Source organism: Archocentrus centrarchus, chromosome 9 (genome assembly GCF_007364275.1).
Source record: "Archocentrus centrarchus isolate MPI-CPG fArcCen1 chromosome 9, fArcCen1, whole genome shotgun sequence".
NCBI lineage: Eukaryota > Metazoa > Chordata > Actinopteri > Cichliformes > Cichlidae > Archocentrus > Archocentrus centrarchus.
The window spans coordinates 13,688,668-13,832,846 of NC_044354.1; the positions used below are offsets into that span (position 1 = coordinate 13,688,668).

Here is a 144,179-nt window from a genome sequence, read left to right on the forward strand (position 1 = left end):
ATGTACATGTGCTTTGTGGACTTGGAAAAGGCATTCGACCGTCTCCCTCGGGGTATCCTTTGAGAGGTCCTGCAGGAGTATGGGGTGTCTGGCCCATTGTTGCGGGCCATTCAATCTCTGTACAACCGCAGTGAGAGCTTGGTCCATATAGCCGGTAATAAGTTGGATTTGTTTCCTGTGGGTGTTGGACTCCTTCAGGGCTGCCCTTTGTCACCGATTCTAGGCGTAGCCAGGTGGCGGAAGGCTTCTTCCTTGGTGGCCTCAGAGTCTCATCTCTGCTCTTTGCAGATGATGCGGTCCTGTTGGCTTCATCAAGGGGTGGCCTCCAGCTCGCAGTGGAACGGTTCGCAGCCAAGTGTGAAGCGGCCCGCATGAGAATCAGCACCTCTAAGTCTGAGGCCATGGTCCTCAGCCGGAAAAGGGTGGAGTGCCCTCTCCGACTCAGGAACGAGTTCTTGCCCCAAGTGGAGGAGTTCAAGTATCTCAGGGTCTTGTTCACGAGTGATGGGAAAAGGGAGCGGCATATCGACAAACAGATCGGGGTTGCTTCTGCAGTGATGCGGACGCTGCACCAGTCTGTCGTGGTGAAGAGGGAGCTTAGTGTAAAAGTGAAGCTCTTGATTTACCGGTCGATCTACGTTCCTACCCTCACCTATGGTCACGAGCTTCGGGTAGTGACCGAACGCGAATCGCGAATACAAGTGGCAGAAATGAGTTTCCTTCGAAGGGTGGCTGGCCTCTCCCTTAGAGATAAGGTGAGGAGTGCGGCCATCCGGGAGGGGCTCAGAGTAGAGCCGCTGCTTCTCCACATTGAAAGGAGCCAGTTGAGGTGGCTCGGGCATCTGATTAGGATGCCTCCTGGCCGCCTCTTGGGTGAGGTGTTCCGGGCATGTCCTACCGGGATAAGGCCCCGTGGTAGACCCAGGACACGCTGGAGAGATTATATCTCTCGGCTGGCCTGGGAACGCCTTGGGGTCCCTCCAGATGAGCTGGAGGAGGTGGCTGGGGAGAGGGAAGCCTGGGCTTCTCTGCTTAGGCTCCTGCCCCCGCGACCCGGCCCCGGATAAGCGGAAGAGAATGGATGGATTCAATTCAATTCAATTTTATTTATATAGCGCCAAATCACAACAAACTGTCGCCTCAAGGCGCTTTGTATTGTGGGTAAAGACCCTACAATGGATGGATGGATGGATCTTTATTATCCCAAAGGGGGGGCGAATAGTTTTGCAGCTAGCAGTGATAATCAAACCTCAAAGGTCTTTTTTTTCACAGTGGTTGATTGTCTTCAACCTGCAGGTATTATGCAGGTATTTGAAGTGCATTCTGGTACCTATAGGGATAGTACTGTGAAACTGATCCAGGCTTCTCTGGAGAGACAACAGAAGCACTCCATCAATACCACAGGTCTGTACCTTAAAATGTGGTAATTAAATTTGATTTCTTAGTAGGATCTGCAGTTTTTTGAATCAAACATTGAAGGAAAAATCCCAGAAGCTAATAATATGAAAATCAGTATGCCCTTTAGATCAATAAGCTAAATTAAGGTAAATTAATGAGACACAGAAAGAGTTGATGTTTCAAAAGGAGGGAGACAGACAGCAGAAAATTAAAGAGGTCACTAACGAAAATCTCTCAGTTTCATTCTAACAAGAGCCTGAACATCACTGGAGCTGCAGAGTTACCAATAAAGAAACTCTGGTGCAGTACAAGGTGATTCAAGCTCCTGCCAAGATCTCCTGACAGCTCCATACGCTCATAAAAAAAGGCTCCTGGTTCCACAAGAAGGAGGAGGCCAACCATCTCACGAACAGGTGACCTGAGAGTTCTTGACCGATGATCTTTGTGTACAAGTCTGAGCCCAGAAGGAGGGTCATCAATAGGAGACCTCTTCGACGTGGGGAGTGGTAGGCCTTAAGCACACTCAGTCACAGGGTCTCAGTGAAGAACCAGAGCATATTAGAGGGTCAAAGGTCAAAGAACTCCCAGGCAGAAAGCAATTGATTTCAATGTTTTAATTTCAGTTATGCTATATTCAGTAGTATGACTCATAACTACTATTGTAAGGCCACCCCTGCAGGGGCCAGAATTTTGTGGTTTCAAGAGTATAATTTGTTTAATGCTTCCTCCAGCACTAACTATTGTTTTCTCTTATAAATTCCCATGAGGCCTAAGGGGGACACTCCCTGATTTCAGTTTAGATGACCAAAGATAACAAGTCTGCAGCGAGCTGCATGCAAGGTCAACATGCGATGGTGTTGTGAGTATGAACTTTGACCCTAAAAGTATCTATGTTTCGATTAAAGACTTTGTCCATAACATTTTTATTTTTATTTTTGTGGTGAAAATCCCACTACAGGGGTTGAAATTTTAAAGCGTAGAATTACACAAAATGAGAGGAAAAAACTGGCAAACTAGTAACAACTGCTGTTTTTTTAGTTTAAGGTTATGCATTTTTCCCCTTCACAATTTAGTAACCTGAGGTTTATGAAGCCATATTTTGTCTGCCATAATTATGCTTTTTTTTGGGGTACAGACCCTTACAGAATAAATATAATTTTGAGTACAGTATAATCCTTTGAAATGATTTTGATTGTCGATCTTTCTAAGATTTTTTTATTTCCCCAGATTTTCAAGCAATGAAGTCAGAATTGAACAGTAATTTTACAGGTATTTTACAAGAGACAAACTTAACCAAGAGCTATTTAAAATTCGAGAACTTTAAAATGATTATTTCTAGACATTTTGAGATTCATTCCATGTTTCTTTTTTTTTGTTTGTTTTCTTGTGTTCTTTTTGTTCCACTTTAGTTTATATAAGAAGGTGTGTCAAATTTTAATTTAAGGACATTAATTTTGTATTTTTAATTTCCTGATGACTGAGACCAAAATGCAAAAGTTAACTTTACAATTGGATGAAAAATGAGACAGCTGACACTGACCTTGGAAAAAAAACAAACAAAAATACACACTTGCAATGAAGAAGCAGCTTACACTCACTCATCCACTCATAGACAGACAGAAGCCCATATTAGCTTTTTGCTTAATCTGACATTTAACTCTAGGTGCATTAAATCAGGTTCATTTTTGGTAGATTGAATCCACTTAGTAAATTAGTAAACTAGTGGTATGCTAAAATTGTAAGATCATTTTCTCAGGCTGATTAACAAAATAAAAGATTTATAAGTAAAAGCCATTGAATAAATAGATCTTTATGATATTTGTGGGCACTTTGATGTCCTGTTTAGTTTGTGCCAGTTTAATTATTGACCCACAAGACCTGCAGTTTATGGTATTTTGTTTAATGGACAGAGAAAAATTACTCCGCAAAGTAATGGCTGCATTCTGCTGAGAAAGCGGCAGAGTCCCATATGGAGGTTCTTTGAGTACAAGAGCACAGATAGAATCAAAAGTCTTGTTGTGGACGATGAAGTCCACCTGAGAAGCGCACAACGGCCACAGAAACTGCTCTGATCCTACTAGGGACCCTGGGCTGCGCCTCTGGAGAAACATGACTACTTGTCGGGTCCATGCAGCCCAGAACGTTGTGACTAAACTGTTTAGTCCTTGTGCGTTTCCGTCTACTTTATCAGTCAGAGAATAACAATCAGGAATAATAATCAAAGCATCAATATAAGGACTCACAAATGTCAGCAAATTCCTGGAGACCGCTGAAACTGTCGGAATGGACGTGACGGAATGAAGAAAGTGAAAAAAAAACAGGGACAAATATGTTTGCAGCCAAAAAACTGAGCACAAAGAGCGAGGACCAAAAAAGAAGTCCCAGCCTGCACCACATATAAAACACCTGCACACGACCACAAGGTAATTAACACACACAATCCAGCTACACAAGCATAAATGTGGACATGCGGTTGGCAACTTCCGTAGGTTGCGTACAGAGGCCGCAAAGACCCTGCAAGTCTAATTAGTGAGCATCTAACCAAGCTAGCTCCAAAACAGAAGCAGCATCAGATGGTGAGAACATCAGGATGCAGCTGGATTTGAGCTTTGACTCCTTCAAAAAGTTTGTCAAGTTTTCATTACACAATAGTCACTTTTGCGCCTTGAATCTTGCACCTGATTAGGTATGAAAATACTAAAACTAATACTGAAACTAACTGAAACTAACTAAATCTAAGCATAAAACCAAAAATAAAAACTAATAAAAATGAGAAAAACCACTCTGAAAACTAATTAAAACTAACTGAATTAGAGAAAAAAGTAAAAACTAACTAAAACTAAACTATAATGTAAAATCCAAAACTATTATAACCCTGGTCTGCAGTAAGATTTTCATCGACTGGAACTGGATTTGACCCTGAAGGGATGCAATCCACATTTTTTAATGAATTTGAGACAAATTATTAAATAGTAACTGTTTCATCTTACTGTTTTTCATGTGGGCCAATTTACTTTGAAGTGATTAAATTTAAATGCTAATCCGCTTCACTAAACAACATTGTCATATGAAAGACTAATGCTTGTTTTCTTTTTGTTTTTCAGGCCATAATAAAGTATAGAAAATAGATACATCCATTATAACTATGACATCATTAAACCCTGTCTTAATTTTTTGCTAAATTCACAATCACAATAGTATAAGATTAGTTTTCACAAAATCCTCTTCTGGCTCTTAATATCAATGCAGTCCTGGCTGACCACCCCAGGTCAGGCTGGTGAAGTTGACCTCAGAAATGTCCGAGGGGGATTGAAGGAAATGAGTTTCATGGTATAGCTGTCCCCTTACCAAATGTACATTTACTTGCCTGAGAAATTTGTTTTAGACTGGATAAACATAACTGATTAAAAATACAGAAGCTTATACAGTAATGTTTCGAGAACTTTGTGTTCTGACTTTGCAACGAACCACACTGATGAAGACTACACAATGATAGAAATGGAGACGTCGAGGTCACCCTGTTGTTGAAGTTCTCTGTTTTCCACATATTGTTTTGTATTATGATGTAACCAAGACTGATAAGCTGTGACTATATGAAATTGTAAGCTGAATTAGAATGTGCAGCACTTCATGTCATACTCAGTGGCATGCAGTCCTGACCCGGATTAATCTGTAAAACTTTAAAATGGCTTCATTAAATTTAATAATTGGACTCCTTATTCCATTGTCTGTGTCATTCCTGTTTGATAAACGAACACGCAGAAACCTAAAGGCTTAAGCATCACACACTCTTGTTATTTAAATTCCTTCACAAGCTAATGCTAACCGCTAAAAGCTGCTCCCACTTGTTAATTGAGTGACAGTGCCTACATATGTAACCAGAAAGCACCTCTGAAGCCTAGGCAGTAATCACGCTCTTTGTGGATGTGTAGTTACATTTCTCGAGGTGCATGTCAGGTTAGGTTCAGAGTAGGGTTTAATATTTTTCCCGAAAATGACATGAATCAAATCCCGGGAAATGACGAGCCATTTCCCGGGAATCCCGGGAAAAAGTTTATTTATTTTTTTATTTTAATTAGGCCTTCTGTAGCCTGTGTCGGCCTTAACCTATTGTGATATTGTAGAGGTAGCTTTCCAGCTATGTCCTGTTATGCCCAGTAGGGGGTAACGTCGGCTTGATTAACGCAATAAAACCTACATCTCGACATTCGAGTGCTCGAGATATGCGGTGTTGTATCGTTCCTCAACACTCCCTTAACAAATATAATTCGAATATTCCTCCATTGTACATGGAATTATACCAAGCTATTTTACAGCTGCTGGTACAAAACAATACGGTTCATCTCCACAGCATTGATAAAGGCTCAGCCACCTGCGCTGTCGTGGCGACATCTGTTGCGCTATATCTCCACCAGTGGAACGCTGTAATAGTCATTGAAAAGTTAACTACCGTACTACACTATAATATGGCATAACACAGGGCCTTGAGTAATGCTCCACGACTTGGTCATTGCCATTCTGGCAACAGCAAATTTATAACACCGTGTCTGAGGGTTAAAGTAGGTTCGCTGTGAATCGTCTATTGAAAAACTGGCCAATCCTTATAGCCTAAAAAATATACATTTTACTCAACTCCATTTTAAAAGCGAAATATCCATCCATCCATCCATTTTCTTCCGCTTATCCGGGGCCGGGTCGCGGGGGCAGAAGCCTAAGCAGAGAAGCCCAAGCTTCCCTCTCCCCAGCCACCTCCTCCAGCTCATCCGGAGGGACCCCAAGGCGTTCCCAGGCCAGCCGAGATACATAATCTCTCCAGCGTGTCCTGGGTCTACCACGGGGCCTCTTCCCGGTGGGACATGCCCGGAACACCTCACCCAGGAGGCGGCCAGGAGGCAACCTAATCAGATGCCCGAGCCACCTCAACTGGCTCCTTTCGATGTGGAGGAGCAGCGGCTCTACTCTGAGTCCCTCCCGGATGGCCGCACTCCTCACCTTATCTCTAAGGGAGAGGCCAGCCACCCTTCGAAGGAAACTCATTTCTGCCGCTTGTATTCGCGATCTTATTCTTTCGGTCACTACCCAAAGCTCGTGACCAAAGCTTGGGAAAAGCGAAATATGTTAAAGCAATCTATTTCATGATAATTTCTTCACACATTAGGCCCGTATCCTAATTCATGATTGTTAGTAAGCGGCTGCAAACGAGGAAAAGAAACACTCGAAGTTAAACAGATATTTCTTTATTGTTCAGGGCAGGCATATTTTATAGGCTATATAATGCAATATAACAATATATAATAATATAAAATTATATAATACAAAATACCTTAGGGTAAACACATTGCCTACGATTTCAACAAAAAGAGGAAAAAAGCACAACTGTGTAATACCTCTATTAAAACGCTTGAGATGAAGGCTGAAGCCTTAAACGGAGGCTGAACGTGCCTGAAATGAAGAGTAATGCTTTTCGCATTAAACGAACCCTTCTCTCAATATTTCCTTAAATTTAACTTTCTGAAGCTTTCTTTTCTTTCTGAAAGTCAAATCGACGCGCGCGACTTTTTTCCCGGTTTCCCGTCTAACGTTTCCCGGGAAACGGGAAATGGTTCTGATCGCATTTCCCGGGAATCCCGGATCCCGGGATTAAACCCTAGTTCAGAGAGGATTTTCAGTTATGCACGTAGGACCGACTAGAAGGCTTAACCAGACCTTATTAGATCGATAGAGTGATAATTTTTGCATATAATCCAGAAGAGTTACACTTATATATCTTGCATTTAATGTGCCCAAGAGTGCCATTTACTTTCACTAATGGGTTTGCAGAAATCACATAAAGAACATTCACAACAAAAACATAATCCAGATGTTTTACCAATCCGCTGCTAAAAGCATTTCCTACATTGCAATATCAGCCACCATGCTGTAAGCATAAATTATCACAATTTTAATGCAACATCAGGAAGTGACATCATCTTGCTGGGAACTGTAGTTTTTTCCTTGAAGGTCTTTGTTAACTCCACTGGTGCTGAAAAGTAATGTTTGACTGTGGCTTTCTGAGTACAAGTGGGGGTGCAACTATCTATTATTTTAGTAATTGAGTATTCTATCGATTAGTACATCAATTAATCTGTCATATAATGCTGCGGCAGGCAGGATAGAGGACCCACACTGGAAACGGGATTCCGACCGAGAGGCACGCAGCGGGCAAAGTAATGACGAGGATGTGACAACAGGCAGAGAAAAACACAGGACTTAAATACACCAGGAAATAATGAAGGAAGTGGAAACAGCAGGGAGCACAGCTGAACACAATAAGGAAGCAAAAGTAAACCTAAAGCACAAGGACCAAGACAGGATGGAGGGACTGAAACCAAAACCAGAAAATAAAACAAAACCCAGGCAGGGAGCAACAGAGGAAGCAAGCCCAGGAACAAAACAAAAATGGGGCAAAAACAAAAGACAATGGCATAAGGCTGGAAAACAGTCCAAAGCTGGGCATCAGAGTGAGGCAGAACAGAGGTGAAACATTCCTAGGGAGACCTCCCAGCCAAGGGCAGAAGCAAAACAAAAACAGCAAATGGCAGGGGGAAACAGTTCAAAGGTTTAGGGGGCCGCCCAGGCCAAGGGGCCTGACAGCTGAGTCCAGACAAGTCAGGGGGCTGACAGCAGTGCCAGTGGCAGTGACAGGACGGGACAGGAGGCCGACCCCGTTCCCAGCGGCAGCGGCAATGAGGAGACGAGGCTGGAGGCCGACTGCGCTCCTAGTGGTGGCGAGACGAGACAGGAGGCTCAGACTGAGCCAGACGCTCGGACTGAGCATGACTTTCAGGGCGAGGCCCAGGATGCACAGGCTGGGGCTGCAGTGTAGGGTGCACAGCTGTCTCCCTGGACAGCTGGGGCTGCTTCGGGGATTGTTTGGGTGTGTCTGGTGGTGGGGAGGATGATGGTGTCAAGGGCTCCGACTGGGGCTCTGACAGAGAAGATGCTGCAGCTAACACTGAAGGCTGTGACTGAAGCTGCGGGGAAGCTGCTGCTACGGTTGACTGAGGCTCTGACTTGAGTGACTGGGGGGAAACTGCTGCAGCTGGCACTAGGGGCACTGACTGGGGGGAAACTGCTGCAGCTGACACTAGGGGCGCTGACTGAAGCTGAAGGGAAACTGGTGGTGTTGACACTAGGGGCCCTGACTGAGGGGAAGCTGCTGCAGCTGACACTAGGGGCGCTGACTGAAGCTGAAGGGAAACTGGTGGTGTTGACACTGGGGGCTCTGACTGAGGTTGCTTGGAGGCTGCTGCTGAATCAGACTCTGACTCGGATTGCGGGGAAGCTGACTGCAGGGAAGTTGACTACAGGGAAACTGCTGAAGTTGACTGAAACTGAGGGAAAGCTGACACTGGGGGAACTAAGGGGACCAAAATTACAGAGGGAGCAGGAGCTGAGAGCACTAGGACCGAAACTGAGGGGACTGAAACTGAAACTGAAGATGAGGGAGCTGACTGAGAATGAGGGGAAACTGAAACATCTGACTGGGACCCTGACTGAGGTGGAACTAAGGGGACCAAAACTACAGAGGGAACAGGAGCTGAGGGGGCTGAGACAGGAACTGGAACTGATACTGGGGGACCTGAAGCTCAGGAAGCTGACTGGGACTGGATGGAGGCTGAAGCTGAGGGAGCTGACTTAAACTGGGGGAGGGCTGGAGCTGCAGCTGACTGAGACCAAGACTGGAGGTGCTTGGAGACTGCTGCAGCAGGATGTGACAGCAGAGGCTCTGCTGCAGGTGATGGAGACTGAAGCTGGGACGGAGGCTCTGCTGCAGGCGATGGCTGAAGGTGAAGGGTGGTGATCAAAAAGTCCTTCACTAACTTGTGTAAGGACTCCAATAGTCAGGGAAATCCAGCCACCAGTTCCCAAAGTTTGGCAGTGATTGCTTTTCTGCTCATCCTCACACGGGTCACACGTCCTCTGCCCTCCCTCTGGGACAGGCTGAGGTGGTGGTGAAGCAAGTGGGCTGGGTGGCCAGTGACCCCTGTATCGCAGGTACCAGGAAAACGCTTCCTCCAGTGTCATCCCACTTGACTCTGGTGAAAACTCCCTCCGCTGCTGCCGGAAATTCCTCTTCCTCCGTTGCTGCTCTGACTGCGAGACGAAAGCGGAACGAACGAGCAGAAAGGCAGGTGAGGGAGCGGCTGGAGCCAAAAACAGTCCGCCCACTCGACAAACCTGCGGTTTAGGCTGGGGAGGTGAACGCCATTGTCGGGGACCCTTCCAGTAAGTGGGTCCACCCAGAGACAGGCGAGTGCCACTACATCTCTCAGTATCTGTAGGATCCATTATGGTCATGTCCTTCTGTCATATAATGTTGCGACAGGCAGGATAGAGGACCCCAACGCAGGATACACCAGGCAAAAGGCTGACAGTAATTTAAAGCTTTATTTGCAGAGAAAACCAGAAGGGCTGGACGGGGCCAGCGGCATAAACTTAAAAACACACACTGGAAACAGGATTCTGACCGAGAGGCACACAGTCGGCAAAGCAATGACGAGGACATGACAACAGGCAGAGAAGAACACAGGATTTAAATACACCAGCAAATAATGAGGGAAGTGGAAACAGCAGGGAGCACAGCTGAACACAATAACGCTGATGAAACAAGGGGAAGCAAAACTAAACCTAAACACAAGGGCCAAAACACTACCAAAATAAGACAGGATGTAACAAAACAGAACTATACAAAAGGAACACAAAACACTGGGCCACCGGCCCAGGACCATGACATAATCAAGTAATCGGATAAGAAAAAGTTTATCGTATTAACAATTCATCTGCACATTTTAACTTCCGTACTGCAGTTTTTCACACAAACAGCGGTGGATCATGCAGCTACAAAGTTCTCTTTTCTTCATGTTGCTGAGCAGGTGGTTGATGAAGGACCTCCAGCTGTTTCCCAGTAAACATTTTAAGGTGGTTACAGGAGCAAGCGCTGCTGCTATGGACGTCTTTCGCTCCACCTGAGAGCACCGTCTCAGTAACAGCTCCGCCTCTTTGCGTTTGCTGCACGTGTGCAGACAGAGTGCATGTAAAACAGCTGCTGTTGGGTTTTTTGTTGAAAAACTGGGGGCTGCATGAGCTTAACACTGTAATGTTTTTTATTCACAAGCATCCTACAAATTATGTTTTTACTGCAGCAAAATGCGTGCGCGCAGCCACACATGCACACTCAAAGCATAGAACAATGGTGGCTTGGAAAAAACTTGTCAGAGATGATCCACTCGTGTTAAATCATGCCTGAAATTTTCATTTGATCTTCATTTTTCCTCTTACTTCACGCATTCATGTTGGTTGTCATTTCGATTTCTGTTGCCAGCAAAATCAAGCACGTGCACAATCATAGTGAGATCAAATGTGCACATTGTGAACTTTCCGTGCTCTGTGGTAGATTGTAAATTGCAGTGAAATAATACAGGCGCAAACAGCGATAAAAGCCGCTAGAGTCCTCGGGGCGGGATCCTGTTTACAGAGCTCCGAAAATGAAGCGGTGAAATCCTCAGCCGGGCGGGAGGGCGTCTCAGCCGGGCGGGAGGGCGTCTCAGCCGGGCGGGAGGGCGTCTCAGCCCATCGCAGCGTCTGGCGATCAACCGCTAGCTGGTAGATATGCAAAATTTCCTCAGTTCCTTTCCTGATAGTGTTATTTATACATGTGAAATAAATGTATAATTCACATTACTGGTCATTTCAGGTTTTGAATCAAAATGCTATGTGGAAAATACTTTTGTTTGTTTTAAGAGTTAATATAAAAGCTTTACCAAACACTAAAGATTTGGCATGTATGCAAGGGTTTCAGTAAGAGTGAAATCTAATTAAATCTGTTCATTTATTAACTTTCTTTAATCTTGTTCTGGGTTCAAGTTCTAGTTCCTTTGCAACTAATGCAAAATCTTTTTAATCTAAAGCCAGTTGGGGAAAAAGTCAGTCCAGATTGTCACATCTACAGTAAAGTGAGTCGGCATGCAGTCACTCATTTCTGAGTCAAAACATACATAAAACAAAAGGGCTTGGAGTTCTTCCTAAAGGGTGGTGATATCTGTGTGAGTGTATGTGTAGGCAGGTTGGATCACTTTCAGTTATGTGGAAGGAAGACCGGAGGTTAAAGAACCTGACCAGCAACTTGCAGGTAGCTGCTTTGTTCAGACTGTCATTTGATCGCTGTCTGTTTTTGTATAGGAAAAGGAAAAACTAATGAAAGTAAACCTGGCTCAACAACCATTTATAAGATTATTTTGTTGAAATCCAGGTGTTGCAGCTACACAGGTTGAGCAGCAGTGACTGAAAGAAAAATGAACACACACAGACACATCCAGAGGCAATGTTTCTTAAAACCCTCAGAACAAAAGCTATCTGGCTTTGTTCTCTGTGTGTGTATATGTGTGAGTAAAACATTAAGACATTTAATTGTTAATCTCCTCAAAATATATTCAGTAATTGTCTCACTTTCCAGTTTACATGTAAGTGTCTCTACAGAGAAGAAATCAAAATGTTCTTTCAACAAGCTTTTTCAAACATTTTATTAGGCTTCTCAATAAGTGCAGTTCTACAACAATGGTACACAAAAATATAGATAACAATTCAACACCATAACATACACCTAATTGCCTAATTGACAAGTTAATAGATGGACAAGGTGGCATGCTCCATCTCCAAGTGCAACTAGTCAGAAAAGACATAAATGAGGGCAAATGCCACCAAAGACCACTGCATGAAAATGTACTGCTCTACCCACAGTTAAACGTGTTATCGCAGACAGCTTCACCAACATATAAGTAGGTAAAATTGATTAATAAAGCACCTTTCTTCATATTTAAGATAAGATAATAGTCCCATAGTTTAATAAAGGAGACGTGGAAATCGCTTTAGCATCTTGGTGTTGCAGGTCCCAGGCATGCGACCACACAACAGTTATCTGATAGAAAGGAAGAAACGAGCAGACAGGACAACGTAGCAGAATTTTACTTACATATTTTCATACTTTAGTCACACACAATTATTCTTTTAACCACATCAACAATATTAAACCACCTGTTGGAGTCATTTTCTTTAGCAACTATAGTAGCCAGAACAACAAATACAGTTAACCATTTAAATGCTATCCTATGAACATCTCCAGCATCAGCAGACAGGGTGCAAAATAACTATGGAGATGGGCTATCATCATACCATTTTGTGCTTGTAGTAAAAATGTTGTAGAGGTAGTAAAATAGGTAATAAAAGGTAGTAAATTGAACTCTAGGATTCCTGTATTAACCCTGTTTAAAGCCAGAGGTTTGCCCTCTTGATGACTGTCTGATACTTAAACCCGGGTGGTCGGGTGGTGTGTCCCAGTTATATGCTGTCATTCAAGCCATAAAATGTCCATCTCTCTGTCCATAAAATATACACATCATCTATATGTGTTAAGCACAGATTAATAAATTTAAGATCTTTAATCGCCTGTACCCTCTCTAGGACCAAACTAGCTAGAATGTATCCTACGATCAATCCAAATTGCATTCGCTGTCATCAAGCGTCCGCCTCTTTGGCTCACATGTTTTGGTCTTGTCCCAGAGTAGACACATTCTGGTCAGAGATCTTCAGCAAATTTACATATATTTGTAAAGAGAAGATTGATCCAGACCCTATCACTGCCATATTTGGGGTAGTGCATACTAACAGCAAGATCTCCAAAAGTCAATCTCAAATGATAGCATTTTCTACATTACTAGCACGTCGATTAATTCTTTCTAATTGGAAAGCCCCCACAGCCCCAAAACATTCACGTTGGGTACTTTCCTCCAGTTAGGAACAATAAGAAGTACAGTTCAAAATCCAGCTGAAAAGTTTCAAAAGATATGGCAACGGCAACCTTTCCTGGCATTCGATGCAAATTCTTTGGGGTAGAATTAACTTGTTCACATCTATGCCCCATCTTCCCCCCCCCTTCTTTCCTTTTTTCTTTTTTGCTTTTTTAACTTTTCTAAAGTTTGTGTCTGTCCTTTTAGCAATTCTTTAGGCGCCACCTTGTAGTGGCATTGGGGAAGGTAAAACTTTGTTATAAGACTTTCAGCTGGAAAATGTTGAAGCCCCTGTGTGACAAACGAACATGTGGACTTGTTGTTTTTTGTTTGATTTTGTTGTTTCCTATAATCAAAACAATAAAAATACTGTGAAATAAATACCAGAACAGTGCAAAAAAAAAAAAGTGACATTGTTGTGCTCCTTTGTTTGTTGAGCATTGTGTAGATGATAACAACCGCAGACTGTAATGACATAAAATAAAATAAAAATTAGATAAACTGGTTTAAAAGTAGTTTATATTGCCAAAAAGATAATATGTAAATTATATATTACAGAGCAGAAATGTTGCAGTTTTTGAAGGGATATGCAAACATTTTTGTGGTTCTGTAAGAACACCCAATCTAAGTGTAAAGATTGAAGTAAGAAACTGTGTCCAGTCCAAATTTGATACATTATATTCACAATTTAAGTGCAGAATTCGCTCAAAAATGCATAAATGAACAAATGAATTAAAAAATAATAGATTGAAATTCTAACACTATTTGTGAGATTTTCCTTTCACTGATTTAATCAAAATTACATTCTATAAGTTGCATTATATTGAAAATGATTAATCAATGGAAAAAGACATTTCCAGTAAAGCTGTTGCAGAAGAGGAACCAGGAAGGAGAAAATTCATGTTTTATCTGAGCAGAATTCCTCTCTACAGATGTTGCGTGAAATAACACCTTTGTCCTTTGGCTCTATAAAAGCGAGTCTTGACTCTGAGCAGCTCAGACTTCCAACAGCAGCTGGAAGATCGAGGTGGATGCTCCAGGATACTAGGACACAAAAGAAAAAAAGAATAAGAATACCTTACTCTCACAGGTACACTCTTGTTATTTTGCATTACTCAATCAATTATTTAAAGTTGTTTGTTTTTGATTCATACTTTAACTGCATGTTTTGAAGAAATTACAAAAAATACAAAAAAAAAAATGCTTGTGTTAGTACCTATGTGATGGCAAATATTTGTCTTTGTTCTGCAGAGATGAATCGGTTTCTGTGCCTGCTGGCTGTAGGCCTCTACCTGTGCTTGCAATGCCAGGTGAATGAAGGTGAGTTTTACTAGTTTTACTATCACTATCTGTCTTCTGACAGCTGTAAAGGTCTTTTGAGCCATTCATCACTGAAATTATTTTAAATAATCACATCCTTCTACCATCTGCAAAATGTATTTTCAACATAATTGATGAGGTGACAAAGAAATGAAATAAATGGTTTTTATGCTGTCTTCATTTTAATTTGTGTAAAATGCAGTAATTATGTCAAACATTTTCATGGATTAAGTGTAGTGTCCCATTGTCCCTTGACATTAAAATTGAATCAAAGAGTAAATTAAACAAAACATTTTCTCTTTTTTCAGCACATTTGAGCCGGAGCTACATTGAAAAAACTGTGCTGGCAGCAAAGGCCAAAGTGGACGCAGCCTATCGGTATTCAAGGCAACAGTGAGTGCACAGATCTCTTAAACTACTGTACATTGTTCAGCCCCTGAAAAAGGCACAGTGCAAAAATCTATCAAAGTGTAGAATAGTCTTAATGAAAGATTTTATAAAAGTGACCTCCCCACACGTCACAGGAGCGTGGATCGTGTGAGGAGGGACGCACGTTACGAGGATGTCGTGCGGCTAATGAAGCAGCCCAGAGGAGTCTCCCGCATTGTTGTGCGCTCTGCTGATTACCTGGCTACCTCTTTGCAAATGATCACTGATAATCTTGAAAGGCGTCACAAACGCTCCGTAAATGCCACAGGTGTGTATCTGAAATGTTTCTTCTTATTTATTTTATACATTTTCCAGACATGTAGCCTTAAAACTAATTTATATTCCTTGGCTGTCTTATTCAGATTTCCTCTCTGATCAAGATCTGCAGACCCTCATTGGTCTGACAGGCTGCTCTCCAAGTCAGCGCATCCCTGCTTGTGAGACGACTCAAAATTTGCAGGCATATCGTAGTGCAAGCAGCGTCTGCAACAACAGGTGAGGCAGTTATTTCTAACTTTTCAAGTTATAAAAGAATATCTGCCTGCGCAGTGAGCTTTCATTGAGTGAGCAAGTCAAATCCCTATTTGGTACTAATTATGATGTCCATTATTTGGGACTTGGATGATGACTTTTGTTGCACACTGTGTCCCTTTCAAACCATAGAATATAGTGTATTTGTTCCTCTCACTTAGGAGAAACACCCGCTGGGGGGCCTCCAACATACCTTTTCTCCGCTGGCTCCCTCCTGTGTATGAGAATGGTTTTTCTACACCTAAAGGCTGGAGCCCTGAGCTTGGTGTCAACGGTTATGTCCTTCCCCTGGTAATACACTTTAGAATAATATCCTTCCTGGTAATGTTGCAAAATGTTCTAAAAAATATGTGCACAAATCCTCTCACCAAAGTGCTCATTTTCTGCATCCTTATCCACAGGTAAGAGACGTGTCCAACAGCATTTTGGCAACAGCTAACTCTGATGTGGAGAACGACCCACTCTACACTTTCCTGGTGACAATTTTTGCCCAGTTCACTGACCACGACCTAACCTTCACCCCTACCTCTCCGTCCATTACCACATATACTGGCAGGACCGACTGTGAAATGAGTTGTGTGCGCCAAGACCCCTGCTTCCCCATTCCAGTCAGTGCCATTGCATTACTCAGGAAAAGACACATTTACATACAAATGCATGTAGGGTGAGTACTGAGTGCCTCTTGTCATCCAAACAGATTCCCAGCAGTGACCCCCGGTTTGGCAGTAATTCAAACGAATGCTTGCCCTTCACCCGCTCAGCTCCAGCTTGTGGCACTGGAGACAATAACTTTAACTTCGTTGCGAGCACTGTCCGTCAGCAGATCAACACTCTCACATCCTTCATTGATGCAGGTCAGGTCTACGGTTCAGATGATGTCAAAGCTCGCTCCCTTCGCGACCTCTCCACAGATGAGGGTCTTTTGAGAGTCAACAGTCAATTTAACGACAACGGCCGTGAGCTTCTGCCCTTTGCCACAGGGAGCACCAATCCGTGTGCCACCCGAGCTCGCATTACCGATGATACCACTGCCCAGGAGGTGCCCTGCTTTGTCGCTGGTGAGTACGTTCAAATTTTGTGACATTCACATTTCTAAAGTCTTCAGTTGAGTCTAAGCATTGCACAGAGCTGACAGGAGTTTGATTTTTTTTATGTGATTTTTAAGGTGATGACCGCTCAAATGAGAACATTGCACTGACCTCTCTGCACACACTCCTGCTGCGTGAGCACAACCGACTGGCACGCGCTCTGGTCCTCCTCAATCCACAGTGGAATGGAGAGAGACTCTACCAGGAGGCCCGCAAGATCGTGGGTGCATATATGCAGGTTAGAGAGGAGCGTGAAGTATCTTAATTATACATAATTAAAATGTTTATTGAGGTGATGAGTTTATTTTTGTCTTTCAGGTGATCACATACAGAGACTACTTACTCCACATTGTAGGCCCAGACTTCATTTCCAGCCATCTGTCCACCTACCCCGGTTATAATAACAGCGTGGATCCCAGCATCGCCAACGTGTTTGCCACAGCTGCTTACCGTTTTGCTCACCTAATGGTTCAGCCTTTCATTTTCCGTCTTAATGAGACGTACCAGGAGCACCCTCAGTACCCCAGCCCACTGCTGCACAAATCCTTCAGTGCACCATGGAGGGTCATCTTTGAAGGTAGCACCTACACCTTCATCTTCTTAGTCCCATCATAGACAGAGTGAATGAAGTTTTAAAAATGAAATTAAATTATGTGTTTGTCAGGTGGTATGGACCCTATCTTAAGAGGACTGGTGGGCAGTCCAGCTAAGCTGGGGACTCAGCAGCACATGATGAGTGATGAGCTGAGGGACAGGCTGTTTAAATTCAGTGCTAGGCTGGCTCTGGATCTGGGTTCGCTGAACATGCAGAGAGGAAGAGACCATGGACTCCCTGGTATTTATTTAATCTTTGTACATATAATTCAGGTCTAGAACTTGTAATGACATCCTTACAGAAAAATAACATGGATACCATATTGTTATCCAATCGACAAGTAACATTTTCTAAAAATCGATACGTATTCAGTTAATACATTTTAGGAGTTTAATTAACCACTAAATTTGAAATGCTTTTTTCTATTTGCTTTTTGGCCAAATCATAGCACAAAGACTTCTTCATTAAAAGTAGACATTGGCATCAGAACTTAGTTATCATCAGCATTTCTGTGTCTCCCAATAAAACAGTCCTAGAACAGGACCTACTGATTCACCATGCTATGTCAACCAACTGAATTAGAAGTCTTCTCAAAGGCTTGTTATTAGGACCTGTTTTAAAGTACCTACACTGACACAATGTCAGCTTGATTTTAAAATCCTTTTTCATGTTTTTAAAACACTTCATAGTTTTGCTTTAGCACTTTTATTACTTTTTTTTTTAAATAACTTTTATGCCCCTCTTCTGGAACAAATCTGCTTGCTTGACAAAAAGCTTTGGGGAGGCTGCTTTTACATGGACTAGTCTGTTAAATGATCTGAGAGCATCTACAATTATTGCAGTCTTTAAATGTAAACTTACCTCTTTAGTCTGCTGTTTGATTGAGTATGCTTTATAGTTTATCTACAGTACTTGTATTTTATTTCATTTATATATATATATATATATATATATATATATATATATATATATATATATATGTGTGTGTGTGTGTGTGTGTGTGTGTGTATGTCACAGAAAAACATGTTACAGAAAAAATGAAATAAAACACAAGTACTGTAGATAAACTATAAAGCATATATATATATATATATATATATATATATATATATATATATATATATATATATATATATATATATATATAATTCTTTTGACCTATTAACTAGCATTGCATATATTATTTCATTCAGTGATTGGAGATTGTTGATTGTTGAATATTTTGTACTTTTTAATCTGTTTTTGTCTGGCATAACTTCATTTTTGAATTTTTTTTCTATTATTGTTTTAGAATTATTTAATTTATTATCTAAATATTCTTTATTTTATTTGATATAATATTTTTGTCATTGACATTTTTAAAATTTTTATTCTTTTTTTATTTCTCATGTCAGTCATCAGTTGAACATTTTGAACTCCACTAACTTGTATGCAAGCTGCTATACAAATACATTTTGACTGATTTACTGACTGATTAACAGGATTAAGTTTGCTTACATATCTAAGGGCTGTACTGAGCATGCACAGAAGATTAACTCTGCTAAACTGTATTGATCCTTTTAAGGTTACAACCAGTGGCGCAAGTTCTGTGGACTGTCACAGCCACAAAATCTTAATGAGTTGGCTGCAGTGCTGAACAACACAGATCTGGCGATGGAGCTGCTGGATCTTTATGGCACCCCTGACAACATTGATGTGTGGCTGGGAGGCGTATCAGAGCCATTTGTCCATGGAGGAAGAGTGGGACCCCTGTTTGCTTGCCTGATTACAAATCAGTTCCAAAGGATTCGCCAGGGAGACAGGTAAGCACACAGGAGATTACACAGCCAACACTGCTGAGGTTCAGAGATCTGTGTTAGCCACACTGTTACATTCAGTCTTTAAACTTTAAAAACACTGTCCCATTTCAGACTTTGGTGGGAGAATGAAGGAGTCTTCACTGAGGCTCAGAAGAGCTCACTGAGGAACGTATCACTTGCCCGTATAATCTGTGATAACACTGGTATCACTGAAGTCCCTGAAAAACCTTTCCTGTACCGGCCTCGAGAGGCTGGCTACACCCAGTGCCATAATATCCCCGCCTTTGACCTCAGTCCATGGAAGGAGGGGGGTAAGTTCTGAAATTGTTTCCGACATGTTAGACTCCATAAAGTCAGTGCTGGTATTGGATTATTTGAGAAATAATGATTCCCCTTTCATTTCCTTAGCACAAGTCCCAGTACCACAACCAGCGCCAGGTAACTCTACTGCTTCCTGTAACTCTAGCTCATGTTAATATAAACATTTTGAACATACAAATTTTTAATCTTTCTTTTGTTTTGTTTTTAATCATAAGGCCCACGTGGACCTTCAGGACCTCAAGGTAAATCCATCACTTTTTGTTCTATTGTCCATACAAGTTCATATATTAACTTTAACTTATACTGCAGTGGAAAAGTTCTTTCGAAGTCATAATACTCATGTCTTTTTTCACCAACAGGACTACCTGGCCCTGCTGGCCCTGCTGGCCCTGCTGGACCTGCTGGCCCCCGTGGACCTCCTGGCCCTCCTGGACCTCCCGACAACCAACAGAAAGCTGCTTTCTCAGTGAAACTCGGCAGCAGCTCCCCCAAAGCTCTCTCACCGATCATTTTCCGTGACTTAATCTACAATGGACAGAGCAGCTATAACACTAAGAATGGGCAGTTTACATGTGATCAGCCGGGTGTTTATGAGTTTGACTTCAGCCTCACAATCAACAAGAATGCTGCCACTGTGGATCTGCTGAAAAACGGACAGCTTGTTCTGCACGCATACACCACAAAGCATACTGGTTACCTGATTGCCAGTGGCAGCATTAATGTTCAACTTAGCAAGGGTGACAAGGTCTGGCTGGTTATAAACCAGGGTGGCAATATCATCAGTAGTGACAGCTACTTCAATGGGCATCTGGTATTTAAAGTGTAAGATGTCCACAGACACACAACAGCCTCAAAACACTGAAATAAAATCATTTTGAAAATGCTGCCTGTAGACTATGATTAGTTAGTCCCCATTAGTTTGCTTACTAAGATTACAGTCACCCCACTCTAAAGCAATTAAAGACAGAATGAGCAAATGTGAATCTTGCTGAGAGAGGTTTAAAATGCTGCACTGTTTAACTATTTTAAAACTTGTTATTGAAGGAATATGCATAACGTACTGACACCTGCACTGGTAAGACAAAAAAGAAGGTCTTTATGAAGATTTTTTAATATCATGAATGATTTGTTATATTTGTTGCTTTAGCCTTTCCTTGATAATGAAATAAGATAAACTTGTGTATTTTTAAATGACTTTGGGTTCATGCTTTTGTTTATACACAGTTTAAGTTTAAGCCTTTGTGTTCCCAATAAATAAACATGAGACGATTGATCTGTCTGAGTGAATTTTATGATGATGCAGGAGATTATGATATAAAGCAGGTTTTTTGTTTGTTTATTTGTTTTACTTTGTTTTGTTTGGTTGTTTTCCAACTGCGAAAATCACAGCTTAATATTCCCTATGCAGACCAGGAGATGGTGCTGTCATACAGGTTTTCAATGACAGGACAGAAGGCAGGAACAACTCCTTATCGTTGAATTAAGTTACTTCTTCTATCTGCTGGTGGTGCACGCCACATCTGGACTAAGGCACACTGAATTACATGCTGATCTGGGTAGGTGAAACATGTTTATGTGTCTCCCTGCAGTCTCTCTCTGATTTCTGTGTGGAGGGGGAATGCGTGGGCCTTCCCCAAGTGCCTCCTTCTTGGAGCAGATACAGGTCTTGAATCCACTTCCTCCTAAGGGCAACTGAAACACCCTGATGCTGGGGTGCAGGCCACTGGTGGGCCTCCAGGTCACTATCAGGTGTTCTCAGTGATGGTATAGTTACCTGACCTTAATAGCAGAAGTGGGTCCATCTATCCATAGATGTGGGTACATCTATCCTGTGCTTTTTAAAAATTTTTATAGGTATTAATGAATGAATTGATATTGTGAAGAATTCTGTAAAATGTTTTGTAAATAGCTTGAGTGATATGCATATGTACATCTTTTACATTTAAATTGCATATTTTTGTACATTTTACACATCTGGCAATAGAGCACGTGGAGGAGAAAAAAATGCTCAAATTAAAGCTTCCCTTGTGGAACAAAGAAACAAGGTTTGTGGTAGTTTCTTGTAAACATTTAATAATTATATTAAACACTGTACATGGAGCAATGATGGTTAAAAAAAAAAATATATATATATACATATATATATATAGATATATATATATACATATATTAGTACATACACAATTGAGATCCATTTTGCATTGGAAGGGAAAATGTATTTATGAAAAGTATATCAATTACATTTCAACATTAAACTAAATTCCTCAGGGTTTTCAGCTTAAGAAGACAGCCATGTAGATGTCATGATAAAAATGATCAAGTCTCTGTCTCATTGAGAGGATAAGCTCCTCATCCCCTTCAAATCCATGCAGCAACTTGCATATCCCTGGATGTGGACGTGTATCTTTCAGTTTCTCCCCACTGGCCATAATGTGAGGCTCTGGAAGAGGACCTGCAAAGTGAGATATGTCAATTTTTTTTTTTTTTTAAAGATTTCTTTTTTAAGCTTTCACATGGTAAATGTTTACAGGTATTATAAAGCAAAACAGCAACATTCCACCACAGAGCAAAACAATACCAACAATAAAACAAAATCATATATATCATGTACAACAGGGCTCTTCAACTCCAGGCCTCGAGCGCCGGTGTCCTGCAGGTTTTAGATGTGTCCCTAATCCAACACACCTGAATCAAATGGCTGAATTACCTCCTCAGTATGCAGTCAAGTTCTCCAGAGTCCTGCTAATGACTTCTATATTTGACTCAGGTGTGTTGAAGCAGAGACACATCTAAAACCTGCAGGACACCGGCTCTCGAGGCCTGGAGTTGAAGAGCCCTGATGTACAACAACTCCCTTCATCTTTTTTTTTTTTACTCTCTCCTCCCCTCATTCTCCTCCCAACCCCCACAAGACTCTCAGATTCCAAGCATTTCTGTTCCTAAACATTTACATGCACATTTTAGACCTATATCCATCAATACATGTTCAAATATTTGTATATACAACACAAGAATCAGCGAGGGAATACCATGAAATGTAAATTAATGGGTTACTTTGAAGCTAGTCCTAGAGGGTTCATATCACAGCCTTATCAGTTAAATCTAGAAAGGGTAGACTGTCTATAAAGGGGGCCCAAATCTTCTCAAAATTTGCCTGATGTCCTCTGACATTATACAAAATCTTTTCAGGTTTGCAATAAGAAATCAGCTTGTCAGCCCATTGTTTTACTGATGGCAACTTTTTCGATTTCCAGTTAATCAGGATGCATTTTTTAGCTGCAGTACTTGCAAGTGTATCTTATAATAGTTTACACTGTGGAGGCTGTGTCTCCTAGGATCCATATTTTTGGATCCAATTCAATCTGATTGCCTAAGACCTTTGAAGTTATATCAATAACCCGCCTCCAAAATTCTTCTATAGTTGGACAGCTCCACAGCGTACGTAAAAGTTCACCATCAGTCATGTGCATCGCTGACGTTTAGGGGAGATTTTGCTGTCAATTTTATTTGGTCTGTAAAGTGTGTAGTATGTCCTATGATATATAAAATTGAATCTGTCTATGATTTGTGGATATTAGTACCGTCTGAACCTGTTCCAGTAAACGACTCCAGTAAGTCTCCTCATATTCGCATCCAAGGTCTGTTTCCCATTTTTGTTTTGTAGTTGTCTTATGGTAATTTTCCATTAAATAATTATTCCATATATGGAGGAAGTCTTTTTTTTGAGGAATTACATAGTTTATTGCATAATTGAAATTCAAAGTGAGTTTCATCTGGAATGGCTGGAAATATTACACTAGGATTCTCTTTAATCCATTCCCTAATTTGCAAAAATTTAAAGAAACTATTCTTAGTAAGGTTAAATTTCTTATTCAATTGCTGGAAGCTAGCTAAAGTGTCATTAATATATAAATCAGCTATTCTTTGAATTTTCCTGTCCATCCAACTACGTAAAACTGAGTCAGTAATATGCTGAGAGATTGGGATTGCCCCACAAAGGTGTTCTTCTGAGAAAAGAGATGTTTATATCTAAGAGTGAGTGAGATTCATGCCAAGCCGTGAAGGTATTCAAAATTATTGGATTGTTTGTCAATGTGGCCAAGCCTTTTTTCCCCCCTATGAAAGGAACATTCTTTAAATATATAGGGTACAACTCATGTTGTTCTATTGATAGCCATCTAACTTCACAATTTTCTGCATGCAGCCAAACCCATATTGGATGAAATTGAGAGGCAAGATAATAATTTCTGAAGTTAGGAAGATTAAGTCCTCCTTTTGAGTATGGAGCCTGTAACGACGTTAGTTTGACCCTAGGGTTCTTCTTTCACCATATAAAAGGAATCATGGTTTTATTAAGGTCTTTGAAAAAAGTTCTTGGGGACATTTATTGGAAGGCATTGAAATAGATAAATGTACTTAGGCAGAATATTCATTTTAATTTCCAACTATATTAAGTGAGACATTAATATTGACTAAAACTATCCAGTTATGATGCTTAACTTTAATTTCAGGAGTTTGTTTATCACAGGAGCACTTCCAGTCTGTGTAGTAGATTGGTGGGAAAATAAACAAAATTTTATTTAAGTTTAAGCTTATGGATACTGATTCATTCATCAACCAAACTTAAATTAATATTTCTCATAAATATTTAAATGTGATTAAAATGCAATTAATTTTGATTAATTAATTAGATTCATTTTTTTAATCGAGTCCCACCCCTAATTATATATGTATATATATATACATATATATATGATGTTTGATGTTTTCCTGTTCTGGTCTTTTTTTTTGTCTCAAGCTGTGACCCCTCCAGCTGGATCCCCCTTGCAGTTTGTTCCCCTGTTTAGTGTTTTTCCTTTTTGCTTCCAGGCTTGTTATTTTACCTTTTGTACAGCCTTGGTTGAGATTAGGATTTTGTGTTTTGTATTCTGTGAGAAGATTTCAGTATTAAAGCTGCCTCATAATTTAGTTTTGTCTCATGTGTCTTGGATTTGGGTCCACCCCTGCCAGCCCCACAGCCTAGCCGTGACATAAATACATTTACAAAGTTACAGAAAAAAAAACTCAGCTGTGTCTGGAAGTTAGTGTATTGACAGTGTGCTTTACAGTAAAGCAGTACGCAGCACTTCACATTCATAACACAAGAAAATAGTTGGTGACTTGCTTTGTCTTCGGTAGTCAACCTGTACTGTGACACACTGCCTCAACCCTCCACCTTTATCTGAGTCATCATTGCCAACATTTGTGTAAGAAAACTCGCTGTTGGCTGTCTCAAAAGTTGCTAAAGGCTGGGAAGTGGAGGTGGGGTGTTGGGGTGTTGGTTCCCCTTCTGCCTTGAAGCAAATTCTGGGGGGGGGGGCTTGGGTCCCCCTTGGTTCTGAAGCGAGGCCCAGGTGATGCCAAAACGTATGAAGATATGCAGTGCAAAGGCTTATGGACACAAAACATGGCAACAGCAGAGGATTTCAGATTTGCGGTCTATCTCCAAGACTCTCCAAAAGTCACTGACATCACCAGAAAATCATCGCTAAATTTGTTGCTAGTCGCTTTTTGAAAAAAAAAATAGCCACCAGGGTGGTCTGAAAAGTCGCCAAATCTAGTGACAAAGTCACTAAGTTGGAAGCACTGTTTGGCACCCTCCATGATGGCACATGGGACTTTTCTCTGGTCTTCCTTCTTGATCTAAAATCTCGCAAGTTCTGCATTCTCGCAAGACTTAGCATTGCCAGCTTGAATGATAATGATGCTTTGCCAGGCTTGGTTATCACTTCCTATTCCACCTGGCTACAAAATAAACAGCACTGATCACATGCCTCTGCCTTGGCTCCAAGGTTATTACAAAATAATGAAAACTGAAATTGAAAAAACATATTCGTTCACTGAAATAAATAACAATAATTAAAAGGAAAAAATAACTAACTAAAACTATATTGTGGGTTTACAAAACTAACTAAAACAAACTGAAATTAGATAAAATTATCTTTGTTTTTATTTTATTTAAAAGCCTTGCGGATTGATATGAAATAATTTTTTTCCACTCTTTAAGCCAGGAGTGCTGCAAGTGTGTGGAGGCGTGTTCATCTGCACGTGTGCAGTAATGGCAGCGGTTGTGTGTGGTAGTGCACGGAAAACTGTGGCCGTCCAAACCATAGTGCACATGTGCCCCCATTTCTAAAAAGCATCGTTTTCATCCATTTACATGGAGACAGATGCCGGAGCATTTTAGAAACAGAGCCCATTTCCAAAAAGTATTGTTCTCACTCCATTCTTGTGTAAATGGGATGCCGAAACATATCAGGACAACACAGTTTTTCATGTAAATGGGAGGCCAAAACCCATCAAAAGGACACCATTTACACTGGAAACGCTGTCGTGCATACTGGGCCTAAGAGTTCCTTTCACCGGTACTAAGAGGTTCAAAAAATAATTACTGCTTTCTCTGCAGACCACTGCCAAGCCCTATATGGCATTTCTTTGAGGACGATAGCGAGACAGATAGAAGCGAGCGTCTTGTTGTTGATGATGAAAAATGTGCAGAGCACTTCCCAAGCAGAAAAAACCACCAACATCAAAGTCCACCTGAGAACCATGCAGAAGGTGTCTACGGAAACCCAAAGAGGGTAAAAAGTCCCAGCCGACATTGCATGTAAAACACCGGCATTGGATCACAAAGTAAACACACACAATCTAGGTCACACAAGATTAACATTACATCAGCCACTTGTTGTGTTTAGAGGCCACAAAGACCTAGTGCTGAAGTCTAATTAGTTAGCATCTAACCAAACTAGCTCTGTGAGCAGCTTCAAAATAGAACCAGCTTCATGTGGTGGATAACATCAGGATGCAGCTAGATTTGAGCTTTGATTCCTTCAAAGAGTTCAGTTTGTTTTTGTCAAACATTCGCTGCATTCTGATGTTATAAACCACATGGAGGTGCTGTAAATCTACTGCACTGACGCTGAAGTTTCCTGTAGAGTTAATTGGGCTTTGGAGTTTGTTTTTCTTTATGTCTCTTCCTGTTGATGTTCATGTGTGTCCTTAATATTACACACATTTAACCTGCAATGCTGCTGTCTTGTGAACAGTTGGTTGTTGAATACAATTTTTAAATGGTATCTTTTGTCCAGTTTTGATTACACAATAATCACTTTTGCACCTTGAATCTTACACCTGAGTATGAAAAAACTAAAACTAATACTAAAACTAATGAAAACTAAATTAAAACTAATTAACCCTTATGCCCTCCTCAAATTTTGCACCATTTTGCATCACTGACATAATAAAACTGGCATTTAAAGGGTTATAATCCTGAAAAATGATTGATTATTTGGTATTTTTGAGTAGGTCTGAAGTTGATTAAGTGATGTATGAAAAAAAAGCCCCAAAAAATATTGATGTATGAGGATTTTATGGCTGATTTTGTGCATGTACATTTTTGCCACAAAGGTATCCAGAGGGTGCAAAATTTGAAATCTGGCACTACATAAAAAATAATAACGCAATCAAAACAATTTTGCTGCTAATCTTTGACATATCCAAGGCACTAATCACCACCAATGCACCATGCATTTATTATTTGTTATATGAAAAAAAATCAATTTTTTGTGTTTTTTTTGCAAGAAAATGCAGTCATTGACATAATAAAACTGGCATTTAAAGGGTTAAAATTCTGTAAATGATTGATTGTTTGGTATTTTTGAGTAGGTCTGAAATTGATTAAGTGATTTATGAAAAAAAAGCAAAAAAAATTGATGTATGATGATTTTATAGCAGTTTTAAGGTGCATGTACATTTTTGCCACAAAGGTGTCTAGAGGGCGCAAAATGCACCACAAGAGTATGAATGACATGTAAGAGTAAAAGACATTAGATTTCAAAGGTTTAATGAAAAAGATTCCCTGCAAAAAATCATACCACTAGCTGCAACACAGCCAAAATGATTACCAAATGAAAAAAAAAAGTTGAAAAAAAAATTTACAAAAATGCCCAAGGAGGGCATAAGGGTTAAACTGTGGTATCTGGTGCACAACATGTATGTAATTTCTGTATGTTTTTGCTGTTTTGCTGAGAAAGGATATTTAGGCATATGGAGCCTCTCCTGAGTCACAAGGCCTAGGGCCAGAAGTTTCCTGATTATGTACACTCAGTTCCAAAAGCTAAGGATAATATATAGATAAGGTTTTCTGTGTGTTGGGGCTAGCACCAGCCAGTCCTATAGGGGGAGACATGTGCATAAGGAAACAGATGTCAGAGACATGAACAACAGGAAACAGGATGGTATATTAGCTGAAACTTACTAATTCTCTATTCTCAAGAGGTGTAATACATCAAATTTACACTAAATTACCAAAAGTATTCACTCATCATTCTTCACACGCATATGAACTTGAGTTCATTCTTAATCCATAGGTTTAGATATGATGAGATCCCACCCTTTGCAGGTATAACAGCTTCAGCTCTCCTGGGAAGGCGTTCCACAAGGTTTAAGAGAATTTATGGGAATTTTTCACCCTTCTTCTAGAAGGCTTGCATTTGTGAGGTCAGACACTGATATTGGACAAGAAGGTCTGGCTTGCAGTCTTCGGTCTACAGTAGTTCATCCCAAAGGTATTCTGAGGGGCTGAGGTCAGGACTCTGTGCAGTCCAGTCAAGTTCTTCCACACCAAACTCACTCATCCATATCTTTAAGGATCTTCCTTTGTGCACTGGTGTGGAGTCATGTTGGAAAAAGAACGGGCCATCTCAAAACTGTTCCCACAAAGTTGGGAGCATGAAATGGTCCAAAATGTCTTGGTATGCTGAAGCATTAAGAATTCCTTTCAGTGGTACTAAGGGGACGAAGCTGAAGTTGGTTTCCGATTGCAGCTTCCGATTCGGGAAATGGCTAAAGGGCCATTCCACTTAATTTTTTGCTACCTTCAGCATCTTTAATCTGCTCTAGTTAAAAATCTACAACCCCTACACACTTCAAACCTGGATTAGATTATTCTGCACTAATAGTAGAGTATTTAAAACCAAGTGTGTGATTTGTGAAACCTTGATCTGAGTTGTGAAACTTCAATAAATGCACATTTCAGCACTTTTTTTCCATCTGGATCACACTAGAACTGCCCCAGCTCCAAATCTACAACACCTACACACTTCAAACCTGGACTAGATTATTCTGCACTAATAGCAGAGTATTTAAAACAAAGTGTGTGATTTGTGAAACCTTTATGTGATTTGTGAAACTTCAATAAAGGGCCATTTCAGCACTTTTTTCCCATCTGGACCACACGACAACTGAATTCCTCCTTCTCTGAAATTTCCATTATTTTGCTGTTATTTCCACATTTAACTTTCTGTTTTCTCTAATTTTTTTCATCTTCAGTGTAGCAAGATTTGGTCTTGTGTTCTTTTTATCTCTGATACCAACTGGGATAATGCTTCCAACAACTTCATGATCTCTTTCTTCTGGTATTAACTTTTTGCTCTTCTTTAACACAGAAAGTACTCCTACATAAGTGCTTCTTTTTCAGTGTCGTTTATCTGCTTAAACCCCCAGTTGGGCATGGTAGATGGCTGTTCACACTGACGATGGGAAGGTTGTTCCAGGTTAAAAGAAGTGTTTGCTCTCCGTTGTCGCTACATGCTTGCTTGCTATAAGGGTTTGCTGCAAAGTTAAAGACAAATGCAAATCATTGTCCACTGTGGCTCCATGCTGAACAAAGAGTGAATGTTGCACATCCATGACTGGATGCTATCTGCTGGGTTTCCTCAGATAAAGAAACTGCTTGGAACAAGTGTGAATCATAATCTGAACTTTACTGGCTTGTTTGATTACTACTGTCAATGTATGTATTATTAGGTTTAATTGACCTTTTTTTAAGGTACTGTAAGGCTTCCTTTAGGTTGGGGGGGGTGTTCAAATCCAGGGCTCCAGGGCTGGTGTCCTGCAACTTTTAAATGTATCTCTGCTTTAACACACCTGAGTAAAATAATGAGGTCATTAGCACCTGTTCGTCATGCTCATTGACTTATGAAAAGACCAGTAGTGCAACAAAAACATTTTTCAAAAGAAATCTGTTGTTTGAAAGTCCACTGGTCACAACAAAGATAGGCAGAAATAGGTGAGGTGAAGCAGGGTCTGAAATAATGAAACATGTTAGCGTAAACCCTTTGTAACCTTTATTAGAATGTAAAGTAAATATTTGTATTTTTATAAAACAGTTTTTACCATTACATTTTTGGATGTAACGCAGGCATTCATAAATGCACTGGAAAACACCAGAGCACTAACCAGGGCTGAGGCAGTGGAACAAATTGAACATGGCCAAGTGGAGGAGAGGTAAGAGAATTAAAATGACTGATGCAATATGACAATCTAAAAATAATCATGTATAAGAAACAGAAAAAGAATTCAAATGATTCATAATTTAATGCCTTTTTTGCAGTGAGAGAGAGGAGAGCTTCTCATGCAACTACGAGCAGAAATAGAGAGACGATCAAATCATTAAACTCAAAGAAAAGCTCTGAAATAAAAGTAGTTTACAAGTTTGAAGTTTGGCATGTTTATGGTTTTAACTAGGACTTATCATACTAACACACACTTGCCTATTTTGACTTTTCTTTTCATTGTGCTCTAATTATTTAGCCAGTACAATAGCATAATCTAGTCCAGGTTTGAAATGTGTAGGTGTTGTAGTTTTGGAGCTGGGGCAGTTCTAGTGTGATCCAGATGCAAAAAAGGTGCTGAAATCACCCTTTACTGAAGTTTCACAAATCAGATAAAAGTTTCACAAATCACACACAGTTTAAATGATTCTGCTATCAGTTTAGTATAATCTAATCCAGGTTTGAAGTGTGTAGGTGTTGTAGTTTTGGAGCTGGAGCAGTTCTAATGTGATCCAGATGGAAAAAAGTTGCTGAAATCGCCCTTTATTGAAGTTTCACAAATCAGATAAAGGTTTCACAAATCACACACTTGGTTTAAATTATTCTACTATCAGTTTAGAATAATCTAGTCCAGGTTTGAAGTGTGTAGGTGTTGTAGATTTTTAACTAGAGCAGATTAAAGATGCTGAAGGTATCGAAAAATTAAGTGGAATGGCCCTTTAGCCATTTCCCGAATCGGAAGCTGCAATCGGAAACCAACTTCAGCTTCGTACTAAGGGGTTACCCAAAGTCCCGAAAAACAACCCCACACCATAATCCCGCCTCCACTAAAGTTTACACTTGGCACAATGCAGTTAGACAAGTACCATTGTACTGGCAACCACCAAACCCAGACTTGTTCATAAGATTGTGAGATGGAGAGGTGTGATTCGTCACTCCAGAGAACACATAGAAAGTAGGTGTGTGTGTGTTAAATAAACACAGCAGCTGCCTTAACCGATAGACTTGAACACACACAAGCACATACAAAGGACTCTGATACACACGGACAAACACTGGGAAAACTGTGGCAGTCGCAACCATAGTGCACATATGTGAGTGCCCCCCATTTCCAAAAAGCTTCGTTTTCAACCGTTTACGTGGACACGGAGGCCAGAGTGTTTCAGAAACACCCTACTCTGGAGGCTGTTTCCAATTTGTATCATTTTCACTCTGTTCTCATGTAAAGGGGAGGCCCAAATGCATCAAAACGACACCATTTAAATTGGAAACGTCATGTAAATGGGGCCTAAGAGTTCCTTTCAGTGGTACTAAGGGGTGGAGCCAAACTCCTGAAAAACAACCCCACACCATAATCCCGCCTCCACTAAACTTTACACTTGGCACAATGCAGTCAGACAAGTACCATTGTACTGTCAACCACCAAACCCAGACTCATGCATCAGATTGTGAGATAGAGAGGCATGATTCCTCACTCCAGAGAACACACAGAAAGTAGGGCAGATACTTAACGTTCTTGGCTATGTGCCCAGATCAACACATTTCTGTCATATCTAAGGGACTGTGTGTTAAACACTGTAGCTGCCTTAACAGATAGACACACAAGCACATACAACGGACTCTGATACACGCAGACAAACATTGTTTACACTCCCCTTTATGCTCCGTTCTCGTGTAAAGTGGAGGCCAAAACGCATCAAAACTAGACAGTTTCTCATGTGAATGGGAGGCCCAAACATATCAAAACAGCACCATTTCAACTGGAGACGTCGTGTAAACGGGGCCTATAGGTTCCTTTCACTGGAACTAAAGGGTGGAGCCAAACTCCTGAAAAACAACCCCACACTATAATCCTGACTCCAACAAACATTACACTTGGCACAATGCAGTCAGACAAGTACCGTTTTCCAGGCAACTGCCAAACCCAGACTCATCCATCAGATTACAAGTTGGAGATACGTGATTCGTCACTCCAGAGAACACACAGAAAGTAGGGCAGATGCTTAACTTTCTTGGTTACCTGCCCAGATCAACAAATCTCTGTGATAACTAAGTGATTCTGTGTGTGTTTTAAATGACCACGGCAATGACTCAGTGTTGGAGCTGTCTGTATTATCAATAAACAGAATGAGGAATTATTTTAAAATCCAGACAAAGGTATACAGTATTCAGTACGACCACAAAAGTCCTTAAAAAATTTCCAGTGGTGTAAAGTTGTTCTATAGTCAGTACCCATGGCTAAATTAAAACACAATCTCCTGTTTCGTGACAGTTTGACAAAAATTTGAGACTCTCCTATCTCTCACAAAAAACTTTAAGTAACCCATCACATGGAATTATTATTCTCTTGCCATCCGGGAGGAGATACCCATAGCCTTTGCACAAACACAACCATAGTGTGCAACTGCTTCATTCCACAAGCCATCAGGCCCCTGAACTCCAACCTGAACCAATGGACTCAAACATGGTGAAAGCAGAGGATTTCAGATTTCCGGTCTATCTCCACAACTCTCCAGAAGTTGTCAATGTCACTGGAAAAAGTCACTATATTTTTTTTTCCAACAACTTTTATTATTTTTTACAAGAAAATAACCAACATGTAAACATATCAGAAGAAGTATCATAAATATTCAAATCTGGCATAACAAACAGAAAAAACAACACATAACAGAAAACAAATAAAACAAACTCAGGAGCAAAGCAAATACCCTCAGGAAAACAAAAACAAACAAATAGAATGAAATAAATAATACTTTTTCAGGTTGCCTGTTGTTTCAACATTACAATGTGATTTGCATCAATCCGGAACATCAGCTAGAACAAGTCTCCCTACATGATCATAGAAACAATCCCACATTATTCCCAAAGTATTGTGATTGCACTCAATTTATTCTCTCTGCCCATTAATATAAATCTTATTTTCTCCAATTTAGCAAAGTAAAGGACTTCTCTGACCCAGTGGGTATGTGATGAAGATTTCCATTTTGCTAGAATTAGGCGTTGGGCCAATAAGCAGACAAAGACTGTGAAAGTAGACCGGTGTATGTAAGGAGGGGGTACCCCAAATGTTGCGATACTAGCAGCAAGCATAATTTGTTTCCCGGCAGTCTTAGGTAGCGAGTCAAATATCTCTCCCCAGTATGAACTTAGGTTAGGACAAGACCACATCGTGTGAGCATGGGTTGCGGACGTCAGACCACAGCGGTCACAGGCAGGGTCCACATATGGAAACATTTTTGACAACCTAGCTTTCATTAGGTGTGCACGATGTACTACTTTACACTGAACAAATGCCTGCTTAGCACAAATAGAAGATTCATGCAGTTTTCTAAGTGCTTTACTCCACATATTGTCAGTTATCTGCTCATTTAAGTCTTCCTCCCATAGCCTCCTGAGAGGAGTCACAAGAGTCGGATCTAAAGAGTAAATCTGAAAATAAATGTATGACATCATACCCTTCAAAGATGGGACTAGTCTAAAAAAAGAGTCTAAAGAAGAAACTGGGGGCTCAGCAGGAAAGCAAGGAAATCTGTTACTGACAAAGCTACGAATCTGCAAGTATATAAAAAAAAAGGTTGCTTTGGGAGGGAAAATTCTTTGGATAATTGCTCAAAGGAAGCAAAGACATTATTCATATACAAATCATTAAATGATCTGATATCTAAGTTGGACAAAACGGTGAAAGCGCCATCTACTAGAGATGGGGAAAAGACATGGTTTGATGTTATTGGGGCCTGCAACGAATATGACTGAAAAAAAAAAGTCTGAATTGTTTCCAAATTTTCAAAGATGTCTTAACAGTTATATTCTTCGTATAAAAGTCAGTGGCAGGGGAATGAACCAGAGCTGACAGAGATACCGGTCGGCAAGTATTGGCCTCCACTGATAGCCAAATTGAGGTGGAAGCACCTAAATTTGGGTGAAGCCAAAACTGTAATATTTTAAGATTATCTGCCCTATAGTAGAATCTAAGTTTAGGAAGGGCCATACCACCTAAGGATTTAGGTCTTTGCAATAGCTGCTTACACATCCGTCAAGTCAAGTCAAGTCAAGTCAAGTCAAGTCAAGTTACTTTATTTGTACCCGAGAGGTAAATTTATTGTGCAGTACAGTGAGTCGTTTATAACAATACAGACATGATTAAAAGACTAAGACAAAACATGTTAAAAACAAACACCACATATAAGAACAAATGGAATAAAAAACAACACATGTTGAGACATAAAACATAGTAAAAAACACAGCAAGTGGTTAAAATTAGGGATAGAACAATACCACTTTTTTATGTCCGATACGATACCAATATTTTACATTTGGATATTGCTGATACCAATACAAATCCGATCTTTTTTGTATTTTTAAAAATTGTTTTTAAATGCCTGGATCAATTTTACATAAATCAATACTCTCTCACACACAACAAAATCGAAATCTTTTAGTTCTCCCACATACAAGACCAAGGACTACGGGGGCTTTTCAGGCAGTGCTGCCAAAGCTCTGGAACTGTTTACCACTCCATCTCTGTTTAGATGACTCTGTGGCATCTTTTAAAACAGTTGAAAACTTTTATGTTTAACCAGACTTTCTGTTGACTTTATTTTTATTCTTTTTCTTTTAATATGGTAATGTTATATTTTAACATGGTGTTTTATCTGTTTTTTTTTTTTTTTTTGAGATCCATCCATCTATCCATCCATCCATCCATCCATCCATCCATTCTCTTCCACTTATCCGGGGCCGGGTCGCGGGGGCAGGAGCCTAAGCAGAGAAGCCCAGGCTTCCCTCTCCCCAGCCACCTCCTCCAGCTCATCCGGAGGGACCCCAAGGCGTTCCCAGGCTAGCCGAGAGATATAATCTCTCCAGCGTGTCCTGGGTCTACCACGGGGCCTCCTCCCGGTAGGACATGCCCGGAACACCTCACCCAAGAGGCAGCCAGGAGGCATTCTAATCAGATGCCCGAGCCACCTCAACTGGCTCCTTTCGATGTGGAGGAGCAGCGGCTCTACCATGAGCCCCTCCTGGATGGCTGCACTCCTCACCTTATCTCTAAGGGAGAGGCCAGCCACCCTTCGAAGGAAACTCATTTCTGCCGCTTGTATTCGCGATTCGCATTCTTTCGGTCACTACCCAAAGCTCGTGACCATAGGTGAGGGTAGTAACGTAGATCGACCAGTAAATCGAGAGCTTCGCTTTTACACTAAGCTCCCTCTTCACCACGACAGACCGGTGCAGCGTCCGCATCACTGCAGCATCCTATCTTGCTCTTGACGGAGACGGTCGCATTCTATTTCTCTCTCCCTGCCCTCCCTATCTCTCCTGCTTGCTGCTTGCTGTGAGAGCATCTCTTACACACTGTCCGAATAAGAATAAGATTGAGAGCAACATGGATCTGGCAAACTGGGCCCTCAACACCATTGATCGAATTTTTTCCACTATGAGATCAGGGAAAGGGGAGCCTGCGTGTCCGAGTGGAACAGATCCGGTTGGATACGTCATCGATTCTTGGAGCTCGTGGAGACCTGTGTGCTTCTCAGCCCTCGAGGTTGAAGATGTGGAAGACGTCTACATATTTGGCTATTTGGTAGCGGTATCTTTTCTGTTTGGGCTCGGAGGATACCTGATTTACCGGGAAATCAAGAAAATCTGGGCGGCAGTTCGACATCTGCAGAGGCTGCCGACCCAGGTAGATGGGCTGTCCAGGGCCGTACAAACTCAGACTCAAAGCCTGTTGGACCTGAGCCGTAAAGCTGGTGAGTAGCCCAGCTGAGAACGTGCTCGCAGGCGAGAGGGGTTCGATCTGGAGATAAAGTTCGGTTCTGCACGGTGAGGACGGTAACTAATGAATGTGGAATATTGGATTACTGAATGGGTTCCCCAGTGAGACTGAAGGCTGTTGGAAAAAAACAAGCAGCCTGTTCCAAAAACAACATCTGCATTATCAGGAATTCGGCTCCCTAGCTGGCCTTGGGCTGGCAATCATATCTCTCCAGGGCTATGTGTGACGGTTGCTCTCCCCCTCAGCCCTCTCTGTGATTTGTGAAGCTGGATCTGGTGTACCTCGGCCGCTGATGAACTTCCATCACTATCAGCGAACTGTTTTGGCTAGGAGCTGGCATCTGGCTCCACAATGCCCTGACCCTTTCGTCTCCGTCTGCATCCCCTCCTGCCCCCTCCCTTCCCCGACCATATTGCTATCCTAGCTTTAAATGTGCAAAAATGCTTTGCTAAGGTGGTTTTTTTGGACCCTGGTATGGTGCTCATGTCGACAGGAGGTAAAGAAAAAGATTTGTATGCTCCTTCACATAACACAGGTCAAGAATCTTATCCCACCTGGTGCAACATGTTACATACTGGGTGAAGTCAGGAAATGTCTTTTTAAAGGAAACATGGTTAAAATAACGCAGCACAAAGTTTGGAGTATCAGGCGAGATAGACTGAAGCTTCTGCACAACATCAGCGATAGTCTTACAGGCAGAAGACGCACTGGCCTTTGGGTGAATATACACAACTGTGATAAAAAGCTGGGGAAACTCATGGGGCAAATAAAAAGGGCGCAGGGATACAGATAGAAGTTCCACATCAGGAGTGCAGATTTGCTCTCTCAGAGTCACAGAACTGCAGTATCTCGGATTAATATAGAGACATACCCCTCCTCCTTGCGTTTTCTCCGTCACCTTGGCGTCACGATCAAGACGGTACGAAGCTGCTGACTGACAGGTCTCCATCCTGGTCACGCTCGGTTAAACTTCAAAATCTTGTTTATTTTCCCACCAGTCTGCTACACAGACCAACGAAGGGTGGAAGTGCTCCTGTGATAAGCAAACTCCTGAAATTAAAGTTAAGCTTCATAACTGGATAGTTTTATTCAACATTAATGTCTCACTTGTTATAGTTGGAAATTAATCATTAGCTCAGCTGTATTCCTTGATGTTGAAATGTGTTACGCTTGTTTTAACAGCTTATTTTGAATTAAAGATTTAAAATTAAACCACAAAAAGGAGAAAAAGTTCGTTCTCCGTTTAACCAGCTGTTTTTACACAGCTGTGCTTCACACTCACGGTTGCTAGGCGACATGAGCTACACAGAGGTGATGGCAGGTGACGCTGATATGAAGGCTAGCTGCTCACTTCCGGCCTTTGTGGTGTTCGTGGGCTGTGAAAGACGTGGGCCGGGTCCTTCGCAGGATGCGGCCCCTAATTTGGACATTGTGCGTCGATATAATCTGTATGCTGGGAACTCGCGCACTAAGAAACGTTCCACGGTGCAAAGTGCGATTAAAATGCGTTAAAATTTTTAACGCGTTAATTTCCCCATAATTAATTAATCGAAATTAACGCGTTAAAGTCCCACCCCTAATATATATATATATATATATATATATATATATATTTATATAAATTTTTTCGATTTTTTATATTTTTATACTTATATGTAAATATAAATATACATACCATACCTTACATACAATACCGTACATACCGTACATATCTTACCGTACATACCATACTGTACCTACCGTATGTACCGTACATTCCATACCACACATACCGTATGTATGGCACATACCGTACAAACCACACCATACCTTCCGTACATACGTACAGTCCACAACATACATACCATATGTACGTACAGTATGTACCATACCGTACAAAAATATGAATAAAAATACAGTATGGTATATACTGTATTTTTATTCATATTTTTATATTTATATAAATATAAAATATACATTAAAAATATATATTTACAATTAATATTTTAGTTTTTATATATTTATTTATATTTTATTTTTCATATATTTATACATTAATAAATATATATAGAAATATATTAAAACATACCATACGTACCATACCGTACACACATACCATACGTACCATACCTTACATATAAATTTTTAGATATTTATATTTTTTATATTTTATATTTGATTAGATACATAGAAATATAAATATACATACCGTATGTACTATACGTACCTCACATACAATACCGTACAGACCGCACGTATCTTACCGTACATACCATACTGTACCTACCATACGTACCGTACATTCCATACCATACATACCGTATGTACCATACCGTACAAACCATACCGTATGTACCATACCTTACATATATTATAAATATTTAGATATTTATATTTTTTATATTTATATATATATATATATATATATATTTTTTAGATTTATTTTTTAGATTTTTATACATATATGTAAATATAAATATACATACCATACCTTACATACAATACCGTACATATCTTACCGTACATACCATACTGTACCTACCGTATGTACCGTACATTCCATACCACACATACCGTATGTATGGCACATACCGTACAAACCACACCATACCTTCTGTACATACGTACAGTCCACAACATACATACCATATGTACGTACAGTATGTACCATACCGTACAGAAATATGAATAAAAATACAGTATGGTATATACTGTATTTTTATTCATATTTTATATTTATATAAATATAAAATATACATTAAAAATATATATTTACAATTAATATTTTTAGTTTTTATATATTTATTTATATTTTATTTTTCATATATTTATACATTAATAAATATATTTAGAAATATATTAAAACATACCGTACGTACCATACCGTACACACATACCGTACGTACCATACCTTACATATAAATTTTTAGATATTTATATTTTTTATATTTTATATTTTAATAAATACGTAGAAATATAAATATACATACCGTATGTACTATACGTACCTCACATACAATACCGTACAGACCGCACGTATCTTACCGTACATACCATACTGTACCTACCGTACGTACCGTACATTCCATACCATACATACCGTATGTACCATACCGTACAAACCATACCGTACGTACCATACCTTACATATATTATAAATGTTTAGATATTTATATTTTTTATATATATATATATATATATATATATAAATTTTTTAGATTTATTTTTTATATTTTTATACATATATGTAAATATAAATATACATACCATACCTTACATACAATACCGTACATATCTTACCGTACATACCATACTGTACCTACCGTATGTACCGTACATTCCATACCACACATACCGTATATATGGCACATACCGTACAAACCACACCATACCTTCCGTACATACGTACAGTCCACAACATACATACCATATGTACGTACAGTATGTACCATACCGTACAAAAATATTAAAAATACAGTATGGTATATACTGTATTTTTATTCATATTTTTATATTTATATAAATATAAAATATACATTAAAAATATATATTTACAATTAATATTTTTAGTTTTTATATATTTATTTATATTTTATTTTTCATATATTTATACATTAATAAATATATTTAGAAATATATTAAAACATACCGTACGTACCATACCGTACACACCATACCTTACATATAAATTTTTAGATATTTATATTTTTTATATTTTATATTTTAATAAATACGTAGAAATATAAATATACATACCGTATGTACTATACGTACCTCACATACAATACCGTACAGACCGCACGTATCTTACCGTACATACCATACTGTACCTACCGTACGTACCGTACATTCCATACCATACATACCGTATGTACCATACCGTACAAACCATACCGTACGTACCATACCTTACATATATTATAAATGTTTAGATATTTATATTTTTTATATATATATATATATATATAAATTTTTTAGATTTATTTTTTATATTTTTATACATATATGTAAATATAAATATACATACCATACCTTACATACAATACCGTACATATCTTACCGTACATACCATACTGTACCTACCGTATGTACCGTACATTCCATACCACACATACCGTATATATGGCACATACCGTACAAACCACACCATACCTTCCGTACATACGTACAGTCCACAACATACATACCATATGTACGTACAGTATGTACCATACCGTACAAAAATATTAAAAATACAGTATGGTATATACTGTATTTTTATTCATATTTTTATATTTATATAAATATAAAATATACATTAAAAATATATATTTACAATTAATATTTTTAGTTTTTATATATTTATTTATATTTTATTTTTCATATATTTATACATTAATAAATATATTTAGAAATATATTAAAACATACCGTACGTACCATACCGTACACACCATACCTTACATATAAATTTTTAGATATTTATATTTTTTATATTTTATATTTTAATAAATACGTAGAAATATAAATATACATACCGTATGTACTATACGTACCTCACATACAATACCGTACAGACCGCACGTATCTTACCGTACATACCATACTGTACCTACCGTACGTACCGTACATTCCATACCATACATACCGTATGTACCATACCGTACAAACCATACCGTACGTACCATACCTTACATATATTATAAATGTTTAGATATTTATATTTTTTATATTTATATATATATATATATATATATATATATATATATATATATATATATATATATATATATATATATAAATTTTTTAGATTTATTTTTTATATATTTATACATATATGTAAATATAAATATACATACCATACCTTACATACAATACCCTACATATCTTACCGTACATACCATACTGTACCTACCGTATGTACCGTACATTCCATACCACACATACCGTATGTATGGCACATACCGTACAAACCACACCATACCTTCCGTACATACGTACAGTCCACAACATACATACCATATGTACGTACAGTATGTACCATACCGTACAAAAATATGAATAAAAATACAGTATGGTATATACTGTATTTTTATTCATATTTTTATATTTATATAAATATAAAATATACATTAAAAATATATATTTACAATTAATATTTTTAATTTTTATATATTTATTTATATTTTATTTTTCATATATTTATACATTAATAAATATATATAGAAATATATTAAAACATACCGTACGTACCATACCGTACACACATACCGTACGTACCATACCTTACATATAAATTTTTAGATATTTATATTTTTTATATTTTATATTTTAATAGATACATAGAAATATAAATATACATACCGTATGTACTATACGTACCTCACATACAATACCGTACAGACCACACGTATCTTACCGTACATACCATACTGTACCTACCGTACGTACCGTACATTCCATACCATACATACCGTATGTACCATACCGTACAAACCATACCGTACGTACCATACCTTACATATATTATAAATGTTTAGATATTTATATTTTTTATATTTATACATATATATATATATATATATATATATGAAATCAGTTGAGGTTGAGACCTTGGTTATTCGATGGCCTATGCCTGGTGCTATATGGACAATCATAATTCTGAGTTATATAAAATGAAAATTGATTTATGGAATGTAACAAATAATCTGTATGATTTCTAAGTTGATAAGAATGTGTATAACACAGAAATGATTTTAAAGCACAACAAGTTAAGGAAATTGTGAAATCTTGGAGAATCACTGAGCAGGGTAAGATGAGGAACTGAAACCTGTTGCCTAGGAATCAGTAGGAACCGAGGGGAAAAACAAGCTGAAAATAGCTTTAGATGGAAAGTACCTAACAGGCCTTGTATTACGAGAAATGAAGTAATGGTTAAGTCAAATACCATAATTGGAAGCTGGGCATTGGAGTGATAATTTGTCATGATGATGTTTTAAAACTAGGATGTGTCTTAGATTTAAAATATAAAAGGTGATGCACAGAAGTAAGAGAATCTTGGGAGCCCTTCCCAGCACCAGGACTGATCTGCAGAATGGACAGGGCCAACCCAGCTGTGGACAACTAATTGACTTGGAATGGTTTTGAGTGCATTCTCCCTGTATTTTCAGTTGAAGATTGGAAGTACCTAGGCTGTTGGATTTCAGGGAGGATTTCTGCATAACAGTAAGGACTATAAAAGAGGACAGTTGACAGAAGAAAACCAACATCTTTCTTTTTGGACTTCTCCTTTTTCCCCACTTCACTGCGGCAGCAACGGACTGGACATCGGGTGTGGTCGCTTCGGCCGAGTGACTCACTTGAAGTCCTTTCTTCCCAAAATAGGATGTTAACCAATTGGATATTTTCAAGCCCCTTCCTCAACAACCCAGCTCTTAAGTATACCATCCTGATTCAGATCTAGTAATTCTGAAAGATATGCTCTGTGATTGATTCATTTTGATTCTGAAACTTAAATTCTAAGTTGATTGTTGAATTTGGAGAATTGATTAAGAATTGATTTTGAGCTAAATGCAAACTGCTTGAGCTGAAACCTGCATAATAAAATTTGACTCTAAAAAGTCAGTATAATTCTCTTGAGAATTATTTTCCCCATTAACGGTACATCTACATCCATGCAACAGTAAAACTCTAGGCAAGTCAAGCTACAACATCTGGTTCTGTTTGGACACACTAGTCGTTAGTAATCCACTTCAACTTTACTTATGTCCCTTGGGCTCACTGTCTGAGCCGATAAAATAATCTGGCCAGTAACAAGTGCACTGATCAAGGGATGAGCGACTACAACTAATTCGGACTATATTTCGGGGTCGACTGTGGAAGCCTTCCTGATCAGCGGCATTGGAGTATAGAGGAAGCGGGGCAGAGGTTAGGATTATTAGTGGTTAGAAGCCAGATGAGTCACCCCGTCACAGCTTAAGTAGTGTCACTGAGTTGCAGGAGAGGGTAATACCCCACTGATGAAAGTGATCTGGACCCTATGAAACGGAGTAGCTGTCACAGAGGTAAATACCTGTGGCATCTAACAATATATATAAATATACATACCGTATGTACTGTACGTATCTTACCATACATACCGTACGTACCATACCTTACATATATTACAAATTTTTAGATATTTATATTTTTATATTTTATTTATATATATATATATACAGGGGCTGGACAATGAAACTGAAACACCTGTCATTTTAGTGTGGGAGGTTTCATGGCTAAATTGGACCAGCCTGGTGGCCAGTCTTCATTAATTGCACATTGCACCAGTAAGAGCAGAGTGTGAAGGTTCAATTAGCAGGGTAAGAGCACAGTTTTGCTCAAAATATTGCAATGCACACAACATTATGGGTGACATACCAGAGTTCAAAAGAGGACAAATTGTTGGTGCACGTCTTGCTGGCGCATCTGTGACCAAGACAGCAAGTCTTTGTGATGTATCAAGAGCCACGGTATCCTGGGTAATGTCAGCATACCACCAAGAAGGATGAATCACATCCAACAGCATTAACTGTGGACGCAAGAGGAAGCTGTCTGAAAGGGATGTTCGGGTGCTAACCCGGATTGTATCCAAAAAACATAAAACCACGGCTGCCCAAATCATGGCAGAAAAATGTGCACCTCAGCTCTCCTGTTTCCACCAAAACTGTCCGTCGGGAGCTCCACAGGGTCAATATACACGGCCGGGCTGCTATAGCCAAACCTTTGGTCACTCGTGCCAATGCCAAACGTCAGTTTCAGTGGTGCAAGGAGCGCAAATCTTGGGCTGTGGACAATGTGAAACATGTATTGTTCTCTGATGAGTCCACCTTTGCTGTTTTCCCCACATCCGGGAGAGTTACAGTGTGGAGAAGCCCCAAAGAAGCGTACCACCCAGATTGTTGCATGCCCAGAGTGAAGTATGGGGGTGGATCAGTGATGGTTTGGGTTGCCATATCATGGCATTCCCTTGGCCCAATACCTGTGCTAGATGGGCGCGTCACTGCCAAGGACTACCGAACCATTCTGGAGGACCATGTGCATCCAATGGTTCAAACATTGTATCCTGAAGACGTTGCCGTGTATCAGGATGACAGTGCACCAATACACACAGCAAGACTGGTGAAAGATTGTTTGATGAACATGAAAGTGAAGTTGAACATCTCCCATGGCCTGCACAGTCACCAATATTTTCTAAATATTATTGAGCCACTTTGGGGTGTTCTGGAGGAGCGAGTCAGGAAACGTTTTCCTCCACCAGCATCACATCGTGACCTGGCCACTATCCTGCAAGAAGAATGGCTTAAAATCCCTCTGTCCACTGTGCAGGACTTGTATAAAACCAGGTGTTTCAGTTTCATTGTCCAACCCCTGTATATATATATATATATACCTTATGTACTGTACGTATCTTACCATACATACCATACTGTACCTGCTGTACGCACCGTACATTCCATTACACACATACCGTACCTACCGTATAATACCGTCTGTACTGAACATACCGTAGATACTGTATGGACCTGTATGTACCGTACATTCCATACGACACATACCGTATGTATGGCACATTTTGTACAAACCATGCCATACCTTCCGTACATACCGTATGTTCCACACCATACATACAGTATGTACGTACAGTATGTACCATATCGTACATACCATACCATACATATATTATAAATTTTTATTTATATTTTATATTTATATTTTTTTATGTATAAAAATATAGAAAATATATAAATATACTTTAAAAATAATATATTTATAATTTATATTTTTAATTTTTATATATTTTTTATATTTTTATTTTTCTTCTATTTTTATATTAATAAATATATTAAAATATAAACATACGTACCTTCCGTACATACCATTCGTACCATACCGTACATATATTATAAATTTTTAGTTACATTTTATATACATATATAAATTTTTTAGATTTATTTTTTATATTTTAATACATATATGTAAATATAAATATACATACCGTACCTTACATACAATACCGTACATACGTACGTATCTTACCGTACATACTATACTGTGCCTACCCTATGTACCGTACATTCCACAACAGTATGTACCATACACTATGTACCATACCGTACATACATACCATACATATATTATACATTTTTAATTTTATTTATATGTTTATATTTATCTTTTTATTTTTATATTTATATAAATATAAAATATACATTAAAAAATATATGTTTACAATTTATATTTTTAATTTTTATATATTTATTTATATTTTATTTTTCATATATTTATACATTAATAAATATATATATAAATATATTAAAATATACCGTACATACCATACCGTACGTACCGTACATTCCATTACACACCTACCGTATAATACCGTATGTACCGAACATACCGTAGAGACTGTATGGACCTGTATGTACTGTACATTCCATACGATACATACCGTATACGATACAACCATAAATACCATTTGTACCATACCGTACATATATTATAAAGTTTTATTTATATTTTATATATACATATATATTTATATAAATTTTTTTAGATTTATTTTTTATATTTTTATACATATATGTAAATATAAATATACATACCGTACATACCATACTGTACCTACCGTATGTACCGTACATTCCATACCACACATCCCGTATGTATGGCACATACCGTACAAACCACACCATACCTTCCGTACATACATACAGTCCACAACATACATACCATATGTACGTACAGTATGTACCATACCGTACATACATACCATACATATATTATAAATTTTTATTCATATTTTTATATTTATTTTTATTTTTATATTTATATAAATATAAAATATACATTAAAAATATATATTTACAATTCACATTTTTAATTTTTATATATTTATTTATATTTTATTTTTCATACATTAATAAATATATATATATATAAATATATTAAAATATACCAAACGTACCATACTGTACATACCATACCGTACGTACCGTACATTCCATTACACACCTACCATATCATACCGTATGTACCGAACATACCGTAGAGACTGTATGGACCTGTATGTACTGTACATTCCATACGATACATACCGTATGTATGGCAGATTTTGTACAAACCAAACCATAAATACATACCATTTGTACCATACCGTACATATATTATAAAGTTTTATTTATATTTTATATATATATTAGGGGTGGGACTCGATTAAAAAAATTAATCGAATTAATTACAAGCTTTGTAATTAATTAATCGAAATTAATCGCATTTTAATCGCATTTCAATATTTAACATGATAAATATTAATTTAAGTTTGGTTGATGAATAAATCAATATACATAAGCTTAACCAGGTCTCTGTGAATGCCACACAGCAATCCCTGAAATCCTTCTGGAAGCAGACATTTCCTTGAAGTTCATCCACTTTATTCCTGAGGGACAGAACATTTGCCAGGATCATCGGGGGCAGTGGGGTTTGGTTTAGCTGTAGTTTCCTCAGCCATAGCTGAGTCCCCCCTCGCTTCCCTCTCTTGCATCTTCTGTTCACCTGTGCACCGCCATGGAATTTGTTCTCATCGCTTCTTCTTCTGGAACCTGTAGCATGGAGGCTTTTTACTCCAAATAAAGTCGCATATGCAGCCATCCAGATTTGAGAAGAAAGTTTGTGGTAAGAAAATAGGGACACATTGAAATAGATACAAAAATTTGGGGAGAGTAATCATTTTAACAGTGTTTATATGAGCTGCGATAGATAAATTTGGTAAAGACCAGCGTTCAAAGTCCATCTTTGTATGAGTCAAATGGGTGGCAAAGTTTGCTGCATAAAGGTCCCAAAATTTAGAGGTTAGAAGAATACCTAAATAGAGGAAACTATGCTTGACAATCTTAAAAGGCAAGGTCTCCAGCGGATACTCATTTGTAGCCTTATTCAAGGGGAAAAGTTCATTTTTGTCCAAATTTAGCTTATAACCAGAAATAGAGTGGAGTGAGTTGCTGGGATGGAAACAGAGAAGTCCAAAATATAAAGAAGAAGATCGTCTGCATACAACGATACTTTCTGTTCCAGACCACAAGAAAAAAATACCAGAAATTTTTGAGTCACTACGGAGGGCAATTGAGAGAGGTTCAATAGCCAGAGTAAACAGAAGAGGGCTCAAGGGACAGCCCTGCTGAGTAGAGCGGTGAAGAGGGAAGTATGATGACTGATCATAATTTGTTCTAACAGATGCCAAGGGAGACGAATATAATATTTTCACCCATGAAATTAAATTATTCTGAAAACCAAGTTTTTCTAAAGCAAAAAATAGATATCGCCATTCCACCTGGTTGAACGCCATTTCTGCATCCAAAGACAACACGGCTAGTGGCACAGTGGAAGATGGAAGATTGTAAATTGTGTTGAAGAGACGCCTCAGATTAAAAAAGGAATGTCTGTTCTTTATAAAGCCTGTTTGCTCAGGAGAGATAACAGATGGTAAAAGGGTTTCAAGGTGTTTAACAAGTGTTTTTGAAAGTATTTTAAAGTCAACGTTTAATAAGCCGATTGGCTGATAAGACACACAGTCCAATGGATCTTTTCCTTTTTTTTAAAATTAAATAAATAGAAGCCTGATTTAATGTATGGGGTAATTTGTGTGCTATAAATCAGTGGTCCCCAACCTTTTTTGAGCCGCGGACCGGTTTAGTGTTAGAAAATATTTCCACGGACCGGCTTTTAAGGTGTGGCGAATAAATACGTCAAAATAAATGATACGACCATAACCAAGTGTGATATTTTCTACGTATAATAATAAAAAACGGGAATCCACTTTGTATTCGTATGCAACTCTATCAGCAGCGTTCTCGTAACATCCCGCCTCAACATGAATAACAGGCTCTCTGCCCACAGCGCTCCCTGGTCAGCTGTTAGAGCCATGGTAAAACATGCCTTCAAAATAAGATACACCGCAAAAACAAATACAGTAGAAATCACCTCAGTCGGATTCAAATGGCCCAGTTTGGGGTCTATTATCGAATTTCGCTGCAATGGCTTCTGCTTCATCTATGAATTTGCTTCTGCAAATTTTATAATCTGAAATTTTACTCGTAAGTGCAAGTTTGTAGCTTACACTTGCCACGATTGTCCCCGGTGAAATGAACTGATATAAACACTAAAACAATTTCCAGGCGTTGTTAGTGTGTGTGTAGTTGTGCACGAACGAGCCGATGCATGGAAGTGGGCGGACAGGAGCTGAGGAGGGTTTTAGCGCTAAACTCATCCAGTTTATGCGATCACATTTAACTGGAAATTTATTACAATGGGACCAGATTTTTCATCCGAGGTAGGTGAATATCCGACGGATTTATGTGATGATTTTATTGGAATTAATGTTAGGAAAAATCAGGACCTGCAGATGCCATCCAACTAGAGCGAAAACCCGATTTGTGCGACTTCGACTTAGGTGATTTTTACTGTATAAAGCGCATGAAAAATACAACTCACCATAACACTGAATCAGTGTAAGCCCCCTGAGCTTGTTTCTCTGATACTCATTTTTGCTGGCTTCTGGTTTGACTGGGTTCGGCCGATTTCACATGGAGCGTGGCTGCAGAGCCGCGGTGTCAAGCGCTGGAGAGTCAGTTTGATGGCTGGGTCTACCTCACTGCTATCCCCGGTGTTGATAAATAAAAATGGTAAATGGACTAGTTCTTACATAGCGCTTTTCTACTCTTGTTGAGCACTCAAAAATTTAAAGAAGCGTTATGTAGGTCAACCAACCGATTTCGTTAGACAGGCCTGAAGCTTCTGGGTTTAATTTTAGCGGTGACGTATCATGTGAGCAGAAACGTCTTGACACGTCAAGAGGAAGTCATGGAGGGAAGTAACGGAGCGAATCCGCCCATTTTTCAAAATAAAATATAGTTTAGGCGCAGATAAGTAAAACGGAAATAATTTAAGTTATTTATTCTTTATGTGCGGCCCGGTACCAAATGTCCCACGGCCCGGTACCGGTCCACGGCCCGGGGGTTGGGGACCTCTGCTATAAATGATTCATTGAGCATATCAAGCAATATTGGGATCAGTTTGTGCTGAAACTTTTTAAAGAATTTGACTGGAAACCTGTCAGGCCCTGGACATTTACCAGTCTGCATGGAAATAATGGCATTACCGAGCTCTAACGCAGTTATCGGTTTTTCCAAATCCTCAACCTTATCAGGGGGCACCATAGGGGTTTCAGTGGATGAGAAGAAATTTTCAAAGTCTTGCTTACCACATTGTATTTCCGATGTGTAAAGAGATTCATAGTACTGTTTAAATTTGTTGATTTCTGTTGGATCTATTGTAATTCTTGGTGATGTGTGAATTTATCTGGCTTCTTATATAGGCCTTCAAGGTGTCCCACAACACAGCTGAAGAGATATCAGGGGTTTTATTTACCATTAGAAAGAAATCAATTTGGGAGGAGATTAGCTGGACAAATTTTTCATCCGAAAGCAGATGTACATTAAACCGCCAAGGGGGCCTCGATTGGACAGTACCTTTAAACTGAATACACATACTCACCGAGGAATGATAAGAAATTACTGGGGCATCATATAAACATGAGTTGGGGTGTACAGATGGAAGCATCCTATTGTCAGTTATAAAGTAATCTATTCGGGTGAATGTATGGTGCACAGGAGAGAAAAAAGAATGTTTTATCTGAGGGGTTAAAGAATCGCCAGGGATCAGAAACAGCAAAGTCTTCCATAAAAGATCTAACAGCACTGGCTGAATTTGAGAGGCTTACAGACTTAGTAGATGAGCGGTCAAGATGTGGATTCAGCCAGTTAAAATCTCCACCCATAAGGAGAAGATGAGATGACAGGTCCAGAAGGATAGAGAAAAGGTGTCTAAAAAAACCTGCATCATCCTGGTTGGGTGCATATATAACATCTAAGCATGTAAATGGTATAGATTTATGTAGCAGAATTGCAACCCCCCCCCCCCTACACTTTTTATGGAAAGATGCGTAATAGGTTCGGCCAATCCAGTTACTCCTAAGTCTGGGGAGAATAGATGGCTTCAAGTGTGTCTCCTGCAGAGATATTACCTGAGCTCCCAAATGATGAAGATGATATAAGACCCTTGTACATTTCACTGGGGAGTTAGAGTAAGACCCTTGCAGTTCCAGCTAATAAACTTCAGAGCACCACCATCATGCTTTTCAGTTAGCCTATGCTGGGCCATACATCTGGGTATCAAAACTTGGGCATGTCAGCAAAATAAACAGGCAGAGATGTGACAAGGCTGCACAGTGAACGTACCTATTAAAAATACAAAAAACAAACACACATACAATGAAGTGAAGTACACAAAATGAAGGATATTGCCATCCAGCTGGACCCCAACCCAACCCCAGCACTGGCATCTCCCCAAGTGAGATGCATGCGAGCCCTACAAACCACAACAACAACCAAAAGCACTCCATGGTAGCTGTGAAAGAAGAATAAAAAGAAAAAAAGAAAAAAAAGGGGAAAAAAACCTATGCTACCTGAGAGTGATGATTTCAATTATCGGTGTGTTTGTCATTTAACCATATTGAGAAAGAAGAAAAAACACACAAACCCACACATCTATGCATAGTGTTTCGAAGAAAAAAAAATAAATATGTGCATGATGACATTTAAAAGGAAGGAGAAACTGTAGGATTACAGTGGGACCTGCTAGTTTTTGTTAACAAAATCTGCCACCTGCAGAGGATCTTCAAAGCGACGAGTCATCCCATTTGGCATGGTAATCTTGAGGACCGCTGGGTAGAAAAGGCCGAATTTAACATCAAGAGCAGAGAACACACTTGACCGCCCCAAATGCTACCCGTTTCTTGGCCACAGAAGCGGTGAAGTCCAGGAAGAGCGACACACGTTTGCCTTTGTAATACAGGGGAGATGCTTCTCCTGCGTGCTGCAAAATCTGGTTACGTACATGGAAGAAGTGAACCCTAATAACAAAAGGACGAGGAGGGTCCCCATCCTTAGGTTTTTCCTGTAGAGTGCGATGTGTACGGTCGAGGAGGGGTTTCTCCTGTAGGCCCAGCAAATCTTGTAGTAGCTGTGATATAAAGTCAGTAGCACGGGGGCCCTTCAACCCCCTCTGGGATGCCCGTCACCTGAATATTATCCCTCCGTGACCTGCTTTCCAAATCCTCACACTTGTCTTCCAGACGCTGCAGCTGTGTAGTTAGTCCCTTCACAGCAATCTCAAACTCGGTGATTCGGCCACTGTGATTGGTGCTAGCCTGCTCCAGATCCTTCACAGCAATTGTGTGAGCATCTAACATGTGCTGCAGAGATTCAATTGAGGATTTTAACTCCTGTCTCACCGAGTGGATTTCAGCATGCAAGCCAGCAGACATAGCGTCAATCTTTTCAAAGATATGATTCTTTAGGGACGTCATCATTGTCATCATTTCAGCATCAATGGGGTTAGCTGACGCTATCGGCATACCTGGGTCAGGAGGGGTTTGAGCTTTGCGGCCTCCCTTCGATGTGTCTTGCTTAGGATGAGTAGAAGTCATGTTGAAAGCTTTGTAGAGCATTAAACTGAAGCAGTGGCTCCTAAAACAGTTTATAGAAGTACCAGGACCGTCACCATGCACAAGAATATACGGAAAGAAATAACTTTGATCACATTCTCTCGGAGCAGTCAGAGGACGCGTCTTCTCTCTTTCGTACCGCATAGCCCCCCCCCCCCCCCCCCCCCCCCAAAAAAGTCACTATATTTGTTGCTAGTTTATTTTTTGAAAAAAGAAGTCAGCTGTGCCAGCTGAGCCTACGGCCTCCAGAGGGTTGCAGCCAGTCTGAGCCTCCGGCTTCTGCTTCACCAGAGTGCCAGCTTCTAAGTCCAGCCAGTCATTAGAGGGGATCTGTCGTCTATACCACCGGCCATCTGTCAAGTTGCCTGAGGGTCTCCATTACTGTTGCCAGCCACCTGTCAAGTCAGCTGTGGGTCCCTGTCATTGTCTGCCTCTTGCCATGCCACCAGAGGATCTTCAATGGGATGCAGACCACTGTAGGTGCTCCACTGCTGTCGTCAGCCGCTAGTCAAGCCACCAAAGGTGTCCTGGTGACCACCTGCCAAGGCTCTGAAGAATCTTTGCTGCCAACCTTGAGAGCTCCTCTGTCTCCACCGCTGGCCCCAGAGCCAGCCTCCTGATCTGCCTCGTCTACGCTACTGGTCTCACGGCCAGCCTCGTGAGCATCTTTGTCTCTGCTGCTGGCCATGTGGACAGCCTCTGGAATTCTGTTGTCTCTGCCGGTTTCTCTTTTGTCTGGGTTGACTGTGGGGTTTTTGGGGTTTTTTTTGGCTTGGACTTTTGAGTTTTGGTGTTTAAGATTTCTTTATTATGATTTTCTATGTTCTGTTTTTTCCTGCATTTCCAGTTGAGTTATTATCTGTCTTTGTAGCTCTTATTTTGTCCCCTCATAGTGGTGTATTTGTCTGTTCCTTGTTTTGTCTGATGATTCCTACCGTTGGATTATTTGCCATGATCTGCTCCTTGAAGCGTATTGTATGTTGCCTGAAATCCTCTGCAATAAAGCTACTAAAGGTTTATGTCTGTCTGCTAAGTCCATTTTGGGTCCTATCTCTGCTTGGGACACCATCCGCTGTGACAGATTTTACTTTTTGGAGTTGCAAAATCAACATATAGTGGAACATGACAGGAGAATGACTGCGAGGCCACGTCAGAGTCCAACGTCATCATCAAGTTTGCTGACGACACTGCTGTTGTGGGACTAATCTCTCACAATGAGGAGAGCCTACAGGAGAGAGGTCTCCCGCCTGAAGAACTGGTGCCAGGAGAACCACCTCCTGCTCAACGTCAGCAAAATGAAGGAACTGATCGTGGACTTCAGCAGGAAGCAGCAGAGGGACTACCATCCACTTGTCATCAGTGGTGCTGAGGTGGAAAGAGTGGACACTTTCAAATACCTGGGAGTGACCATCTCACAGGACCTGTCCTGGACTCATCACATAAACATCACTGTGAAGAAGGCCAGACAGCGTCTCTACCTCCTCAGGCGGCTGAGAGACTTCAAGCTCCCACTCAAGGTGCTCAGGAACTTTTACACCTGCACCATCGAGAGCATCATGCGTGGGAGCATCACCACCTGGATGGGAAACTGCACCAAGCAGGACTTCATGGCCCTAAAAAGGGTGGTTCGTTCAGCTGAACGGACCATCAGAACCACCCTCCCCAACCTGCAGGACATTTACACCAAGCAGTGCAGGCTGAGGGCCATGAAGATCCTAAAACAGCCCAGCCACCCCGGACACTCTCTCTTCTCCCTGCTCCCATCAGGCCGGCGTTACCGCTGCCTGAGGGCTAAGACTGAAAGGTTGAAGAAGAGTTTTTACCCACAAGCCATCCGTCTGCTCAACTCTGAGCCCTAACTGGACCATTATTGCACAATGTAAATATTATAATTTATAAAAGTGTGTATAGTGTATAGTATATAGAGTATAGTGTATAGTGTGAATTACTTTTTTTTAATTTTTATTCTTCTTATTTATATGTGTGTGTATATATGGTTGCAGGTACAAAATACATTTCACTGTGCATTGTACTGTGTATAACTGTGCATGTGACAAATAAACACTATCTTATCTTATCTTATCTTATCTTATCTTATCTACATGTATAAGTTGTGGTTACCTGGTGGAAAGTAGGGCAGCTACTCAACTTTCTTGTTCATGTGCCCAGATCAACACATCTCTGTCACGACTAATGGATTGTGTGTGTGTGTGTGTTTTAAATAAACACAGCAATGACTCAGCAATGTTGCAGCTCTCTGTATTATCAGTAAACAGAATGAGGTATTATTTTAAAATCCAACAAAGGCAGACAGTATTTAGTACAATACAAAAGTTCCTAAAACTACAATTTCCTGTGGTGTACAATTATTCTACAGTCAGTACCCATGGCTATATTAAACCATGATCTCCTATTTTGTGAGAGTTTGTGACATAATTTGAGACTCTCTCATCTGTCACAAACAATTTTTAACAACTGCTGCATTCACAAAGCTCTCTACATTGTGGATGACCCATCTTACCCATCACATGGACTTATTATTCTCAAAACTACAGTCTGATTCATACCAAATTCATACCCGCCAAGAGGTGTAATGATATCAAATTCTACACTAAATTACTACAAGTATTTGCTTGTCATTCTTCACACGCATATGAACTTGAGTTCATTCTTGTACTGGCAAAAGTAGGGCAGATGCTTAACTTTCTTGGCTATGTGCCCAGATTAACACATTTCTGTCATATCTAAGGTATTGTTTGTGCATGTGTGAGAAGGCCTGGCTGGCAATCTTCGCTCTAATTCATCCCAAAGGCATTCTGTCAGGTTGAGGTCAGGACTCAGTGCAGTCCAGTCAAGTTCATCCTCACCTAACTCACTCATCCACGTCTTTATGGATCTTCCTTTGTGCACTGTTATGCAGTCATGTTGGAACAGGAAGGGGCCATTTCAAAATTGTTCCCACAAGTTTGGGAGCATGAAATGGTCCAAAATGTCTTGGTATGTTGAAGCATTAAGAATTCCTTTCAGTGGTACTAAGGGGTTGACCCAAACTCCTAAAAAACAACCCCACACCATAATCCCGCCTCCACTAAAGTTTACACTTGACACAATGCAGTCAGACAAGTATCATTGTACTGGCAACCACCAAACCCAGACTTGTCCATTGGACTGTGAGATGGAGAGGCATTAGTCATCGCTCCAGAGAACACATTTAAAGTAGGGCAGATGCTTAACTTTCTTGGCTATGTGCCCAGATCAACACATCTTTCTCTCTCTCTCTTTTTTTTTAATTAGAAGCACAATACAAAAGCACAAAGGTCACAAATGATTTATGCCTCATTTTTGTTTTACAGTGCCCCTTAAAGGTGGTGGCATACAAAAACAGAGAAAAAAAGGGAAAACAAACAAACAAAACCCAACCGAACAACCAAAAAAACAAATCCAAAGTAAAAACCATAGTAATTCTGAGACATAATTAAATGGGGTGGGGGTGGGTGTTAAATGTGTATATTAAATGAAATGGCTAACTGGATTGGAAGAAGACATCAGAATAGGGGTGTGCGATATATATCGTCTACGATAATATCGTAACTGCCGTGTTAACGATGTGCATGCTGACGTTATTGAGTATGCTAATGAGGAAAAAAATAACAATCAAAATGCCTCGGCTCTGCGCATTCACTACTTTATGCTTTAGTATAGGCTGCTGCGTGTGCGCATTGAGAGTGTCCATACTGTGCGCTAGCATAGCTGCCTAAACAACACACCTAAAGCTGGAAATGAGTGAACACGCTGCGCCAGGAGAAGAAATTCAGACATCGCCAGCCTCGCAGTCTACCCCTTAATTCCTAGGCGAGGAGGTGGTTTGCAGTTTGCAGACTTTGTAAGAAAGCGGACAGTTCGACAACTAACCTGTTCCATCATCAATGAGTATGAGGAATATGAAAAGTTTCCGGAACCCGGCCTGGCTGGCAATCTTCGCTCTAATTCATCCCAAAGGTATTCTGTCAGGTTGAGGTCAGGACTCAGTGCAGTCCAGTCAAGTTCATCCTCACCTAACTCACTCATCCACGTCTTTATGGATCTTCCTTTGTGCACTGTTATGCAAGGCCTATGCTCACCATAGGCCTTGTACTTCTTTAGAGGTTCCAAAGATAATTAACACTGGACTTGGGCTTATTGTAACTTTATAACACTGGACAGAAATGTAAAAGTGTCACACCAAAAACCTTGAAGCTTTGAGCACAGTGTGAAACTATGCAGTAAAGTGCCACACTGTGTCAAGATCTTTAGTGGCCGAGTGAGGCTTTAGTTTGGTGGTCATTCCCTTCCGGTGGCTTGCATTCCATTTCCGCCTGTTGCGTTGCACCTGTGGCTGATTATGGTGCAGTGTTGCACTGGGTGACGTTGTGGCGCTGTGCACCCTTGTGTGTGGTGTGGTGTGTGTGTGTGTGTGTGTGTGTGATTCGGTCCGGATCCAGTCCAGCCACTGGTGAGTCCATACGTTTATACCTCCCAATATAATTATTGTTTTATTTTATCATTCTTTCCCTTGGCCTAGTAGGGTTGTTGTGGCCGAGTCTGGGAGGCTTTTAAAGTGTTTTTGTTCAGCTGAGTATTTTTGTTTTATTAACTATATGTTGGTTTTATTGCTCATTGTGTGTTCTTCTTTTGTTTTAAATAAAGTATTTTATTGGATTATTAAGAGAGATCCCTCTTCTTTGGCCTGGTGCATTTCGAACTTGTGAACCTTGTAATTTTTATAGTAATTTATTTATTATTCCGGAGGGATCTTTTCCTCCGGTGGCGTTGTCGGAAATTTTAGAGCTCTTGCGAGCATAAGATATTGCCGCCGTGCTACATTTTCACAACGGCTATGTTCACACTGCAGCCTGAAGTGACCCAAATCTGATTTTTTTCGCCCCCATGTGACCTGTATCTGATCTTTTCATGCCAGTCTGAACAACACAGATCCAATTTTTTTTCAAATTTTTCACAAATTGGATATGTGGTCCTAAATCCAATCTTTTCAAATGCGACCTGTGTGTGTATGGCCAGGTCGCATTTATCCGACCTGCACGTCATTTAAACTCGACAAACGTCACTATTCTGCGTCCCGTTATGCGGACGCGGGAAGGAAAACGTGCGACTTCCGCAAACATTGAGCATGCTCGCTACATGTGACGTTATTGCGTCCTCTACTGCGCATGCGGGACGCTTTCAGGTTTGTATGCTGTTCACACACAAATCACATCGTCCCCCCACCCCCCTCTGAACAGTGTGTTTGGGAGTATTTGGGAGGTGGAGACAGCGGCAGGAGTCAGAAACTCTTTTGAATGAGGTAAAATGGTCTGTTGGGAATGTTGCCGTGAATATGGCTTGTTTATTATAATGCCTTGTTGTCAATTTACTTTCATATATAGAAACGAAATCTTTTTCAGTCATCTTAATCCTGGGATGGTCACTCATCCAATATTTAACTGCTAACATTTTCTAGAAGTTAGCTACAGGAGCCAAAATGTTTTGTTATTTCATTTCAGCACAATGCCACCACCAACTAAAAGGCTGAAAAAGCAGCAGGACTTACTTTGTTTTTTAAAAAAGAGTAACATCAGTGTTTGTAACAGTTACACAACACAAGGGCAACACCTGATCATAATTTATCAACATGTATGACAGTATATTAGATATGTGTAATGATATCTTATTAGGAGAATGGTCGTACATACAGTAAAGACTCAGTTGAAGCAATGAAAGGTGGAGAGGCTGAAGTAGCGTCAGGCACTGGTCTTGGTCTTGTCTCAGTCTCGCCCTCCCTCGGTCCTGGTCTCGACTGGTTTTGGACCCTAAAAGTCTTGGTCTTGTCTCGGTGGGGCAAGTCATCCCCCTCGTCCCCAGACTCTGCTTCCACTACAGAAGACGTGTCAGTCAGATTCAGGAGGTCCTCGAAGTATTCCTTCCACGGTCCAACTACAGCCTCAGTTGAAGTCAGCAGCACTCCACCCACACTATGGACCGTGTGAGTGGAGCACTGGTTTCTCCTCCCGAGTTGCCTGACAGTTTGCCAGAATCGCTTCGATGCCCTCTGAAAGTATTTTTCCATAGCCTCACCGAACTCCTCCCACAGCTGAGTTTTTGCTTCAGCCACTGCCCGAGCTGCGTTCTGCTTGGCCTGCCAATACCTGTTAGCTGCCTCCGGAGTCCCACAGGCTAACCAAGCCTAATAGGACTCTTTCTTCACCTTGATGGCTCCCTTCACCTCTGGTGACCACCATCTAGTTCGGGGTTATCACCACAGGCACCAACCACCTTGCGCTTCCGCTCAGCAAAAACCAGTGGGAGTTTTGAAAATGATGTGCCAAGAGTCAGGCATTCTCCCCACGTATAGTGAGCCTCATCTGGCCAGTGAGCGAACAGCTACTGTTAGAGCAGCGGAATGGACATCTCCAAAAACATCATAACACTTTTGCAACTAAGCAATATCTTGATAAATTGAGCAGATATTTGATTTTTACACAGCTACATTCTTAGCTAAAAATAATGTAAAAATTTGTTTTGTGTCATAGAAGTAGTAATATTTCTAAATTTACACACAGTTTCAGGCAGTCTACTCCGCTATGGAATCCTGAAAGCTCAACATCCAACTGACGGCGAAACAACTTGTAGCTCAGTGTTCCAATGTACCAAAAAGCTATGGCAAGGGGGAGCTAGGACAACAGGTTAGGAGAAGATTTAATTATCCCCACACTCCGAGATTGGGTACACTGAGGTACAAGTTGTTTCGTCGTCAGTTTGGAAGTTGGGTTTCAAAGACTCCATAGCTCCCACATCCTCTTCATGTAACCCCTTTCACTGGGATTACACATGTAATGGCATTCCAACAGTTCCCGGTTCTCATCTTGTGTCCATTTATGCGGTAACCTTCTAGTTCCAGTAGCCCACTTGTCTTTAGTATGCTCTGGTGTCTCAACATCTGACGCAGACTGTGTTCATCTGGGCGAAATGTGGAGCTGGTATAGCTTTAGTCATGTATCTCTCGCTCATATTCCGAGGTAGGCTTGGACAGCATGGGGGGACTAGAAACAATTTCAGCAACAATTACTATAATGACCCTATATTGTTTGTGAACCGCAATAGTGCTGCTTTCAGACACCATTGGAATTTTTCCAATAGGACAAATGGTCGTGGAATTATGGTAATTAAAATCCTTTTGATCAGCGGTGATATGCTTGGTCTTAAACAGCTGCTGGCGGCAGGTAAGGGCACATAACAGTTGCTTCAGTGGTGATCGGTGGTGTTATAGGGTAGTAACAAAATGGTAACAACAGAATCAATGTGAAACACACTCCCAATCACTGTTCCTACAGGTATAGAAATCTCTCTTGTAGACTCATTCCTGATTAGAACTTTGAAACGATTGGCATCTAATGCCCCACTGGACACAACCATGGGAAGAATAAAAGCATCAGCAGGTAAAGTGACTGCTAGCAATGAATCCATCATCAGGATTTCCAGCTCAACAGGCTTCTTCAGTTTGCACACAACTGGTGCACAGCCATGTGGTGGTAAGGTCAAAGGGCCTGGACCCATCCATAGGACAAGACTAGCCTCGTCATCCTCCTGGAAAGGAACAGGAATGCATCTGAGTACAGTTCAGTCTCTATTTGCACAGACACAAAGGCCTTGTGGCTGCATGAAGTCAACACCATTGTCCTTGCATTGGTTCACCAAGCGTCTGACATGGCCAGCATTGGTACGCACAATGACAGAAGTATTGTCATCAGCTCTTGGAATAGGGCATATGAGGGCAAGGACAGTTACAGTCTGAGTAGTTCTTAGAACCTCAGCTGGATACTCAAGGTCAACTACCACATAACCACAGTAGGGGTAGCTAAAACCTGACTCACTTAAGCCTCACAAGGATACACCAGATATTGGATGAATGGGGATATCAGAAAGGATTTCTGGTAACATTGTTCAAAAATGATCATCACCTGGGAGCCACTATTTAATAAACCAGTGCAGGGTTGGCCATTAACTTTCAGTGGGACCAGGCTAGGCAGCTCAACCAGCCCATTTGGAATACACACATTTTCAGGCACTTCAGCAGCCCTCTTCTTGACTGAACAGTTCACTGTGCTAGCAGTGGGATCAGCAGATGATTTGGTGGTCTTTGACCAGTTCATGGCTTGAATTAGTCTTGTGATAACTTTAGCCTGTAGCATCTTGATTCTAACTCTTCCCTGCAAAATCTCCACACCAATGATAAAAATGTTCCTTTGAGACTTTCAGTGATCTTGGTGGAGAGCTAGCAGCTAGCTTTGACATCTTTGCAGTTGACACAGCTGCTTGTGGTTCAGCTATTTTCTTTGTGGACTTCTGTTGCAAGCACTTCAACTGCTTTTTCAATGCAGTTATTTCCCTGTCAGAACTGCACTCACTGGATACAGCATTATGGGGAGTCTGGTCAGTGCTAGTTGGCGTGTCTTGAATTGGCTTCGAAACAGCAAGCAGCCACTAATGACCTGAGCTCCTTCATATCAGACTTCAAGCTCTGAATTTCGGTCTGCTTTTCATCAACTTTCTGCTTTACGTATGCACTCTGCACAACAGCATGGAGCTTTCCCCTTGAGGCCTCATATTCTTCCTCTGTACAAAATTTTTAAATAGTTGTAGAAAAGAAGGGGGCTTTTCTTTTTTCACTCCATGACAAAGATTTATCAGCATCAGATCAAAAGCTGTAACACCATGCAACAACTGCTCTAGCCTTACTTTGTCAGCACAACCAGGAAGACGACCACCTCTCTGCACGACCCAGTTTAACGACTGTTCTAGACATCTAAGAAAGTCAGAGAGCCTCTTTGCCTGTTTCTGCTGTCCCAAAAGCATGTTCAAGTGCCCCCAAGCAGGCTTCAGGGCCAACAGGATTGCCAGTACCTGCTGCTTTGACAATCTCAAGCACCATGTCTCTAAGACTTTCCATCATTCACTGTCTTTTCTCTTTAACCCCTTAACTGGCAGCAAAAAAATCACCTGACAAAAACTACATAACGCCTTCTGGTTATTATTGGCTCTGAACAACCCATTTCATAGCCTATTAATCGGCTGCGTCTGGTCCGCGGGCCGAATGAAGTGCATTTATATGGCAGGCTAGACCCGCCCATTTTGACTGACACCTCATTCGGCCAATCATGTTAAGAAATGGGTTTCCCAGAGCCAATAATACTCAGAGGGCGTCACGTAGCTTTGTCAGGTGATTTGGTGCAGCCAGTTACATGATTGGCCGAATGACGTGTCAATAAAAATGGGAGGGTCTAGCCTGCCATATAAAAGGGACTACAAACGGCCCGTCACCGGGCCCTTGCCAGTTAAGGGGTTAAAAGGGCAATTGCACTCCTCCGCCATGAGTTGTGCTTGGCCCAACCAGTGGTCAAACTGCTTGTAAGTGTCACTGAAATAATAGAAGAAATTAATATTCATTTCCAACAGTTAAAATATTTAGGGTTTAAGTTGTTGTGGTTCACGATGTAAAAATATTTTTTATTTTATGTATAAGAAGCATTGATTTTGTCACAAAGGACAATTTTTGTTTTTTTTGTTGAACCTCTATTATTGCAAGGTTTGTGTGTCTGCAACACAAGAGACTGCGAGAGCTGCATAAGAAAGGATCGCACAAAGGATGTGAATTGAGCTATCTGCAGCAACCTGCTCAGTTCGCTAGCTAAAAGGTCTGAATATTCGCCTAGGACCTCCAAAGTGGCAGGTGGCCATGAGGTAACTTTTTGTTAAAGCACATGTGCTACTTGCAACGCGATGAAGTGCCTAAAGAATTTGTTTTATTTCTGTAGTTTTCACAGTGTTCAATAAACCAAGGCAAAGCGCCCGTCTTGAAAAAGCTGTGCCTGTGTTGTCATTTCAGAGTTACAGTGAAAAGTCGCCCAGCCAGCGCCGATGAGAAGCTCATTAAAATACGGCAGCTACAGTGAGTGACGGCATCGTGGTAATCCCAACGTAATACCCAAATCACATATAAGTTACAAATTTGAAGGAGTATTTTACAATTTAAACAGTGCATTGACATTTAACTACTGTAAGTTCACAAGATGTCTGACAAAGATCTTAGAGTGCTGTACTGTATCATGTACTGAAGTGGAAGAAAATGATACTGAGCAAATTTCAGAACCACAGACTGTAAAAATGAAAGAGTAAGAACATTGACCGAAAAGAGCAGGGTTCTAAATTAACACCTGCCAACCCGCCAAATGCGGGTAAAAAATCATTTTGGCGAGTGTTAATAAAAACTTGCTAGCCAATTTTGCCAGTGATGCAAGAGGCATTACATGCATGATACATAAGGCTCCGTTCTCATTTATCCCCTGGCAGTACTTCCTACATTTCCCATGAACACTATATGCCTTAACGCTATGTCATGACATTATACGCCCATTGGCTGCGTGCAATTTGTAGTGAAAATAGCGTGAGAAACCATGGAAATGAACGCTAACACCACTGAACAGACTTCAGAGAGCAAGACAGAGAGCAACTCAAGGTAGAAGCGAAGTAAATGGGGCCAGAACTAAACAGAGAGCACACTGAAAGAGGAGGGAGTTAACGTTAGCTTAGTAAAAACTTTTAACCTAAATGCGGCGGTGGTTGGGACTTGGACAGACTGGGGCAGCTGGGGGGGAGAAGAGGAGCGAGAAGAAGGTGACCCTGAACCATCCCTTAGTTATGCTGCTATAGGCCTAGTCTGCTGGGGGGTTCACATAATGCACTGTTTCTCATTCACCTTATTTACTTTGTTTATACTCCACTCTGCATTTAATCATTAATTGATATTAATCTCTGGCTCTCTTCCACAGCATGTCTTTCTCTCCCCTCAGCCCAACCGGTCGCGGCAGATGACTGCCCCTCCCTGAGCCTGGTTCTGCTGGAGGTTTCTTCCTGTTAAAAGGGAGTTTTTCCTTTCCACTGTCGCCAAGTGCTTGCTCATAGGGGGTCGTTTTGACTGTTGGGTTTTCTCTGTATTATTGTAGGGTCTTTACCCACAATACAAAGCGCCTTGAGGCGACAGTTTGTTGTGATTTGGCGCTATATAAATAAAATTGAATTGAATTGAATTGAAATTGAATTGAATTGAATTGAATTGAATTGAATTGAAGAGGAACGAGGCAGGTGATGATGAGGACAGGCCTAACTTTGTGCGCAAACGTGCAGCAAAAAATGAGAGTAGTTAAGATTCTGATGAAGAAGAGCTCTGAAGACGTGGTTCAAATAATATATATACACAGAAAGATAGATAGATAGATAGATAGATAGATAGATTGATCCCAAACCTGTTTGCTCTTTCTGTGTATATTTTATGGTAGGTGTTGTGTTTTTCATGCTAACAATGTTAATAAAATTATCAAATGCATTCAGTGACACTCATTTCTCTTATTTTTACTGCATAAAATTTGGCTAGTGGGAATTCTGATTGGCCAGTAACTTTAGAGAGTTACCAGCCACATTGGCTGGTGATCAAAAAAGTAAATTTAGAACCCTGGAAAAGAGTAAAGAGCATCAAGAGGAGAAACTTAAAAGCCTCCAACACAGGTATGCAGTTCTTGAAAAATGGAGATATGAAGCAAGACTGAGCAAAGTGATTCTAAGAAAAGAAGCTTCAGAGAGCAAATTAAATGAGCTGATTAACAATATAGGGATCACCTGCAAAAATGTACAAACGATTTACGAACAAATACGACAAATACAAACTCCTGATGCAGACTAAAGGTGCAAAGTAGATGCATGTGCATCATGTTCTGCATCTATTGTCAAAAGAGCTGAAAAACCTTGCGGAAGGCGATGAAGAGCTGTGGCTAGATGTTCGGTGGTGCTTAGGATCTGAAAGCACTAAGTCAAGGTCAAAATCAGGTCTGAAGGTAGTTCAGCTCAGTCATGCTCACAAATGATCAAAAGACTGGAAGCAGAGGCTGAGGCACCTGCATCTCAAGAAATAGTATTAGCAGTAATGGAGGAGCAAGACAGGGAAACAGCTGAACTGTAAAAAATTGGAACATGAGAATTTCAAAAGGCAGCAAGCGATGGAAGAGCAACACAGAAAGATTAAATGCTTGGAAGAAGTTAAAAAAACTGAATGCTGCAAAAGCTCGAGTAAAGGTTTACGATGAAGCTGAAAGTATTTCTGAAAGTTAGAGTTTTTTACACAGCATTAAATCAGGAATTGAAATCCAAGCAATCCCTGTTCCAACACACGTTCCTTTTCAAGCTCTAAATATATCCCAGGTCCATAATGCTACAAGCCCTGGATCTGTAACACACACTTCTACAGTCATAAAACAATTTCAACAAATTCCTGGTGAACAGCCTAAGGCCACCACAAGCCAAACACTCAAAGCATCAAGTCCACCATTCATCCCTCAAGTCACACAAGTTCCCATTGTTGCCACTCAAGAACAGCCAAATTTTGATCTAGTTGGTATACTAGCCGAAGCAATAAGTGCTAACTGACTTCCAACTCCAGAACCTACATTGTTTACTGGCAACCCTCTGAAATTCAAAGACTGGCAGTTGTCATTTGAAACTGATAGAAAGAAAAAACATTCCAAAGAGACTCTATTATCTCACAAAGTATCTCGGTAGACCTGCAAAGGGAGCGGTTGAAGGATTTCTTCTAGTGGGCAAAGATGAAGCCTATGACTCAGCTTGGAAGGTGCTGGAAAAGTGTTTTGGAGATCTGTTCACTATAGGAAAATGCTTTAGAGACAAGCTTCACAGTTGGCCTAAAGCAGGGGTCTCAAACTCGCGGTCCATGGGCCGCATCTGGCCACGCCCCCTACTTCCGGTCTGCGATTTGATGTCAAAAATATAACATTTTGGCCCTTTAAGTTACTTTTTTGACATTTCGCTAACTCCTCTTAATTGGAGGGGAAAGCGAATGTGGCCCGCTGACCGCAAGTTTGAGACCCTTGGCCTAAAGTAAGCTCCAAGGATGGAAATCCCATTGAGGAGCATTTAGTGATTTTGGTGGGAGTGTAAGTGTCACTGAAATGATATATGCATAGAAGAAATTAATATTCATTTCTAACAGTTAAAATATTTTGGGTTTAAGTTGTGAGTCACAATGTAAAAATATATTTTATTTTATGTATAAGAAGCATTTATTTTGCCACAAAGGACAATTTTATTGAAGTGCTATTATTGCGAGGTTTGTGTGTGAACACAAGAGGCTGTGAGAGCTTCATAAGAAAGGAATGCACAAAGGATGTGAATCAAGCTATCTGCAGCAGCCTGCTCAGTTCACTAACTAAAAGGTATTTGGTAATTATTGTGTTGTAATACTCTGTAAATTTGTATTCTATAGTGTTCTAATTATTTTATGTTAATTTAGAGTGCACAAGACTTTAAGAATATTTGCCTATGACCTCCGAAGTACTTTTTTAAAGCACATGTGCTACTTGCAACGTGATGAAGTGCCTTCATTGGAACTAATTTATGTTTTATTTCTGTAGTTTTCACAGAGTTCAATAAACCAAGGCAAAGTGCTAGTCTTGAAGAAGCCGTGCCTGTGTTGTCATTTCGGAGTTACACTGCTCCTTTCTAGCTGTGGTGGGCGACAACCACGAAAATGTTCCTAAGTGGTGATAGCTTCCATGTGCACTTGAGTATGTGGTCTTGTCGAGTAATTCACTCACAGCATGCAAAATAGCTTCTGTTGAATTAGCAGCAGTGTCTCCTTCCAGGATCAATGTGCGCAGATCACCTATGGACTTATCTTTAGCCGGCCATAAATTGTCCTTCTTCAGACTTGTCAAGTCTGAAGAAGGACAATTTATGGCCCGAAACGTTTGTTAAGGTTTGTCTCCTATTAAATATTATTCAGGAGCTTTGCCGGTGTACAGACCCTTTTCTCCGTCTCCTTGTTATATTTTTTGGCCTAACACCCAGTCTTCAATTATCTTTGGATGTGCGTGTCCTTCCTTTCTCTTCTGAACACTTCAAGAGAACCATGTCTTGTTTCACGGCCTGCTTGTATTCACATAAGACAAGGAATCTGTTTTGCTGCAAACCTAATGTTTGGCCTCTGATACAAACATGTCCCTGACTTTTCATTGTTTGCTACATCTCTTCAATAGCAGTTTGCAGTTACATCTTCTTCTTACATCCACCAAGACCGCATGAGCCTCATCTATTGACTCACCTTGGCACCAGCCCTTTAACTCTAATACTAACTCATCTTGAGTTCTCATGTTTAACAGAAAAATTTCCACTAGATGCAACAAAATACTTTCACATGATAAATGCACAAAAAACCCCAAGAAACCCAAACAATAATCCTAATGAGTCAGAGAACTCCTGTAACAAAGTTAATGCCATGCATGCATTCTTATTCCCCTTGTTCACTTCCAAAACACATACAAATATCCATCCACTTCTTCTGTTTAGGGTCGCGAGGGAGCTGGAGCCTATCCCAGCTGACATAGGGCAAGAGGCAGGGTACACCCTGTACAGGTCGCCAGCCTGTTGCAGGGCCAACACAGAGAGACAGATATCATCCACACTGCACGAAAAGAGGCATATCCGTCCCCGTATACTGACGCGGGCGCACCTAGTTATCGTCAGCTTTCGTCAGCATACGGGGCAGCGCATATTCTTTCGCCTGAGACGGATATGGTCGTTTACGTACCACTAGAATCAGCGGGGGGTAAAGGTACGGGGGGAGCCGGCAGGCGGGAGATGTAACGACTCCACTTTACATATGAATAGCAGCGCCTCAAGCCGAAGCAGCGGCAAGAGACCCACGTGGCTTCTCAGTCATTGGATGATAAAAATGACATCACAATTCAGTATTCACATGTGATTGGTTGGTAGATCTGTCCCCCCATTGGCCTTTATAAAGACAGGCCTGGGTAAGCCCCTCCCTAATAAATAATAACCCAGTAATAAAAATTATTTTTAATTATTATTTCTGTGATATACCTTGTATGTTATGTTGTATTCGTGCCATGCTAATAACCTCAACTAAAAGGAATTCAATTAAGAGAAACAAATTGTGAGGCACAAGTTTGAATATTTTTTTTTTGTTTTATTTATAAAGCAATATGCACATACACACACACACACACACACACACACACACACACACACACACACACACACACACACACACACACACACACACACACACACACACACACACACACATCATATAATCATATATATAAAGAAAACAAAAACATTATGACATATAATGCTTTGCTACTTCTGGGCCATGTGGTGGTGGCTTTCTCTCAGAGTCCAGCATACAAACACTTATGGTGCACAGTGTTGTATTTAGGGTGAGCTTCTAGTCTGTCTTGCAGTTTGGCTCAGAGGTCACTGAGCTCCTGGCTGGGGAAGCTTGGGGGTCTTAATCCAGCCCGACACGCCCTCTGAGACGCCATCCTCCTCATCCAACATGAGGTCAGTGGTGACACCGTCCCAGAAGGCAACCTCCTTCACTGCCAGGTCACTCGTCCTCGCCTCCAGCAGCTGTTGACACAGAGCACACATTAAGTCATTATGAAACTATATGAAATATTGTGAAAAATCAGGAAACTACACTGAAAGTTTGAGTCTCTTGACTTTGAATGTACACATAGCAGATAAGACCCTGAATGCAAAAAAAAAAATTAATCAGCCCATCTTTGTCATCAGAAACAATGGTTATCTGACAAAGTACCAACTCCTGCATCCTGTGAATAAAAGACAAATGAACAAGTACTTTGAAATAATTTAACACTGATAAAAGTACTTCAGTGATTTTGGTCACAGTCTGTGGAAAAAAACGTGAAAATAAATAAGAGTAAAAACATTTTAAGTTCTTCTCTCCTCCACACATTGAATACTGCTGCTTTGTTTCTGATTCTTACCTCTGCAGAGGATCATACCGGCTTTTATTGGATTCAGAGTTGTGCAGGCCGCGAACTGCTTCCTGTAAGATGAAATAAAAATAAGAAACCAAATCACAGTACGTCTGTCAGCTTACTGTGACCATTCCTCCACTCTTAGTATTTTTGTTTTCGAAACGACCAAGTCTTACCGCAGTTTTCGGATCGTGCTGCCGTCTTTTCCTCGAGTCCTTCTGTAGGTGAGGCTTTGTTAGAGTCCAAAGCATCGAGTCTCTAAACAATAGACGCCGTGTTGTCTTTCAGTCGCGCTCGTACAAACTTGAGTAACTGAGTCGATAACCCACTCACTGCAGCCAGCAGCATCTTCTCGTCTGCAGCGGGGCTGGTTGAGGCTGGCTGGTAAAGAGGCCCGCTTTCACCGGGAGCTTCTGGGGTGTTGAAATATAGACGACGCCCTCCATTGTCGTACCGGGAAAGCAGCGTAGACAAAAACCACCATTCAGTTTGAACGGAAGAGAAGGAAGGCACTGATTGGTCCTACAGACCTTCAGCGTGATCCCGCACGTGATCTGTATTGTCCAATCACAGGCGAGGAAGCTGCCACACGGAAATTAAATTCATTTCATTTCAAGTGAATTCAATTTTATTTATATAGCAGCAAATCACAACAAACAGTCGCCTCAAGGCACTTTGTATTGTGGATAAAGACCCTACAATAATACACAGAAAACCCAACAGTCAAAATGACCCCCTATGAGCTGGAAGATGTGTTGTTCACACATCCACTGTCTGTTTAAGCAGGACAACTGAGAAGGTGACTGTTGCATTAAAATTTTCCTTATTTTTTTTTATCTACCTTTTTACATTTACATTTTTCTCATGAAGGTTTTACTGATATCTCTTATGTACATCCATGTATAGCAAAGTAAAAGTTTATACATTTTCGTATTCCATCTGCCTTGGTAGTCTTTAATGTCATTAATGCATGTGAACATTCACTGAACGTTATGGGATGTTGTCTGAATGTTCAATGCTAGCTGGGAAGCCACTGCACAGAAGAGGATGATGGTGTGACAGACTTTTTGTTACAGTGAATTAGACTGAAAACTGAGTATGCTTTTCAATGAAAATAATGCTTGTGGTGTCACCAAAATCAAGTTATAGCCTTTGTTTATCTCCCTCAGTCCACTAAAGTTCAGGGTTCACAAAAAACTCCATGACAAAGGCTCACAGACAGAAGCTCACAGACAGAAGCTCACAGACAGAAGCTCACAGCCTTATTGGAAAAAGGGACAAAAGCTGAAAACTTCCAAAAATATATTTCCAACTAGATAATTCAAATTTATAAATTAGAATGATTTCTTGTGAGATTAGTCTTGTTTGAATGTTTCGCTGTAGAAATAAAAATATGTTGGTTACAACTTGGGAGGGGTAGACCACTTGTGAATACTGGTGACCACTGGTGAGTACTTGAATTGCATTTGTATGACTCACAGAAACCTCCTTTACATATGAGAGCCTGCCCTAGACCTGAGGAGAGGGGGGAGCTGAGGGAGCACTGACACAGAGAGTTCACGGCAGTTTCCCTACAGTTTACTGTTCTGGCCAAAGCCTCCTGCTGAGAGCCCTAAAACTCAAGGCGCGCGTCAATATTACATACAAGAAACTGTCGAAAAACCCACTTTTCATGCAGTGCCATACTCACATTCACACCTATGGGCAATTTAGAGTTTCCAATTAACCTAACCCCAGTAAGTCTTTGGACTGTGGGAGGAAACCGGAGTACCTGGAGAAAACCCACGCAGACATGGGGAGAACATGCAAACTCCACACAGAGAGAGAGAGGGAGGGGCCTGGGCCAAGGTAGACTTGAACCCAGGCCTTCCAGATGGTATTCTAACTGTGAGGCAGTAGTGCTAACCACCGCACCGCCCCACATACAAATATCCCTTTCAAAAACAGCAAACTAATATGTAAATGCATGAGAAATGAAACTCAGTACAGTAGAAGGGAGGTGCTCAGTTCATCATATGAAGCAAGTTAGTTATCTTTTGGGCTGCCAAACCTAGCCATAGCTTTCCTTATATATTTTTCTTTTTTGATTCTAACACTTCACTAAACTCACAAGCATTTGTCATGCAATGCTAGGTATTTATTAAAGTGAGTATTATATACAACAAGAGTCAGATATTAAGTATTTGGATCTTTCTCCCATTAATTGTTGTTTTGGCAGAAGTTTCCATATTTTGTAGTACAGATCAGAGAAAAGAAAAGCAAACTATACAAAAGTGATTTGTGGTTTCCATGAGAAAGATTAAGAAACAGTCTGTGCCTCTGCAAAACCTTCTTTTGGCATTGAAAAGCTGCTGACAGGATTTAATGAAGATGCGCAGTGCAAATCTACACTGAAAGGGGTGGACACAGCTGGTATGTTTTAGGCTGGCCTCATTCCATGTGTATTTGTAGGAGTTTCTCCTCTCAGAGCACAAAACTGTTGGAGAATTGGAATGTAGCTCAGTAGCGTACATTATTAAAATGTCTAGATCAACAGTGCACACAGCAATTTTCATGGAGTTTATTTTTTCTCTTTTTCCTTCTCACTACTGGAGCCATAGATAATATATTGACCTATTTTTTCTTAAACTGACAAAACCATAACAAACCAAGAAGCTAAACTATAAGAAAAACCAGTAAACACAATCAGAAATAAAACAAAAACAGAACTACACAAAAAGGAACTAAACACACTGGGTCACCAGCCCACGACAATGACACTAGTGTCCACCAAGAATAGAATAGAATAGAATAGAATAGAATAGAATAGAATGCCTTTATTGTCATTATACAGGACGTACAATAAGATTGGAGACATGTAATTTAAATTAATGTTGCAGAAAGAGCAGGAAAAGCTAGTGGGTTTAAATGTCTAGTTTTCCTGTTTAACATGTTTAAACATGAATTCTGTTATGGGGGGGTTCTGTTTAGTTGTTTAGTGCCATCCCATTCTGTCCCAGTCCCACAACAGATAGATGACTATAACATTACACACCAGTTACACTGAGGTCAATGTATAGAAAGGAAGCCTGTAGACCACCTGTAGATCACAAAGCAATAGCTTAGACTGTAAAGATAATTTATCTGCCATTAATTCTACTGCAGGAGGGAATATATGACTACACTTGCAATATTTAATGACCTCTACTGAACCTCAGATAGCTGATGTGGAAACATACTTCCTGACAGCATGTGGCCAAACTGCATTTTCTACCCTAAGAAGAAGATAATGATAGAATAACATAACATACCATAGCATAAAGATGTCAAAGAGGAAGAGAAGAAATTGTGCTCAGCTTTAACAAAACAGTATATACAAACAAGGCACTCCCATTTTGGGAAATCAGGTATAACAAAAACAGCCCTTGATTTCCTGGCTGTCACCTGTATGTTGTTGTGACATTAGTATTGAAGCTTACCAACTTGGTAGTGATGACAGATTAAGAATCTCAAGTTAGTAACATATGTGGATAATCAAGCTACAAGATTTAAAATTCACTTCTTATATTTAAAATGCTTTGACTATCAAAGGCATCAAGGCACAGATCCAAGAAAACATTTTTTAATGACTGTATCCATTATAATAAATCCTGAAAACAAGTTCTCTTTTTGAGACACCCTGATTACAATACATGTAATACATGTCTACTCAATTTCTGCCACAATGTCATGGCCTCTGGATTTGATCCAGAGCTTTTGGGTTCTGTTATGCTTTGAGTGTTGTGCTGAGTTTGCCTCCCTATGTGGTTGTTTCTCCCTTCCTGTTTTATTTTGGTAATACTTCTGCTCTGTGCTTTATGTTTGGGTTAACTTCCCCTTTAATAATTATGTTAATTGTTCCCAGCCGTGTGCCCAACCGTTTCCCATCCTCACGTTACCCTCAAGTGCATTTAGCACTTGAGGATAACGTGACGATCCTGACACACAGTGGTGTCTTGACACACAATGCATCTGAATGAATTAGAAATGATTACATTATCTTATTTTAAAAGCTTCTGCAAATTGTTCCATTTGTGTGGAGCACAGGAAATAAATGCAGTTTCTCCAGTATCAGAATTAACATGATCATTTTGAAGGATCGGTCGGACTTACTGTTAATTCGATAGTTAAAATGACATGTAAGATATCCAGAGAGTTTGCCAATAACAGCTCTGTAAGCACAAGCAATGCTATTCTCTCCTCACTTCCAGAGATCGCCTTTCTAATATAAGTCATGATCACATAGACAACAAATAACTAGCTTACTATGATACTGTCATGTTCTGCTGGTGCAGGCAAGGCAGAGGACCCCAAAGCAGGACTCAGAGGCAAGAGCTATAATTTAGCTTGGACTTTATTTAAAAAAGTCTGGAAAGGTGCCAGCAGTACATGTTACTGAACTTGAACATAAACATAAGCATAACCACAACCATAACTATGGACATAACAAGAACTAAGAACATGGCATGAGACATGAAGCACACAGCAGAGCGGTGCAGACAACACTGACCATGCAGAGACGAGGAAATGACAACGAATGAGTGGAAACACAGACAATATATACACAAAGGAATAACGAGGGAATGGGCAACAGGTGAGAGCACAGCTGAACATAATACACTGGCAACTCAAGGGGAAGTAAACCTAGATACAAAACACAAGGAACTCAAGATTACCAAAATAAAAACAGGAAGTGACCCAACCTAACACACATGCAAACCTAACACAGAAAACCTGACAGAGGGAATCAAACATTACACAAGGAAACAATGGGAAGGGAAACTAAACACAGAAGGGGCAAAATATGGGAACAAAACAGGCAAGATAAATGGAGAAACCTGAATACATAAATAACTAAATAGATCACCCAACAATAACTGAGAAACTGAACTATAAGAAACACAACCTGAGGAATATAACAAAACAAAACTACACAAGACAAGATACAAAGGACTAAAGACATGAGAACAAAACAGATACACTATAACAGAAAATCATAGTAACCTAAAATCCTAACTCAGAACTGAAAACATAACTCAGACAAGGCGCATAGGGCCACTGGCCCAGGATCATGACAGATACATCAGAATAAATTTCAAAGGTGTTTTTCTTTCTGTAAGAGAGCCTCCCTTTATGGACTTAAGGATGTTAATCCTCAGATTGTTTTAGATGAATAAAAGCATACTATTCTCCTCTGCTGAAATAACATAAGGAAACCTTTACATTTATGAAGAAATAATAACAATGTACATCAGTCGGCAGAAGAAGGTTTGTCAAGTAGGAATAAAAGTTACAAGCAAAGTTAAACTTTTTCCCTCTTAGAAATTTTTTCCCCAACAAGAAATAGTTTCCATTTCTGCAGAGAAGGATGGGGAAGTTTCCTGTGCTTCCATAAATCACACTTTGGTTATTGATCTGTAAATGAGTTTCTTGTTTGTTGTTTGCACTTATATGCTGAATGACACTTCAGAGTACCCACCCTTTTTGGAGTCGCTGGGTGGGGTGCTCGAGGGTGCTCCATCCAGTGACTCCATTGTCCTGCTGGGGGAATTCAACGCTCATGTGGGCAATGACAGCGAGACCTGGAGGGGTATGATTGAGAGGAACGGCCTGCCCAAGCTGAAACCAAATAGTCTCTTGTTATTGGATTTCTGTGCAAACCACAGTTTACCAATAATGAACACCGTGTTCGAACATAATGTCCATAAGGGCACATAGCACTGGGAAACCCTAGGTTGCAGATCAATGATTGATTTTGTAATCGGCTCACCAGATCTGCGGCCATATGTTCTGGACACTCGGGTGAAGAGAGGAGCTGAGCTGTCAACTGATCACCATCTGGTGGTGAGTTGGATCAGGTGGCGGGGGAGGAAGCTGGACAGCGCACCCTCGTGACACGTTTAGGTGCACTGGGAACACCTGGCAGAAGCCCCAGTCCACAGGATCTTTAACTTCCACCTCTGGCAGAACTTCGACAGTATTCTGAGGGAGGCTGAGGACACTGAGTCCGAATGGACCATGTTCTGCATCTCTGTTGTTGAGGCTGCTGCTCAGAGCTGTGGCTGCAAGGTGGTTGGTACCTGTTGTAGTGGTAATTCCCAAACCAGATGGTGGTTGTCGGAGGTGAAGGGAGCCATCAAGGTGAAGAAGGAGTCGTATCAGACTTGGTTAGCCTGTGGGACTCTGGAGGCAGCTGACAGGTACCGACAGGCCAACCGGAACGCGGCTCGGGCAGTGGCCCATGAAAAAACTTGGCTGTGGGAGGAGTTCGGTGAGGCCATGGAAAAAGACTTTCGGAGGGCATCGAAACGATTCTAGCAAACTGTCAGATGGCTCAGGAAGGGAAAGCGGTGCTCTAATCAAACAGTCTATAGTGCAGGTGGAGTGCTGCTGACTTCAACTGAGGCTGTAGTCAGATGGTGGAAGAAATACTTCGAGGACCTCCTGAATCCCACTGACACGTCTTCTGTAGTGGAAGCAGAGTCTGGGGTTGATGGGGAGGACTCACCCATCACTGGGGGTGAGGTCACTGAGGTTGTTAAGCAGCTCCTTGGTAGCAGGGCTCCTGGGATGGATGAGATTCACCCTGAGTTCCTGAAGGCTCTGGATGTTGTGGGGCTGTCTTGGTTGCCTCTGCAACATTGCGTGGAGATCTGGGGTGGTGGTCCCCATCTTCAAGAAGGGAGACTGGAAGATGTGCGCCAACTTTCGGGGGAACACACTTCTCAGCCTCTTTGGTAAGGTCTATGCCAGGGTGCTAGAAAGGAAGGTCCATCCGTTGGTTGAACTTTGGATTCAAGAGGGAAAATATGGTTTTTGTCCTGGTCGTGGAACACTGAACCAGCTCTTTATTCTCTCAAGGGAGTTCCAGCATGCGTGGGAATTTGCCCAACCAGTCTACATGTGCTTTGTGGACTTGGAGAAGGCATTTGACTGTGTCCCTTGAGGTATCCTGTGGGAATCCTGTGGGTGTCTGGCCTGTTGTTACGGGCCATTCAGTCCCTGTACAACCACAGTGAGAACTTGGTCCATATAGCTGCCAATAAGTTGGACTCGTTTCCTGTGGGTGTTGGACTCTACCAGGGCTGCCCTTTGTCACCGATTCCGTGCATAATTTTTATGGACAAAATTTCTAGGCATAGCTATGTGGCAGAAGGCTTCTGCCTTGATGGCCTCAGAATCGCATTTCTGCTTTTTGCAGATGATATGGTCCTGCTGGCTTCATCAGGTAGTAGCCTCCAGCTCACAGTGGAACGATTTGCAGCCGAGTATGAAGCCGCTGGTATGAGAATCAGCACCTCTAAGTCTGAGGCCATGGTCCTCAGCTGGAAAAAGGTGGCGTGCCCGCTCCAGCTCAGGGCTGAGTTCCTACCCCAGATGGGGGAGTTGAAGTATCTTTGGGTCTTGAGTGATGGGAGAGCTGAACGTGAGATTGACAGACGGATTCGGGGTGCATCTGCAGTGATGTGGACACTACACTGTCGTGGTGAAGAGGAAGCTGAGCATAAAAGTGAAGCTGTCAATTTACCAGTTGATCTAAGTCCCTACCCTCACCTGTGGTCACGAGCTTTGGGTAGTGACCGAAAGAATAAGATTGTGAATACAAGTGGCAGAAATGAGCTTCCTCCGAAGAGTGGCTGGCCTCTCCCTGAGGAGTGAGGAGTGAGGAGTGTGGCCATTTGGGAGGGGCTCAGACTAGATCCGCTGCTCCACTACAACAAGAGGAGCCAGTTGAGGTGGCTCGGATTAGGATGCCTCCTGGGCGCCTCTTGGGTGAGGTGTTCTGGGCATGTCCTTTTGGGAGGAGGCTCTGGGGAAGTCCCAGGACACTTTAACTTTAATTTTGTTGGTCTGGAACCAAGATGCTGCTCGCTTACTGGTGTGGTTGGGGTCATTGTCTCATTGAAATACCCATTTCAAGGGCATTTCCTTTTCAGCATAAGGCAACATGACCTCTTCAAGGATTTTGATATATGCAAGGTGATCCATGATCCCTGGTATGCAATAAATAGGGCTGACACCATAGTAAGAGAAACATTTGAATATCATGATGCTTGCACCACCAATGTTCACTGTCTTCAGAGCATACTGTGGCTTGAATTCAGTGCTTGTGTCATGGTCCTGGGCCGGTGGCCCAGCGTTTTGAGTTTCTTTTGTGTAGCTTTCTTTGTTATACTTTTTAGGTTATGTTTCTTATAGTTATATTGTTTGAGTATGAGGTTTAGTTTCCCTTGTTGTTTTGTGAATGTTCTCTTTGTCAAGTTTTCAGTGTTAGGTCTGCGTCTGTTATGTGTAGTCAGTTCCTGTTTTATTTTGACAGTCTCGTGTTCCCTGTGTTTGGTGTTTAGTTTTTCTTCCCCTTTGTCATTAGGTTCATTTGGTTCACCTGGCTTCCCCAGTTGTTTCCACTTGTCCTAATCCCCTTGTGTGTATTTAAGCCCTGAGTCTTCCTTTGTTCATTGTTGCGTCGTCGTCATTGTTTTCCCCCAGTGTTCCCTTCCTAGCTGTGTGTTTTGGATTTTGCTTTTGCTTTCTCCCAGGCTTCTAGTTTGTTTATTGCCTTGGTTGAGAATTTGGGTTTTTGTATTTTGTATTTTTCGAGTCCCTGTAAATAAGTTTTAGTTCACGTCTGCGTATGTCCTGCACTTGGGTCCTCTCCTTCCGCACACAGCCCCTCACCGTGACAGCTTGGGGGTCATTTACAAACTGTCTGGGGCCCTTGGATCAAAAAAAGAACAATGTTAATTTCATCAGTCCACAAAATGTTTCTACATTTCTCTACAGGTCAGTCAATGTGTTCTTTGGCAAACTGTAACCTCTTAGCACATGCCTTTTTTTTTCCACGGTGGGACTTTATGGGGGCTTCTTGCTGACAGATTAGCTTCACACAGGTGTCTTTTACTTGTCACAGTTCTCACAGGTAACATCAGACTGTCTTTGATCACCCTGGAGCTGATCATTGGCTGAGTCTTTGCCATCCTGGCTATTCTTAGATCCATTTGAATTGTAGTCTTCCGTTTTTGTCCATTTCTCTCTGGCTTTGCTTTCCATTTTAGAGCACTGGAGCTCATTTTAGCCGAGCAGCCTATCATTTTCTGCACTACTTTATATGTTTTCTCGTTTTCAATCAACATTTTAAAGAACACTTTTCTTTTGAACAATGTCTGGAACGGCCCATTTTTCTCAGGTTTTCAGTGAGACATGCATGTACAACATGTATTGGCTTCATCCTTAAATAAGGGCCACCTGAGTGACGCCTTTTTTTTTACAGAATGAATGACCTCACTGATTGGACTCTACACTGCTATTTTGAACACACCCCTTTCTATTAATTATTCAATTAAACAGACTCAGGAGTATGTATATCATGAATGTTGGGTCTGTTGGTTTTCTATGACTCTACTACACCTACTGGTAAATTGTTTGCCATGTAGTAATATGATTTCTACCAAAAAGATTGATTGATCTGGTTACTCGTGTTGGACTGCTATTATTTTGAACACAACTGTAATAAAGTTTCCAATGAGTGTATATGAATGTCAGTGAAGATCATATAACAACATCTAACATATACTACTTATGAAGCATTGCCACCTAACACACCAGCTTGCTATTTGTCTTCTTGAAAATACAGGTATCTCTTAAATATATAAATTATATGGCAAACAGTGTCATTGTAGCTTGAACATCTTTAGAAGATTTATTTATTATTGCTACATTATTATTATTTAGTCAGATAAACACTGTTTATGATTATTAAAAGTAAATTACTGTCCTCTTGTTGCAGATGACGTGACTGACCTCTGCCATGGTGACACTCACTGGGTCACTGCTTACATTTTATGTGTCCTCCTCAGGTTCTGTTTAAAAAAATATGCAAAATATAAAAAAAATTAAATGCAAAGTGAAAAACGTAACAGAACATGTAAACACTGAAAACGACTTATTGTAGTTCTAAGGCATGATGGCCTGCTTTATAATCTGAGTGTTGCAACCATTACTAATTTGTACAACCATTTTCCCTTAATATTTGTGTATCCTTTTTTGTCTAATTCAGATTGGCGGTGACACCTGAAAACTGTGGGACCACAGAAGTTGTGCCGAGCATGAGCAAAAATGGAAATTGTTTGTCAAGCATGCCAGTAAAAAGTTTAGGGTTTCTAGGTTTTCTTCCAGGGTTTTCAATTGGTTTTTGCTTTGTATCCTTGTATCCTCATTTATTTATTTAGTTGTTCATGTTTTTGATTCTGGATGTGTTTAATTGTTGTTCCTAGCTTTTCATGTATGGTTTGTTTGATGTTTGCTTGTGTGATTATTTCACTTTTTGGCAGCCGTTCATTTTTTGGCACAACACATAGTATTTGATAAAAAAAAAATTCAGATGTCTAAATGACTTGGTGGGTTATAATATGCCAAACATGGCTCTCATAAATGATAGCAAGTTGTTTTGAGCTAGAAAGAACATTCCTGTCACAAAATAGAAGCTGCAATCAGTTTTTGGTAAAGTGACTTTTAGATCTCTTTGATTTATCCAAGTAAAAAGTCTCAGTGACTTTAAGATCTATTTTTCAAGAGCGATCTGGCCAAGAGGGCAGCAGTTCTATTTAGATGTTTGAAGTGGCCAAAAATGACTGGATTGACAACAGTCTAGAAGACAGAATAGGTACAAAATCAGCAGTCATAAGGATACTTGCAAAACAGGTCATTTCCTTATTCCACATATAATCTCTTTGTAAATTATACTGACTACAGTCTATTTACCAAAAGATAAGCAAAGACATCATATTAAACAAAAAAACACACAAATAAAAGCAGCCAAAAAAAAAAAAATCAGACTCATGGGTGTAACAAGCAAGTTTTACCTTTTAGTTAATGTTTATCTATTAAAAATAACATTACAGCTCCAAACTTTCTTTAAAGAAAGAACGTTTTTATCACCCGTCTTCAGGCTTTACTGTAGCCATGAAGGCAAACTGCATAGCAAATAAAATTAAGAAGTCTACTCTGCACTGCATCCCAACAGGAAGGATATAGTTGATGGGTTTACAATGAGAGAGCTCGCCTTGGCCTTCAAAGTGCCAGCAGGGAGACACGCAGTTTAAAAACTTGATCAAATTCATTACATTAGGGGCTGTTTATTACACCAACATGTCCGTAACAAATTTACCTTTCTGTCTTTACTTTCATACCATGAAATATTTTACTAATGAAAAGATTAATGACAAGCGGAGAATAATTCAAAAAGGCCCGGCAGCCTATTCTACATATGAGCTGGGAGAGTTGGGCCTTTAAACACTGAACTGCAGTGAGTGGAGGATGGAAACTCTAAATTGCCCATAGGTGTGAATGTGAGTATGGATGTTGTCTGTCTCTCTGTGTTAGCCCTGCGACAGGCTAGCGACCTGCACAGGGTGGACCCTGCCTCTCGCCCCATGTCACCTGGGATAGCCCCCCTCCCGTGACCCCAAACAGGATAAGCAGAAGAGGATGGATGGTGATGTTTCACTTTCAGTTCTTTGGCAAGGAGTGGCCCACGTGAAAAAGTGTTTTGACTGAGAATACCGATGAAAAGAACAATAAGGACCTCACCTTGTTTACAGTCCATCGAGCATTCCACGGGCTTCCTGGATCACTCGAACTGCCAGTCTAAGATGTGCCTCCCATACAGACAGTTTAAGAGTTTGTAAAAGGTTCAGAGCTGTGTTTTTTGTTTTGTTTTTTAATATCCTGGTAGCCAAAGTTTGTTCTCTGCAGCATTTTTAATGCACATGCACGATACCATGTTAGCACACAAAGACACTCTCGCACTCACTGTAGCAAAATATTGTTTTTTACTTTCTTTGTAAATGCTAATTTTACTTAATAAGTGTTGTAGAACTTGTCTTAGTGTGGTTTATGAGGCTGTGTCGGTGTTAGTAGGCCTATGTAGCAACAGCAGTGTGCATGATGCGTTTCAGTCAAATTAAATGTGTTGGAGAATTACAGAACGAACATAAAAATCCAGAAAATCAGGTGAAACATGCCTGTAAATTGCATCCACAAATCCGCAAAGCGAACCTGCAGTCACTTCTTATGCCAGAATAGAAATGTTCCAGCTGATTGTAGATATTAATATTGATGCAGGAAATTGTCTCCTTCTCACTGGTGATGAAGATGGGAGTTTCCATTTTTAAGTTCCAATCTCATAAGATGTTTCTTTCACCAAAGCTGGAAAACCTACATATCTGATATTGTGTTTCTTTATTTGTTGAGCATTGTGTAGATAATAACCACCGACTGAAATAAAATAAAATAGAACTGTTTAAAAATACTTTTCCTTTAGGAAAAGTGGAAAAATATTTTTAAACCGTTCTTTTTTATAGACAACCCTCCCGACCCAGTAAAAGATAAGCAAAAGAGAATGGATGGATGGATGGATGGAAATTGAAAATGTCAAAAATGTTGTTATCTCGCTTTCTCAAAGCGACTAATTGATGGAGAAATATATTTCCAGTAAAGATGCTCCAGAGGAGGAACCAGGAAGGAGAAAATTCATGTTTTATCTAAGCAGAATTCCTCTCTGCAGATGTTGCATGAAATAACACCTTTGTCCTTTGGCTCTATAAAAACAAGCTGTGACTCTGAGCAGCTCAGACTTCCAGCAAGCAGCTGATAGATCAAGGTGGATGCTCCAGAACATTAGAACACAAAAGAAAAAAAGAATACAAAGACCTTACTCTCACAGGTACATTCTCATCATTTTCATTAATTAAATAATCAATTGTTTAAAGTTATTTGGTTTTGATTCATATTGTAACTACAGGTTTTGAAGAAATAACAACAAAAAAAAAAAAACGAACTAATACCTATGTGATATTTCTCTTTGTTCTGCAGAGATGAATCGCTTCCTGTGCCTACTGGCTGTAGGCCTCTACCTGTGCTTGCAATGCCAGATGAATGAAGGTGAGCCTAACCTCTGTCTTCTGACAGCTGTAAAGAGCTTATGCGCATTCATCACTGAAATTATTTTAAATAATCACATCCTTCTACCATCTGCAATATCTATTTTCTACATAATTGATGAGATGTCAAAGAAATAAATAAATGGTTTTTTTCCTGTCTTCAATTTAATTTGTGTAAAATGCAGTAATTGTGTCAAACAAATATTTTCATGGATTATGTGGAGTGTCCCATTGTCCCTCGTTATTATAAATGAAGCAAAGAGTAAATTAAACAAAACATTTTCTCTTTTTTCAGCACATTTGGGCCGGAGCTACATTGAAAAAACTGTGCTGGCAGCAAAGGCCAAAGTGGACGCAGCCTATCGGTATTCAAGGCAACAGTGAGTGCACAGATCTCTTAAACTACTGTACATTCTTCAGCCCCTGAAGGACACAGCAGCAAAAATCTATCAAAGTGTAGAATAGTCTTAATGAAAGATTTTATAAATGTGACCTCCCCACACATCACAGGAGCGTGGACCGTGTGAAGAGGGGCGCACGTTACGAGGATGTTGTGCGGCTACTGAAGCAGCCCAGAGGAGTCTCCCGCATTGTTGTGCGCTCTGCTGATTACCTGGCTGCTTCTTTGCAAATGATCACTGATAATCTTGAAAGGCGTCACAAACGCTCCGTAAATGCCACAGGTGTGTATCTGAAATGTTTCTTTTTATTTATTTTTTACATTTTCCAGACATGTAGCCTTAAAACTAATTTAGATTCCTTGGCTGTCTTATTCAGATTTCCTCTCTGATCATGATGTGGAGGCCCTTGTTGAGCTCACAGGCTGCTCTCCAAGTCAGCGCATCCCTGCTTGTGAGAAAAATCAAAATTTTCTCACGTTTCGCACTGCAAGTGGCGTCTGCAACAACAGGTGAGGCAGTTATTTCTAACATTTCAAGTTATAAAAGAATAATTTCCTGCGCAGTGAGCTTTCATTTGAGCAAGTCAGATTGCTATTTGGTACTCATTATGATGTCCATTATTTGGGTCTTGGATGATGACTTTTGTTGCACACTGTGTCCCTTTCAAACCATAGAATACAGTGTATTTGTTCCTCTCACTTAGGAGAAACACCCGCTGGGGGGCCTCCAACATACCTTTTCTCCGCTTGGTCCCTCCTGTGTATGAGAATGGTTTTTCTACACCTAAAGGCTGGACCCCTGATCGTCCTATCAACGGTCATGTTCTTCCCCTGGTAATACACTTTAGAATAATATCCTTCCTGGTCACACTGCGAAATGCAAAAAAATATGTGCATAAATCCTCTCACCAAAGTGTTAATTTTCCACATCCTTATCCACAGGTAAGAAACGTGTCCAACCGCATTTTGGCAACAGCTATCTCTCAAGTAGAGAATGACCCAAACTACACGTTCCTGCTGACATTCTTTGCCCAGATCATTGACCACGACCTGACCTTCACCCCTGCCTCTCCATCCATTACCCCATATGTTGGCAGCCCTGATTGTGACACAAGTTGTGTGCACAAAGAGCCCTGCTTCCCCATTCTAGTCAGTGCCATTGCATTACTCAGAAAAAAACACATTTACATACAAATGCATGCAGGGTGAGTACTGAGTGCCTCTTGTCATCCAAACAGATTCCCAGCACTGACCCCCGGTTTGGCATTAATTCAAAGCAGTGCTTGCCCTTCACCCGCTCAGCTCCAGCTTGTGGCACCGGAACCGATTGTTTGAACTTCGACGAGATCACTGTCCGTCAGCAGATCAACACTCTCACATCCTTCGTTGATGGAAGTCAGGTCTACGGTTCAGATGATGCCAAAGCTCGCTTACTTCGGGACTTCTCCACAGATGAGGGACTTTTGAGAGTCAATGATCGGTTTAAAGACAACGGCCGTGAGCTTCTGCCCTTCGACACAGCGAGCATCAATCCGTGTGCCACCCGAGCTCGGACTACCAATGATTCCACTGCCCAGGAGGTGCCCTGCTTTATCGCTGGTGAATACTTTCAAATTTACTGACATTCACATTTATAAAGTGTTCAATTGAGTCTAAGCATTGCACAGAACCAACAAAACTTTTTTTTAAGTTTACTGTGATTTTTAAGGTGATGACCGCTCAAATGAGAACATTGCACTGACCTCTATGCAAACACTCCTGATGCGTGAGCACAACCGACTGGCACGCGCTCTGGCACTCCTCAATCCACAATGGAATGGAGAGAGACTCTACCAGGAGGCCCGCAAGATTGTGGGTGCATATATAGAGGTTAGAGAGGAGCGTGAATGATCTTAATTATACATAATTAAAATGTTTATGGAGTTGCTGAGTCTATTTTTGTCTTTCAGGTGTTCTTATTCAGAGACGACTTACCGCACATTGTTGGCCCAGAGATCATGGCCACCCATCTGTCCACCTACCCTGGCTATAATAGCAGCGTGGATCCCACCATCGCCAGTGTATTCGCCACAGCTGCTTACCGTTTTGCTCACATCACGATTCAGCCTTTCATTTTCCGTTTTAATGAGACGTACCAGGAGCACCCTCGGTACCCCAGCCCACTGCTGCACAAATCCTTTTTCTCACCATGGAGGGTCATCTTTGAAGGTAGCGCCTAAACCTTCATCTTCTTAGTCCTATAGATAAAATGAATGAATTTTTAGAAATGAAATTATATCATGTTTGTCAGGTGGTGTGGACCCTATCCTAAGAGGATTGATGGGTCACCCGGCTAAGCTGGGGGCTCAGGAGCACTTGCTGAGCGATGAGCTGAGGGACCACTTGTTTCAATTCTCCTCTAATGTGGCTATGGATCTAGCTTCGCTGAATATGCAGAGAGGAAGAGACCATGGACTCCCTGGTATTTATTTAATCCTTGTACATATAATTCATTATAATACATTAAAAGTAGAGATTGACATCAGAATGCAATCAATCAATCAATCAATCAATCAATCAATCTATCAATCAATCAGTCAATCAATCAATCAATCAATCAATCAATCAATCAATCAATCAATCAATCAATCAAAATACTTTATTATCCCCAAGGGGCAATTTGTTTTGCAGTCAACAGCAAGAATAAATAAATCTACAGGAGGGCAAGATCATTAAGACTTACACTTGCCACTCAAGAAAAACCTTCGTTTTTCTTGAGTTCTTGAGGCTCAGAAAACCTCAGAAAACCAAACCAGCAGATTAAAGAAAAAGTAAAAACACACTCAATAAAACAAGAATAAAACATTTTCACAAAAATATTATCCACGTTAAAACCTCTAAGTTTCCGAAACAAATGCATATGCTGATGAGCCTTTGCACAAATGGCATCTGTATTTGCATCAAATGACAGTTTGTTGTCCAGTACAGTACCCAAATATTTGTATTTTTCCACGATTTCTATTTCCTGGCCATGAATATGAACAGCAGGTAAGGATGAGGTTTTCCGACAAAAGTCGGTGGTCATTTCCATTGTTTTGATGCATTTATGTCCAAGAAGAAATTCCCACAACATGTTACAAAATCGTCTATAACCGGGCCATGGTCAGGATCTGCAACATGGAGAAGAGAAATGATCACTGGGTCATCTGCATATTTAGTTATGGATCTGTTCTGATAGTGGCTCTGGCACTCATTTGTGTAGAGAACAAATAAAAGTGGAGTGAGGACATATCCCTGAGGGGAACCAGTGGAGGATAAAAGCAAATCTGATAAAATGCTGTTGACTCACACTTTCTGTGGTCTATCCGTTAAAAAAATCCATGAGCCAAGATACCAGACCAGAATAAGACGTCTCGCTAAGATATGGGGCTGAATGCTATTAAAAGCAGATGAAAAATCTATAAAAACCAAACGTGAAAAATTACGAGCACCATCCAGATGCTCCAGAACCTTGCGGAGCAAAGTGCACACAGCATCCTCCACACACCTACCTGTTCTATAGGCAAATTGGAGGGGTCTAATTTTCTCTCAGTGGCACAAAAGATTTCATTTCTCACAAGTTTCTCAAATATTTTCATTACAAGAGAAGGTAAAGCTACAGGACAATAATCATTTAAGGATTCAGGTGCTTTAACTTTGGGCACCGGTACAATAATAGAGCCCTTCCAAATATGTGGCACTTTATGAAACTCAAGAGACTTTGAGAAAAGAAATAAAAAAATTCCAGCCAATTGCTCTGCACAGTTTTTAAGGAGACACCCATTTATTTTATCTGGGCCTGGACTTTTCTGCTCTTTCACCCCCTTAAATAATTTGAGCACTGATAATCTGTCAGTATTAATAACTGACTGTTTTGGGGAAACATCCCTGTACACAGCCAGTTCTTCATTAAAATTGTGAAAGTTAAAACGATTGTAAAAAATATTCAAATCATTTGCCAGCTCTAAATCAGACATACCTCCAAAAGAAATCTCAACCAACGGAATCAGAAGTCTTCTGAAAGGCTTCTTATTAGGGCCTGTTTTAAAGTCCCTACTCTGGCACAATGTCAGCTTCATTTTGCAGTCCTTAAATGTTAACCTACTTCTGTTTGATTGAGTATGCTTTATCAACAGTGCTTGCTTCAGTTTTTTTAGTTCCTTTTTATCACTGTAAGTCATCCGTGTGTGTGTGTGTGTGTGTGTGTGTGTGTGTAATATTTTTGCTTTTAACTAGCATTGCATATATTATGTCTTTAGTGATTGGAGGATTGGACTGGAGATTGATGAATATTTTATGCTTTGTAGTCTATTTTTATCTGGCACAACTTCATTTTTTGTACTTTATTTATTTTTGTCTCAGAATTATTTAATTTGCTATCTAAATATTCTTAATTTCTTAATCTTTTTGTCATTGACATTTTTTAAATTTCCTTTTTTTATTGCTCATATCAGTCATCAGTTCAACATTTTGAACTCCACTAACTTGTATGCAAGGTGCTATACAAATACACTTTGACTGATTTATAGGATTAGGTTTGCTTATACATATCTAAGGGCTGTACTGCATATGCACAGAAGATTAACTCTCCTAAACTGTATTGATCCTTTTAAGGCTACAACCGGTGGCGCGAATTCTGTGGACTGTCACAGCCACAAACTCTTGAAGAATTGGCTGAAGTGCTCAACAACACAGCTCAGGCCAGGAAGTTTATGGATCTTTATGGCACCCCTGACAACATTGATGTGTGGCTGGGGGGCATATCAGAGCCATTTGTCCCTGGAGGAAGAATGGGACCCCTGTTTGCTTGCCTGCTTGCAAATCAGTTCCAAAGGATTCGCCAGGGAGACAGGTAAGCACACAGGAGATTACACAGCCAACATTGCTGAGGTTCAGAGACTCACTGTTACACTCAGTCTTTAAACTTTAAACATTCAGTGTTTAAACTTTCATAGTGCTGTTCCATTTCAGACATTGGTGGGAGAATGATGGAGTCTTTACTGAGGCTCAGAAGAGCTCACTGAGGAACGCATCACTTGCCCGTATAATCTGTGATAACACTGGTATCACTGAACTCCCTGAAAAACCTTTCCTGTACCGCCCTCGAGGGTCTGGCTACACCCAGTGCAGTAATATCCCCGCCTTTGACCTCAGTCCATGGAAGGAGGGGGGTAAGTTCTGAAATTGTTTCCGACATGTTAGACTCCATAAAGTCAGTGCTGGTATTGGATTATTTCAGAAATAATGATTCCCCTTTCATTTCCTTAGCACAAGGCCCAGTACCATTTCCACCACAAGGTAACTCTACTGCTTCCTGTATTCTAGCTCATGTTAATGTAAACATTTTGAACATACTAATTTTTATCTTTCATTTTTTTTCCAGCACAAGGCCCACGTGGACTTCCTGGACCTCCAGGTAAATCCATTGCTTTCTGTTCTATTTTCCACATTTAAGTTCATATAAAAGTGTTACTATTAACTTATGCTGCAGTGGAAAGGATGTTTTGAAATAATATTGTTCATGTCTTTTTTCACCAAAAGGACCACCTGGCCCCGCTGGCCGCACTGGACCTCCTGGACCTCCTGGCAACCAACTGAAAGCTGCTTTCACAGTGAAACTTGGCAGCAGCTCCCCCAGAGCTGGCTTTCCAGTCATTTTCAGTGATGTAATCTACAATGAACAGAGCAGCTATAACACCCGGAATGGGTTGTTTACATGTGATCAGCCGGGTGTTTATGAGTTTGACTTCAGCCTCACAATCAACAAGAATGCTGCCACTGTGGATCTGCTGAAAAACGGACAGCTTATTCTGCACGCATACACCACAAAGCATACTGGTTACCTGATTGCCAGTGGCAGCATTAATGTTCGACTTAGCAAGGGTGACAAGGTCTGGCTGGTTATAAACCAGGGTGGCAATATCATCAGTAGTGACAGCTACTTCAGCGGGCATCTGCTGTTTGCGTAAAATGTCCACTGACACATAACATCCTCAAAACACCGCAAAAAAATCATTTTTCCCCACTTGTTTTGTAGTGTGCACCTTTTAAAATGTTGCCTGTAGTTTATGATTATTAGTTAGTACTTAGTCCTCAATAGTTAGATTACTAAGATTACAGTCATCCCACTCTAAAGCAATTAAAGGCAGAACAAGCAAATGTGAATCTTGCTGAGAGAAATGCACAAAGTTTTAAAATGCTACACTGTTTAACTGTTTTAAAACGTGTTATTGAAGGAATATGCATAACACACTGATCAGACAAAAAGGGTTTTAATGAAGATTATTTAAAATCATGAGTGAATTATTGTATATTTGTTTGATTAAGTTTTTAATTAGTTATTCAGCTGTCTTTTAAAATCCTAAGAAGTGATTGTGTTCTTAGCCTTTCCTTGATAATGAAATATGATAACCTTTTATATTTTAAAATGTTTTTGGGATTCATGCTTTTGACCATACAGAGTTTGAGTGTAAGCCTTTGAGTTCCTAATAAATAAACATGAGTAGACTGACCTCTGTCTCTGAGTAAATTTTATGATGATGCAAGAGATTATAACATAAAGCATTTTTTTGTTTTGTTTGGTTGTTTGCCTTCTCCGAAAATCACAGCTTAATGTTCCCACGCAGACCAGGAGATGGCGCTGTCGTACAGGTTTTCACTGACAGGAAAGTATGCAGAAACAGCTACTTAGGGATGAAGTTCCTGTGCTAAACATTGTGCATAACGCTGGTTCTTGAGTTAAAACGTAGAATCACCCACCCCCCCCCCCCCCCCCCCCCCCCCCAACAACAACAGCATCAAAAACAACAACAAAACAAATAAGTTAGTTTAATCTTTGCTTTAAAAGGTTTTAAAGTTTGTGATCATTTCCATTTGATCACAGAACCAAAGCAGATTTCTCATTTAAGGACGATTAAGGAGAAAGGTAATGACTCACTGAGATTTCATTTACTTTATCTAAAACATTTTTAGAAGCATATCCCCATGTGTGACTCTGATAAGATGAAGCCAGTTTAATAGTAAGTCCTCTGCATGCTGACATGCACTGATTTTTATTCAAACAACCTGAAAACAGGTAAAGAATTTAACAAATAAAGAAATACAGTGTAAAATTAAAGAGGTACTTCACGGGAGTAAATGTATACAAACCACTTCACCACTTGGAGGTGACACAATCTATTTATTTGATGGAACTTGTCGCCACAGCATCACTTGTTATGAATTTCTTTTAAGCATGACTTTTTGATTTAATTTACCTCACTGGACAGGTTAAGGATTTTTAAAAATTTACAAAGAAAACGTATTTTTTGCTGTAACTGATCCCTAAGTTTCATTTAGATTTAGGGTTTTACCAAGTTTGTTTGTTTATTTGTTTTCTTGTTGCATGCTTGGCTTGAAATTAGACTGAAGACAGTTTTTGATTCTTAATTTAATGCTACATGTTAGACTGTTTTACCACCGTAACAGTTATGTGTGTGCTTGACACAATGAATATCATAATAACCTTGGACACTTTAATGACTGAAAGGAACGCGCAATAAATGCAACACGTGCGCCTTTTTTTGACTCTGATACTCAAAATATCTGCAGTGAAGGTGAAAAGTATGTAGTAATATGCTGAGCAGATGTTAAACTGCAGTGAAATTATAGACCCAATTTGCAGGAAAATCCAAAGCAGCCTTTAACAGTCATATGGAGATTTATTTATTTAATAGCCATTTTCCTCTTTGTTTTTGACTGTAGTTATAGACTGATCTCTCTCCTGTCTTTGCCTTGTAATATACGGAAATATTTAATTTAGTCGTGACAGACCTTGTGTAGAGTTGACTCCAAATGTTTGTGATATTAGGAAATTAAGCTAAAGATGGTCAGCCAGCCTGCAGTTACCGACTCTCCCCGGGGATCTGCATCCTTTCCTAAATAAATAAACAAATACAGCGATCGATTGGGGACGGAGGGTCACGTTGTTTTCTGCACAGTGGAGAGGAGGGACGGGAACCAGCTGCTGCGTCTGCAGCCCCCCCTTACCCACAAACCACGCCCCTCCTGACCTCCGCGGACACCGTGCCATCCACGCAGAGTGGATTTGGGTGTCCCATGGGAGCAGGGGAATGCTGGAGAGGACGAGCGGCACACGATACTCCATTGTTTTGTTTAGTAGTCACAGATCCCCTCTGCCCACCACTCTCCCCACCTCCTGCCTAAAAAGCACGGCCTGACCGTCTCAGCGGGTTAAATTGATTAGAAAGACGTTTGTGGTCTGACTAATCCCTCATTTTCGCCCCGGCTCTCCGCTTCACCAAATTAGAAAAGCCACACTTTTAGAAAGTTTTACGGGTTGTGATGAGCAGGGCCGATTCTCTCACACCTGTGGGGCTGAAGAGTGGGGCCAAGTCGGACAAGTCAACATTAAATGAACTTCTAAACACAAAATTTATGGTAAGAAGATTTTACCATTTTACCATTGCTGAATGATGTGTTTACTTTTTCAATGCACAACGTGCACAAAAAACAACAACCACGATTATTAAATTATAGGCTGCAACACATTGAAGGGCAGGGCAGGTGTGAAGGTGAGATAATAATTGCCCAGTAGATGAGTGATTTCTATTGGGGGGATAGATAGATAGATAGATAGATAGATAGATAGATAGATAGATAGATAGATAGATAGATAGATAGATAGATAGATAGATAGATAGATAGATAGATAGATAGATAGATAGATAGATAGATAGATAGATAGATAGATAGATAGGAGACTGTACCTAAGAGGATTTGAGCCATTAGGCTGAGAAATCCATCAGTCCCACACACCCCTGAGCAACTGGTCAAGCTAATGCCCAAACTTTTCAGCTTTTCATATCTTTTCATTTTAATTTAAAGCGGACACAACAAAAATACTTATAAACAAGCAAACAAACCAACAAACGAACGAACGAACGAACAAAAGAATGAACAAACAACCAAAAAAAACAAGCGAAAAAAAAAAACAAGCGCCCCCCCCCCCCCCCCCCCCCCCCCCCCCCCCCCCCCACAAAAAAATAAATAAATAAATAAAAATAAATAAACTCCATACAAGCGATATATTTTAAATGTTGTTGCTTCTGGCAGAACTGTAGGAATTTTATCTTTAACTAGTGTATCATCATGTAAAGACTTTTTTGGTTTTAAGGTTAAGTAGAGCTGTCTGTCATTTTAGGAAAAGTGTGTGAGAGACACGGCGACAGGGCGGAGACTGGGCAGCAGGATTCCCTAAGACTGCTTTCATAATTGGGGGAACATCTGACTTTGTCCCGCGCTGGCAGATGGTGAGTTGAGGCGGGATCCAAAGGGGGGAGATTTACATTCATTGTCCAGGCCCACAAACTCCACACAGAGACAATAGTCTCGGTAAGAGGCAGAGAAACAGCACCGAAGTGTGTGTGTGTGTGTGTGTGTGTGTGTGTGTGTGCGTGTGCGTGGAAGGGACTTTCCTTTTCATAGCCGGGCAAATAAATGGAAATTAATTTTATTCTCCAAATATGCCCCAAACAAGATTTTTAGATTATTATTGGAACAAACTCGAAATACATTTCAGATTCGACTCTGATAAACATAATAAAACATCAGAAAACACAAATAATAAAATGCGCCCATCATCCTGTATCATTCTGCTCGTTTGTTTAATATGAGCCTTTAGTCATGAAATCATCTGATTTAATAGCAATGGCAACTTTGTCAGAGTGTCTCAAAATTCATTAGCCTGCTTTTAAGTTCATATATTCCTTCTTTTTTTTTTTCTAGGCTATGGAGGATGATGATCATGTTTGTTAACAGCATTGATTGTAACGGGTCCCGTGTCTAGGTTGGATTTGTTGAGACAGTCTGTTGTATTGATTAAGAGAACTCATTTCGGGCACTGTCAGGCATCGGTCCAAACGCCAATCAGAGCGCAGCTTTGTCGGCTGCTGGTGGAGATTGATGGACCGACCAGACGGCCATTGTTGCGGCTGACACTGATGCGATGCGTCCTCAGCGGAATCAGCGCGTTCAAAGGAGCAGACGGTCGAGCTGCTGAATGCGCGCCTGTCGAGGACGCACTTGTGTTAAATGTTGACTTGAATGAATAGACCAAAGAGAAGTAGCTGTACACGCTATTCAGGGCAGTAGCTGCGCAGCATGTACAAGAGAATCTAAAAACAAAACGGGATTAATTGGCTTTTAAATACGTAAATGTACTCAGACATTCTAAAAGTAAATATTTCAAAGCTTATATGAACATTTAGTATATTTTTAAATTTGAATAAATTGAATGTTGATGATTACCCCTCCTCCAGCCACACGCTCGCGCGCACACACACACACACACACACACACACACACACACAAAGAAACGATGCGTGAAATTTCGTTCACTTACAGAAATTGCAAATGCATAACGTTGCTGCATTATGAAGGTCGAAATGTTTTGCTTCATGATCTGGTCAAACTTCTCTGTGTAAAAAGTTTGCTGCTGGAGTTACAGGTTGGATGCTGAATCTGGCAGAAGACCAAACAAGGGATGCACTTTACACCAATGAGAGCATCCATTTCAACGATCCCATATGGCACCGAGGCCCCTCCTCCACGCTCTATCCCGGCTGAGGGTCTCATTCATGCTTCAAGACAGTCGTTCCGTACAAGCTTCCTGGCCCTCGGATCAACTGGTTTGATTCGTTTTGGCCTGTGACTAAGTAAGACTTTTTGCACCCTCATATGTTGAAGAATATTTTGAGACAGACTTGCTCTCGGCTGTCGGTGGAGCTGAACACAGAGCGCCGTTCGGACTGACGGTGGAGACATGCACTTGGACAATGCTTCAGATCAGTGGAGGGATATATTTACTATCAACATTTGAATCATAAAAGAAAGTCTTTGTGGATTTTTACTGAGACGCCCTCTGAAGCATCGCACAACGTCGGTCATTTCTATTCCCGGAGCTCTCTAAGTTTTCAGTTCGTTTGCGGCGCCCTGGAGGAGCGCAGCGCCTTGAAGTGGACCTTTTCTTCTGTGCCAAAGTGTTTTAGCTGCCCAACTCAGTTTTTTTCTCCTTAGTTTAAGAAAGTGTACCTATACGATCGGGTCAGGGTGTAAATGTTTGGAATCCAAGAGCATCTGGTTCGTGAAGCGAGTGGATTAAAAGAAAGAGGTCTTGGAGAGGAGATGGATCCAGTCCGGTCGTGGGTGCGTAATGTTGGTGTTGTGGATGCGAACGTCGCGGCGCAAAGGTACAGAGCAAACTCAGCTGATCTACTGACTTTAGGTTCTTACCGTCTTTTCATCTGGTGGACTCAGACTTGATTGACTTTATTTTTACGATAGAATCATCTTTATATTCAACATTTTAAATGTCCAATAATAGAAGAGGCATCCTTTCAGAAAAGAGCTGCAAACTACTTGTTGCAAAATATGACATCAGTCCGCAGTAAAACTCAATGTCCCCAAACTCGTAAAATCTAAACACGACGAAAAGAAAAAAAATGACATCATTATTACAATTATGCTTGAAATGATAACAATGCTTATATGCAGAAAGGAGCCGTATGCTGCCCAACACGGAAAACTAATTATTAGTCTTTGTAAATAAAGGAACACACAAGAGGCATTTAATCAGTTATTTACAAGAAAAGCTTTTCATTCACTGAAGCGGAGATCATTTTTTAAAACCTCTTTGTAGCTAAAGTTAAATGCACATTTTCCCAGAGGAGCATTAGCTGCAGCTGAGGTTATTCAGAGACACTTTTATCCTCAGCAGCCACAAAACTTTACAGGTGTGATTTTTAATCAACAGAAACAACAGCTTTTCTGCTGCTGGATCATTCTTCGTCTTGTTTGTTATGCTTCCGTAGATGTTCAGTCATCCTTTGCGGATTCATTTTTTTTTTTCTTTTCTTTTCTTTTACAACACATAAACGTAAGTGTGCTTTAAAGTTGAGAAAACAATGATGGAAAAACTTGAATAATTTTCGAGTTGCAATTAAAGAAAGATAAAGATTAAATGTTTTCATAGAGCAAACAGGGGACCGTCAGTTATCAGTAATCACTTTTCAAAGCTTTTTATTGAACCTTAAATTAATTTTTAAACACCAGATCGTGGCCGGCGAGTTAGAAAATCGGCGCATTTCCCTCCTACGTTTTTTTGTTTATTTTATTTTGTTTTGTTTTGTTTTGTTTTCCAAAAAGAAACAAAACCACGGATGCCAAGGCAAAATCTGCAGTATACTCAAGAGTTAAGTCTGGTTCAGAAAGCATTAAAATTACAGAAACATTTAACGATGTTAAACCCGCACTGAACTCTGTCCAGCACTCACACTCAAACTGACTCTTGCTTCTTTAAGCTGGATTGAGACAAACGTTTCACATGACTAAATCTTTAATCTGTTTTAATTAATTAAGTAGCCTACTAATATTTTAACTATGTTGCTCCATCACCTACACACTTTTCACTCCCAGCTTGTCGTGTGACCAGGAACCCCTCATTTTACTGCACTGGTTACCCTATAGCCCAGACAAGAACTCTTAATCCTGATGAGAATTTTTCAATTTTTAAGCTAAAATAAATACATAAAAATCAGTGGGTTTCAGTAAGTTTGCTTTATAGGACTGTGGGGTTTTTTTCCCCAGTCCAAATTAGGTCCTTCCAGAAAGGTCGAATTTATATAAAATTATTAATCAATCAATTAATTTATTTCTTTCATTTCTTTATCTTTTGTTATTAATTTGTAATGACTGAATGGATCAAATAAAAACCTTAAAGGAAAAATGCATGGTGATAAATTTAAATCCTTTTAATATATTTTACTTTTTTTTTTGAAGTGCTAGTAAATTAAACATAATTATGACGCATTTAATCTAAGCAGTGATTTCAAGAATCACTTCAATCAGACAAATTGTTTGGAGCTCAGTTTGTTATTTCCATTTCTTTGTCCATAATTATATTAATACCTAGCTTGTAAACTGTCATTTAATTAGAGCAAATAATAAATATTTGTATTTGTCTGTAAAAATTAGTTTTATTAAACACAGGATGATAATCTCCAGTAATAAGTGTGAATCGACTGCCTCTTCCGGTTTTGTCCTCAGCGGAGTAGCCCTGTCAAGAGCTCATTTCGAGAAGCAGCCGCCCTCAAATCTCCGCAAGTCCAACTTCTTCCACTTTGTCCTGGCGCTCTACGACAGACACGGCCAACCTGTGGAGGTGGAGAGGACTGCGTTTGTGGACTTTGTGGAGCATGAAAAGGTGTGTGACTGTTTCTGAAAGCCTCGAGACGCCAGTTCTACATTGAGTTTTAATATATACAATTGTCACAAATACAGCAAAAAAAACCCCGAACTGAAATCAAAATCGGCTGATAAACGATTATCAACATGTGATGCATGTATCTGGATCATACAGTATTTCAGCTGTAACCAGGTGCTCAGCTTAATTTTCCCCATCCTCGGTAAAGCCAAGCATATCGAACAGCTGACGGCTACATGTTTACACAAGCTTTACCCTCAACGAGCTGATGATGTGGGATTGAAAAAGAATATCTAATGACTAATTAGCAGCTTGCCTCATTAGGAGGACATCACTACTTTTTTAAAATGCAAATTATGCTTGCTCCTGTTAAGTTATACAGTGAACTAATCATCAAAGTCTCTTTTCCCTTCATTCCCCTCTCCCATACTCGAAATACTGCTGTGGGGGGAGCTGAATTCCTCAAGTTGGACAAGACTAAAATAAAGAAGGGTGCAGTGTGGAGACAGAGACAGAGACTAGATACGCCTGGAGGAAAGCCTTATGCCCAGCGTTGATGGATGTTTTTGCCTTGTGGTGAGGGGGCACAAATCTCCTGAACTCCTGGCAACCACTCTACTCCGTGGAAAAGACAAGCGGACTCTGTCCTATCAAATAAAGTTCAAGCATAGTTTTGGGTATTTGGAGCTTAGGAGCAAGGGAGCCAGCAGTCCTGATGCCAAGGCCAATGCTGCCAGTGTGCTCCCCTTTGTGCCATACAGACCATAGACTAATATGACGGCATTGAAGAAGTTCATTTTCTGCATGGTTACCCTGGCATCTGTTTTTGCTTTGTAATTATGCAGAGGTAGAGTGATGGCACGGTGAAGTAAATGCTCCTCTGTGTATATTTACAAAAGTTATGAAGCCGGGCATCCGTCTATCTCCAGGTGTGTTCTCCTATTAACTTTTGAGCTTTTAAAACTTATCTTCATGCATCTTAATTTTCCTCATTTCTTCTTCTCTCCTCACAACTGTCTCCTTTTTAACAGTTTCTCTACTCCCCCCGCCTCCTTGTTCTCGCACCTCTTCTCTTGTGCTCATCTCTGTGATGCCAGCCTCCTGGGTTATTGGACCAGAGAGCATTCCTCTGAGACCACTTAGAAAGACCAGTGGAGGTAGAGAAAGAGAAAGGAAGAGAGGGAACAAGAGACACACAGGGGGGTGGGGGGAAGGAAGAAGTGAGAGGCTAGTGGAGAGCCTGGGGGGAAGGAGGGATAGCAGAAAGGAAGTTTTTCTGTCAAGGTCGACTGCTGCTCAGTCTCACACACAGTACTTTCCACTTGCTGGAACACACTTTGCCCTCACACACAAGTGCATATAACCATGCCTGCTACTTCGCTGCAGAAAGGACCACTGCATTTGATCTGAGGGTTTTAGGCGTTTGTATCAGAGATGATAGTTCAACCTCTACAAAGAATATCCGACTCAAGGTTAAGTGCTCAGCTTATGAGCACAACACAGGGTCCCAAATGAGCTTTGAGCCTACAACTCTCTGATCTCGATGCTGCTCCATGGGAAGGGAGAGCTGCAGGATTAAGAGAGACTCACTGTGCTTAACCCTGTTTACTGATGCCCAGCTGTGCTTATCTGTACCCCGGTGAGCTTAACTGTATTCTCTGCATTTGTCTGTATGCCTGCCTCTCTTTGCAAGGAGCAGACGGGAGAAAAGACCAACAATGGTACTCACTACAAGCTGCAGCTCCTCTACAGCAATGGTGAGTGGGTTCAAAGATGACTTAAAATTACACAAACCTTATTGTCAAATAACGATTTGTAGAATTTACTGTTCAGATCTGCGAGCTGCTACTTATGGGCCCATACATGGGGGAATGAGGTACACGTTGCCTCCCCATCCCAACACCTCCTCAGCCCCTCGATCTCTCCCCCCACCCCCCACCCCCTGATGGTGCTTCCACATCAGATCAGGGGGATATACAGAAATTTTGGTTCCCATGAGCCACTGCTGCCCCTACTCTGTCGCAGTGGCACCCATGGGAGAGAAGATAAAAGACGTGTTCCAGAGCAACCCACTGAAACACACACATGCATACAAGTACACTAAAAGCACTTCCTCTCATCCCCTTCCCCCAAGCATTATCAAAGGCATCTCAATCGAGACTTTGATGAAAGGAACACGTTTTAAAGGCGATACTTTCCAAACTCTCCATGAAAAAATTCACAGGCAACGCGGTCTTCTCTTGAGGAGCAGTTCAGTAACATGTTGTTTCCTTTACCCGAGCGGAAGCTTTAAAGCAGCACACCTGATTACATACAAGTAAGAAGAAATGTTAAAAACACCCCCTTTGTTCTTCATTTAAACTCTTTAACAAACTGATCAACCCCCATTCGAATATAATGTCAGTTGCAGCTTCACACAGAAACATCCATAAAAAGAACAGCCCGACAAGCCGTGAGATTCTGGTTATAAATCGTGGCCTTAGAGTAGAACATGACTAATAATCATCAGACATCAAATAACTCAATCCCCTCAGAAACCATCACAGAGGAAATTTGAACTGCATGCCAATCTTGTTCCTCCATGTTGGCTGGACAGAGTTCAATGCTTTTTCTTACAGCCCGTCCAGATACTGTGGAAAAAAAATAGGCTTTATATCATAAATCTTTCCATATTATTTTGAGAATTCACAGAGATTTATCGTTGAGTGGTTAGAAGAGGTTAGATAGTTTAAGTGCTTAACGTGACATATCGGTTATCCTTAGCAATTAATTTAAAATGAACATCTCCTATTTGGGGGTTTTCAGCACAATAGCTATGTCTCTTTCAAGCTTCCGTATCCCAGAGGAGTGGGGTACTGAAGTGGGGTAAACTGGGGTAGAGAAGTACCTTCAGGAGTACCTTCAGTACTCCTCTACCCCAGTTTACATTTAACTAAAGAATGACAATTATTGAAATCTAACAGAATTATTCTCATGCTTGAAACACATTTTTTTAAAGTTACTTTTTCTGTTTTTCTTTATGCAGGGGTTCGTACTGAGCAGGATCTTTACGCGCGACTCATCGACTCCGTCACTAAACAGGTTGTTAAACTCCACTTCCAATTTTAGAAACAGGAGTTCACTTATTTCTCCATGAAACTGAGTCTGACCCATTGGCCCTTACTTCTTCCTCTCAGCCCATATCATACGAGGGACAAAACAAGAATCCAGAAATGTGTCGAGTTCTGCTCACACATGAGGTTATGTGCAGGTGAGTGTCACACACACACACAGGCAGAGACACACTAACCTGCATCCACAAGGGACAAACTACAATATATCCATTACATTTTCTCACTTTGTTTTGTCTCAGTCAGCTCTAAATGGGTTTTGGGATGACGCTCGGGGCTCTCCTTTTTTTTTTAAAAAAAAAAGAAATGAGTCTGTTATGGAACTGGAAGTCTAGCTTGTCTGTCATCATCCTTGTTGCAGTTGTAACCCCCTGCTGCTGTCTGCTGTGAGGCAGCATGTCCCTGGGCAAGCTCCTGTTTCGTTTTGGAGCTCTACTCTCTCTCTCTCTCTCTGCCCTGTGGTTTTGCTGCCAAAAATCAACTGACAGCAGCAAACACTTTAGGGGATCAATCTGCTTTTGGCTCATGGAAATATAAATTATGTTTAGGTATGTATGAACTTTGTAAGCATGGGATGACAAGTGCAGTGGTGCAGCCAACGCCAAAAATGGCTTTAAATGCATAGTAAGTTTAAGAAGTCTGGTAATGGCTTAGGTACCAAAAATGTTTTGGTTATCATTTAGCAAATTAAGAAAAAAGGATATAGAAGAACTTTTAATAGTGTCTAGAAGTGGGCACTGACCTATAGGATGTGAGGGCAGCAGGAAGAAGGATAGGGGGCTGGGATATTAGGAAAAGGGCTGAAGCAGTGTGAGTTTTGCCATTGTGTAGCCAGCAGATGCCCGAATGTGACTCACAGCTGGCTAATAACAGAGCCGAAGAGGCAGAGGGCAAGCGTCACAGCTGGGGAGTGAGGCCGTCTGACAGGGGGGCGGAGGGGGGCAGGGCAGGGCCAAGCTGGGACACGAGAGGGGTAAGGCGAGGTGTAGGGGTGGCAGATGGTTAGGGGTGGGGGCACTTTTGTTATGCAGTGAAGGGGAGCTGGGGGTTTTGGGAGGGATTGTTGAGGGGGACTGGTTGGCCAGCAGGCTCCTTGGACAAGACTGCTGACGAATGGTAGGATGTTGTGGGACGGTGTGCGTGCGCAGTGAAGCTGCATGGGGGTTGAGTTTGATTTCAAAATCAATGTGACAGATTGCCTGGCTGGCTTTTCACTTTTTCAATGGTCCCTCACTGTTTGTAGGGTGTGTTGTTGTACCTTTTCTTCCTCTTTTATTCTTTTGTCCATTCTTCCCCTCCCCTCCCATGCTGCTTTTGTGTGTTCCTGGATCACAGCCGATTGTGGGGCAGAGCAGCCGGGGTCTATGGATGTGGATGGGTCAGAAAAATGATGGCTCCTCCTGTTTAATTTGTTGTTGTTGTCCCCACACACACACACACACACTGACTTTTTCCACTTTCCTGTTTCTTTAACCACCCACTCAGTCGCTGTTGTGAGAAGAAAAGTTGTGGAAATCGAAATGAGACACCGTCTGATCCAGTCATCATTGACAGGTAATAAGGTCAAACCACGTCCCACACAATGCCACTCGTCTCAAACCATCACCTATCTATACTATCTATACTCTCACAATACTCTTTAAACCAGTGATCCAGTAACCAGTATTTACAGTAACTAAAAAAAATGTGGTCATGCAGAGAAAAGCAGTAACACATTATTGCAGAGTATGTATAGTTATAAATCTGTGCTGTGTCCTAATTTAAGACAAAATATTTAACTGTGTGTATGCATCATGCATCAATATTAGTTTCTCTTCTTATTCTTCTCCATGGGAAGTATGTTCAATATTTCTGCCATGTCCATTTACACTGCATCAGTGCAAGCAGACAGCAACGCACTGTGCAAAGCGTCCATGTCTTCTGTCTCCCATGTGTTTGTCTTTCTGCAACTTTCTGTTTATATCAGCTGATCTATCTTCATGCTTGCTGGGATCTGTTTCGCTTTGGTCACTCATTTGCACCTGAGGCCTGACAAAAGCACAGATTTACTTTTATCAGAAGCATGTGGATCATTCACACCACCAGACAGGCTCACATATGTAGCTAATGTTCACCCTGAGGGCCAGTTATCAGGCTTAAAGGGAGATGACCACCCCTGTAATCAGCGTGTGTGAGAGTCTTCACGTCTAAAGGGCTTTTGGAGGTCTCACACTGTCTGCCTGGCATTAACCAGTGTGATTGATTCTCATAAGCAGACCGTATGTGAAATACCTTCTCTGTGATGTCATGAGGCAACCTTCATCACCTCTTTCTCCCTCACTCCCTCCTTTGCCCTCTCCTTCCCTACTATTGTCTGTCTAGAAAGCACTCTCTTCACATACATCAAGGACCCTTTTCTTTCCCCTCCTCAGTTCAAGCCGGCTGGCTGTTGACAGTGTGTCTCAAAGGATCTCAGATGAAGATAGTTTTCATATAACGGAAAAATCGGGTTGTTGTTGTATGAATTTTCCCAGAATACCTTGGAGCAGCTGCTTTTCCCATTTACTCTAGAACATTATTCTCACAATAGCTCCCTCCGCACCCTTTTTATACTTCCTCCTAACATGGCTAAACTGCTTTGAAATTTGCTTTTTAAGTAGATTGGTGGTTTTCTGGTGAGGAAAAAAAACGATCTATATTTCTTTGTGACTTTCAGTGTGTGTGTATGCAGGCTGATGTGCAGCTCTGAGGATTGATTTAAATGAAATCATTGACCTACTGTACTCTCTAATCACACTGGGCATATCCTGTCCTGATGGGGGATTCTCCCTCTTGACTAGCCTGCAAAATCCTCTCCTCAGGGAGTCACTCATAAGAAGCTAGTTAATTTCTGATAAGCCAATGGAATATTTCTTTGCCCAGTCATAGGCACCTTTACATTTCTCCATATGTATGCTAAACAAGGAATGCAGGAAGTTTATAACACATATGCATTGTTTGCATGCACACAAATGAATGCATATTTTCATGCATGTGGGGATGTTTATTTATGTATGTATATGGATCTATGTATGATTGTCTGTGTGTCTCTTTGACCCCTACACTGACCTTTTTCCCTAGTCCGTGCTTGGGTCTTAAATTATTCATGTGTGTGTGTGTGTGCGTGCGTGTGTGTAGGAGACAGTCTGTTTCTGTGGCTCCAGTAATCAGCCTCCTGCTCCCAGCCCTAACACCTGTTCTCCAATTAACATGCAGCGTGCTGGGGCCCACTCCCTTCCACCGCCACTGCTTTCTACCCTTTTCATTCCATCCTTTCTCCTCCTCTCACTCTCACCACATTGCTCCCTTTCCACCTGCTCCAGTTTGTATCTGTACTTCTGCACACCCCTCTCGTCCTTTTGCTCTCACATGCTTACTATTTTAACTCCCTATTGCTTAATTCCCTTGCTCCTCTTCTTTTTCCCCATCACATTACCATCTCCTTCACCCCCCCCCCCCCCCCCCCCCCACCCCACCCCAGCCTGTCTAATTTTGCCATAATTAGGCGGTGTCATTAGGACACCTACCCAAGCACAAGGGAGTTTGCAATTCCCCAAACAGCATAAACCCCCTCTTTTCTAATCTCCTTTCCATATTGTTTCAGTTTTCTCTCCCCCCTTCTCCTGCTGCTGCTGCTGCAGCCCCCTCCACCTTTCCTTCTTCCTAATCCCGATTTGAGTGAAAGAAGAGAGAGGAGATCACAGCTGATCCACTGGGAGGGGTGAAGGGACAGAGGGTGGAGGGACGAAGAGGGCAAGGGCAATCGCTGACAAAGAGACGACTCAAGTTGCTTTTGGGAGCGAATTATATAACGCCCCACTGCCTGCTGTGTCTAGTAGTTTTGCAGCTGTGTAGGTGAACTGTTATACTCACAGTCCTAATGTGACATCTCTGTTTGCAGGATGTCACTTAACCTTGACTGATGGACTGACATGTTTTCTGATTGGTTAGATGATTGATCAATTGAAGTTGGATCAATGCCTCTGGGCTCATTACTGTAAATGTAATTCTTCAAACTTATGCAATCAATATATTTATTACCTTTTTTTCTGCTTTTTTTTAAAAAAAAAAAACAGATGTAAGTAAATAATTTTTCAGTAAAAGCTGGTGGAATTATTCATTTATTAATTTTTTTTTGATTGCCCATGTTAAGATAATTTATTAAGCAAAAAAGCCACTTGTCTGGTTCCAGGTCAAAATGGTAAAAAATTATTATTTTCTGGATAATTGCTTTAACTGTTTGAAACATATCTATTCTGAGAATTTCTCAGTCTTAACCGAAGCAGATCTGTTAATGGTGGTATTATTGCCAAACTGATCTCTGACCTCAGAGAAACTATATTGGTTCTGGGCCAAAGCTGGCCTCAGTATTTATGAGTGAACCATGGGGTTTACAATGGAGACAAGCAGATGTCAGTATTAGTATTAGACTGTGTGGGTTGAATAGGGGGTGGGGGGATCAGCTCTGAGTGTGTGCTTTTATATTTGGCTAAGAAGCTGAGATCAATAGTTGGTCATATAGAGTATGCAGAGGGATCCATTGTAAGGCAGGAGTCTTGTGAGGGGCACTGGGGTGATCAATGGTAAGCACTATCTCACTAATTGATTGTGTTTCCAAGAGGGGCCTTTTTTTTTTTTTTAACAAGCCAGCGCTCAGAGAAAAGAAGAATAATCAATAGGAATTTTCCAATGTTGTCAATATGCTTATTCCCTCCCCCACACTGAAAATGAGCTCTCAAAGACTGTTACGTACTTGTGCACATCATCATTAAATGCTGGGAAAAAACAAAACAAAAAACACTTCAACAGAAACAGCCAAAACCCAAAGTTTTTGTTTTGGAAAGATGCTTTTGAATTTATAATTTTATTATTAAAAATATGAATAGCTGTGTCTAGAAATGAATTGACTTCAGATGCTTAGCTCTAAGAACAATCCATTGTTCTTAATCTTAGGTTGTGGGTTGTATTGATCTGTTTGTAGTCTTGGTTCTAGTTATGTGCATGTACCACAGGTTTGTTTTCATTGAGTGAGTGCAGTGTTTCCTTGCTGATCAATATGCAGAAGATTGCTTTAGTTTCATCTCAATTACAAATTTCTTCAGGTCAGTGTGTGTTATTGCAGTTATTAGTGAGTATTTCCTGATATGAATCTTACACCTCTTTTTCCCAGTGAAAACACATCTTACTTGTGCAGTGCTCATAAGCTGTTAAACTGTATGTCGTTTTTATAATTTTTTTTTAATGGATCAACACCCTTCTAGAAAGTTTGACAATAAACTATTCAGATATCTGTTGCTGCATGTAAATGCCTGCTCCCTGCCACTGTGGTGTGTTAGACAGACAGTCTGACCATCTGTTTTGATGTTAGTCTTTCCACCTGCCTGTGTCTGACTGTCATATTTAAAAAAAAATAATAAAATGAAACACATGATGGTGCAGACTACTTCCCTCTGTGCTTCCTGCAGGGCTTTGCTGTCTACCTGCTTTCACAGCAGGTCACATAAAGTTTCTCCCTGTCCTACTAATGATGGGGAATACTGGCCTCCTCATTCTTCAACCAAAAAGAAAATAGAAGCTGCAAGTCTTTGGGAAAAGAGCATTAAACTATCAGCCAAAGAATAAATGCAGCAACATTTTTCTGGACTGTGTCAGAGGTCGAATTCCTTCCCTTTCCCAGATGCATACTCAAATTTTACCGCCAAGTCGCCCTGTTAGGTCGTCATATACACGCTTGAGAGTTTTATGTGTGAGACAACAATCTCTGTTTCTCATGCACTCAGTATTAGATTTGCCTTTACTGTAGTTAATTGAAACTCGTAATTCTCTCAGTGCGCACAGACATCAGCCTTTACCTTTTCTGTCATATTATTTTAGGAAGAGGTTTAGTCAAAAGTGGAAAATGGTGCAGTAGTGAACCACACACTTCAGTGAGCACAACTCAGTTTCACATTTTCATTGTGAAGTCACAGATCTTTTTGCCAAGTCCAGTCAAATGTATCAAAACCTTTTGCTATATCTCATCCTGAAACCGAACAATCATCACTAAGGCCATAATGCCAAAGCTAAGTGGGATCTCTGTTACCTCTGTTTGATCCTTTGGTTGGAGAAAGAGATGAAGATGATAGTGGTGAAGTTGTTTCAAACTGCGACAGATACAACTTCACATAATCTTAGTGCTGCTGTAGCTGGTTAAAGTGGTTAAGCTGTATATGGAGTGGAGTGACAGTAGCCGGTTAGAGGTGAGCCTTAAAATCTAGCATTTTCAACAAACTGGACAGCTTTATTTACTCATGTCAAGCTGAACTAGCATTTCACTAACATGTCACACAGAAGCATGTTTATGCTTGCAGTTATCCACATTTCATTGATGCAGCAGCCATTACTATCTTTGCATAAATTACCTGTCTGTCACACATAACATGTTCAGAGACAAAGTCTGCCCCCCACTTCAGTTCACTGTCACAGGTCTCTCCCTGGTGGGCTGGTACTGTCCAGTCCCTCCAGACCCTCTGTCAGCAAGCCCCTCATGCAGGGGTATAGGCAGCGTGGCGACAGAGCCCTGAGGCTCTAGTGCACACCGCCTCACACAGCAGAGCGGCACACAGGCTGGACCACTGAGCAGCTGGCACAGGACTGTGGGGATGGCTCCTCCCTTGGGGCAATGCAAGCAGGAGAATGACACAAAGACAGACAGGGAGAGACGATGCAATGTCTAGAATATCAAATTTTCTGACAGGCACTGCTTCAAACAGTAAGAGTCACACTCAGAGTTAGACTGCTGAAAATGAGTTCAGGGACCTTTGCTAAGGCTCAAGCTTTCTACAATATGGTGTCATGTGAGCTGGAAATACCCTGGACTGTAGCATGCACAGGAAGTGTATAATGAGTGGTAGGTTATGGGCCGAGTTTGTGTTTGGTCACCTTTGCTCTCCTACAGCCAGCATTTGGCTGTTGTGGCTTGAACTCTGCCACGAGAAGTAGGCCTGGTTTGTTTTCTTTGAGAGCCTACACAGGGGGCAGTAGGAAACAGACAGCAGTGGAGAAATGTTTTGACAGGAAATGGGATTGGACTGCCAATGGCCTCTTGTGGATGAACTGCAGGGGACTTTTAGACTGAGCGGGATGCAGAGGCAACGGGGTGGATTTAGAAGTTGTGAGTTGCTGCTCAGTGGTACTTTGAAAGGCCTCGCACGCTCAGAGATGCTGGGGCAAGCCCTTCCATTTGTATAACCACTAATAGGGTTCACCTTTGGTTGAGCAGTGAAGGGATTAAGCAGGGACACTCAGAGGATCACAAGTGGGCAAATTACAGTGATTTAGCAGTACTTCAGATCATTAGCGTAAGTGAGTCCTACATTGGACTTTCATTTTTGAAAGAATCTTGGATCTTGTGTGCGTGTGTGTGTGTGTGTGTGTGTGTGTGTGTGTGTGAGTGGCTGGGGGGGGGGGTCGCGTGGAGTCAAAGGCCAGTTAGCAGTGGTATTTTGTAACAGGGGCTGTTTTCTTTGGCTGGATGCTGCTGCTGGGGGTGGGCCTGCGTGTGTGTGTGTGTGTGTGTGTGTGTGTGTGTGTGTGTGTGTGTGTGTGTGTGTGTGTGTGTGTGTGTGTGTGTGTGAGAGAGAGAGAGAGAGAGAGAGCGAGAGAGGGACTGGGTTTGGTTGTGGTTAAAGGCTTAAATTTCACTAATGACTTAACAATGCCCCCTGGTGCTAAGCCGGCCCCACAGGCCACCTTGTTTTTTTGTTTGTCTGTTTATTTGGGATCTGGAAAGACTATATTTTTTCTCTGGAGTTACATTTCTCTAAAATCCCTAACACTCACTTTTGAAAGCATTTCCAAACACTAATATTTATACATCTGCAGTATTTTTTTTTTAAATAAGTGATTAATTATCATTGTTGGCTTGAGGAAATAGTCATTCTTCCCGCAGGCCACGGAAAAAGCAGCGAAGCAAAGATGCTGTGTTGATACAGTTCTAATACAATAGCTTTCCACTCTTAAGAACTTCAGTACATTTTTCACTGCATGCTGACAGAAAAATATAGCACGGACTGCAGGATTGCTGCATATACATAAAATTACAGGGCCTGTCCACTGACTGCAAGTTCATGTTTCCAGTTTGTTACAGTGCTCTGTTTGGCTGATAGAAAAGCCAGTGCTGTAATCCAGTGCACAGTTTTTGGTTGCAAAATTACTATTTTTACACCTAGTCTGCAATTTACTTGGCAATGTTTGGTATTATGAACATATGACAAATTTACTGCTCAGCAAGAAGAAAGTGTGAGAGCAAAGGCTTTAGTGTGTCCTTTATTAGCCATTCCTAAACAATTTTAATGATTTATGATCAATTGTATTCGATGTGCATGGCACAATGTAGGCCCCGTGTATTATCTTTGGTTTCATAATTTGTTACCTGACGCAATTTTATGTTTTTGTACTATTTCAGATGTTGCATCCCATCGTGTTGTAGTCATGGTTACACCCAGGTCAAATTCCCTTTGAGAATTAGTTTGGTTTAGTTATGTTATTTTTAAGAGTTTAGTAACCCACAATCAGCAAAGCATTGTTCCAAAAGGGGCTTAAAAGTAAAGAGAGTGAACTAAAAGGCAAAAGTTTTTGAAGCATTTTCATGATCTGCCATGAGAATTGTAGCAGTGGATCTTCTGATGTGGGGATGGATGTTGAATTTAACATAGCATTAACAGATATAAGTCTGAGAGGAAATATGAGTTAAAGGAAACAGTAACAGCAGGTTAACAATTGTCACTGCAGTCTTTTGGATATATGCAGCAGTGTGTGTGATGGTCCTGATGAATCTGTCAGGGCTGAGGGCAGGGGGTGATGTGACTGCTGACAGGCTCTCAGCAGGCATGCTGAGAGCCCCAACAGTCTGCATGCCCTCCCTTCAGCCTCCACCCCCTGCCCCAACCACCCGGCTCCCCTTCTCCTCTCGCAGTCCCCGGCTCACACACATTTGTTGTGTATTAGCCATGGACAGTAAATTACAGCACCCTGAACCTCTGAGTGATTCCATTCCCATCCCTTCACACGTTCCTCCTCTCTCCCTTCAGCACCATTATCCAGCTCACCTTCTCTGTGTCTGTCTATCTTCCTCATTTTCTCTCCTTTTGATCTGTTTTCTTTCTCCTGTCTGTCATATTCGTCCTGGCTTTTCGACTCCCTCAACCCTGTCAGATTTCTCTCCCCTGTCTGTCTTTCTCTCACTTCTGCTATACTTCTCATCCTCCGTTCTCCATTGTGTCACGCTACACAGCGTTCCCTCCCTAACACATCCCCTCCGCTCCCCCTTTACTTTCTTACAAGCAGGTCCCTGTTGTCTAGGCTTCACAGGTTTCTCAGCAGTTTCTCTCTCTCTCGTCCTCTTCTTCCCTCTCCCTCCTTGCACCCCCCCACCCCCATCTCTCTCTTTCTGGAAACAGATGTTGTTTGTCAGATCTTATCATTACTGGCTAATTAAGAAGACATCTCTTCTCCTTCTGTTGTTGCTTCTCTTTCCTCTCCTCTCCCTCTCAGTGGCATCCATCCCAGATTCATTGTTCTTCACAGGGAAGGTTTGGGCCAAAAATTATACACATTTTTGGTAAATCTTATTAGCTGCTGATTGATTGAAAGAGTATTGAAAAGCTAAGATTCGTTTTTGGTGTTTTGTAGATGACCTTCTGGTATATTTGAAATCTATTCAGCTGAAGAAGGTGCTCTGTGTCTCCATCTGACAGTTGTGAGAGTATATTTTGAATCCTTGTCCCTCAGGACACACCAAGCATGCTGGGAGAGGTCAGGCCACTGATGGGACTTCTATTCCCTGTCCTGGTTGTAAATTCATGTTCTCTAGACTCTGAATATCTATCCATATCCATCTATGTGGCAGGCTGACCGCAGTCCCACGTGGAAGCTCTATATGCAATCTATGCTTTTGGCCAAGCTCAAGAGACTAACACATTAATTCATTTTAAATTGTTGAAATGCACATTTAGCAACTGTCGAGAGCTTATGCAGTAAAACACTTTTTGCACCCAGGAGAAACCTCTCAAGTGCCTCTTGAGTACCCTTCCCATCATTCCACTTTCCTCCCCTCAGCCCTCTCTAGCTCCCAGCTCCACGATGCCACAGTCACTTTTTCGGTGGCAAGTCTAAAGGTTTTTACAGCACTACCAAGCTCTATAAATCAGCACCAGTGGTTAAAATGTTTGGCTTTGTCACAGTTCTCAAGTTTAGAGGCAGGGTGGGTCTGGGCTGGGGTTGCAGGGGTGAACCCAGCCCGGGAGGCAATGGAGAAGAGGCCAAAAGGAACACAGCCAATCCACCAGCCAGATTTATAAAGACCTGAGTTTGCCCATGTGCTCGCTGTCTGAAGGTATATCTGGTGAAAGTTAGCATGTTATTTTTTTAAGCCAAACTTCTTAGTCTTGCATTCTGTCTACACACATACAGCCAAAAAGTAAATTTGCCTTAATAAAGAACATGTTTAACAGAGCCAAAATAATTAAATTGATATGTAATTACCTGTTGTAGGGATGAGAATATATAAACAAGACAGTTTTTGGTAGTTTGCTGTGGGGCATATTCACACTGTTGTATTTTGAGTAGCTTGGGCATTTCAGGATAACCTTGCCAGCTCACACAGGATAAATATTGCTGTCAAATGAGATGAGGATACTACAGTGACACCCCATTTAGTAGAAAAAGCTTTCAGCTGTAATTAACTTGTAAAAATCATGAAACAGACGAGGGCCGAGCTTCTTTTTTTTTTTGATGACTGGATATATGTTTAAGAAACATTAGAAAATGCAGAAAAAAGACCAAGATGTATGGAGTTTGTGTGACATTTGCTGATGAAAGGCCAGTGAAGGTGATGCCACTGATATCCCTGTATGTTTTTAGGAGGAGGAGGGGAGCGGACTGGGACGACTGGTGTGAAAGGTCCTGTGGTGGTATGCGACAGAGGGGGTATCAGTTCATGGAGGGTTTTCTGTGCCCCATTAGCAATGTCAGAGGTCATGTGCCCCGGGTGTTAACCCTGGTGACCAGGCTAGCTTCCAGTCTGCCAGGGGACCCTGGTCCAGGGGTATTTATTACTCTTCCCCCCCTGACACATACACACCTACCGTGCTCCAACCCCCCAAACACTCTCTTCATGGAGGAAAACAAAGCTCCCCCAGCCATTTCTCAGCCAGGGTACATGTACTAATTGGATACATATCCATACAGTGATGCATGATGACCCATCTCTAGATTTTTGTCCTTGAGTGAAAAATTGTTAGGTCCTTCCTAATTTGTCCAAATCTTTGTCCCTATCCATGAGCTGCAGCACATTTTGGCCCATTTCATACATGTTGTATTAAAAACCAGCTAGTGTGCTTACATTTTTTAGGTATTTGTTTTTTAGGCATCACTTTCTCTAATATGTATAATTCTGCATGACTGATTGTGCACACATGGCTGCTTTCAAGTCAGTATTTGTCTTTGTGTGTTTTTTTTTTGTGAACTCGTATGTGTGTGGTTTTACGGCCTGTGTGTGTGACATATGCACGCATGCGTGCATGTACCTTAGCCTGCTGTATGAGTTAGTGTTCCTAGTGTGTGATTGTGGCAGAGGAAGGCCCTCAGCATGTCAGTATGTTTTAATGCTTCACATCTGGTTTCCTAATTTTCCTCCCCTCCTTCCCTCCTGCCTTTCAGCTCCCCTCCACCACGATGTCAGGACACTGTTTTGTTTTTTCAGGGTGGCGGTGGGGAGGTGATGGAGGGGATGTCTGATGAGTGATGGCCCTGCATACAGGACATCAACATTCTTCCTCTCTTTCTCTGTATCCACTTCTTCTTCATCTTTGTCTGTTGTGCAGTTGTTTTTTTTGTTTTTTTGTTTTTTATAAATTTATTATTCATTATAGACTGGTTCAAAAATTACACTTATGAAGAGGATGAATAAAAGCGTCGTTTTTTTTTGTCTCCAATTTTCCGCCTCTCACCAAGTAGCAACGAATTCACTTTTGCTGAACAAAAATGGCAGTCTCCCCCTCCCCAAAGTTTCCTTTAAGTTATTTTTATGCAGCATAAACTTGTCACTTTTGCTGCACTGACCCAAAATTAGAATACCAAATCCGCCACCAGGAAAGTGAGAGCTCGGTGTTTTCTGTGCTTCTGGTTAATTTGAACTCTGTATTAAAACCACTTGCATCACATACTTCAAGAGGCACTGCTACCAGTAAACGTTCATTTACAATGAGCACAGGGGGTGATGCATTTTATGACTATGTGAAACGGCAGTTTATGTCAACAGTGATTAGTGCTGATGGATGCCTATGAAAATTTTTGTTAAGTCCTTTGCTGCTTAGGTGCTCACTGCATGATTAAGGCCATGTGTAAAGCAGAGTAACACTTACACACGTAGCAGATGCCAAAATAGCCTGAGGAATGTGAAACAAGCATACTAAAGAAAATGTATAAAAGCTGTTAATCTTTTATTGTTTTTAGTGTCATGACTTGCAGTTTGGTCACTGATCTAGTTTTAGCAAAGCAAGTTTTCACTGCTGGGATGCCCACCTCATGCTGTGAGGCCTGTGTTTAGTCTTGGGAACTGAGGCAGATGTAGACAAAGGGAAATTGGAGGCCTTGACAGAGATTTAGAAGTGAAGACAGAAAAGAAAAAAATCACGCTCCCTGTGGTGCCATAGTGTAAAACGATCCCAAAGTTTAAGACTTGGGTCTATGTTTTGTTTGTGTTTCCTGTTTTAAGTGTGTCTGTGGAGGGAAGATGCCGCAAAAGATAAAACTTGATTCTCATTGCCCACAGCAGCACACGGTAGGGTGAGATTTGCCACCAGTATGGAACAACAAAAATCACTTGTTTGCAGTCTTAATCTATGAAGCTTTATTTTACAGTTATACTGGATTACTAGCAATGATTCATCTTACAGTCTGTAGTCCAACTTCAGCCATTAAAACTAAATTATTCACCGTGCAGACAGTTTAAAAGTTGGTTCATACTTCCCATTAGTTTTATTTGCACTGTGTTACCCACTTGACAGTGTTTTAATAAAACAGAATCACTCTTTTCCACCTGCTTTATGGAACAGTATAATCTGTGAATGTGGAGCAAAGAAGGCATTAAATATAAACACTATAACTCCAGTGGAGTTCTTTGAAAATAGCCTTTCTCTACAATTTCCCTGTGACATGAGGATCACCTCCAATTCTTTGCATGTTCGCTTCATCTCTTCTGTGTGCATGGGGAGGTGTGTGGGTGTATTACATTACCAAAACAAAAACAAACAACAGCAATATTAAACTTTTGCAACCACAATAGAGGAGGGGATAAAAAACAGAGGGTCCTCGACTTCTTATTAATTATGCAAGATTAGTCTAATTATAATTCAGCAAATGAATGTGTGGCAGAAGGTGCGAGGCGACGGGGCTGGGAGATTTGCATGTTAAGTGGGCAGGGGGAAGCGGCTAATGCATGCTAATATATGCGTCAATGTCTCGCTTTAATTTCAGCATTTGCAGCTGTGTGCGTCCGAACTGAGGGGGGGTGAAAAGTTGACTCAATGGGTTTTTGGGAGGGGAGCAGAGGTGGGTGTGTCAGTGTATTAGAGTGTGCATGCATGCATGCATGTGAATGTGTGTTTGTGAATGTGTGTGTATGTGTGTGTGAGGCATCTGGTGTCATATAAACAAGGAATGATGAGAAGAAGTCAACAAACAAGGTCAAGAACCCTCAGAAAGTGCACAAAGCCTGAGATGGATGTAGACAGCTTCTGAATTAGGTTGTGATTTTAGTATCTGATGAATCAGTACAGCAGAAATTTGTCATGTCAGTCAGTCAAGTGAGTGATTAGCGCTGGATTGTGTGAGGAAACCAGTGTTACCAAACCACAACCAGACAATGGACCTGGTTACTGAACCAGAAATGGGATTCCTGTGATGTAATGGTTTATACACAAGGCTTTTCTATTATTTTAAATGAGCCACAATGTAGGAGACATTGCCCCGGACATAATAAATATGTATTCTGTATAGCTTTCAATAGACACAGTAAATAAAACAGGACACTTTTGATTATTGTCCACTTTCAGAGTCCAGAACCAGACTTCATAACTCTTCCTGTGCAGCGCACTGCATGTATGATGATTTTAAAACTCTGTCTGATCGGCGCCCTTTTACAGGTTTCCACTCAAAAAAAAGAGCACAGCTTTGAGTTTGGAGGTCCGAGCCTCTAAGTGATAAATTGTAATCACTCTTTGCCAACAACAATATTGATTGTCCTCTGACGAAATAGCTCAGATCAAGAAATATTGGACAAACTGTTGGAATGGAGTTAGAAGCCAGGTCCTGATCGCAAGGGAGGAAGTTGGAGCGAGTGATGGAAGAATAGCGAGTAAAAGCTGACAGAATGAGGGAGAGATTAGTATTCGATGGGAGGATTCAGGGCCATGGGGCCAATATGAAGTTCCTCTCCAAACAACCGCTCCACATTAAGATGACTTACACTTGCAGAAAACAGAGTGTGGGTGGGATTTGGAGCTACCCATGAAGCCCAAAACCGCTGTCTCCTTGTGCAGCATTTTTCTCTGCTCCATTATTGTTTGTTTTTTCGGACCGCTAATGGATGCGTTTTCCACAGACAGGGCAGAGATGTGTTTACTGTGAAGTGAAGTGGCATAATTACATCACAGCCCAGCATTAGAGTAAAGCTCATTCTTATTTTATTGTATTTTAACACACTTCTTCTGGTTAATTTCTCTACCTTCTGAGCCCTGTCTGCACCTGTCCTCTTTATATACTTTCCTGCCTCTCACCTTGCCAAGTCTCTCTCCTGGCTCCATGCTGTATTTCAGTGATGGAATGTGTTCTTGTTGTTTCCTTTTCTTTCCCATTGCTGTCTTTGCATCTCAGCATGGGGACTTTGGGATTGCGGCAGAGCTGCGTTGCCATGGCAGCGGGCTGTGTTGCCGAACTGCGTACACCTGGGATTTGGAGTCTCTCTCCATAGTCTCCCTCTCTCCTATTTATTCCACCTTTCTCTCAGGTTTCCTTTGGTGTAGCAGAGGCTATCAGCACCACTCTCTCTCTCACCTACTCTGTGTCTGCACAGTCTATCACACTCAGAAGTAGACTCACATACGTAATGAGACACATATACTTGAAAACAAAATTCATGTCCATACCAGTGCCTGTGCCTCTATCAGTACCTTCCATCTTTCCACCTCCTCGTTTCACTTTCTCTGTAGTTGTCTGTACTTCATTTCCCTCTCCATTCCCATGTGGGGGTTCAAATACGGCATTGCGGGATACCACGGTCCCTTGAGTCTCCTGGCATACATCACTGTCTCCAGTGTACTTTGAAACACAGTAGCTGTTTCACTGGACTGTGCTTCAAAATCTCATTACTTGATTTAAAGTGTAATAACATTGACTTTATTATTAAACTAAACAGCTGGGATTGAAGTCAGAACTGTAATCAGACGTGCACAGAGACACACACACTCACACATACATCCACACACACTTACATACACAAGACCTGTCTGAAAAATAATTAGTGTCTTCTTAGACTGCTAGTGTGTTGCAGGATCACAAACACGATCAAGATTCCTTCGTGTGATGGTTTTTAGCTGCTCACGTACAAACATGTGTTTTTGTATTTACCTTTGCAGGTTTTTCTTGAAGTTTTTCCTGAAATGTAACCAGAATTGTCTGAAGACAGCAGGAAACCCGAGGGATATGAGGAGATTTCAGGTACAAATACACGGAGGAAAGACAGCGAGTGTGTGAGTGTGCTTATGAGGAGGACAGTGGCACTAAAAAGGTTTTAGAGTAAGAAGAATGCCACCTTCATGTCTTTTAATATAGATACAGGATTTTGTTTTTGAATTTCCTTGTCACACTTTTGCCTTAAACTCTCAAAATGGTAAATCTTTGGAGGAATTTTATAAAGGAAGACAGAGGTGGGAGTTAAAGGTGAAAGTTAAAAATCAATAAGGAGTCGGAGAGACAGAAAGACAAACGAAAGGAGTTAGATATGTGGGGGACTTGGTCATGGGGTGCTGGGGTGCAGGAAATAGGTTGAGGTGTTTCAGGAAGTTGTCAAGAATTGAGTGATTGGCTCCAGATGGAGGAGGTCATGCTCCGTGACCCAGGAAGTGGTCACTGGGGACACTCCCGCCTCACTTCCTCTGCTGTCTTTCAGCAGCAGCGGCCTCTGTCTGGCATTCTCCTTCTCCCAGCAAACCCCCTGTCCCTTCCCTGTCTTCGTTCTCCCCCTGTCTTCCACCATGTTTGCTTTATCTCCTGCGAGGTGACACACACTGGGAAGTTATGAGCACGCAGGCACTCGGAGACTCTCACCTCCGGGTTAAAAGGTGATCAGAGCTGGACAGGAGTCTGCTGCTTGATCGATAATTTACAGTTATTTTCCTATAGCCTCTCTTTCCACCACCTATGGACCATATGCCTTTTCTCCTTTTTCCCCCCTCATGTTCCTTCACCTGTAAAATTACTGCCATGTGTTTATTTCAAAGGGAGTACAAAGATTTATCTTTGCAGATGGATTTTTAAAAATTTATTATAAAAAAATTAAAATTAAATTTATTTTTAATTACTTTGTTCTCACTGACCTGCTCCTTTAAATTCTCAAAACCTGTTCACAAACACATATAAAGTCAATATCCCTTTCAGGATTAGCATCGCATCAACACTCAGACATTTTCCAAGGAGAAAAGTATCTTCTCATTAATTATTTGTATGTCATCCTTGTGAGGCAGATGTGGGAAGGGACACACACACATGCTGAGACCAGAAAATCAAATTAGGGTCACAATATATCATCCACTACTTTAACTGCTGGCTAAAATGGGAGATTTGGTCCATATGTTTGTTGTCATTGAAGGATCAGGAGGAGACAATGATGAGCCTGCTGCATGCTCTATGAATCAAAAAGTTAGTGCTAGAGAGGCCATATGGAGACCTGATGGAAGAGTGGAGGCTTGTGTGAACAGTGTCACCCCCAGAATGCAGACATATTATGGAGATCCCAGCGATGTCACATTACCTATTGAGAAATATTACTATCACCTGTATCCCAAAACAAATTGTTGCTCAGGGATTTTACTGTTGTAACCTGAGATTGTGACTCGCAGCATGCTGTCTAAGTGGTGCATATATGCTCATGTATCTTCCTCATGGCTCTTTTCCTCTCTTTCAGGTGGTCCTGTCCAGCACTGTGAGTGTAGACGGTCACGTCCTCGCCGTGTCTGACAACATGTTTGTCCACAACAACTCAAAACACGGTCGAAGAGCTCGACGACTCGAGCCAGGCGAGTCTGTCGAGAATACTATGGAATATGGTAAGCCAATTATGCCACCGCATCACACTTCATTTACGTACCTTTTTTTTAAAAAAAATTGCATGTCTGCTGCATCACTCACAAGAACCATAGGACACACTCATCCACAGAAAATAAGGTAACAGCCGGTACTTGAATTGCATAATGCACATTCACAATCACCATGGTATATCAAACATAACTGCTGAGGTCATTAACTGAACTAATTAAAGCATTTATTTCATACTTGTCAACTTGTCCTAAAATATTCAATGCGAGATAATGTTGTCATCTCTAATAAACAATATGCCATGTGGGTGGTCGTGGTTCAGGTAATGAACTGGAATTATTCCTTCCGGAGCTGGTGGTTTGATATCTTACTGCTCCACGTGCATAGCTGTACCTATGCAAGATACTGAAACCCAAGTTGCTCCTAAGGGCAGGCAAACACCTTGCATTGCAGCTCTGGTGTGTAAACAGTGAAGGAGAAAGGCATCACAAAATGCTTTGTAGAACCACAAAGTTAAAGACTGCTATATAAATGGCGCCTATTTATCTTATATTTATATATTTATCTGTAAGCTTAAGAATAAAGTTTAAAGTAATAAATCAGTTTCCAGTTCTACCCCAACAACATCACGTTGATATCTCAACTAAGAAATACACATTTATCTGAACAGTGGTGGAAGGAAACCAACATTTACTCCAGTTTTATGACTGCATTGCTTTGAGCTCATGTCTCTGTTGACCTTACTGGATATTTTTCCTATGTGTGCTTCATGTTCTCGTGGATAAAAAATCACATCATGAACAAAAATTAAGCTGAAGTAGCCATGCACTAATGTTGTCTTTTTAATCTTTTAGTTTTACTTTGAACTTTGCTTTGGAACTTGTTTCACGCAATCCTGAACTACAGAGCATCTTTAATGCATTCCTCCTCAGATCCCCACTTCCATTGCACTCTGTCATCTTGTTTTCTCAGCTACTGTACATCCTGCATTGAAACTGCTGGAGTAAATCCTGCTTTGCTCTTCTGTTTAGCTACCCCATGTATCAAAGCCATCAGTCCCAGTGAGGGCTGGACCACCGGCGGGGCAATGGTCATAGTCATTGGGGAGAACTTTTTTGATGGGCTACAAGTGGTGTTTGGAAGCATGCTAGTGTGGAGTGAGGTAAGAGTTGTCTTCATAACATCACACTAATGATGATAAATACTTTGAAATACAAAAATCTTACATATGACTTGTCTCAGTATTTGAATTATTTAGGTGGAGCCTACACAAATGTAGACTGTGCACTATTGCATTAGCACATTTACAGGGGGTTGGGGATATTTCTCTAAATGTCAATGGCAGTTGTCATAGCGTAAGAGGCAGAGTGCACTCTGGACAGGTTGCCAGGCCATCACAGGACTAACAGTAATACGTCCATGTAAAAGTTGTCCTGATGTTCTCACTTTTTGATGGGCAGAAACTTGCCACGCTTGAAACCTGGTGTCTTTTCCTAGTTAAATGGTGCCTAAACTTAACAAGTGAACATTAAACTAAAAAATAGTCCAACTAAACCTGACTTGAGTTCCAGACTCCTGATTGAAACTCATGTGCTTGCCTCGTAATCTGGACTTTGTCACTCTTCCATACTGGAAACACTCTCACCTTGTTTGTAGTTTCAGGCAAGCTTTTACAGGTTGTTTCCAACCGTGAACTGTATATAAAAGTTAGTTTTTGCACACCGTGGTTTGTGACCTACTGTTCTGAAGCCTTCAAGTAGTTATTTTGCCTGTTGCCATGTTGTTGTTATTTTTTTTTATCCAGATATCACAGACAAAGGGTACTCTAACTGAGAAACTGCGGCTGCTGCATCTTGTAACAACTTGCCAATTACAAGTAGTAGCGCCCTAAACTATACCCTGATTTGTCATCTATTTTGATCTATAGAGTGCTGCAATTTACACTATTAATATCATGTTGTATTAAATGAGACTCATAAACCCATAAATAATGTTATTACTGAGCTAATTTATGAAGTAAGAATTGAGGTCATTTCCTCCCAGACTTCTGTTCAACTGGATCTTTTTCCTGAACAGCCCCTCCTGGCCATTAAAAAGGAGGAGGATTTGGGCTCCGTTGCACTGACTCAATATGTCAGACTTACTTTGCACAATGTGTCCATCTTTATATATAGCCTTTTTTCAAGTAGCACAAATGAATTACAAGTGTGGCTGTTTAGCTGAACGCCTGGTTTCTGTGTTTTTTTCCTCAGCTGATCACACCACATGCTATTCGTGTCCAGACACCTCCTAGACACATTCCCGGTGTTGTGGAGGTCACACTGTCATATAAATCTAAGCAGTTCTGCAAAGGAGCACCTGGACGCTTCATCTACACAGGTATTTAAACACATCATTGTGCTATATTTGTTCAGGGGCAACAAGAAATATGAGGTATTGATAAATTGTGACTGATTTCAACTTTGTCCTTGCTTTTTTAGCTCTAAATGAACCAACTATAGATTATGGCTTTCAGCGTCTTCAGAAGGTAATTCCTCGACACCCTGGTGACCCAGAGAAACTAGCCAAGGTGAGAGACGTCTATTTAAATGACCTTACTATGTTATGATTATCTTTCAAGGCACTCTGCACATTATGCACATGTCATTAAAAAGCTATTGTATTAAATTATCTTTTTTTTTTTTGCAGGAGATCCTCTTAAAAAGAGCAGCAGATCTTGTGGAAGCTCTATATGGAAATCCACACAGTAATCAGGTTTGGTCCAAAGTTACTTATGTAAAAAACATATCACCTATGACATATTTGAAGCAAACAATATTGTACAAATAACATGGATTTCATTTCTGTATGAATGAAGAAAATTTTTTTGAGCAGGGCTTATTTTAAAAAATATCTCCACTGATTTCTTCAAAATAGATTTTATATATTTTTTTTCTCTCCAGCAATGACGGGCCTGGTTGTTCCCCGATGTAGCAAAGCACCTGCCCAAATCTACCCCAGACCACTGCTTCACTTAGCCCCTCTTTTGGCACACAGCCCATGAGCTGTGTTGTCAGAGGCAAAACCTATAAGATAAAAGAGTATTAAAAAAAGCAAAATCTTTAGATAGTGGAAGCCAAGTGGCTGCTCGACAGCTGGTTCTGAGTTTACTCATGAAATGAACTCATGAAGGCACCAGAAAATTGTGAGCAGTACTATTAGTACACAATATGTAACTTGTAGCTAATGGGCTAATTGGGTGTAGTGTAGACATTCTCAGTTTTAGACATTAATTAGATATTAGTCATTAGATATTCTGTTTACTGCCAAGCCAAAGATATATTAATTAACAGCAGTAGCATGCTGGCCAAAATGAAACTGCATTATATTTCTACATTTGTGAGTCTGACCCATTGCCGGCTATTTTATTTCACCTCCTACAGGACATGCTACTGAAACGTGCAGCTGACATTGCCGAGGCACTCTACAGTGTTCCCCGTCCTCACAGTCAGCTGCAGGCACTGCCAAGCTCACCAGCCCATGGCAGCGTCATGGGCCTGGGCTCCTATCCCTCTCAGCTGGGTGTGAGCATCGGAGAGCCCGGACAGAGCGGCCAAGGTGAGCAAACTGAGCCTTAAGCTATCCGCCATTTTTGTTTTTGCTGCTAATAAAGCTCGGATATAGCCCAACTCTCCCACTCTTCCTCCAGGTTACATTCGTAACTCAAGCAGTTTGTCTCCAAGGGGTTACCCATCAGCCTCAACACCCCAGCAATCAAGCTATGGCGCCAGTGGAGGAATGACTGGAGGCTATGGGACAGTTCCCATGACTAGTCTAGGAGTTCCTGGATCTCCTGGTTTCAGCAGTGCCTCCCCCACAGGCTCTCCCTACAGTAAGACCTTAGAAACTCTAAATAACTTTAAGTGTGCTTTAATGAACTTCACAATGTTGAATATGTTATGACTTTCAGGCTTAAAGTTGACTGTTGCTCTCTGTTCCACAGTAATGCCCTCTAGCCCCACTATACCAGGAAGCTCCAGCTCCTCATCATCTCTCTTGCCTTTCTCCTCCTTCCCGTCTGCTGCTAAACAGAAGAGTGCTTTTGCTCCCGTCCTCAGGCCCCAGGGCTCTCCCTCCCCTGCCTGCCCTGCTTCAGGGGGGAACAGCTTCAGAGGTAGTCACCCAACTCACTATCTGACCCCCCTGTCTGAACTTATGAATGCAGTCTAACCCCTTGTACTAACTAACTCGAAAGCTATGACTGAACAAGACAGAAAACAGTTGCTGGATATACAATAATGCAAGAGCTGATTGAGTCGAATCATAGATTTTGTATATTTTTTTCTCTCCAGCAATGACGGGCCTGGTTGTTCCCCCGATGTAGCAAAGCACCTGCCCAAATCTACCCCAGACCACTGCTTCACTTAGCCCCTCTTTTGGCACTCAGAGGGCAGGGAGAATGGAAAATTGATCACTAGCGACCATGTATATCTTTCCTCCCTGACCCCTTATCCTTGCCTTTCCTTAGTCCCTTTTTCATCCATTTGGATGAACAGAACGGGGTACGAAAATGTCCAAAGACCAACTATCCACTGCAGATGCGGAGGAGAATAAACAACTACAGAGACCATCCTCCTTAGCAGACAGCACTAGACTGGACCATATACGGCCGTGTGTGTGTAATGAAGCCTCGCAAAAGAAACAGATGAAGACTGCTTCTAATTTTGCCTCAAGCTTCAAAAGCATCTGTGTTGACTTCTGACCAACTATCACATGCAGTATTCACTTTCCCCCAACACCTGCCCAAACCCTGGCCAGAGATTTACAGGATGCACTACGAGAGCGCTGAACACTGATGGATGACAGACAACTCAGATAAAAAAGTTGCAGCTCTAAAAAGCAGGGTGCTATTTTGTCTGTGTATGGACATGTTAAACGGCATGTGTGTAAACTGTCTGTGAGTTAGTGAGAGGTTTGTTGTAGTAGACTTTTTGAAGACAATTTACATTCCAGAAAAAACAAACCCTTTATTTTTTTGTTCTGATCGCTGCATTTTTTTCAAGGGAGAGCTCTTTGTCTTAAGGGTTATTACTAAAGGAATTCATATATTGATTTATTTAAGAACAAGCAATTTAACTTATTATCGTTAGTTTAGGTAATAATATAAACGTGTTTTTATACAGTGGTACTTTTTCCAGCTGTTACTGACATGAATTTATCTCAGCTGTTGCTAATGAATTTGATAAGTGATCAGTGGAGGAGATAAATTCAGTTTTTGGAAGTAAACGTCTCCGGTCCGCAGGTTCTTGCATAACAATATATATGTTATGTCCACAACTGAAGAAGGTGATTCTCCTTGTGTAAAGGAAATGTTAGGTAGCCTTATCTCTTTTAATTTCACTTTAAAATGCATGCTTTCGTACACCAATGCCCTGATACTTTTTCACTCCATATTACAAATTTAAATATATATGACTGTGACTTTTAGATTTAACAGATTCATTTTAAATGTCTCAGCCCAGAACAGGTCTCTAGTCACTATGCAGTACAGTAAATAAAAGCACAAATTCTCAAAAGAAAAGAACCAGGCGTATTAGGTGTTCACTGACCCACATCATTCTGTTTTTACATCTACTTACTCACATACTTTTTTTTTTCAGTACGACACCAACTGCATTCTCAGGACGTGAAAACAAAGAACACAAAGAGTAGATGACTCTTGCAAATTTGTTTTTAGAGTTTGGTTAATTTTATTTATTTAAAAATTATTAGCAATTTAATATTATTATGTTTTTTTTAAGCCATCTTTCTTTGAAATTATACAAAAAAAATGGTTGCAAATGTGATTTGTATATCTCAAGGTGTAATTATATTTTGTCCTCCAAATAAAACGGATATGAAAAAAAAAAAATCTGTGATGCTGATTTAAGCTGTTTTATGACTCGCACTGCATTAAACTGTAAACTGTCCTGGTCAGATCTTTGTAGGTTTGCGCACGAGCAGAATTACACCGTTAAGTTTTGTTTTGTTTTGTTTTGTTTGCACACACTGTATTATCTGAGAGTTTCCTGGACATTAAGATTTTCCAACAGTGCTCCACATCTCAAGATTGTGCTGAATCTATTTTAGACTGCGCCCGTCACCTGTGTGCTCGTGCAGCTTGTTACTGTTTTGTATACATAGCTGATGAGCCACAGCATCTTAATTGTGATGCGAGCGTTAAAGACTGAGTAGAGCATGTCAAGATAAACAACACCCACCCCCCCCCCCCCCCCACCCCCCCAGCCCCATCTCTCTTCTCTCCAATAAGCCTGCTTTTCTCTAAGGACCAAGCCTCTGGGGGCCCAAGTGAGAACCACATGAGTCTCCCTCCAATGTGGGCTCCTCCTCTCTGTCTCTTTCTCTCTCTCTTAAAACGTACATACATACATGCATTTGCCTTACTGTGTAGTTTTTCAGTCTCTGCGTGGTACCGCTGTATTCCTTCTTGCTTTCTCTCCTTTCTTTTCTCTCTTTGCTCCTTTGAATGGCCCTTCTCTGTTAATGCAATTAGCACTGGTAAAGAAGGGCAGTTAATTACCCACTCTATTTTGATCGGGTAATTAATGTTATGCCAGGAAACAGCAACTGTTTCATTAACATAGCCCTCAAAGCAGTGAGGGGGTAGGGTAGCCAGCACCCAGTGGATGCATGTCTGCATGTGCCGTGTGTGTTTGTACTAACCACATATGGACAAACTGTGTTTCAAAAACTCTGCTCAGTGACAGTGAGCGACATGCAGACTTCAGACATTTGACACTGACCTCAGCAGTAAGTCGCTGTGCAGTCTTTGTCACCATCAAGTAGCACTTGCACCTGCCTCTTCCTCATCACCGCTCCCTGTCGCTCTCTCTCCTTTGATATGCTGTTAATTTGACAAGTTAAAGTCAGCTTTGTTGCCAGCACCTCAGCATTCATCTTGCTGAGTGCTCCTTCTGTCCAGTGGCGCAGGAGCCATATGCTGCTCTTCCACGAGACTGTTATGTTGTTGCCGCTGCTGATGCGAGTGCAGCGGCACCATTTACTGTTTCCTGATCACAGTTTGGATAAAGACAGGATGAGATGCCACCTGCCACCAAGTCATTCCGCATTATACTGAGAGCACAGCTTCAAATAAGCATAACTGCTAGAGGGCAACCGCATCATCTTTGATTATAGATACTGCTGTTTTAGTTACAGGATTGCCCGCTTCACAAAAGAATGAGCACAAAATACACCCTTCACTTCTTCCCTCTCAAGGGATGTGTTTGTGTTTATATACCCAATTAGCCCTCTGGCCACAGCGTGGCCATGCATTAGGGCTGACATTAGCCCCAGGTCTATGTGTGCATGTGTATAAAATACAGTGCACCCCTTTCTCATTTGAGGCATAATTTCAGGGGTGTGCGTGCCTTATTAGGCAGGCTGAGGCAGTGCTTGACAGGGGTGGCCCACTGTTTTGTCAAATAGATTGGTAGATTGGCTTCCACACACCCAGTCAGTGTCCTTTGCCTTTGGCCCATCAGTAGAACCTGCATTGTTGCCCATTAGACCACTGGACCCCTATTCCTTTTTCCAAAATGAATCCCCCACCCCTTCTGGCATTCCCTTGGGTGTCAGTAGAGTGGGGTGGCAGATGGGACAGACACAGAGCAGCCCCATGAGACACCCCCCCCAACAAGTAAACACACACGTGCACATTGACATACACACATACACACACACACACACACACACACTCAGACATGCATTCATGCACAGATTCATAAGGACAACACACACACACACACACACACACACACACACACACACACACACACACACACACACACACACACACACACACACACACACACACACAGCAGCACTACACAACTCCCCCTGGTCCCAGACACAAACCTCATCTGCCAGCCTGCTGCTTTTGTCCAGACCACAGGAGTTTGCACCGTGAACACAGACTGATGTTGCCGTCCATGCCTCTCAATCTGTGCTCAGTCTACCTGTGTTTGTGTGTGTGTGTGAGAGAGAGAGACAGATGCACAGATAGACAGAAACAGCTTTATGGGATGAGAGGTGTAACTACAGTGATATTTCCAAGAAAAACTTCAATTCAAAAGTCATTATATGTCCCCCCTATGTTGTTCACATCATCCACCTGGTCCTTATTTGGAAAAAAATTCAAGCAGTTTTGAATACATTAGTCTTTTTTATGTCATTGTTTTTGAGTCCATGCAGAGCTTCTCTGTGTGCTGTTTTTAATCAGAACCTAATTTATGCAAGCATTTACATTAAACAAACCATTAACAGCATCACAATGTGTCAGTCGTTGTTGAAAGACCTGTTATTGAATTTTGATACCAATGTCCCAATCTGTGCGCTGTCCCATCAGACTGTCTTAAGGTAATTAGTTAAAGCAGAGATGCATTGACTGCACCCTGTTGTCCAAATATAAACAAACTAAACCAGCTTCAACTTATTGCTGCAATAAATTATAATATTTTTATTCGTAGTTTCACTTTCTTTCTTTCTTTCTTTCTTTCTTACTGTAAATTGTGCAGTATTTTAGGGGAGACCCGTTTGTTGGTCGGACGCCGTTTTATGTAACGATCGCTCTTCTCCTCTGGGTGCGTTATTGACAATTAGCCAGATTAGAAGAGTGGGGATGTAATTTGGACCAAACGTATGTATTGGCTTTTTTTGTGCGCGCGCCTGTGTGAGGTGAGAAGGCCTCACACTGGTGATTAATTACAGCCAGGCCCGCGTGACAGAGCTGGAGCTCTCCCAGTGCTGTCTGCAGCCGACATGCGGGGAAATCCAGCCTGGCTAATTGACCCGGCTTCTGTAAGGACATCCATCAACCGTGGCCCGAGTGGCCCCGTAAGAAACACATTATTCAGAGGTAAGTTAGTTAACCAACGAGCGCTCCACCGTTCATTAATGGTATTAGCTCCTCTCCTGACTGTCTCTGCAAACCAGCATGTCGTGAATTGCGCACCACAACACTGGAGGCATGCGCATCCAAAACTAAGCCAGTGTAAAATTTTGTTTTGTGTGTCCGTTGTTGTTATAATACAACACTAGCACCCACCCTAAACTTGTAAAAGTACAGCAGCTAAGGTTTCTAGAGCTAAAGCCAAAACACGCCCATTTTTACTCTTTGTACCAACGTTTTATCACCTAACGTGGTAATTTGATGAAAAATATTTTCACCACACAGTTTTCACCATATTCTATTTGCCTGCCAATCTTTTATGATTTATCTGCTTTACTAATTATTTTTCCAGCGCTTTCCCCACTCCACCACCCCCCAACTTCTTAGGGAAAATGTCTGCTGCATGCGTGCACTGCGAAAAATATATGATATAAATAAGATTATATAAACAGGTGTAGCAGCGTCCAGAGCAGTGTCTGGGTTGTGTGATTATACCTATAGGATAAGAATGGAGAGCCAGGAGGTCTCTGCTCTTCACACCTGGTCTGGGTCCACATGTGCTTTCACTTGACTTCCCTCCTATGCAGCAGACCCCCAGATATCTCACATGAGGAGAAGATATATGGAGACATATTTTAAAGTCAGCGAACAGTGTGGGCGTTTGGATGCAAGCAGGAGAGATGATTTCTCATCCCCAGAAGGTGACTTTTCATACTGGAATCTTTTTCCAAATATCCACTCCCCTCTCTCCCTATGAGGTTTGCAGCTAAGCAGAGAGAGTAGATGTCACTGTGATGAAGTTATAGTTGAGTGTGTGTGTGTATATCTATGACAGACTGAAGACATATGAATGAGTGAGCTTTTTCTTTCTTTTTTTTTGGGGGGGGGGGGGGGGGGGGGGCAGTAGACTTTGAATAAAAATATATATTCAGTCTTACAGACGCAAATTTTTAATGATTTGAAGATTTCAGAGTGCTCACCAGCGCCATTCATGATCGTCTTCATTCATACAAACTGGCTCATAAACTGAGTCTGAGGCAGCCCCATAGCACCACCTACCTGTGAATGAACATGACTTGAGTTCCCTTTTTTTTGCCTCCTTTGCTCATCTTTAAAACAGTCTTTGTGCTCTTTACTAGAGTCATTCACAGCTCAAAGCCACAAATGTGTTTAGTTACAACGTTGCTCTCTTTTTTTTTTTAGCAGTTTCATTTGTGCTCATATTTCTATCTGCATGTAAAATTCTATCAGTGTTGTAGTTGTGGCATCCCACCAATAGCAACACTGTCACAACAACCACAAACAACCATTTTCTGTGTCTTGATGTCCTCTGTTTACCAGCATGCATAAATATGCAGAAGGATATCTAATCAAATAAATCCATTCATTAGGTGAGCTGCTGGTATTTCTGCTTTTGCATTAATTACATAGTCATTACCATATCAATTAGAGAAATCAGAGATCATGTAATTAAGGTTTAACCAAAAGCACCTGCTGCCTCTGAGCTGTGGTGTATGTGTGTGTATGTGTGTGTGTGTGTGTGTGTGTGTGTGTGTGTGTGTGTTTCCTTCACTCCTAATCTAATCTCTGGCCTTTGACAGGACTCCCCCTCATCAATCCTGAGCTGTCGGAATCCAGCTTCTGTTTTTTTTGTTTTGTTTTTGTTTATAGGGGTGCGTGGTGGCAGCGGTGGCGGTGTTTGGAGCGGGCGTCGTGCAAAAATGTTGTCATGGAGATAAAATTGATTGGCATGGACGCCTGATTAGAAAGGAATAATAGGAGACAGGTGGGAGGAGGCAGGCTGTACATCGAAAAGAACAGACTGGGACAAAATGAGGACTAGCTGGGTGTCACAAGGACTGTCTATTTTGGCTCTAGTTACACCTTGTAAAAGATATCCAGTAATTACTCTCTAACGGTCCACAGAGGCTATTCTTGTATTCTGAGATTTCTGGGTTTTAAATGCTACCAACATTTAAAACCCATAGTTCTTTGTTTGGCTTTAATGTGAATCAAACTGGAGGGATATGTCCACTATTTGTTACAGGAACAGATTCATTTCAACAAGTTCAAGAGGCAAGCGAGGTCTGACCACAGAGGCAGCATGCAAGCAGGGACTGTTTTTATAGTCTTGGTTCACCACTTGTGAGGGAAAAAGATGGATGGAGCTGAGAAGAGGTCCACTGAAGGCATCTGTAGAAGGCATGTGTAAGGAAAACAAAAACACATAGGTAAAAAGATAGGGTACATGAGGAGATGAGAAATGACAGGAGTGAAAAATAAGAGGAAGGGAATTGGACTCCGGGGGACAGGTCTCTAGTGCTGGGGTAACACCAGCCTCCAGCCTCCAGCCTCCTCCTGTGCATTTCCTGTTCTATTTCCTTCCTTCTCAATTCTCCCTCTTTGCCCGTCTAGTGTTAGTCTGGTCAGTTAGATTCAGTTAACTGAAATGGCAAAAGGGAAATGCTAGTTCAATAAATATGTTAAAGATAGAGTTAATGATCGAATGAGACTGTGATTTTATAGTCTGTGAAATATTAACTGTAGCTTATGCAACTTCCCTTACAACTAGATACTTCCTAAAACATAAATAGTTTTTTTTTTGTTTTTTTTTTAGAAATATCTCTGATTCAATTTTTTTCTTACACATTTTTAACAAAAATGTAATTGCACAAACATTCTCTAAGATACAGTTAAGTCCATAACTTTTTGGCCAATGACACCTTTTTTTTATGGGTAGAGATCAGGTGACTGACTTGGCCAAAGAATATCCTATTTCTTTGCCTTGAGAAATTCTTGGGCTGCGCTTGCTTTTGGTCACTATCCAGTTTCACTGTGAAATGCTGTCCTATTATTTGTGCAGCATTTTGCTGAATCTGAGCAGAGAGTTTAGCCCTGTACACTTTAGAATGCATCCTGCTAATTCTATCAGCAGTCACATCAACAATAAATAGTAGTGCCCTGGTTCCACTGGCAGCCATACAGGCCTATGTCATAACATCACCTCCACCATGTTTGACAAATAATGTGGTTTGCTTTGGCTCATGAGCTGTTTCTCTCCTTCTTCTCATTCTCCCTCTCCTTCTCTTTCCATCATTTAGGTGCAAATTGATCTTGTTTTCATCGCTCCAAATATTTTTTTCCAGAACTGTGCAGGCCCTAGATTTTGATGTTTTCTAGCAAAGTCTAATCTGGTCTTCCTGTTATTGAGTGTAACCAGTGATTTGCACACTGTTGTAAACCCTGAAGACATCTCTTGATTGTAGACCTTGATAACAATGGCATGTGGTGACCTTTACACAGAAAGACAATCAGTGCCTTCCTCCACTGTTTAACAAGAGTAATTAGACCAGATTAAAACTTACCGTTTTGTGCTTCCAGTCTTGTATTCTTTTATTTATACTGACAGCCTCTTTCATTTTGCAGCACTCTCCCTGGATGTCTTTACCTTTCTACTCTCCTTCCTGGCTGAAGATTTGTAAAATGTTATTCCTTCTACAGTTGTTATCTAAATATTTGCCATTAGCTGACAATGATGAGTGATTCCTAGCACCCTTCCATCATCAAGGCTTTCACTGCTAATGTGCTAAAGGAGTTAGTTCATACTGCTCTCTAACTCCTCTATATAACACATGTGGGCCAATATGATGAATAAGAGAATACCTATCTCTTACAATGGTAACTGATCTCAGAGCAGCAGCAGCTTGTGTCACACGCTGGTCCCTAATCAATCTCTTGTCAAAGACATGAGGTTTATCCACAATGCGCATGTGTTAAAAACAAAAAAAAAACGCTGGCCTCTCTCAGCATGACAAGCTCAAACCTTTGTTAATGGACAAAGGTTGTGTGTTTGGTGGTGGTCAGAGGGGCCGTAGGCGCAAATTGGCAGCCACGCCTCTGTCAGACTGCTCCAGGGCAGCTGTGGCTACATTAGTAGCTTACCGCCACCAGGTATGATTGAGGTGTGAATGAATAGTGCATGAAATTGTAAAGCGTCTTTGAGTGTCTAGAAAAGTGCTATTTAAGACTAATGCATTATTATTATTATTAAAACACTTGTCCCTTATAGATTTCAGTGAGATCGTAGTGAAGCGGGGTTAATCTTGCTTCCAGAGAAAGTAGCCTACTGCAGCTCCAAGATGGAAGCAATTTAAAAGATGGATGAAACAGGCCAAGGAAAGAATTCTACAGTTATCCACTTCAGTTATTTTTTGTGGTCTTTTAGCCTTTTTGGTGCAGGTGGTCAGTGCATGTACCAGAATGTACCAGACTGCTGATTTGGTCACTCCTTTTGCTATCTCTCTGACAGGTTTATTTTGTTTTTTTCAGCCTAGTGATGGCCTCCTTCACATTCATCTCCTCTTTGGACTTTATACTGAGCATTCCAGTGAACAGGGATAAAATACAAGTTCAAAACAAGATATTTTATCAACTCAAGATATTTTATCTGCATATTTCATTAACCCCTTAACTGGCAGCAAATAAAATCACCTGAAACAACTACATAACACCCTCTGGTTATTATTGGCTCTGAACAACCCATTTCATAGCCTATTAATCGGCTGCGTCTGGTCCGCGGGCCGAATGAAGTGCATTTATATGGCAGGCTAGACCCGCCCATTTTGACTGACACCTCATTCGGCCAATCATGTTAAGAAATGGTTTCCCAGAGCCAATAATACTCAGAGGGCGTCACGTAGCTTTGTCAGGTGATTTGGTGCAGCCAGTTACATGATTGGCCGAATGACGTGTCAATAAAAATGGGAGGGTCTAGCCTGCCATATAAAAGGGACTACAAACGGCCCGTCACCGGGCCCTTGCCAGTTAAGGGGCTACGGAGTAACAAGGGAACTAGCCTTACCTAACCACGGCTTTCATAGGGCAAGAGGCAGGGTACACCCTGTACAGGTCACCAGACTGCCACAGACAACCATAGGCAATTTAGAATCACCAATTAGCCTAACCCCACTAACTGCATGTCTTTGGACTGTGAGCGGAAACTGGTGTACCTGGAGAAAACCCACGCAGACACGGGGAGAGCATGCAAACTCCACACAGAAAGACCCAGGTCAAGGCGGTGCTAAAGATTAGTGTGAGTAAAATGTTCATTTCAAGTAGGGGTGGGTGATATAGCCTCAAAATTATATGGATATTTCAAGGAAATTTGAGATAATTATGTTTCTGAAGATATAGAAAAAATACTGAACAGCATTCTGTGATTACCTCTCTCAGGCAGCAGCATTTATTAGTGCAAACAAAGCAAAAGAAAGTAAGTCACTGTTATTGATAACAGACTGCCTAATTCGAAGTGTGAAACTACTGAAACATGGTGCCAGCAGCAGAAGCAGCATTATAGTGCAATAGTAGTGACATAGCATTATGTCCAGTGACATAACACAAGTCAAAGCAAAAAATATAAAAAATAAAACCTATGTACTGTTCTCTGGAAATATTAAGTAAAGGTATAACTGTCAGGGAACAGCTGTGTGGCAGGCAGAGGAGGACCCAAATGCAGCATGCAGAGGCAAATAAACTTAAACTCAAAATTACAGCTTTAATGCAGAAGTCTCTTATAAAAACACCAAATACAAAAGCAAGGCAGGACGAGAGCGGGAGCGGAAAATAACAAAACTTGGAGACAAAAGGGAAAACACAGGATGAGAGAGCACACAGCACAAGGGGAGGATGTGACAAAGGACTGAAGAAAACTGAGGGCTTAATAAATGGAGGACAAGAGTCCAAAAAGAGAAATGGTTTAGGGGGTCGATAAGGGAACACAGAGGATGCAAAACAGTTCTGAAGGTCACCCACCCCAGGGAGCAAGATTTGGATGGAGAGGCCAGCAGCAGAGATGGAGAAACTCTGGAGACCGGCCAGGAGACCAGTGGCGGAAAGGGACCAACTGATGGCCAGCCGGGTAGTAAGCGGTACTCGAGGCAATAGGACACCTCTGGTGGCTTGCCCAGGGGCTGACAACGGCAATGAAGGTTCACAGGTGGCATGGCTGGAGGCTCTCTTTGGGGACGGAGACTCTCTGGGGCCTGACGACTTGGAAAATGGGGGTCAGCAACGCAGGAGAACCTCTAGAGCAGGGTAGGGCAAACTTTTTGACTCTGGGGCCACATTTTTGAAATTTGACAGACAGGCCGGGCCAGCACCAGATGCACACATATCAAACATAAACATAAAAAATGTATTATAGTGTTAATACTTACATTTACTTTTAGTGGGAACAGTGTTGTTTTTGCTAGTGCATCGAAGTCTGGTGCTACTTTTGTTGTAACAATTCTCAGAATCCTCGACATCAGTCATAATTATGATATGATTTGATTTGGGCAATTCTGTACCAATCTTCGGTGGGCCAGATTAAAAAGACCAATGGGCCGGATGTGGCCTACAGGCCATAGTTTGCCCACCCCTGCTCCAGAGACTGGTATCAGAGGAGGCGACTGGACACCTTTCAGTGCTTGACTGGTGGTGACGGGACCCTCTGGAGACTCAGACAGCACGTGGCCCATGGGATCAGGCTCAGGGTCAGACAGCTCAGGACCCTTGGGTTCTGGCTCCAGATACTCTGTCTCAGGTGGAGCGGGACTCTCTTGCTCCGGACACTCTGTCTCGTGCAGAATGGGACTCTCATGCTCTGGCCACTGTCAGAGGCTGTTTAGCAGGACTCGTTGTCTTCTCCAAAGGCTGGGACTGCTGCAGCTCAGCTTGGGATACTCAGTACCCACAGGATACTCAGGACCCCCAGGATTCTCGGGATAAGGAGGATCCACAGTATTCTCAGACAACTGGGGCTGCTCAGCAGGGCATGCAGTCTCCTCTGATCACTGGGTCTGCAGCAGCTCTAGCTCAGGCACTGGATGCACAGGAAGCGCTCTCAATGCACAGGATGTGCAAGATGCTCTGGATGTGCAGGATGCACACATGTCTCCAGGGGCTAAAGCTGAGGCTGGGACCTGGCCGTCCTCACTCTGGAAACAGATATGGGTATAGGGACAGGCTGGGCCTCGGCCACTCCCACTCTGTGAAACATTAACAGTCTCTGGGGGTGCAGGCTGGTAAGTTTTAATTGATGTCTATTTTTTAGATCTCACTAGACAAGCACTGATTGCCTTGCTTACTCTGATAGGACACCACTGCTTGAGAAGGCCTGGCATTGGTTGCCCTTGGAGCAGGCTGGAGCCTGATGTTGACTGACCCAGGTGGAAGGGCAGGTGAGGAGCTGGCTTGGTTGCTGGGCTGTTCCTGTTGCGAGATTTGTGTGCAGAGCTCCTGTTGTGATGAGGTATGGGTGTGGAGCTGCTGCTGCCGTGAAGAGCCTTGTGTGTGAAGCTGCTGCTATGATGACTGCTGAGACTGCTTCCTCTTTGAGAAAGGGCTGGATGTGTGGTGAGCAGCAGCGAGTGAACAAAGGTGAAGAGTGGTCATTAGAAAATCCTTTACCAACTCATGCAGAGAGTCTAAGCGAAGGAAGTCCTTAAACCAGTCTTTGAAGCTTGAAAACAACTGCTTCCTTGTACTCCATAAATGGCCCAGTCAACCACTCATCACACAGCACCTCAACAATAAATAATAATGAACTAAATAATGTCCTCCTTCTCCTCATCAGAGGGGTTAAAAGCTGCTGGGTCCAATACAGGTGCATCCTACATTGTCCTGCCTGTGTGTGTCCAGGCAGAGTGGGACCCATATGCAGAAGTCTCTTACAAAAAACCCAAATACAAAACCAAGGCAGGACAAGAGCCAGAAATACCAAAACTCAGAGACAAAAGGGAAACCACGCACTGAGGAAGGACACAATAAAGAACTGAAGAAAACTGAGGGCTCAAATACAAACGCAAGGTAATTAGGAACAGTGGAGATAGCTGGGAAGAACAGGTGAACTAAACCTAACTAATGAGACAAGGGAAGCAAAACTGAACACAATGCACACAAGACAAGGAACTGACAAAATAAAACAGAAAGTAACTAACACCAAACAGACAGACTTGACAAGAAACATAGAAACATAGAAAATCATGAGAAGGAAATCTTTAATTAAGAACAACATAACAAACTCAAAAGGCCTAAAAAAAAACTATGACTACACTAAATGGAGAAATACAAAGATGAAGAATCTAAGCCATAAGCAAACTACAAAAACAAACTGAAGAAATCTAACAATAACAGACCAAAAAACACAAAACACAAGGTTAAAGACATGGCAATAACATGGTCATGACTATAGCATAACTTCTTAACTCTTTAACAATAACAATAGCTAAATGAATCCAACCTCATAATTCTTCAGAAGCTGCACAATATTGTCACTTAATAAAGTTGAGAAATATTTACTACCGGTACATGGGATGCTGTATTTTGGATCCAGCTTCTTAACCAGTCTTAGGCTACATTCACACTGCAGGCCTTAAAGGGGAGATATCATCCTTCCTTTTTCTTGGGGGTGCTACGGGGGTGCTATGACTTTTCCAGGGGGAGCTATAGCACCCCCCCCCCCCCCCCCCCCCCCCCCTCCCCCCCCCCCCCCCCCCCCCCCCCCCCCCCCCCCCCCCCCCTTGAGTGTCTAGCACTCCTAGACACTCAAAGTATACAAAAAAATTTATTTAAGGGCTAAAAAAGTGGATTTTGCATGATATGTCCCTTTTAATGCTCAATCAGATTCTGACTTGGCGACAGAGGGAAGGAAAAAACTGCCTTTTAAAAGGAAGGAAGAACCACACTTAGAGAGGGCAGTCATCTGCTGCGACTGGTTGGGGGTGAGGGGAGAGAGACAGGACAAAAGACACACTGTGAAAGAGAGCCAGAAATTAACAATAACTAATGATTAAATGCAATGTGGTGTATTAACAGAGTAAAAAGAGAAGGATGAAAAGAAATACTCAGTACATTATGAATTAGCTTTTCAGCAAATATAAAAAAGCTGTCCCACACTACATATTTGCCTAATATGTGCTATTACTGGAGACCAAGGTAATGCCATCCAAAGTAACTATCTGGTTAGATTCCATGTTTCTAAGGTTTGTGGGGCCAAGTACAATAACTTCAGTTTTATCCAAATTTAGAAGCAAGAAATTAGAGGTCATCCAGGCCTTTATTTGTTCTTTTGGCCACAGTGGCTTTATTTACAGTAGAGAGTGACAGGAAGGCGGGAGGAGAGATTGGGGCAGGGCACGCAGCAAAGAGTGACAGGTTGGGGCTGGAACCTGCGCTTCTTGCACTTCTCCTCGCGGCGTACATGATCACCCTGCTCTTCCACTGAGCCACCCGGGAACCTGCAGGCCGTTATGTTTTTAAGACATTCCTTCAGTGTAACTAATTGATGTGTGTCATCTGGCTTAATGGATAGATACAGTTGGGTATCATCTGCATAACAATAAAAATGTATGCAATGATTTCTAATAATACTGCCTAAAGGAAGCATGTATAGTATAAATAAAAGTGGTCCTAACACAGAACCCTGTGGAACTTGATAATCAACCTTAGTGTGTGATAAAGACTCCCCATTTACATGAACAAATTGGAGTCTATTACATAATATGATTCAAACAGTAAGAAATTTATTTTTCTTACTACATAAATGTTAACACACACACACCATCAGAAACCTTCTCAATTTTTACATTTCCTTTTTCAGCCATTTTTACAACCCCAATATCAAAAATGTCAGGATACTAAGTAAAATGGAGTTAAAAACAAACTCAAAAGATTCAGAATTTTCTGTTCTTAAGTAAGGCCAAAAATAATATGGGATACCCATGATCGTCAGGCCCTCAGGCAGTTCAGCATTAAAAATGAATGAGTCCATCATAGAACTCACTACATGGGCTTTGGAACATTTCCATAAATCATTCTGTGAACACAGCTCATCATACCATCCATAAATGCAGGTGAAAGCTCTGTCCTGCAAAGAAGAAGCTATATGTGAACCAAGGATATAATAGTTTTGGATTTTACATTATAGTTTAGTTTTATTTTGTTTTAACTTTTTTCCTCTAATTCAGTGAGTTTTAAGTCGTTTTTAGAGTGGCTTTGCTCATTTTTATTAGTTTTTATTTTTTGCTTAATGCTTAGTTTTAGTTTTTTCATACTTTTTCATACTATTTGTCAGGTGCAAGATTCAAGGTGTAAGAGTAACTATTGCAATAAGAACTCGACAAAAGATACCAACAGTTGAATACAATTTAAAAATTGTATTCAACTGTTTACAAGATAGCAGCATTACGTGCTAAATGTGTGTAATATTAAGGACACACATGAATGTCATGACACATCAACAGGGAGAAACATAAAGAAAAACATGAACTCCAAAACCCAATAAACTACAGTAAACTCCCAATAAACTGCAGTGTCAGTACAGTCGATTAATAATACCTCACAGCAAATGTTTGACGAAAACAAACTGAACTCTTTGAAAGAATCAAAGCTCAAATCTATCCACCACATGACCTCTGTCAGAGCTGCTCAGAGAGCTAGCTTGGTTAGATGCTTGCTAATTAAAGAAGAAGAAGAGAAGAAAAAACTTTATCTGTCACATATACATGCAGTGAAATTCAGTCTGCATTTAACCCATCACACATGGAGTATGTAGCACACACAGCATAATGTGGAGCAGGGGGCAGCTAGAGGGTGCCTGGGGAGTGATGCCAGCCCAAGGATTTGAACCAGCATCCTCTCAGTGATGAACCCTCTTCTTCTTCTTCTCTAGGCCACCACTCCCCTCTTTTTTTTTTTTAAAGAAAGAACTTTATTTGCCACATATACATGCAGTGAAATTCAGTCTCTGCATTTAATTAGTCTTCAGCACTGGGTCTTTGCGGCTTCTGTACACAATCTATGTAAGTAGCCAATGTTGTTGCCACATTTAAGCTTGTGTGAACTGGATTATGTGTGTTAATTACCTTGTGGTTGTGTGCCGGTGTTTTATATGCGGTGCTGGCTGGGACGTTTTCCCCTCCTTGGTCCTTGCTGTTTGTGGTCAGTTTTTGACTGCAAACATAATTGTCTCTGTTTTTCACTTGGTTTACTCCCTCGCATCCATAACAGTAGTTTCAGCAGTCTCCCTCCAGGAATTTGTGAGTCCTTATGTTGATGCTTTGATTATTATTCCTGATTCTTATTCTCTCACTGATAAATTCAAACACTGTGGCGAAAAGTAGCCAGCAATGCACAAGGTCTCGGCAGTGCTGAACAGGCCAGTCACAATCATTGCGGGCTGCATGGACCCGACGTGTAGTGACATTTCTCGAGAGGTGCACGTCAAGTTACATTGTATGTTACTGTGTAGGTTCAGAGGGGGTTTCTGTTTGCAATTGTTTTCGGAAAACTAGCAGAGGAACTTAACTGTTTCCTTGCTCACTTTGAGACACCACAGGACCACTCATCTGCTCCCCCCATGCCAAAGAGGTCATCATTACCGGCCTAAATGATTACCGCCCTGTGGCACTCACATCTGTAATCATGAAGTGCTTTGAGAGGCTGGTTTCTCCAGCATATTAAAGACCCCCCCCCCCCCCCCCCCCCCCCCCCCCCCCCCCCCCCCCCCCCCCCACGTTTGACCCCCATCAATTTGCATATCATGCAAACAGATCCACAGAGGGTGCCATTGCTGTAGCTCTCCATTCTGTGTTGAGCCACTTGGAGCAGCAGCAGAGCTACGCCCACATGTTCTTTGTGCATTACAGCTCAGCCTTTAATACAATCATCCTGGACATTCTTACAGCCAAACTGCACACCCTGGGCCTCCCCCCTCTCACATGTTCCTGGATAAAGGACTTCTTAACCAATTGGCCCCAGACTGTGAGACTTGGCTCCCATCTCTCCTCCACCCACCCACTGAGCACTGGCTCCCCACAGGGCTGTGTGCTGAGCCCCCTCCTGTACTGCCTCTGACAGTCCAGCCACAAAACAACCTCATCATCAAATTTGCTGACAACGCCACAGTGGTCAGACTTATCGCAAGGGTAGATGAGGCAGCCTACAGAGAGGAGGTCCTGAAGTTGACAGCCTGGTGTTCATTGAACAACCTGGCACTGAACACCATGAAAACCAAAGAAATCATCGACTTCAGGAAACACAGGACTGACCCAGCCCCCCCTACATCAATGGTGAGCATGTGGAGAGGGTCCACACCTTCAGGTTTCTTGGTGTCCTCATCTCTGCTGATCTCTCCTGGTCAGATAACATCACAGCTGTTATCAAGAAGGCTCAGCAGCGACTTCACTTCCTGAGGGTCCTCAGGAAGAACAACTTGGGCTCAAACCTGCTGCTGACCTTCTACCGCTCATCCATTGAGAGCCTGCTGACATACTGTATCACAGTATGGTACGGCAGCTGCACTGAGGCAGACAGGGGGAAGCTTCAGAGGGTAGTCAAGACAGCACAAAGAATCGTTGGCTGCCCTCTCCCCTCCGTGATGGACATCTACTCCTCCCGCTGCCTCAGTAGAGCCAAAAACGTCATCAAGGACAGCTCACACCCTGGCTTTGAACTGTTTGACCTGCTGCCCTCTGGCAGGAGCTACAGGTGCGTCAAAGCCAGAACAGTTTCTTTGCCAAAGCAATAACCACCCTGAACTCACGCACTCACCCACTCTAACTGTGCAATACCCACATCTCTGTGCAATATTATATTATCCATACTGAACAATATCTATCACCCCTATATTGTGCAATATTCAGTATTCATTCACCAAGTACAATAGTCAATCACCAAAGTGCAATACTCACCCATTTTATGTGCATATACTTAGGTATTTATTTTATTTTTTACAGTGTATTTTTTTAATACATTCTGTTTTATTTTCTGTATATTCTTAGAAGTTTTGTTCTATACTTTTAGAAACTGTGACTTTCTACTGCATGGCATTGAACAGGAGTGGCGTTCTAATCTCATTGTACATTTTGTATAATGACAAATAAAAGCATTCTGTTCTATTCTGTACTTTTCTGTATTCTGCTAGCATTAGGCAGAGCCTAATGCTAGCAGAAGGCTTTTGTTCAGGTACACAAAGATATACAGCAAGAAATGACAAGAAGAGACAGCTGTACCACAACACTGATGTTTCAATCAGAAGTTCAGACAGCCTCTGTATATAGCTTTGCTATATAGAGTCCATCTACACTTTCCTACCACTAGATGGCAGAAGTAAACTGTTCATCAGCAGTTGGAACTCCACGATTTGAAGTACCACACAGGATTGCCCTGTGTCCTTTATGTTCCTACTGTTTATTCACTGCAACACTCCTTTAGTCTCTTTGTAGAGCTGTTCTTCTGATATTTTAAAAGCAGGGAGCCTAATTCCAAACAAAGTTTGTCAGTGATCCTTCCTAAACCTTTTCCACAAATTCAGTGCCAGAGAAGTGACATTAATTACTGAGCTACCTCTTTCTCGTAGCTGAAGCAAAACAAACACATATGACACAATGAGAGTAAAAACTTGTAAGATAATAGAGTACAAGGAAGGCGGCAGAGAGCCCATGACAACCAGCTCCTGTGGTTGCTGCACAGTGGGTTGGTTTGTGTTCATAAGAAAGAGCATGGTTGTGATAAAACCAGCTTATTGCTTTTTTTGCTGGAAACAGGGAGGAAAGGAGTAGTCCCTGCAGCCTTCCACATCTGCTAAACAAGCTCAGTTGTCTGTTGCTGCACAAAAACCATGCACAACAACAATAAACATAAGCAAAACAAACAAGCAATAAAGAAACCTCTTTGGAAGTGTGTTTTAAAACTAGTATTTTTTTTTTTTAAATCTGATTTTAGCTACACAGACAATGTGTAATAATATACAGGACTTTACTGTGCACAAGCGCCCCCTGTTGGTGATTGGCTGAAATGATGTTTGGATTGGTCTAAACAGGACTTTGTTTTTGCCCATTTATAGAGCACCGCACAGATCAGTCAATGAGTAACTTTGACAAAAGGTTTATGGGATTTAAACAGAGGCCTTTAGTCACAGCAGCTCGGTGGTGTGGTAGTTAGCACTGTTGCCTCACAGTAAGGGCTCGAATAAACCTTGACCAGGGCCTTTCTTTGTGAAGCATTGCTTCTTACAGCTTCTGTTATTTATTCAGACAAACATGCACTTAAATTGCTCACAATAACAAAGAAAGTTTCTGCAGGCTATTTTCTTTTTAATTGTTTTAATCACCTGACGAGGCCAGCGTGGGAACAGCATATTGTGAGGCATGCGCCTTGCTGTTCCCTTTTGTCGAGCCACAGCATTCTCAGTCTTCATAAGGCCATTCATTCCCAGTTGGTGAGATTGTCACTTCCCACTGTAAAACTCTACCAGTACTCTGAACTGCTGTTCACACCACCCAGCTGGTGATAGTGCAGCGTCAGTGTCACTTGTGGCATATTTGCACTGATCCCTGGTCTGCATTCTTCCCTCGAATGCTGAGCCAAGTCAGACGAACCCTTTAGATGAGGTGGCAGGATGCCTGAGCAATGGCACAGTATGGATTTGAAGCCTGCCCTTGGTTTGTTACCTGCCATATGGCTTTCCCAATCACTGATATTTCTGCTGGTGCAGATCCAATAGAGAGGGGAGAAAGGGAGAGACATATTGTGTGTGTGTGTGTGTGTGTGTGTGTGTGTGTGTGTGTGTGTGTGTGTGTGTGTGTGTGTGTGTGTGTGTGTGTGTGTGTGTGTGTGTGTGTGTGTGTGTGAGAGAGAGAGAGAGAGAGAGCAAGAGAGATTTTTCAAAGCAGGGTTTCAAGTCTCCGACTTAACTGGATTTAGCTGCTGTTCATGCTCCACCAGCCATTACATTTGCTGAACATTAACCTCCAGAGACCCAAGCTCTTGTTTGGGATGCATTTTTAATTTCTCTTAGGTATTTAGGATCATTTGAACTTGATAAATGTAAAAATTTAGCTTTTCTTTTTTTTTTTAAAGTATGTCCTCATATCGGAACAGCAGTTTTAGTTTACAGCATAACACAATAAAGTATGTATAAAAGACTTTACTGAGCAGAATGAAGTAAAAAGTGCTTAAAAGCCCAAATGTATGAGAGGATATGTTGTTAAAGTACAGTACCTCCTATCTCCTTTTCCTAACCACTTTTCCTTGACTGCAATGAAAGGTCATTGAGGTCAAGGAAAGGTAGGTAGGAGAAAAGCACATCTTATGCTTGTTGTGATAGTTGCTTCTAGAAGATGTCAGAATGAGTGCCACCCGTCACCTGTTTGGCACGGGTGGATGGCTCAAAGCTGTGAGCACAGTGCTGAAACTTTGGCATCCTAAAATTCTTCACTCATTCCTCACACTGAGTGTTCAGAGGCGAGCTGCATTTATTTCTGCTCCTCAATAATACTGGGATTTTCATGAAACAGGGCAGAAATCAACTGAGCTAAGCTGTCTTTTTCTCACCAGTGCACACAAAGCGAATGATTTCTCTGTACTGAATATGTAATGAATAAAAGTGAAATGTCTGCAGCTACTAATCGGACTGTGTTAGTGCGTTAGAATAATGTCTGAATGTTTCAGTGTGCTGGAAAAAAAGCATTTATGCAGAACTGCCTTAATTCTTCATGGTATAGATTCAACAAAGCGCTGGAAACGTTCTTCAGATTTTGGTCCATTTTGACATGATAGCATCGCACAGTTGCTGCAGATTTGTCAGCTGCACATCCTTAATGTGAATCTCTCATTCGATCACATCCAAAACGTGCTCTGTTGGATTGAGATTTGGTGACCGCGGAGCACATTTGAGTACATTTAGCTCATTGTCATGTTCTAGAAACCAGTTTGAGATGATTTGAGCTTTGTGACATGGTGCTGGAAGCAGCCATCAGATAATGGGTACACTGTGGTCATAAAGGGTCAGCGACAATACTCAGGTGTTGTCACCTTATTTAATTGGGGTGGCATTTAAATGATGCTCAGTTGGTACTAAGGGACCTAAAGTGTGCTAAGAAAATATCCTACACGCCATTACACCACCAACATATATATATATATAATGCAGCCTGGATCCATGCTTTCATGTGTTTACGTCAAATTCCAAGCCTATACCATACCATTTAGATATTTGTCTTTCTGAGAGATTTTCTGTTTCATTTCAGTCTTTCTTTGACACCTTAGTTTGTGCTGGTGTTGCTCACCACTTAAAAATATATGTTGTCACACTGCTCACCTACCCTGAATATGTAGACTTGCTTATTATGGAACATGACAGTTTAAACAGCAATAGTTGGATTTTGTTTTACTCATACAGATAGAGTCACGAGGTGTCCCTCTCTATGTGGAACTGCACAGCATTTCAGAAGAATGTGATGCAAACTACAACAGAGCAGCTCCAATAAAGAAAAGAAAACATTTAATAACTGGATGAAACAGATGAAAGGTTTGCTCCGTGTTTTTAGTTATTTGGGATTCACAAAAACCTCAAGATGTGCCTGCCCACTGAAACCCAAATGATTACTAGACAAAAGAGCCACTGAAATAACAGCCAGGAACAAGTTCCTATTTAAAGGTTATCGAGGCAAAAAGGAGAATACTTAAGAGTGAGAAGACTCCTATAAGAACACCCTTTGGCTTCCTTTCTTCTTCAATATGCATGTTCACACAAATGAACCAAACAAAAAGCACTTTTATGGTGCTTTTTGTGCAGAATAAAACCCAGTTAAAAGCAACATTCATGCATGTATTTGAAAACAGTTGAAAATGTTACTTCATAAATAACATTCCTGGTTCATTTCTTATTTAAAAAAAAAATGTCTGTGTTTTAACAATAGAAAATACAAATATCCTGCTACATTCTGTCTATCAGGTCGGTTGAATCTGTGGTTTGTTTTCAACAACAGCTGAACAGTCATTTCTATAGATTAGCTTTCCCGTAATCTTCCCACATTATTTAGTGCCATGTTTTACATCTGTTTACGTGTAAGGAAGTGTATATTTTGGAATGAGTGTATGACCGTATGGTTGATTATGTGTCTGTATGCTGGGACGCGTATACTTTAATGTTTCTTCAAACTTTAAAGCACTTTGTAACTCTCTGTTTTGGAAAGTGCTATAAAATAAGGTTATTATTATTATTATTATTATTATTATTATGTTCAGATAGAATTGCATTCATCCTGCTTATTTAGACACATGATTATATCCGAAAGATATGTTCTCCTATCAGAGTAGCACTGACCTGTGCAGTCCAGTGTTGTTGCTCTGAGTTGGCTGTGTACTGCAGTGCAGTGTTACATCTCCTACGGGGGGGGCACTGTGGTGTAATCAGTTTTATGGATTACTCCCATTTCTGCCATGCTTGTTATCTCTGCCTCAGCAGTGGTGTCACTTTTTTCCTGTAACATTTCACTGAAGCTCTTTCTTGTTAAATATTATAAAAAAAAGTATGCTGTTTCAATGCCCCCCCCCCCAATGGTCAAACATCAGCAGGATGTACCAGGATCTTTGCAACAGTCTTTGCCTGTTGCAGTCCTGCCTATTAATCAATAGAGGGTGCTGTCTGACTTTTATTCATAACTGCCTCATGTTATTTTTTGCCTTTGCAATTCTTTGACTACCAGCCATAAGCTGTTTCACATGGTTAAAAGGACATTATTATGATCCTTTGATCTGCTTGAAATCCAAAATGGTCCTCAGTGTTCATCCAAATTGTTTTAGCACAAACACAGCAAAGGTTTTGTTCATCCCCTTGTCTTATTTTGGCTGAAAGTGACTAATGCTGCTGCTAAAATAACTCCACAGTCGATGGTGCAGAGGATGGCACAGGCTTGCAGAATACTGCTTCTCACTGTAGGCTGTGGACCTTTGCCAGCAAACACACTGGAGACTCTCTGTATTAGAACTGTTGAGGTGGATTCAACATGAGCAGCATATTGAAAACCAGCAGCACAGTTAGCTGTATCTGTACACGAGCTGCTGTTGCTATCAATAACGTGTGAATATGACTGATGCAAAGCAATAAACAACATTATTAGCTTCCCTGTCATTCCTGCCATGTCTGATCTAATGAAGTCTTTGTTTGAAAAAAAAAATGATCTGTGACTTGTCCCAATTGAGAGACTAAATTAGTGCAGGAAATTAGAATATTGTCCCAGGAGTGTCACCTGTAGCGTGACCGTAGAAATTAGTGTAATACTGTCAGTGACTCTGCAGCACGAGTGGTAAGAAAGTCCAGTCTGAGGACTGTATCTTCTGATTTGTCACCTTTGACCTGCTTCACCATTCACCTGCTTCCAACAAATAAGCACGGGTCAAGTTTTAAGTTCAGTCATGTCACATGTCTAAAATAGTTGACCGACTTACTATGTCGCGTAGCAAGATTATATAGAGTATGCTTCCATGTGTTGAATAGGCAGTCTCTTCTGTCTCTTTTCACTGTAGTGAGTTCATGACAGTATGCATGTGTGTGTGTGCATGGCTCTGTCGTGTCCCGTTCACTGTTTTTAGAGGAGCAGTGGAGCGCTTAATGTGCTGGCGGGTGCTGGCCGTCACACTGAAGAGAGCTCGGGCAGTAGCTGTGTGTGTCTTTCTACCCCCAGGTCCACACAACCTGTCCCTTTGTGTCCTAGGCAGGACCACCCCAGGGACAGTCCTCATTCACTGGGTGCACTCAAAAACACAAAAATATGCCCATAAAAAAAGAACATCTTTAAGACCTATTCTTGCAGGTTTACACTTTACAGCCAATATTAATACATGACATATGTATAAAAATATATTATTTTACATTAGTTTGTGTTAAGAAAAAATTCTCATCTCAGTCTTGTCATGTTTGTAAAATGTGGTATTGCAGCTTCTGGAGATCTAAATTTTGATTTGAATAGTTTCTGTGAAACAGTTTCTGGGATGTCAGTCATTTCACAGATGTTCTTTAGTCGTTTTAACCACCTTTTTATACCTTTTTATTTGCTCGTGAAAAATGGTTTTAACATGACAACATTCCATGGCAACATATCAAAGATCATAAAATATGACTTGCCAAAAATCCCCCAGAAAACCAGAGCCCTGCTTCACGATAGCGGTTTGTGAGGATTACGTATGTGTGGATCTTAATATTTCATGTGAAATGTATCAAGCTGAACAGAAGAAACTATCAGTAGGTCCATTTTTTTGACATTTTTTTTTATTTTGTTGTTTTATTGTCTTTTTTTAAACCAAACCATATTGAAGTCACAGTTAAAGATGGACTTAAAGTACTGACTCACAGCTTATGTTTGAAGAGTTGATCTAAAATACCACTGAGCAATTATAGTCAGTTTTACACACAGCTCCTGTGATTAATTTAATTGGATGTACTGTACAGTACCAGTCAGAGATTTGACCTGGGTATTGTTAATAATTCACTTCTTTACCTTTAGAACTTATGGCTTGCTTTTGCAGTATGCTTTGAGCCATTGTCCATCTGCACTGTGAGGTGCCATGCAATTACTTTACTGCATATGGCTGAATCTGAGCACAGTACACATCCATCTGACTGCTTTTGTCTTCTGTCACATAATCAATACACACCAGTGACCCAGCGCCATTGGAAACAATACATAGCCATACATCACACTGCCTCCTAAAGGTGATGTTGTATTAATAGTTCAAATTATAAACTGTTCAAACCTTTTCTGTATTTTTCTCTTCCCAACATTTTGGTACAGGTTGACCTTAGCTGTATCTGTCCAAAGAATGCTGTTCCAAAACTGTCATTTCTTTTTTAAAATTTTATTTGACAAAGGCTAATCTAGCCTTTCTATTTTTGTGGCTCATGAGTGTTTTGCACCTTGTACCTTACATGCTTTGAATTTACTCTTGTGAAGTCTTCTCTCTGTGATAGAATTGGTTTGCCTGTTTTTCTCCACCTGGATGCATGCTGTCGTTTTTCTTAAACATGGAAAAGAATCCTGCAGTCTTCCACCAGAATGTGCAGAACTGTGGATTCAGCCTCTCATTATGTTCCAGCTGTCTCTCTCATAGATTGTGTGTGTGTGTGTGTGTGTGTGTGTGTGGGGGGGGGGCAAAGGATGTCCAGTTTCACTTGCACTGAGAGCTCTTTGGCTGCAGTTTCCAAATGAGAATTCCACACTATGTCTATAATAAATGTATATAAATGGTTGTGATTCATCAGTGATTGTTGGATTACTTTTGATAGAACCCTCAAAGTCTACACTTTATAGCCACATTCATCATATAACTGCAACTTGAAAATGTTTCTGTACACAGCAAAAACCACAAAATTGTTTGTGTTCAAAAATAAAAATAAAAAGTTGCACACACTCATATTTCACTGGGTTGCTTTTAGCTTTGATGACAGCAAGCATTAACCTTGGCATTGTCTTGATAAGCTTACAGCTTGATAAATGCTTACAGCATTTATTTCCATCCAGAATTGCATTAATTTTGTCACTAAGATCTTGTTTTGATGCTATAGTGTTGGAGTCTTCTTCAGCACATCCCAAAGATTCTCAGTAAGTTTAAGGTCTGAAGTTTGGGGTGAAAAATAATGTCCCACATTCCCTGAAATGCTCTTGCACAATTTGAGCCAGACTAATCTTACTGTCATCACTGTCATCTTGGAATATGTCCGTGCAATCAGGAAAGAAAAACTGTTGGATGGCTAAACTTGATCACTCTGTATATTCACATAGTCAGCTAACCTTGTTTTTTTGAGCACATGACTTTGCTGAACCTTAGACCTGATCAACTGAAGCAACCTCAGATCATAACACTGCTCCAACAAGCTTGTATGGTAGGCACTATGCATGATGGGTGCATCACTTCATCCTCCTTTCTTCTTAACTTGAGATGCCCATCATTCTGAATCAGGATAAATGGACTCATCAGACCACATGATCTTTTCCCAGTGCTTCAGAGTTAAATCTTTATGCTCCCTAGGAAATCAAAGCCTTTTTTTCCAATTAGCCTCAATGATAAATGGTTTTCTTAAGGCTGCACAGGATTACAGATCATGATTTTTTTTTCCTTGATGGCTCACCACTATCCTTCTAGGTTTCTAGGACACATTAGAGAGTTCTTAATCCAATTTCAGCAGTCTCCTTAGTTGTTCTCTTTGCTTGATGCAGGTCAATAATTTGATATCTTTTCTACGACCACTGAATATGTCTTCCGACATGGTTGTTTCAGAACTGAGAAGCTGCTCCCTGCATGAGTTAAATAGCAGGTTATATAACCTATTGGCAGTCAAATTAAATTACTGCAGTAATTATGTGTTACCTATTTGCATAGTTAAATTCAGCAT

At 41.0% G+C, this 144,179-nt stretch overlaps 2 protein-coding genes across 6 annotated transcripts; both read left to right on the forward strand.

Moving 5' to 3' along the window:
* The first annotated feature begins 14,228 nt into the window (after positions 1–14,228).
* Positions 14,229–86,695, forward strand: LOC115785864 (eosinophil peroxidase-like). Of its 2 annotated transcripts, XM_030737777.1 has the most exons (20): positions 14,229–14,313; positions 14,475–14,543; positions 14,852–14,936; positions 15,068–15,240; positions 15,335–15,467; positions 15,665–15,794; positions 15,905–16,111; positions 16,201–16,561; positions 16,669–16,829; positions 16,910–17,168; positions 17,256–17,426; positions 18,751–18,988; positions 19,097–19,296; positions 19,394–19,423; positions 19,522–19,548; positions 19,666–19,998; positions 85,356–85,463; positions 85,561–85,590; positions 85,676–85,708; positions 85,834–86,695. In XM_030737777.1, the coding sequence occupies exons 2-20, from the start codon at positions 14,477–14,479 to the stop codon at positions 86,259–86,261; spliced, it is 3,174 nt and encodes a 1,057-aa protein (XP_030593637.1). In that variant the 5' UTR covers positions 14,229–14,313; positions 14,475–14,476; the 3' UTR covers positions 86,262–86,695. The 2 variants fall into 2 exon arrangements, with proteins under 2 accessions (XP_030593637.1, XP_030593638.1); XM_030737778.1 differs by lacking the exons at positions 14,229–14,313; positions 14,475–14,543; positions 14,852–14,936; ... (11 more) ...; positions 19,522–19,548; positions 19,666–19,998 and adding exons at positions 79,807–79,875; positions 80,170–80,254; positions 80,385–80,557; ... (6 more) ...; positions 82,565–82,735; positions 84,907–85,144 and having other exon boundaries at positions 85,264–85,463; positions 85,834–86,653.
* A 4,249-nt stretch (positions 86,696–90,944) lies between these two features.
* ebf2 (EBF transcription factor 2) lies at positions 90,945–119,903 on the forward strand. 4 transcript variants are annotated; one of them, XM_030737323.1, is made up of 16 exons: positions 90,945–91,541; positions 93,397–93,553; positions 95,247–95,310; positions 96,579–96,634; positions 96,730–96,803; positions 98,149–98,217; positions 112,359–112,440; positions 113,906–114,047; positions 115,068–115,198; positions 116,289–116,415; positions 116,517–116,605; positions 116,725–116,790; positions 117,459–117,633; positions 117,725–117,907; positions 118,019–118,189; positions 118,368–119,903. In XM_030737323.1, exons 1-16 carry the CDS (start codon positions 91,408–91,410, stop codon positions 118,397–118,399), a joined length of 1,752 nt encoding a protein of 583 aa, XP_030593183.1. In that variant the 5' UTR covers positions 90,945–91,407; the 3' UTR covers positions 118,400–119,903. The 4 variants fall into 4 exon arrangements, with proteins under 4 accessions (XP_030593183.1, XP_030593184.1, XP_030593181.1 ...); XM_030737324.1 differs by having other exon boundaries at positions 95,253–95,310; XM_030737321.1 differs by having other exon boundaries at positions 118,019–119,903.
* The last annotated feature ends 24,276 nt before the right edge of the window (positions 119,904–144,179 follow it).

Coding starts and splice junctions, on each gene's coding strand:
- LOC115785864 (XM_030737777.1), top strand. CDS start 14,477: ATGAATCGGTTTCTGTGCCTGCTGGCTGTAGGCCTCTACCTGTGCTTG. Junction 17,427..18,750: donor AAGAGACCATGGACTCCCTG/GTATTTATTTAA, acceptor GATCCTTTTAAG/GTTACAACCAGTGGCGCAAG. Junction 85,464..85,560: donor CAGTCCATGGAAGGAGGGGG/GTAAGTTCTGAA, acceptor TCATTTCCTTAG/CACAAGGCCCAGTACCATTT.
- ebf2 (XM_030737321.1), top strand. CDS start 91,408: ATGTTTGGAATCCAAGAGCATCTGGTTCGTGAAGCGAGTGGATTAAAA. Junction 95,311..96,578: donor GCAGCTCCTCTACAGCAATG/GTGAGTGGGTTC, acceptor TTCTTTATGCAG/GGGTTCGTACTGAGCAGGAT. Junction 116,791..117,458: donor GAAATCCACACAGTAATCAG/GTTTGGTCCAAA, acceptor CACCTCCTACAG/GACATGCTACTGAAACGTGC.